General features: G+C 46.3%; 1 protein-coding gene across 3 annotated transcripts; it reads left to right on the top strand.

Moving 5' to 3' along the window:
* The first annotated feature begins 33,004 nt into the window (after positions 1-33,004).
* TSKU (tsukushi, small leucine rich proteoglycan) lies at positions 33,005-122,635 on the top strand. Of its 3 annotated transcripts, none has more exons than XM_040339996.1 (2): positions 33,005-33,044; positions 121,295-122,635. In XM_040339996.1, exon 2 carries the CDS (start codon positions 121,303-121,305, stop codon positions 122,353-122,355), a length of 1,053 nt encoding a protein of 350 aa, XP_040195930.1. In that variant the 5' UTR covers positions 33,005-33,044; positions 121,295-121,302; the 3' UTR covers positions 122,356-122,635. The 3 variants fall into 3 exon arrangements, with proteins under 3 accessions (XP_040195930.1, XP_040195931.1, XP_040195928.1); XM_040339997.1 differs by lacking the exon at positions 33,005-33,044 and adding an exon at positions 33,051-33,141; XM_040339994.1 differs by lacking the exon at positions 33,005-33,044 and adding an exon at positions 65,639-65,833.
* The last annotated feature ends 21,544 nt before the right edge of the window (positions 122,636-144,179 follow it).

Below are 144,179 nucleotides of genomic sequence, written 5' to 3'. Positions count from 1 at the left end.
ACAACATCTTGGCAACCGTACATGTGAATTAATCTTCAAAGGGCTGGAACATGCCTACAATTCTTCAGCCTAACTGACTGCAAGGACTGGCGCCTCTGCTGTTTGCAGATGTAGGGCCAGATTCAGATAGGTTAGCGGATCTTTAGATCCGCGTAACCTATCTGATTTACGATCCGCCGCCGCAAATTTTTGAGGCGAGTGCTTTATTCACAAAGCACTTACCTCAAAACTTGCGGCGCCGTATCGTAAATCCCCCGGCGGAATTCAAATTCCGCGGCTAGGGGGAGTGTACTATTCAAATCAGGCGCGTCCCCGCGCCAATCGAACAGCGCATGCGCCGTCCGGAAATTTTCCCAGCGTGCATTGCTCCAAATGACGTCGCAAGGACGTCATTGGTTTCGACATTTACGTAAATTACGTCCATCCGTATTCGCAAACGACTTACGCAAACGACGTAAAAAATTCAAATTCCGTCGCAGGAACGACGGCCATACTTAACACTGGCTGCGCCTCATAGACCCAGGGGTAACTATACGCCGAAAAAAGCCGAACGCAAACGACGTAAAAAAAAACCGTGTCTTTTACGCATATTCAACGCGTAAAAGACACGGAAGCGCCACCTAGCGGCCGGTCTGGAATTGCAGCCTAAGATCCGACGGTGTAAGTCACTTACACCTGTCGGATCTTAGGCATTTCTTAGGTAGATTCAGAAAGAGTTAGGCCAGCTTATCTACAGATAAGCCGACCTAACTCTGAATCTGCACCGACCTATGTTTAAGTGTATTCTCTAACAGAGATACACTTAAACATATCTAAGATACGACGGCTTGCGCCTATCTTAGATTGCAATGTTTCTGATGGCCGCTAGATGGCGCTTCCATTGCGGCCGGCGTAGATTATGTAAATGAGGGGATACGCCGATTCACGAACGTACGCCAGGCCGACGCAGTACTTTTACGCTGTTTATGTAAGAGATAGGCCGCGTAAAGTTAGTGCTAGGCTCTAGTGGAATAGTAATGTTAAGTATGGCCGCCGTTCCCGCCACGAAATTCGAAATTTTTACGTCATTTGCGTAATTCGTCCGCGAATATCGATTTACGCCGTTTACGTCCATGTCTAAATCAATAGGCCCGTACAGCGTACTTAGCCGCAATGCACACTGGGAAATGTAGTCGCCCGGCGCATGCACAGTGACAAAAAACATCAAAAACGTGAGGTCAAGCCTCATTACCATGAACCCCCCCCCCCCCAACCCATTTGAATTAGGCGCCCTTACGCCCGCTCATTTTAGGCTACGCCGCCGTAAATTAGCAGGTAAGTATATTGAGAATCATTACTAGCCTAGCTAATTTACGGCGGTGTAGCCTAAACAGGCTAAGCTACGCCGCCCTAACTTTATGCCATTGTACCTGAATCTACCTAATCTATGCGTAACTGATTCTATGAATCAGTCGCATAGATGCGACCGACGGAACTCAGAGATACGACGGCGTATCAGGAGATACACCGTCGTATCTCTTTGTGAATCTGGCCCACAGTGTGCTTCCATGTGACTTCACTGAAAACGTTCTCATTAATGCAACAAGTGATCGGATACTTTGCTTATACTTAGCAAAATAACAGGTTCCCTTTATACAGGGCCGTCTTTAATATGGTTTGGGCCCTGGGCAAACATTTTTTATGGGCCCCCCTCCAGCTTATTTTGGGCCTGGCTGGTTCACATGTATGTTTTGGCGGTCCTCATTTGTGCAGGTACAGCTGCCCATTGATTTGAATGGGCTGCCATGCCTTCGTTTCCTGCAGAAAAAAAGTGCATTCAGCATTTGAAAAATACAGTTGCCTTGAAATCCATTCTGCTTTTGCGCCATGCTACTTACCTGCAGTTCTTGCACACACAAACGCACTGTGTTTTTAAAAGCGTGACCTAAACGTCTAAAAATGCAGCAAGTTTGACAGTGCAGGAACTGCAGATAAGTCACAGCAGACAGCAGAATGGACAGACAGTGCTGTATTTCAGTGCTTGATGGGCATAGACGTGCCGTGTGCGCAACCTATTACATGAGGCATGCGCTTTTCTTTGCAGGAAACGCAGGCATGGCGGTCCATTCAAATGAATGGGCTGCTATGCCTGCGCAAATGTGGGCCGCCAAAACACATACATGTGAACCAGCCAGGCCCAAAATAAGCCCATCAAGCAGTTAAATACAGACAGTAATGCCATGTGCTCTGAGGCCTTACTCAGCCTGGACTGCAGGTCTGGTCTGTGATTTAAAGAGTTCCTCTATTTTACACATGGCATGGCATGGGGTCCCATGGTGCTAAAGCAGAATGGACAGAAGGTGCTGTGACCCCCATGCCATGCCATGTGTAAAATAGAGGAACTTTTTAAAACACTGACCAGACCTGCAGTGAATCATCAAATATTATAAAGACTTTGGGCACACTCTACAGAAAACTTCAATTTACAATATAGATTAGCAAACAGTGACATACCTTGAGGAGCAGGACATGAAGAAGTCAGCCTCGGGAAGAGCAAACTGGGGATGTTATAAAATCACATTCTAATTCACTTTTATATACAAGCAGCACCCAGTGGCAGGAAGGGAGAAGTGCACGTGTAAAGGGAAGCCAGGGGTGCTGTACATTTTAAAACACTGGGAAGGGAAGCAGTACTGTCACAGGCTGCGTGCCGCTGATGATTTTCAGCCTGATTTGTGGGCAGCACAGGGGCTTAACGGGCGACAGGGCCACCATCAGGAATTATGGGGCCACTTACACAGCTTCAGGCATGGGCCCCCTGGAGCAGAGAACCGGGATGGGGGGGTGCTGCCGTCTGAAATTGAGAAGCAGGGGGGGGCTGCCACGAATTTAGAAGCAGGGGGCCCTTTACAAAAAAAGAAAAAAGAAATAAACAAAAATATATATAAAAAAAGGGGTGTAGCCATCCTCTGGGCCCTTTAATAAAAAGAAAAAAAGAAATAAAAAATATATATAAACAATATATTTTAAAAAGGGGGTTGCAATCTGGGGCCATGGGGACCTCTGGGCCCTTTAATAATTTTTTTTTAATAAAAATAAATTACAAAAAAAAGGGGGTTGCCATCCGGGACCTCTGGGCCCTTTAATAAAAAATAAAAAATATATATATAAAAAAGAAACGTTTATAAAAAAATAAAAAAATAAAAAGGGGGGGTTGCCATCCAGGGCCCTGGGGACCTCTGGGCCCTTCAATAAAACAAAATATATAAACAAAAATAAAAAAATAAACATTTATAAAAAAAAATAAAGGGTGTTTGCCACATGGGGACCTCTGAGCCCTTTAATAAATAAAAAAATATATTAAATTTTTTTTTATTATTTAAAAATAAATAAAAAAAGGGGCGTTGCCATCTGGGCCCCTGGGGGCCCCTGGGGACCCCTAAAAAATTGTCCCTTTAATAAAAAAAAAAATATTAAAAAAATATATTTTTTTTTATTTAAAAATAAATAAAAAATTGGGGGGTTGCCATCTGGGGCCCTCCGGGCCCCTGGGGGCCTCCGGACCCCTAAAAAAAAAAAAAAAAGGGTTTAAAGGGGGTTGCTTTGGGCCCCCAAAAAAAAAAAAAAAAAAAAAGGGTTTAAAGGGGGTTGCTTTGGGCCCCCAACAGTGACAGGGCCCAGGGCACCTGCCCCATTTGCCCTGCGGTAAAGACGGCCCTGCCTTTATAGGATGAACTTGAACCACTAATGTTAGTCTTTCCTAACCTTTGTATCCCAGAGAAACTATGGAAATTATTTTCAGGTCTTAGAGAACATCAGCTAAAAACAATTCATTGGGGGTCAGTGAGAAAAATGCCCCTTACCTAGATGGCTACTGGCAAGAAAATTCCCTTTATAGTGGAGGTCAGAATGCCAACCTTACAGTATATCACAAAAGTAAGTACACCCCTCACATTTTTGTAAATATTTTATTCTATAATTTAATGTGACAACACTGAAGAAATGACACTTTGCTACAATATAAAGTAGTGAGTGTACAGCTTGTATAACAGTATAAATTTGCTGTCCTCTCAAAATAACTCAACACACAGCCAATAATGTCTAAACCGCTCGCCGCCGGGGGGGGGGGAGGCGGCAAACAAACCAACATACAACCCCTCCCCCCTCCATTCGGTCAACCACCCCCATTCGGTTTGTCAGTCAAACCCCCCGGTCTCTTAGTCCATCGTCAAACCCTGCACGTACTCCATCTAGATCGCGGGCCTGCGTCTTCTCCTCAGAGTCTCCTTCTTTGTGTCTCCTCCTCAGAGTCTCCTCTGCGTCTCCTCCTCAGAGTCTCCTCTGCGTCTCCTCCTCTGAGTCTCCTCTGCGTCTGCTCCTCAGAGTCTCCTCTGCGTCTCCTCCTCTGTGTCTCCTCCTCAGAGTCTCCTCTGCTTCTCCTCCTCTGCGTCTCCTCCACAGAGTCTCCTCTGTGTCTCCTGCTCAGAGTCTCCTTCTCTGCGTCTCCTCATCAGAGTCTCCTCTGCGTCTCCTCCTCAGAGTCTCCTCTGCATCTCCTCCTCAGAGTCTCCTCTGTGTCTGCTCCTCTGTGTCTCCTCCTCTACGTCTCCTCCTCTGTGTCTCCTCCTCTACGTCTCCTCCTCTGTGTCTCCTTTTCTGCATCTCCTCCTCTACGTCTCCTCTGTGTCTCCTCCTCTACGTCTCCTCTGCCTCTCCTCCTCAGAGTCTCCTCTGTGTCTGCTCCTCAGAGTTTCCTCTGCGTCTCCTCCTCTGTGTCTCCTCCTCAGAGTCTCCTCTGCTTCTCCTCCTCTGCGTCTCCTCCACAGAGTCTCCTGCTCAGAGTCTCCTTCTCTGCGTCTCCTCATCAGAGTCTCCTCTGCGTCTCCTCGTCAGAGTCTCCTCTGCGTCTCCTTCTCTGCGTCTCCTCCTCTGCTTCTCCTCCTCTGCGTCTCCTTCTCTGCATCTCCTCCTCTGTGTCTCCTTCTCTGCGTCTCCTCCTCAGAGTCTCCTCCTCTGTGTCTCCTCCTCTGTGTCTCCTCCTCAGAGTCTCCTCTGCTTCTCCTGCTCAGAGTCTCCTCTGCGTCTCCTCCTCAGAGTCTCCTTCTCTGCATCTCCTCCTCAGAGTCTCCTCTGCATCTTCTCCTCAGAATCTCCTCTGCGTTTCCTCCTCAGAGTCTCCTCTGCGTCTCCTGCTCAGAGTCTCCTTCTCTTTGTCTCCTTCTCAGAGTCTCCTCTGCGTCTCCTCCTTTGTGTCTCCTTCTCTGCGTCTCCTCCTCAGAGTCTCCTCTGCGTCTCCTCCATAGAGTCTCCTTTGCGTCTCCTCCTTAGAGTCTCCTCTGTGTCTCCTGCTCAGAGTCTCCTCTGCGTCTCCTCCTTTGTGTCTCCTTCTCTGCGTCTCCTCCTCAGAGTCTCCTCTGCGTCTCCTCCTTAGAGTCTACTTTGCGTCGCCTCCTTAGAGTCTCCTTTGCATCTCCTCCTTAGAGTCTCCTCCTTAGAGTCTCCTCTGTGTCTCCTGCTCAGAGTCTCCTCTGCGTCTCCTCCTTTGTGTCTCCTTCTCTGCGTCTCCTCCTCAGAGTCTCCTCTGCGTCTCCTCCTTAGAGTCTCCTTTGCGTTGCCTCCTTAGAGTCTCCTCTGCGTCTCCTCCTTAGAGTCTCCTCTGCGTCTCCTCCTTAGAGTCTCCTCTGCGTCTCCTCCTTAGAGTCTCCTTTGCGTCTCCTCCTCAGTGTCTCCTTCTCTATGTCTCCTCTTTAGAGTTCTCTGTGTCTCCTGCTCGGTTGTCTCCTCCTTTGCGGATTCTCCCTGCGTCTTCTCCTCAGCGGCCAATACGGTTGCTTCTCCTCTCGGCCAATTGGGTCTCAGGACTCGCTTCCTTAATGGCCAGGAGGAGAATCAGGAAGACAATAGCAAATATTAATTTTCTATTGTCACACAACTGGGTGGGCTCAGGGCGCAGTGCTCTGCACCCCAAGCCCAACTTTTTTTTAAATGCATGCATCCGGCACCCTGCATATAGATTAGGGGGCCGGGTGCATGGATTAGTGGGGCGGTGGCCCTGTGCCCCTAAGGGAGCGGCCGCCACTGTTTTTTATGATGTGGGTTTAGTGACATTTTAAGTTTTGAGGTTTGAGTTGGTTCTATTAAGAAGCGCAGAAATGTATTGAATGTATTATTTAATAAAATCATAACATTGTACCATCATTCCCTGAGTTTATAATCCTTCTTAAAAACATTGCTTAGGGTCCATTCATATTATCGTTTTGCAGTAATACGTGCAATTCTGCAACACCGGTAAATGCATCGGTGCGATGCAGTACCATTTATTTTGAATGGCACCCCTATGCGCCTTGTCAGCTAGATGCTAGAAATGGTGGGGTAGATTCAGAGAGCAATTGCGTCTGCGTAACCATAGTTACGCAGCGCAATTGCTTACTTGCCCCGGCGTATCGAATGCTCTTGATTCAGGAACCTCGATACGCCGACTGCAGCCTAAGAAATGACTGGCATAAGGCTCCTTATGCCGTCATATCTTAGGCTGCATTCTTACGCAGGCCGCTAGGTGGCGTTCCCGTTGTGGTCAGCGTATAGTATGCAAATTGCATACCAACGCCGATTCACAACCCTACGCGAGCCAATGGTACGTATACCCGTCGTTACCGCGTCGCGAATTTCAAATTTATCGTCGTTTGCGTAAGTGAATCGTGAATGGCGCTGGATGCCATTCACGTTCACTTTGAAGTAAATGACGTCCTTGCGACGTCATTTGCCGCAATGCACGTCGGGAAAGTTTCCCGATGGAGCATGCGCACTACGTTCGGCGCGGGAACGCGCCTAATTTAAATGATCCACGCCCCCTACGGGATCATTTAAATTACGCGCCCTTACGCCGGGCATTTTTGAGGAGCGCCCACGCAAATTACGTGGCTACTGCTTCATGAATGAAGCGTAGCGCAGATAATTTGCGGGGGCGCAGGGAAAAAACGGGACGCTGCGCCTCCGTAAGAAGTGCGCAGCGGTACCTGAATCTGCCCCGGTGTTTGTACCATTTTTGGTGTGTTCGAAGCTCATTTAGTTTGATTGCCGTAAACGCTGATGTGCGGTACAACACTTGTTAATGAACTGAGATGGTGAGAATGGGCCCTTACAATAAATTATTGTAAAACACAATCTGGGTCACATAATTAATGACCCCAGCATGGCCAGCCTTTTCATGGCCAAATGGGAGGAGGATGTCGTCTATCAGGAGTCCAGGCTTGAGCTGGTACTCTGGAAGAGATATATAGACGACATCCTCCTCCTATGGAATGGCAGCATTGATTCTTTGAATAATTTCATTAGTGGTTTAAACCATAATGATAGAGGAATTTCACTCACCCATGAAGTTAGTAGTGTAGAAATAAATTTTCTAGATCTCCGCATCAGGGTCATCGATGGCCAGGTTATGCCATTGGAGCTGCTCTGGTTAAAACTTTGCTGATATCTAAGTATATCTAAATCCGATTGGTCCGTGGAGAGAGGAACGGTGGAAGACCATTCTGGGAGAGGGATTATCCGGTGAATTGAGAGTTTCCATGATCCTTGTTTTGGAATCACCTATATGCAGGGCCGGTGCTACCACTAGGCAAACTAGGCAGCCGCCTAGGGCGCCCTGCTGCCTAGATCGAACGGCCACCGATGTTTCTACTCTCTTCTCTCTGCAGCAAGCAACTAGGTCTCAGCATCAGCCAATGCTCTATTCGCACATAGTGTCAAAGGCGCAATGGCGGCGGAGGACTGTGCCTGCGTCCCGAATCCCAAATAAAAGGAAACATTAATTGATGGGCACTGGTAGGCTGCATTGATGGGCACTGGTGGGCTGCATTAATGGGCACTGGTAGGCTGCATTTGATGGGCACTGGTGAGGCTGCATTTGATGGGCGCTGTTAGGCTGCATTGATGGGCATTGGTAGGCTGCATTGATGGGCGCTGGTGGGCTGCATTGATGGGCACTGGTAGGCTGCATTGATGGGTGCTGGTAGGCTGCACTTGATGGGCGCTGGTGAGGCTGCATTTGATGGGTGCTGGTGGGCTGCATTTGATGGGCAGTTCATTAAAAAGGTGCGGGTTTACATGGGCAGGGAAAAGGGGGTGGAGTGAAGGGGGCGTCCAAATTAGGTTTCGCCTAGGGTTTTAAAAATCCTTGCACCAGCCCTGATGTGACTGGCTCTGGCTATCTCCGATGCGGCTCCGGTGTGAATTTGCACAGGAGCCCTGTGCGTCTTTTGGTCCGGTACAGGTCCGAATTCAGCCCAAATGAACCGGTGAACCAGGACGCACAGGGCCCCTGCTGAGAGCCGCATCGGCAACCAGTCTGAACCCAGCCTAAAATATCCCTGCAGCTTTAGCCACATCACTTACCTGTAATAAATGATATCCTACAATGGCCCGGATTCAAAGAGATCTGCGCTCTATTTGTGGAGGCGCAGGGCAACGATTTTGCCCTGCGCCCCCGCAAATATTTTGTGCTGCCCTCGATTCACGGAGCAGTAGCTCCGTAAATTGCGAGGGCGCGCCGGCAAAATTGCCCGGCGTAAGCGCGCGCAACGTAAATGATCCCACCGGGGGCGGGAATCATTCAAATTAGGCGCGTTCCCGCGCCGATCGTAAAGCGCATGCGCCGTCGGGAAACTTTCCCGACGTGCATTGCGGCAAATGACGTTGCAAGGACGTCATTTGATTCAAAGTGAACGTGAATGGCGTCCAGCGCCATTCACGAAGCACTTACGTAAACGACGTAACATTTGAACGTTGCGACGCGGGAGCGGCGGTATACTTTAGCACAGGCTGCCCCTGCTATTAGAAAGGGCAGCCTTGCGCTAAAGTAGCTGTACGGAAACTCCGTACCTGGCTTGCGCGGGGCCCGCGCAAGATTGTGAATCAGTGGTAGTATGCAATTTGCATACTACACGCTGATACACAATAGGAGCGCCCCCCAGCGCCCCCCGCAAGAATGCAGCCTAAAATCTGCGAGGCATAAGAGCCTTATGCCGCGCAGATTTTAGGCTGCAGCCGGTGTAACGAGGGGCCAGATCCTCAAAAGAGATACTCCGACTTAACTGCTGTTCAGTCTGTGTCTAACTTTGGAAACGATCCTCAAAAGGCTTTTTCCAAAGTTAGACAGAAGATCCGGCATGTGTAATTGAATTACACTGCCGAATCTTAGGATGCAGTACCGCATCCGCCGCTGGGGGCATTTCGAGTCGAAATGCCGTTGCTAGTATGCAAATTAGCACTTAAGGCGATCCACAAAGCTTTCTAGCTTCATTTTTGCGCCGTAAGTGTTATTTTGCAAGTGTAAAATTAGGGCTGGTTCTACAAAGTGTAAACTAGTCACACCTTGTAAAAGCCCATTCCAGCGACGGCATTTGGTATGCTTTCCCGAGGGAGAACTCCACGGCAATTTGTAAAAACAAAACCGGCATGGGTTCCCCCCCAGGAGCATACCAGGCCCTTAGGTCTGGTATGGGTTGTAAGGAGACCCCCCCCACGCCGAAAAATCGACGTAGGGGGTCCCCCTACAATCCATACCAGACCCGTATCCAAAGCACGCTACCCGGCCGGCCAGGAAAGGAGTGGGGACGAGCGAGCGTCCCCCCCCTCCTGAGCCGTGCCAGGCCGCATGCCCTCAACATGGGGGGGTTGGGTGCTCTGGGGCAGGGGGGCGCACTGCGGGCCCCCCCACCCCAGAGCACCCTGTCCCCATGTTGATGAGGACAGGACCTCTTCCCGACAACCCTTGCCATTGGTTGTCGGGGTCTGCGGGCGGAGGCTTATCGGAATCTGGGAGTCCCCTTTAATAAGGGGGCCCCCAGATACCGGCCCCCCACCCTAAGTGAATGGATATGGGGTACATCGTACCCCTATCCATTCACCTGGAGGCAAAAAGTAAAAGTTAATAAACACACAACACAAGGCTTTTTAAAATATTTTATTTTTCTGCTCCGGAGGCCCCCCTGTCTTCGTTATTAGCTCAATTACCAGGGGGGGCTTCTTCTTCCGCTCTCCGGGGGTCTTCCACTCTCCGGGGGTCTTCCGCTCTCCGGGGGTCTTCTCCACTCTCCGGGGGGGGCTTCTCCGGACTCCGGGGGGCTTCTTCCATCTTCTCCCCTCTTCCGCTGTTGACTCGGCGAACCCCGGTTCTTCTGCAGCTCTCTGGTGCCTTCTTCTTCAGCGCTGGCTGCCTGCTATGTTTGTGTGTTAGCTCGATTTCAAACAGGCAGCCGGCGCGGTCTTCTGTGACGTCAGGGTCTTCTCTTCCTTTCTTCCGATGTTGCCTCGTCGCCTGTTGTCGCTGTAATGATGGAAGCGCGCCTTGCATCACATTTATATAGGCATCACCGTCCCATCATGCTCCGGCAGGTACCCACGTGGTGGGTGCCTACCCACGTGCACCCACCACGTGGGTACCTACCGGAGCATGATGGGACGGTGATGCCTATATAAATGTGATGCAAGGCGCGCTTCCATCATTACAGCGACAACAGGCGACGAGGCAACATCGGAAGAAAGGAAGAGAAGACCCTGACGCCACAGAAGACCGCGCCGGCTGCCTGTTTGAAATCGAGCTAACACACAAACATAGCAGGCAGCCAGCGCTGAAGAAGAAGGCACCGGAGAGCTGCAGAAGAACCGGGGTTCGCCGAGTCAACAGCGGAAGAGGGGAGAAGATGGAAGAAGCCCCCCGGAGTCCGGAGAAGCCCCCCCCGGAGAGCGGAAGAAGAAACCCCCCCCCGGAGAGCGGAGAAGACCCCCGGAGAGTGGAAGAAGACCCCCGGAGAGTGGAAGAAGAAGCCCCCCCTGGTAATTGAGCTAATAACGAAGACAGGGGGGGCATCCGGAGCAGAATAATAAAATATTTTAAAAAGCCTTGTGTTGTGTGTTTATTAACTTTTACTTTTTGCCTACAGGTGAATGGATAGGGGTACGATGTACCCCATATCCATTCACTTAGGGTGGGGGGCCGGTATCTGGGGGCCCCCTTATTAAAGGGGACTCCCAGATTCTGATAAGCCTCCCGCCCGCATACCCCGACAACCAACGGCCAGGGTTGTCGGGAAGAGGTCCTGTCCTCATCAACATGGGGACAGGGTGCTCTGGGGTGGGGGGGCCCGCAGTGCGCCCCCCTGCCCCAGAGCACCCAACCCCCCCATGTTGAGGGCACGCGGCCTGGCACGGCTCAGGAGGGGGGGGGGGGCGCTCGCTCGTCCCCACTCCCATTCCTGGCCGGCCGGGTAGCGTGCTTTGGATACGGGTCTGGTATGGATTGTAGGGGGACCCCCTACGTCAATTTTTCGGCGTGGGGGGGGTCTCCTTACAACCCATGCCAGACCTAAGGGCCTGGTATGCTCCTGGGGGGGGAACCCATGCCGGTTTTTTCTTTGAAAATTGGCATGGAGTTCTCCCTCAGGAATGCATGCCGCTGTCATTTTTTTTTTTCCCCGACGCAACTTTTTTAAGCCGTCGCGATCCTCAAAACTCGGCGTAACGTAACTTCGCGCATGCGCAGTACGGCCGGCGCGGGAGCGCGCCTCATTTAAATGGGACTCGCCCCATTTGAATAGGAACGCCTTGCGCCGGCGGAATTTTAGTTACACAGCCTGAAATTTCTAGATAAGTGCTTTGTGGATCAGGCACTTAGGTAGAAACTTTAAGGCAGTGTAACTTAAATTGGATTTTTTAAGTTACGTCAGGTTTTTGTGGATCTGGCCCGAGGTTCCTGAATCAGGAGCACTCGTTACACCGGAGCAAGTAAGCAATTGCGCCGTGTAACTCATGGTTACACGGGCGCAATTGCTTCTTGAATCTGGGCCATTGTGTATATTTCTGGATCCTGGAGAAATCTTCACTGCAAGGATGCCGGTTCTCTTCCTGTCTTCCTGATTGATTCACGTGCAGTGAATGTTTGGTGGGATTTGACATTCACTGCTTCATAGATAAACCCCATTATGGTTTAATGAAAAATGCATGTTTTCTATTGAAATGTTAGATCACAAACACAGCAAAGGCTGCTTTTTATCTACTTTCCCTGCAAGGTGAACAGATCTCAGTAGGACCCGCTGTGTCCACAGAACCGTGAGGAAGAGCAAATCAGGTTAAAACGCAGCATCAAAACTGCGATCAACATTGTACCAGTGAAAATAAATAGAAATGAGCTGACTTGCTTGTACTACAAACGCATGAAATGTGAGAAAATAAAGCCAAACTACACGGGTCCTAGGTGTCATTAATTATAAAAGATGAGGTGTAGCGCTAAAGTAATACAAAAAAGTTCAAATGGATAACTCCAGTGTAATGCAATTGAAGCATGGATCCAATCCAGATAGTCCAGGGAGAAGGAGATCAAGGGCTAGATTCACAGAGAGATACGACGGTGTATCTCCTGATACGCCGTTGTATCTCTGACTTTGGCCGGTCGTATCTATGCGCCTGATTCATAGAATCAGTTACGCATAGATATGCTTAAGATCCGACAGGTGTAACTGTGTTACACCGTCGGATCTTAACTGCATTTTAAAAATGGCCGCGAAGGGCGTTCTCGCTGATTAATATGTAAATCAGCGAGATACGCCAATTCACGAACGTACGCGGGCCCGACGCAGTTTGTTACAACGTTTACGTAGCGGTTTTCCCGGCGTATACTTACCTCTGCTTCTATGAGGCGCAGCCAATGTTAAGTATAGCCGTCGTTCCCGCGTCAAATTTTTTTTTTTTTTACGTCGTTTGCGTACGCCGATTCTCAAACCCGATCGTCGCAAGTTACGCTCACGCCGAAACCACTGACGTCCTAGCGACGTCAGTGGGAGCAATGCACGCCGGGAAATTTCTCTGACGGCGCATGCGCATTTAAATCGGCGCAGGGACGCGCCTGATTTAAATAGTACACTCCCCCTAGCCGCAGAATTTGAATTCCGCCGGGGGATTTACGATCCGCTGCCGCAAGTTTGGAGGTAAGTGGTTTAGTGAATTACCCACTTGCCTCTCAAACTTGCGGGAGCGGATCTTAAATCACATAGATCACGCGGATCTAAAGATCCGCTAATCTATGTGAATCTAGCCCCAAGTGTAGAGAAAATGAGAGAACCGTCACCAACACCCAAACACACTGGGGTAGATTCAGTAACATCTGCGCTTTTTTTACGTAGGCGCAGGGCACCGTTTTTGCCCTGCGCCCACGCAAATTTTCAGTAGCTCCGTAAATTGCGTGTGCGCTCCGGCAAAATGCCCGGCGTAAGCGCGCGCAATTTAAATGATCCCATAGGGGGCGTGTATCATTTAAATTAGGCGCGTTCCCGCGCCGAACGTAGTGCGCATGCTCCGTCGGGAAACATTTGCTTCAAAGTGAACGTGTATGGCGTCCAGCGCCATTCACGATTCACTTACGCAAACAACGTAATTTTTCAAAAACGCGACGCGGGAACGACGTGTATACGTAGCATTGGCTGCCCCTGCTATAGAAGGGGCAGCCTTACGCAAAAACCGGCGTACGCAAACGACGTAAACTGCGTACGCAGGGCTCGCGCAGGGTTGTGAATCGGTGTTAGTATGCAATTTGCATACTATACGCTGACCACAATGGGAACGCCCCCTAGCGGCCATCGTAAGAATGCAGCCTACGATACGACGGCATAAGAGCCTTATGCTAGTCATATCTTAGGCTGCAGTCGGCGTAACGAGGTTCCTAAATCAGGAGCATTCGAAACGCCGGCGCAAGTAAGCAATTGCGCTGCGTAACTATGGTTACGCAGACGCAATTGCTACCTGAATCTACCCCACTGACCCTTACTGTCAGTACATGGGCAATGCACATATAGGCAGGGCTGGTGCAAGGATTTTTGACACCCTAGGCGAAACCTAATTTTGACGCCCCCTTGACTTCACCCCCTTTTCCCTGCCCATGTAAACCGCACCTTTTTAATGAACTGCCCATCAAATGCAGCCCACCATCACCCATTAAATGCAGCCTCACCAGCGCCCATCAAGTGCAGCCCACCAGCACCCATCAATGCAGCCTACCAATGCCCATCAATGCAGCCTAACAGCGCCCATCAAATGCAGCCTCACCAGCGCCCATCCAGTGCAGCTTACCAGCACCCATCAATGCAGCCTACCAATGCCCATCAATGCAGCCTACCAATGCCCATCAATGCAGCCTACCAGCGCCCATCAATGCAGCCTACCAGCGCCCATCAATGCAGCCTCACCAGCGCCCATCAAATGCAGCCTCACCAGCGCCCATCAAATGCAGCCTACCAGTGCCCATTAATGCAGCCCACCAGTGCCCATCAATGCAGCCTACCAGTGCCCATCAATTAATGTTCCCTTTTATTTGGGATTCGGAACGCAGGCACAGTCCTCCGCCGCCATTGCGCCTTTGACACTATGTGCGAATAGAGCATTGGCTGATGCTGAGACTTAGTTGCTTGCTGCAGAGAGAAGAGAGTAGAAACATCAGTGGCCGTTTGATCTAGGCAGCAGGGCGCCCTAGGCGGCTGCCTAGTTTGCCTAGTGGTAGCACCGGCCCTGAGTCACATTCTCCTGTTATTGTAAATTGGGTGCAGGGATCCCTCATCCAATTCGCAATAGTGTTAACCCGGCCTTAAAGGTAAATTTCAGCTTTAATACATTGCAGGTTAAAGGGACACTAAAGGAATTTTTTTTTTTAGCTAAATAGCTTCCTTTACCTTGCTGCAGTCCTGGTTTCATGTCCTCATTGTTCGTTTTTGCTTTGATGTTGCTGTAAATCCTCTCTGTTTTGGACACTTCCTGGTTGCCTGTTTCCTGATAACCACAGTACTGGGAGATTTCTCACGGTGGTCACTAAATCAAGGAGGTGTGATTATTGTGTGTAAAACGAAACTGGATTGGTGCTGAGGAGTTTTAGACAAAGTATCACTGCTCTCTATTGGCTGACTGCCCTCTAGTGGCTCTCTGTACATCAGAGAACCAGCAAACAACAGCAAAAACGAAACTACACTGCAGGCACATTATATGATTGTTTTTTTATCAATTTTTAATCATTTTTAAAAGGAATCAGTTAACTATTATGTCTCTATGCCCTGTAAACAGTCATTTCAGCTAAAAAAAAAAATTCCTTTAGTGACCCTTTAAGGATTCCGCTTTGCTCAGCGGGGGATCGATCTGTTGATCCCAGCTGAGCAGGCGGACTACAGATCCTTCTTCGTACACTGTGCTGAGACTGATCTGTCAGAGTCATGCTCTCCTCAGAGGAGAGATCGGATGAAAACGAAAGCACCTGCCCACTTTCATCCGATCCACGAGACGGGTGGAAAATAGGGTCACCATCTGTCTGGATTTTACGGACAGGATCGGATCGAATAGCAGCGGGTGTCAGCAGACATGTCCCCGCTGACATCCGCCGCTCCATAGAGGTGAATGGATCGTCCGATCAGGTCCGCCTGAAAAACTGACAGGCGGACCTGGCACACGCAGGCACAGGCACACGCACACACACAGGCGCAGGCACACACAGGCACAGGAACATGCACACACAGGCACAGGCACACAGGCACACGCACACACACAGGCGCAGGCACACACAGGCACAGGCACACGCACACAGGCACACGCACACACACAGGCGCAGGCACACACAGGCACAGGAACATGCACACACAGGCACAGGCACGCGCACACACAGGCACACACACACACAGGCACAGGCACACACAGGCACACACAAAGGAACATGCACACACAGGCACACACACAGGCACACGCACACACAGGCACACGCACACACAGGCACACGCACACACAGGCACAGGCACACACAGGCACACACACACACACAGGCACACACAAAGGAACATGCACACACAGGCACACACACAGGCACACGCACACACAGGCACACGCACACACAGGCACAGGCACACGCACACACAGGCACACACACAGGCACAGGCACATACAGACACACACAGGCACACACACAGGCACACACACAGGCACAGGCACACACAGGCACACACACACACACAGGCACACACACACAGGAACATGCACACACAGGCACATGCACACACAGGCACAGGCACACACAGGCACACACACACAGGCACACACACACACACAGGCACATGCACACACACACACACACGGACACACACAGACACACAGGCACACACAGGCAGTGGCACATGCACACACACACACATGGACACACACAGGTACACACACAGGCACACACACATGCACACACACACACGGACACACACAGGTACACACACAGGCACACACAGGCACACACACAGGCACACGCACACACAGGCACAGGCACACACACACACAGGCACAGGCACATGCACACACACACGGACACACACAGGCACGCACACACACAGGCACAGGCACACACACACACACAGGCACACACACACAGGAACATGCACACACAGGCACACACACAGGCACACGCACACACAGGCACACGCACACAGGCACAGGCACACACACACAGGAACATGCACACACAGGCGCACACACACACACACACAGGCACAGGCACACACACACACACAGGCACACACACACAGGCACATGCACACACACACAGGCACAGGCACACACACACACACAGGCACACACACACAGGCACATGCACACACACACAGGCACACACACACAGGCACACACACAGGCACATGCACACACGGACACACACAGGCACACACAGGCGCACACACACACACAGGTACAGGCACACACACACACAGGCACACACACACAGGCGCACACACAGGCACACGCACACAGGCACAGGCGCACACACACACAGGAACATGCACACACAGGCGCACACACACACACGCACAGGCACACACACACAGGCACACACACACAGGCACATGCACACACACACACACAGGCACAGGCACACACACACAGGCACACACACACAGGCACACACACACAGGCACATGCACACACACACACACAGGCACAGGCACACACACACAGGCACACACACAGGCACATGCACACACGGACACACACAGGCGCACACACACACACAGGTACAGGCACACACACACACAGGCACACACACACAGGCACATGCACACACACACACACGGACACACACAGGCACAGGCACACACACACAGGCACACACACAGGCACATGCACACACACACACACACACGGACACACACAGGCACAGGCACACACACACAGCCACACACAGGCACATGCACACACACACGTACACACACATGCACACACACGGACACACACAGGTACACACACAGGCACACACACAGGCACACACACACACAGGCACACACAGTGCTCTCTCCAGACCTGGAAAAAAGATGTACATCCAACCCTTTTTTTAAAGGGAGCATTGTGAGGGAGCCAAATCCGCCGTTCGGGAGGCCGAAATATGCAGCCAGGGTTGCCATGCTTTAGTGATTTTTTTTGGACAGGCACGACCCATGTAAAAAAGTTTATATAAAGGCGATGTCTGATTGATCAGGTGGCAAACATACGGCAATGTGGGTGGAGATGAGGATCCTTCCAATGTAACAAAAGCTCTTTTTTTAGCATAGAAAAATATCAAACAGAACATAATACGATTACAGGTAAGAGGGACATAATTATGAAGTAAACGTAATTTGGTGCCTGAGGAGCAACTCAGATCACTTTTCCTGAACAGCTGATCGCCGGCGTTTAAAAAGAAAAATGACACCAAGCTTGTTTTTCTACTTTAAGTCCAGGAAAATTCAAAATGCCCTAAGGAACTTAAGTGTTTAACGTGAGTTATTCCCTTCCCCGAGTATGTAATGAAGAGGTGTCTCCACATTCTAAACCATCAGCTGTTTCAAACACACATTCTTGTCTCAAAATGTAAAGCCTAATCTACAGTGCCTTGAAAAAGTATTCATACCCCTTGAAATTTTCCACATTTTCTCATGTTACAACCAAAAACGTAAATTTATTTCATTAGGATTTTATGTGATAAACCAACATAACGTGCCACATAATTGTGAAGTGGAAGGAAAATGATAAATAGTTTTATTTATTTTTTTACAAATAAATATGTGAAAAGTGCGGTGTACATTTGTATTCAGCCCCCCGGAGTCAATAGTTTGTAGAATCTCCTTTAAAGGGGTTGTAAAGCTTAATTTTTATTTTATTTTTTAAATAACAAACATGTCATACTTACCTCCACTGTGCAGTTCATTTTGCACAGAGTGGCCCCGATCCACGTCTTCTGGGGTCCCTCGGCAGCCGTCTCGGCTCCTCCCCACAATAGCTAACCCCCTCTGGGGAAGCCTTGAAATGACGGCCCCCTCAGCCCCCCTGTTTTACTTACCTGAGCCCGTTCACCTGCTTGGCTCGTCCTCTTCTTCGCGGAGTCTCGGTGTTGATTGGATAGATTGATAGCAGCGCAGTGATTGACTTGCGCTGCTGTCAATCAAATGCAATGACGCGGCCACCGGGGGGCAGGACCAAACATACACTCTGTGGGGTAGATTCACGTAGAATGGTGTTTCTTTGCGCGGGTGTAACGTATCCTATTTACGTTACGCCTCCGCAACTTTTACAGGCAAGTGCCGTATTCTTAAAAGAAAGTTGCGGCGGCATGGTGTAAATAGGCCGGCGTAAGCCCGCCTAATTCAAATTGTGAAGAGGTGGGCGTGTGTTATGTAAATCAACCCTGACCCGACGTGATTGACGTCCGTGGAATTTCCCAGTGTGCATTGCTCCAAAGTACGCCGCAAGGACGTATTGGTTTCGACGTGAACGTAAATGATGTCCAGCCCCATTCACGGACGACTTACGCAAACAACGTAAATTTTTCAAATTTCGGCATGGGAACGATGGCCATACTTAACATTGGTACGCCGCATATACGCATCATATAGCAGGGGCAACTATACGCCGGGAAAAGCCTAACGTAAACGGCGTAACTGTACTGCGTAGGCCAGGCGTACGTTCGTGAATTTGCATATCCAGGGGCGGACTGACCATTCGGGTACTCAGGCACTGCCCGAGGGCCCCATGCCACTAGGGGGCCCCATCAGGGTTGCCAGGCTCAGTAAAACCAGGGACAGTATGTAAAAATCTGTGTTTTTTTTACATTTGTCCCTGATATGTCCGATACCGACATGCTTTTGATGTGAAAATCCTGAGATTTTAGCTGTCCCGCCTCTGCACTGCCTCCTGGTATGGTGGCCATCTGTAAGCCTGGGGGCCCCATAATCTTCTATTGCCCGGGGGCCCTATGAGTTGTCAGTCCGCCCCTGTGTGTATCTAGCTGATTTACATATTCTAGGCGTAAATCAGCGTACACGCCCCTAGCGGCCAGCGTAAATATGCAGTTAAGATCCGACGCGTAAGAGACTTACGCCGGTCGGATCTAATAGAAATCTATGCGTAACTGATTCTATGAATCAGGTGCATAGATATGACCGGCCGGACTCAGAGATACGATGGCGTATCTGGAGATACGCCGTCGTATCTCCTTTCTGAATCTGGCCCTGTGTCTATGGGCGCAGAGTCTATGAGACGGGAGCACGCCCATAAGGTAAGGTGCTTGCAGTCAAGCACACTTTGGCTGTCCCTTCTCTATACTGTGAGGTGCATAATGGCAAAGCCCAGTTGGCATAGGTATGCGCACTGGATGTGCCAGGTGTGCCCAGGCACACCCTAATCACTCTGTACAGCACAGATTTCTTCTACTGCCCTGGCTCCCATCAATCCCCCTGCAGCGCTGCCAGGTTCCCTCCTATCGGCTATTGATGCTGGGATTGTTTAGGAGTGGGGAAGGGGCCAGTAAATATGTAATTTACCGTCCCCTTCCCTTTCTGAATGAACATCGTGAGTGATCGGTAGTGTGTGTTTGGGCTTTGGGGTGCACACCCTAATGCAATAGGCTGCACACACCTATGCCAGTTGGGTTTCAAGGAATAAAAGTTTTTTTTCACAGATTCTGTACTGGCAAGTTGGGTAGCTAAATTGTTCCCAAAGATTCTTTACCCTTGGCCAAGAAAAGGGTTTCTTTAACAACTATCGCTGTTCAAAGACGCATTGGGCCAGATTCAGATACATTATCGTATCTATCGGCGGGCGTAGCGTATCTCAGATACACTACGCCGCCGTAACTTAGGGCGCAAGTTCCGTATTCAGAAAGAACTTGCGCCCTAAGTTACGGCGGCGTAGTGTAAATGTGTCGGCGTAAGCCCGCCTAATTCAAATTTGGCTGGTAGTGGGCGTGTTTTATGTTAAACTATCATGACCCCACGTAATTGATGCTGTTTTTGAACGGCGCATGGGCCGTCCGTGGACGTATCCCAGTGCGCATGCTCGAAATCACGTCGCAAATAGTCAATGCTTTCGACGTGAACGTAACTTACGCAAAGCCCTATTCGCGAACGTTTTACGCAAACGACGGAAAATTCGACGCTGTCCCGACGTCAATACTTAACATTGCGTACACCTCATATAGCAGGGGTAACTTTACTCCGGTCCGACGCCTTACGTAAACGACGCATATAGATAGGCCGGGTGCAACTACGTTCATGAATCGGCGTATCTACCTAATTTGCATATTCTACGCGTAAATCTACGGAAGCGCCACCTAGCGGCCAGCGTAAATATGCAACTAAGATACGACGGCGTAAGAGGCTTACGCCAGTCGGATCTTAGCAAAATTCCGGCGTATCTTGTTTTCTGAATACAGAAAAAAGATACGCCGGCGCATCCTAGAAGTTACGCTGCATATCAATAGATACGCCAGCGTAACTTCTTTCTGAATCTGGCCCATTGTTACTATCTTACTTTTTGAATACGTTTGTCCTTTAGATATCACTAGTTCTGTACTTCTGGCTTTAATAGCAGCTCTCAACATTTTTGTAGCAAAAGCTGATTTCTTATCTCCAAGAAACGAGTTTCCATAACCTTTCCATCTAAAGGTGAATGAATCTCTGCCTATATTAATTGGATGATAATGTTTCTGGACTTTGTATGAAACGCTCGCCTCTTCAAATCTGCTGGGAAACTTTTTCTTCTCTTTAAATAGATAACTGTATTATACCATTTTAAGTCCATTAATCCTAATTAAATTGAATTTAGTGTGTTCCTATAAATGAACACCAGATTTTTATGTCATTCTTTGGGTTTGAGGTTGTAGAAACCTTTCAAAAGTGACTTTTTAATGAATGCTTTGATCCTAAGAAACAAATCAATTAAAGAAAATGAATAAGATTATACATCTGACTGTTTTCATAGCTCATTGGTTATTCGCCTTATATGTTCAGTCACATTTCTTCTTGTAAAGGTGTCCATGTGACATGGAAGACATTTTTGGCTGGTAATTTCACACATGTGGTTGTCTACCGATGAGTATGGATGGGGAAAGCTGGACAAATCTACTTCAGCGATGATTTTGTAGAGCAAACTCCAAGAAGGGCTTAATCAGGCGAATAATTGTAAATTCGGATATTAATGAACTAGTAGAGAGGTCACCTGTAAAAATGGCAGATTACTTTTTTTGAGTTGTCAGGAACACTGATGCTGCTAAGATGTGCTATTCTTGGATGGGAGGGATGGCCTTTTTGACACAATTGTGTAATGATACCATGTATCTCGAGCACCAGGGTTGGGCTGAGGAGCCGTGAAGAGCACTAGCCTCCAATAGCTGGTTGGAAGACAGGCTATCAACATGGATGCCAGTTCCAGGGTTACCAAGTCCTTGCCAGGGCAACTGATGGTGTAGATGGCAACCCTAGAAGCAAATCATGTGATTACTTGTTGGGAGCAAGGGTGAGAACTAGGGTTGTCCCGATACCGATACTAGTATCGCTATGTATCGTGACCGATACCAAGCATTTGCCCGAGTACTTGTACTCGGGCAAATGCTCCGATGCTTCACCCGATACTTGGACAGTCAGGGTGATCAGTGCTGTGGGGGAGTTACAAGCACTGATCACCGCTGACTGTCCTCCACCAGCCCCCCGCCATGTCCCTCCATGCTGCCGTCTTTTTCCTTGCTGCTGCTGTGTCCTGCCGCCGTGTCCCCCCTCCTTGCTGCCGCCATGTCCTGCTGCCGTGTCCCCTCTCCTTGCTACCGCCGTGTCCCCCCTCCTTGCTGCCGCTGTGTCTTGTCACCGTGTCCCCCCTCGGTGCTGCTGCCGTGTCCTGCCGCCGTGTCCCCCTCCATGCTGCCGCCGTGTCCCCATCCATGCTGCCGCCGTGTCCCCCCTCCTTGCTGCCACCATGTCCTGCCGCCGTGTCCCCCCTCCTTGCTGCCGCCATGTCCTGCCGCCGTGTCCCCCCTCCTTGCTGCCGCCGTGTCCCCCCTAATTGCTGCTGCCGTGTCCCCCCTCCATACTGCCGACGTGTCCTGCCGCCGTGTCCCCCCTCCGTTCTCCTCCTCCACCCCCTCGATCAGTCTGGATGGAGAGCGGCGGTAGTAGCCGGTAAATCCGGCTCCTACCTTTTCCGAATGTACAGAGTCAGTGATGACTCTGTACATTCACATAACTGAAACATCGTAAACTGTGTTTACAATGTTTCAGTGTATGAATGAAAATAAGCCGCTGACTTCTCTCCATTCATTTTCAGTGCAGCTGAGGCTGCTGAGAAAGGGACTGGGGAATCAGTGTCCCTAGTCTCTTTCTCTGTCTCAGAGGGGAGATGTCAGAGGTCTGTTAAGACCCTTGATATCTCACCAAAGCCCCGCAATAGGGCTGATAAAAAATAAATAAAGGAATTGCAATAAATAATAAAAAAATGAATTGTAAATTTTTTTTAAAAAAAACACTGACACTGTCCATTCCTCCCCACCCCCTTAAAAAAAAAAAGAAAGCATTGTAAAAAAATAAAATTAAAAATTAAACAAATTGTAAAAAATAAATAAAAAGAATTGTACAAAAATAATAATAATAATGACACATATGCCACTGTCACATGACATTTAAAAAAAGTATCGGTAATCGGTATCGGCGTGTACTTGATAAAAAGTATCGGTACTTGTACTCGGTCCTAAAAAAGTGGTATCGGGACAACCCTAGTGAGAATAGTTCATGTGTGTAGCGCTACCCTCGCAGGAGCCAGTGATTATTTGGACATTGCACTTCCAGGCACACAGCATTTTCAGCATTATTCCTTTGGTTCAAGAACCAGTCTAGTGGAGTTTTTTTATTGGGAACAGGAACTTAGATAGGCATGAGGAGCATGGGATAGCCCAAAACTATAGAACTGTAGAACTTGAGGCTTCTGGCTGCTCTGTACAAAAATGCAGGCTGTATTGCACGACCCCAGGCTGCACTATATTCTCTTGGCTGACTTGTACATTTTTGTGGAAATTTCATGAAGATGTATTTAATATGTATTGTCATAGTGTCACCCATTGTTGGTTCTCCCGTAGCCCGCTCTAAAGAGCTGACTGGGCCGGACTGAGACTGGTTGAGATACACTTCCTGATTTGGAGAAGGGTGTTTGTGGAGTGGGGGTGTCGGCCGGCGAAAGGTCCCCTGTGTCATGCACAGATATTCGCCTGTGGGATGCGTCCACTCTGCAAGCGCATTGTCGGTTTACCGGATGTGCGCTCTTGTCATGATCAACACTGTTTTGTGATGTGAGCGTACACCTGCAGATAAGCTCCCCTCATCAGGAACTGTGTTCATTGGTTATTGTATTATTACTGTATCGTATTGCTATTGAATTATTACTGTATCGTTATTGTATCATGCTGTTGTTGTATTATGTTGTATTCATGTATTGTATGTATCCCTGTCGGAAGGGTTATCATATATTGTCCCATCCATATATGGGCATTTGCTGTGTGGAGCCCCCATGCTGTGTCCTGGCTTCCCATGGAGGAGATCACATGCTGTGACATCACTTCCTATGGTCACATGCTGTGATCTCCTCCAATCAGCTGTGGTCTGTGAAGGCTTTTGTTATAATAGAAGGACTCCGTGTGGGCGTCGGCAGGCAGTCTTGTGATGATGGCTGTGATGGCGAACTGAAAACAAGATGGTGGTGTTTTGTTATCGAATTAATGGCAGATCGGATGAATGGTGAGTGAACCTTTTAGCTTAAAGAGGGATTATTTCACTAAGATGAAGTGTGTGCTTACTAGCACAGGCAGAATGACGGTGTGCTCTGCATATAACCAATTCTGCTACATCAACATGTATCGTGCACAACTCCTGGCTGATAAACCACCCCACAGTCACTTCTCCTCTGTATTGCAGGATCAAGTACTCACTCAGTCCCCAGAATGGTTGGACTTCCTACACCAACACTTCTCTGGCTCTGCTCAGACCATAAACCAGGCTCTGTTTAGTAGGCCCTAGCTGGTACCTCAGTGTTTTTAAAAAGGCTCCTCAGACTTCATTTGTCCCCCTCTCTCTGCCCCAGGGGAAGAGCCCCCTGAACAGGGGTCTCCTCCAGAAGGCTGGACCCTGGAACTCTTCCATTTGCTGCCAGGCCTTTATTCTTATGTATGGACTATGGGTTCTCCATCCACCTTCTAGGCACACCTTCCCAGGGATTGGCCAGGGCTCCATAAATATTCAGATTGCCTCCCACTATACTTCCAGAAGTCTCTAGAAAACAGGGGAAAGTAGCAGAACAGCGGCCTGTGAAAAACTGACCAACCCTGAGTTATTAACCCCTGCTCCACTGTTTACAGAGGAGCTGACTAAATTTTCCTAGCACCCTACTCTGAATTAGGGGGATGTTACATGTGTGTTGTCAAGATCGCTGTTGGGAATAAGAAGAGCCAAACACCCAAGAACTGAGCAGGGACATAGTTAAAACGGGGGTTACTCACTAAAATTAAAGAGTGCAATATCTGGTGCAGCTGTACATAGAAACCAATCAGCTTCCAGGTTTTAGGCCGGGTTCACACTTGTACAACACGACAGTCTTACGACTGTGGATCCAACTTTGCCCTGCGACTTCATCTGTCCGACTTCAATGAACGAGGATCAGACTTTGATCCCGACAATGCAGGCACTTTGTGTCTGGTATGAATCTTTAGGGGGAACTCCATGCTTAAAAAAAACAAAAGAAACGGCATGGGTTCCCCCTCCAAAAGCATACAAGGTCTGGTATGGATTTTAAGGGGAACCCCCAACACTGAAAAAATGGCGTGGGGTCCCCCCAAAATCCCTACCAGACCCTTATCCAAGCATGCAGCCTGGCAGGTCATGAAAGGGGGGTGGGGACGAGGGAGTGCCCCCCACCTGAACCATACCAGGCCGCCTGCCCTTAACATAGGGGGCATGTGCTTTTGGGCAGGGGGGCCTTACACCCTCACCCCAAAGCACCTTGTCCCCATGTTGATGAGGACAAGGGCCTCTTCCTGACAACCCTGGCTGTTGGTTGTCGGGGTCTGCGGGTAGGGGGGCTTATAGGAATCTGGAAGCCCCCTTTAACAAGGGGGCTCCCAGATCTCAGCCCCCCACCCTATGTGAACGAATATCGAGTACATTGTACCCCTACTCATTCACCTAAAAAAAAAACAGGTTTTTAAAGTAATTTATTAAGGGAGCTCCGGAGTCTCTTCCGATTTCTTCTCCCCTCTCTGGCTCTTCTGCCTCCTCTGCTGATGTCTTCTGCCTCTGCTGATTCTTCTCCGCTGTCTTCTCCCAATGTTGACTCAACGCTCTCTCGCCCACTCTATTGCTGGGTGCGCGGTGTGCCACTACTTATATTGCCATGGAGCGGGGGTTCCTGCCATGGGCGTCTGCAGAACTTTTTCAGGGGGGGGGCATAATTTTAAGGTCACTCATGCTCCTCCCCTTTTCAATTATGTAATGAATGGGAGGGGCTTAGTCATTATCACATAAAGCGTAGGCATGCAATGGTTTGAGAAACCTGATGCAAAAGCTTCATAGAAGGATCAAGCTGTCATTGTCTGATTAAGTATTTCTAATTTGCACTGGAAAGATATACCGTATTTATTCGAGTATAACGCGCACACATGTATAACGCGCACCCCTAATTTTCGATTAAAAGTCGGTATAAAATCATTGTAATTGCCAAAAATCATTTATTGACAATGTATTGACCCCTGTATATCCAGCCATGTCCCCTGTATATACAGCCATGTCCCCTGTATATACAGCCATGTCCCCGTATGTCCAGCCATGTCCCCTGTATATCCAGCCATGTCCCCTGTATATACAGCCATGTCCCCTGTATAACCAGCCATGTCCCCGTATGTCCAGCCATGTCCCCTGTATATCCAGCCATGTCCCCTGTATGTCCAGCCATGTCCCCCGTATATACAGCCATGTCCCCTGTATGTCCAGCCATGTCCCCCGTATATACAGCCATGTCCCCTGTATGTCCAGCCATGTCCCCCGTATATACAGCCATGTCCCCTGTATATGCAGCCATGTCCCCCGTACCTACTGTTAATCACCGCAGCGCGGGAACATTACAGACAGCGTTCGTTTGAACAGCTGTTTTCCCTGCCACGCATAGACACTCCCCCTTGCTCGCGATTGGACAGATCCGTCCAAGGGGGAGTGTCTACGCGCGGCAGGGAAAACAGCTATTCAAACGAAAGCTGTCTGTAATGTTCCCCGCGCCGCGGTGATTAACGTTGTAGCGGCGTTGGTGGCTTCGGTGGCGGCGGCGGTAGCGGCAGCGGCGGCGGGTGGGGGGGGGCTAGGGATTCACCCACCCCAGTCCTCGTGTATAACGCGCACCCAAACTTTGATTTTTTTTTGGGGTATAAAATTTTGCGCGTTATACTCGAATAAATACGGTACCTATGTGTTATAAGAATTAATTCATCTTCACTTTGTATTGGAAGTTACTCAGGCATACCATGCCCATATAAATAGCCTAGAGCATGTAGATATTTGTATTAGGGCTGTGGAAATTAACTATTTATTCCTCGATTAATCGTCAATTTTTTTGATCGATCAAAATTCTTTTGATCGGTACTCACCTCTCCGCCGGTTTCCGGGTCTTCAGGGAGTTCTGTTGGCGATCCAGTGACGTCACGGACACCGGCGGGGCTTGCCGTGTCCATCTGAAGGGCTCCTTTGTTGTGCCTTCATATCTGCATGCCGGCAGGACCTTACTATCTGCCACACGCAAGGGCTGTTACACTTCCCTCTATCAACCTGGGATTCTACAGCCATCCACTGGGATTTGTTATAGTTCCCTTCACGAGACATCTACATGCCGACGGACTGATGTTAACCTCTCCTCATCTGGATTCAGCAGTGGTATCGTTGTACACATTTTTATACCAGTATCATACTTAGCTACATGTTTTTATGATGGCTTTTGCTACCGCTTGGTATTACTGGCACCATTTTTGCAATTTATGTAGCTACATCGATTTTATCTCCAGTGCAATATTTATTTTGTTACCTACTTGAAGACGATAAAAGTTTTAATGCTATTCCCATTGAGCGCTGCCTTTGTGTGTTTTTTGTATCCTGCTATCCATTTTTCCAGTGGTTGGTAGCTGCACTGGGAATCAGCCTGCAAGGAGATCAGATAAATGTAGTTGGATCTGTATGTGCGTTATAATTCATCGAAATTAGTAGATTAATCGATTTAAAAAAAATCGATTAATCGAACACGAAAATTTTAATCAGTAACAGCCCTACTTTTTATATAGCAATACAGTAGGTGTTTGTGATATTGTGCTTTTAGCACGACAGCGTCGCGCTGATACTCGGCGACAGGGTGCCGAGATCTCCCCGACACCTCGCACTCACTGGAATAGTGACAGCACATCCCAGCAAGCGCGTCATAGAAGCGACGGGAGATCCGACTTGGATTCCCGCCAATTCTACACGTGTGCGGCGTTTGTTATGAATCCTGAGGGGGAAGTCCCCGCCGGATTTTAAATAAAAATCCGGCATGGGTCCCCCCCTCAGGAGCATACCGGGCCCTTAGGTCTGTTATGGGTTGTAAGGAGAGCCCCCCTACGCCGGAAAAAACGGCGTAGGGGGTCCCCCTACAATCCATACCAGACCCGTATCCAAAGCACGCTACCCGGCCAGCCAGGAAGGGAGTGGGGACGAGCGAGCGCCCCCCCCCCCTCCTGAGCCGTACCAGGCTGCATGCCCTCAACATGGGGGGGGTGCTCTGGGGCAGGGGGGCGCACTGCGGCCCCCCCACCTCAGAGCACCCTGTCCCCATGTTGATGAGGACAGGGCCCCTTCCCGACAACCCTGGCCGTTGGTTGTCGGGGTATGCGGGCGGGAGGCTTATCGGAATCTGGGAGCCCCCTTTAATAAGGGGGCCCCCAGATACCGGCCCCCCACCCTAAGTGAATGAGTATGGGGTACATCTAACCCCTACCCATTCACCTGCAAGAAAAGTGGTAAAAACACAAATAAACCACACAGGGTATTAAAATATTTTATTTTTCTGCTCCGGAGGCCTCCCCTGTCTTCTTTATTAGCTCTTTTACCAGGGGAGGCTTCTTCTTTGACGTCTTCGGGTGGGTGGGGGCCGCCGTCTGGTTCTCTTCCACCGCCGGGGGGGGTCGCTTTTAAAAAAGCCCCCACCCCCCGGCGGGTTTCCTCCGGCGTCTTCGGCGGGGCTCTTCTTCTTCCGCTATCCCGACGGGTCTTCTCAACTCTCCGGGGTTCTCCTTCTGTCTTCGCTGCTCTCCGCTCTTGACTCGTCGCACCCCGGTTCTTCGTCTCGCTGTCCGGTGTCTTCTTCCGTGCTGTACGTCTTCTCCTTCCGTGCTGTGATGAGTTCTTCTTCCGTGCTGTGACGTCATGTTCTTCACTTCTCTCCTTCTCCCGATGTTGCCACGCCGGTCCTCCTCGCTGAAATGACGGATGCGCGCCTTGCATCGGACCTATATAGGCCTCACAGTCCCATCATGCTCTGTACCTACCCATGTGATACCTACCCACGTGGTAGGTATCACATGGGTAGGTACAGAGCATGATGGGACTGTGAGGCCTATATAGGTCCGATGCACCCGCGCACCCGTCATTGCAGAGAGGAGCCGGCGACGTGTCAACACCGGGAGAAGGAGAGAAGTGAAGAACATGACGTCACAGCGCGGAAGAAGAACTCATCACAGCACGGAAGGAGAAGACGTAAAGCACGGAAGAAGACACCGGACAGCGAGACGAAGAACCGGGGTGCGACGAGTCAAGAGCGGAGAGCGGCGAAGACAGAAGGAGACCCCCGGAGAGTTGAGAAGACCCGTCGGGATAGCGGAAGAAGAAGAGCCCCGCCGAAGACGCCGGAGGAAACCCGCCGGGGGGGTGGGGGCTTTTTTAAAAGCGACCCCCCCCGGCGGTGGAAGAGAACCAGACGGCGGCCCCCACCCACCCGAAGACGTCAAAGAAGAAGCCTCCCCTGGTAAAAGAGCTAATAAAGAAGACAGGGGAGGCCTCCGGAGCAGAAAAATAAAATATTTTAATACACTGTGTGGTTTATTTGTGTTTTTATCACTTTTCTTGCAGGTGAATGGGTAGGGGTACGATGTACCCCATACTCATTCACTTAGGGTGGGGGGCCGGTATCTGGGGGCCCCCTTATTAAAGGGGGCTCCCAGATTCCGATAAGCCTCCCGCCCGCATACCCCGACAACCAACGGCCAGGGTTGTCGGGAAGGGGCCCTGTCCTCATCAACATGGGGACAGGGTGCTCTGAGGTGGGGGGGCCGCAGTGCGCCCCCCTGCCCCAGAGCACCCAACCCCCCCATGTTGAGGGCATGCAGCCTGGTACGGCTCAGGAGGGGGGGGGGGCGCTCGCTCGTCCCCACTCCCTTCCTGGCTGGCCGGGTAGCGTGCTTTGGATACGGGTCTGGTATGGATTGTAGGGGGACCCCCTACGCCGTTTTTTCCGGCGTAGGGGGGCTCTCCTTACAACCCATAACAGACCTAAGGGCCCGGTATGCTCCTGAGGGGGGGACCCATGCCGGATTTTTATTTAAAATCCGGCGGGGACTTCCCCCTCAGGATTCATAACAAACGCCGCACACGTGTAGAATTGGCGGGAATCCAAGTCGGATCTCCCGTCGCTTCTATGACGGCTCTGTCTCCATCGCGGCAAGCCAGCTCGGCGCTGGCTCCCGCGATGGGGCTCGTAGGTGCTCAATCTCGCTGAGAAAGAGAGCGAGATTGACACAAAATCGGGTTCACCTACTGTACATGTTGTGGGTGGCCATATTTTGATCTTGATGAAAACACTTATACTGTATGAGCATTGGAGCCAGTGTACTGTAAAAAAAAAACATGGAGAATCAAGCTCATAACCTAGAAGCCTGGCTGGTGAGGGGTTAAGGGAATCCCTGTGTCCTGGAGCAAACAGTGGCTGACCTTATGCAAAGCTTAAAGCGGATGTGCCATGGGAACAAAATATTAAAAGCCAGCAGCTACAAATACTGCAGCTGCTGACTTTTAATATTAGGACACTTACCTGTCCTGGAGTCCAGCGCTGATCGCAGCAGAGCACGAGCGATCGCTCGTCTCTCTGCTGCTCCCCCCGCCATCCACGCTGAGGGAACCAGGAAGTGAAGCGCTGTGGCTTCACTGCCCGGTTCCCTACGGCGCATGCGCGAGTCGTGCTGCGCCCGCCGATTGGCTCCCGCTGTGTACTGGGAGCCGAGTGTTCCCAGCACACAACGGGCGACAGACGGGATGTGACGGAATGCCCGTCTTTTGCCCGTAGCGTGTGGCCGGAAGTGGGTGCAAATACCTGTCTTTAGACAGGTATCTGCACCCCCCTCCCCCCTGAAAGGTGTCAAATGTGACACCGGAGGGGGGGAGGGTTCCGATCAGCGGGACTCCACTTTAGGGTGGAGAACCGCTTTAAGTGAGCTGAGATAACAAAGGGATAGATAAGAGTAGCAGAGTTGGGAAATGCATACACAGTCACTCCATTTAGAATCTGTGTAAACACTAGATGTGCCTAAGATGTTTCCAGCTCACCAGACAGGTGTCCTGTCGGTATAGGTGTCCTGTCGATATGGGTCCCCCGTCGGATAATGCCCGGGCTGGGCTGCGCTTGCGCAAACGGAGCCGCCGAAAATCTCAGAGGGTGAACAGGTGTTTACCTGTACATGGCCCATGTGCAATGAACACGCCGCTCGCTCCCGATGCTCGGGGCGGGTTATTCATTGAATACAACAAGGGACGGAATACACATAGGCGTGCCCACAGGGTGTGCCAGGTGTGCCCAGGCACACCCAAATCATCCTGTGCAGCACAGATTCCCCCCACTGCCCTCCCATCCCACCACGTTTCCAATGTCCCTCCTCTCCTCTCCTGTCAGCTGTTGTTGTAGAGATGGTTTAGGATGAGTGGGGGAAGGAGTCGGTAAATATGTAATTTACCGGCCCCTTCCCTTTCTGAATGAACATTGTAAGTTATCGGTAATGTGTGTTTGAGCTTTGAGGTGTACACCCTAATGCAATAGGCTGTGCACACCTATGAGAATACAACAAGGGGCGGATTTTTTTCTCAAAGGGGCGGATCTATGGTTATACATTCAACACAACAAGGGGAAGAGGCCCTATGATGGGCAGTGCTTTTTGCAAGGGGGCAGATGTATTATTGAGCAGTGTTTTTTTGGGGGATGGTTTTCTCAATAAACTACACATCCGCCACTTGTTGTGTTCAAAGAATAACCCGCCCCGAGCATCGGGAGTGTGCTGCAGCGTATTGCGCAGGCGCCGTGTACAGCTGTTCATCCTCTGTAATTTTTAGCTGTTCTATTTGCGCAGGCGCTGCGCCTGCACAGTCGAGCCATAATGTGATGGGGGACCCATCTCATCAGAACACCGGCTCCTTGTTCTCCTTCTATTGCCGGTGCGCAGGCGCCAAATAGAGCCGAGCCGACCCGAGCTTCCTTCGGGAAGTCGTAACGCGCTGTGTGCGCCGTCGTTTAGCATGTCAATCAATTGGCATGACAATAGGAACGCCCACTCCCGCGGGATTCCCTACCCGGAAGCCACGGTGAATTCCCCGGCTAAACGCTATCTACGGCAAAGAAAAAAAAAAAGGTCAGTGTCATTTTATATGCAGGACTGGGCTGGATGTAGTGTTAGAAATTTTTATAGGGTGAATCTCCACTTTAAATCCCCCCACCTTTCACAAATGTTCGTTCCCCCCATTCCCCTCCCAACACAAACCCCCCTAAATCACCCCTCTTAGCACCCCCCCCCCCCCCCCAAATGTATCCTCCTAGAACTATACTTACCCCCTGCAGCCTCCCATATTCCCCCTTCCAACACAACCCCCCCCCCCACTTAACATGATACCACAGTGCCCAGGGCAGCAGCCCCCCTCTGCCCCCCCCCCCCCTTGTCTCTGCCCTGCGTACAAGTGTGCAGTGGCGAATGGTGGTATATTTATTTTTGGAAGGGGGGGTGGCAAACAATCCGGATGCATGGAAAAGGGGGGTGGCGCCCCGTATGAATAGGCCACCACTGTAAGTGTGAAAGAGCCCTAAAAGAATATAGTCCAATCAGAATGCATGCCCATACATTTGCACAGATCACCTAAACAGATAGATGGGGCAGCTGTAATTGTTCTGGAGCAAAAAATAAATAAAAAGACCTGGGGTGCAGGGGTGGACTGACAACTCATGGGGCTCCCGGGCAATAGGAAATTATGGGGCCCCCAGGCAATAGGAGATTATGGGGCCCCCGGCCAATAGGAGATTATGGGGCCCTCAGGCAATAGATTATGGGGCCACACAGTATACACACAGATACACAATATACACACACAGTATACACACACACACTGAAAATGTACTGGAGAGGCGGGGCAGCTATAATCTTGGGATAAAAAAAAAAAAAAAAAAGATTTTTACATACTGTCCCTGGTTTTACTGAGGCTGGCAACCCTGATGGGGCCCCCTAGTGGCATGGGGCCCTCAAACAGTGCCTGCATGCCCGAATGGTCAGTCCGCCCCTGCTGGGGTGCAGTGAGCAGGAAAAGGAATAAATACATTTGCATAAAAAGGAAGGCAGTGGGACCCAGAGAGAACAGAAGGAACATCATCATCAGCAACAGGTGGACACAGCAAGCAATGCACAGGTAGGTTCCTCCCACTTGACCATTAGAAGTTTGGTGATAGGGCTACAGATAAGCCCTAGGCTGGAACACACCATACCAGGGACGTCCCCAGGCCATGGTAAGTGGAGTTCCCCCAGGTTGTTAATATTGACCCCCCAAGGATTGACTATTCAAGGGGCAACAAAATAGATATTGGTCAAAAGAGGAGCAGTAAGGCTCCATGTACACTGGCGTAAAAAAAACCTTGCTTCTACAGGAGTTTTGTGTTCTGCCTGTAGAAACAACTCAACGTTCTCCTATGTGTCCATGCACATTTGGACGATTACAGGCATATTTTGAGCTCCATGTTTAACCACTTAAGCCCCGGACCTTTAGGCAGCTAAATGCCCAGGCCAGGTTTTGCGATTCGGCACTGCGTCGCTTTAACAGACAATTGCGCGGTCGTGCGACGTGGCTCCCAAACAAAATTGACGTCCTTTTTTCCCCACAAATAGAGCTTTCTTTTGGTGGTATTTGATCACCTTTGCGGTTTTTATTTTTTGCGCTATAAACAAAAATAGAGCGACAATTTTGAAAAAAATGCAATATTTTTTTACTTTTTGCTGTAATAAATATCCCCCAAAAACATATATAAAAAAAAAAAATTTCCTCAGTTTAGGCCGATACGTATTCTTCTACCTATTTTTGGTAAAAAAAATCGCAATAAGCGTTTATCGATTGGTTTGCGCTAAATTTATAGCGTTTACAAAATAGGGGATAGTTTTTTATTATTATTTTTTTTTTTTTTACTACTAATGGCGGCGATCAGCGATTTTTTTCGTGACTGCGACATTATGGTGGACACTTCGGACAATTTTGACACATTTTTGGGACCATTGTCATTTTCACAGCAAAAAATGCATTTAAATTGCATTGTTTATTGTGAAAATGACAGTTGCAGTTTGGGAGTTAACCACAGGGGGCGCTGTAGGAGTTAGTGTTCACCTAGTGTGTGTTTACAACTGTAGGGGGTGTGGCTGTAGGACTGACGTCATCGATCGAGTCTCCCTATAAAAGGGATCACTCGATCGATGCAGCCACCACAGTGAAGCACGGGGAAGCCGTGTTTACATACGGCTCTCCCCGTTCTTCAGCTCCGGGGAGCGATCGCGACGGAGCGGCAATAAACGAATAGCCGCGCCGTCGTCCCGGATCGCTCCCCGCGGGAATCCGACCACCGCATGTAGCGCGGGGGGAGATGGGTCCCGATCGGACCCCCCACCCGCTAGAAGGCAAGGACGTACCTGTACGCCCATTTGCCTGTACGTGCCATTCTGTGGACGTACATATACATGAGGCGGTCGGGAAGTGGTTAAAGGGGTTGTAAAGGTAAAAAAAATCCCAAAATAGCTTCCTTTACCTTAGTGCAGTCCTCCTTCACTTACCTCATCCTTCCATTTTGCTTTTAAATGTCCTTATTTCTTCTGAGAAATCCTCACTTCCTGTTCTTCTGTCTGTAACTCCACACCGTAATGCAAAGCTTTCTCCCTGGTGTGGAGAAAGCCGCTTGAGGGGGCGAGCAGGAGGGTCAGGACGCTCTCTACTTTGCAGATAGAGAAAGGAGCTGTGTGTTAGTGGGCATCCTGATGCTCCTGCTCACCCCCTCCCTCCTCAAGAAGCTTTCTCCACACCAGGGAGAACGCCTCGCATTACGGTGTGGAGTTACAGACAGAGGAACAGGAAGTGAGGATTTCTCAGAAGAAATAAGGACATTTAAAAGCAAAATGGAAGGATGAGGTAAGTGAAGGAGGACTGCACTAAGGTAAAGGAAGCTATTTAGGGATTTTTTTTTTACCTTTAGGCCCCTTTCACACTGGAGCGTTTTTCGAGCGTTATTTGAGCGAAGCCTCATCTGCAATCCCAATGTGCTGGTAAAGCACCGCTAAGACCCTAACATTTTAGGGTGTTTTTGCAGTGCCTCAATGTGAAAGGGTAAGGCGTTTTTTCAGCGCTTTCAATTCATTTCAATGGAGAGGGGCGGTTTTTTTTTTTTCAGCGCCCAAAAGCTGCTCCAAAGATGCTGCTTGCAGGACTTGGTGTGAAAGGGTCCATTGAGATGCATGGAGAGCGTTTTACTAGCGCTATTGAATGGCGGCTACAGTGCGGACCTGAAAATCCAAGTGGACGTCAATTGACGTCCGCCCCTTTGCTCGTTCCCCGTGCGCGCTCCCGAGCGCGCAGCGGAGAAACTCTGTGCTGGCCGTGTCCCTTGGACACAGCCAATCACAGATCGCCGTGAATGGCCAATCGGAGTGGCCGTCCGGTAGGCGATCTGTGCGGCCAATGAGAGATGATCTCATATGTAAACATATGAGATCATTTCTCATTGCCGGCTCACACAGAGACAGCGTCCTGTCAGGGAGAGAGGAGACCGATCTGTGTCTCTTGTACATAGGGACACAGATCGGTCACCTCCCCCAGTCACCCCCTTCCCCCACAGTTAGAACACTAAGCAGTATACACATTTAACCCTTTCCTCACCCCCTAGTGTTAACCCCTTCAATGCCAGTCACATTTATACAGTAATTAGTGCATATTTATAGCACTGATCGCATTATAAATGTGAATGGTGCCAAAAATGTGTCAAAAGTGTCCGATGTGTCCGCCATAATGTCGCCGTCCCAATAAAAATCGCAGATCGCCGCCATTACTAGTAAAAAAAAAAAAAATAATAAAAAATAATAATAATGTCCCTTATTTTGTAGGCGCTATATTTTTTTGCAAACCAGTCGCTTATTGCAATTTTTTTTATATTTTTTTTTATTTTTTATTTTATTTTATTATTTTTTTTACCAAAAATATGTAGAAGAATACGTATCGGCCTAGACTGAAAAAAATGTTTTAAAAAAAAAAAAAAAAAAATTGGGATATTTATTATAGAAACAAGTAAAAAATATTGTATTTTTTTTTTCAAAATTGTCGTTCATTTTTGTTTATAGCGCAACAAATAAAAACCGCAGAGGTGATCAAATACCACCAAAAGAAAGCTCTACTTGTGGGGGGAAAAAAGGACGTCAATTTTGTTTGGGGGCCACGTCGCACGACCGCGCAATTGTCAGTTAAAGCGACGCAGTGCCGGAAGCTGAAATTTCAGCTGGGCAGGAGGGGGGTATATGTGCCCAGTAAGCAAGTGGTTAAAGGCAGGAAAAAAAACCACTCTGGTTCACGTTTCTGATTGGAGCTCACTAGGAGAAAAAATGTGAAACTCTTCTAAACTCTGTATGCGCGTCTTTACTCCCAAGAGAACAGACGTTGTTGGTGTGTGTTTTATTTTTATTTATTTTTTAAGCCCAATGTGTATGGAGCCTAAATGTCTGGGGGTCAGTAGGTGGTCACTGAATGGAGGAAGCGCAATTAAATCTTGTGAGGTCTTTGTAAAGATGTCAGTCTCTAGTACCATCAATAGATTCCGTTTAAGACTTCATTCACACGGCCATAAAAAATACACCTATACAAGTGGGTGTTTTTTATTTATTACGCATCTGAATGCAGCTTCTTTGTTTTCAATGGAGCCGTTCACACGGGGTGTGTAAACATGAGTTGCTTTATGACCTGTAACACAGAATCCAAATAACGGAGCCTGAACTTCCACGTATGCACGCTTGGAGGCATGGAAATTAAAGGGGTTGTAAAAGTTTTTTTTACCTTAATGCATCCTATGCATTAAAGTGGGAGTTCACCCCAAAAAATTTTTTAACCTTAGATTCCTGCTCATTTTGTCTAGGGGAAGCAGGTAGTTTTTTTTAAAATCTAAGCTGTACTTACCGTTTTAGAGAGCGATCTTCTCCGCCGCTTCCGGGTATGGTCTTCGGGACTGGGCGTTCCTATTTGATTGACAGTCTTCCGACGGTCGCATACATCGCGTCACGAGTAGCCGAAAGAAGCCGAACGTCGGTGCGGCTCAATACGGCGCCTGCGCACCGACGTTCGGCTTCTTTCGGAAAATCGTGCCGCGATGTATGCGACCGTCGGAAGCATGTCAGAAGACTGTCAATCAAATAGGAACACCCAGACCCGAAGACCATACCCGGAAGCGGCGGAAAAGATCGCTCTCTAAAACGGTAAGTACAGCTTAGATTTAAAAAAAAAAAAACCACCCGATTCCCCTAGACAAAATAAGCATCAATCCTAAGGTTAAAAATTTACTTTTCGGGTGAACCTCAACTTTAAGGTAAAAAAACATCTGACAGCACCGCCCCAGCCCCCGTTTTACTTACCTCACCATTCGAAAGTCCCGGGCGCATAAAAAAATTATATAAAAAAAAAAACGTAAAATCGCAGTAAAAACGTGTGTTGAAAAACGCAGCAAGCGCTGCAAAAACGCTCAAAAGCAACATGCATAGGTGTGAATCGAGCCTAAGTCTAAACTAGTCTATAAAAGAAATGATCATAAAAACAAATTACCGTATTTATCGGGGTATTGCGCGCTCCGGCGTATAGCGCGCACCCCTAAAGTGGACCCGCATTCTTGTGGAAAAAAGATTTTTGTACTTACAGTTTTGGTGTCTTGCGTGGCGTCCATCGGTGGCCTCGTCGGGTCCGGCGTCCGTCTGCGGCTTCGGGTGTCCTCTTCGTCGGGTCCGGCGTCCTTCTGCGGCGTCCTCCCCGCTCGTTTCCCGCGCCGAGTTTGAATACTGCGCCAGCATATACCGAGCGCAGTACACTCGTGTGTAGTCGGGCAGGCTCGGCTACTCTCGCGCTCACGTCCTGTATGTCCAGGACGTGAGCACGAGAGGAGCCGAGCCTGCCCGACTATACACGAGTGTACTGCGCTCGGTATATGCCTGCGCAGTACACTCGTGTATAGTCGGGCAGGTTCAGCTCCTCTCGCGCTCACGTCCAGGACGTGAGCACGAGAGGAGCCGAGACTGCCCGACTATACACGAGTGTACTGCGCTCGGTATATGCCGGCGCAGTATTCAAACTCGGCGCGGGAAAGCGGATATCGGCGTATATCGTGCACCCATGATTTTGCCCTGATTTTCAGGACAAAAAACTGCGCGGTATACGCCGATAAATACGCTACTGTGTGTGCACATCTTTATGCATCTATATGTAAGTATTTTACTCCTCATTATGCAGGAACTTTTTCTCCTAGAAAACAAATGTGTAATTAACATCAGTAAAAAAAATTAGTCATGTAAATGAAGCCTTAAAGGCATGTTATTTCTTATGATATTGAAATGTTACCTATTTTTGATAGAGGTGACAACACCCACTCCAATCCAATCTTTTTATAGCATGATTTTTTTATTTTTTTCAATCATTTGTAGTTATACACATACAAGATATTACCAAAAGTATTGGGACACCTGCCTTTACGCTGGGTTCACATTAATGCGAATTGGATGTGGTTTTTTTAATGCATCCAATTCACATTACAGGAGAATGTGACCGGCTCTCAATGGGGCCAGTTCACGCAGCTCCGGGGCAGCTGTACTGGAAAAGGGTCCTGTGCGTCTTTTGGCTCAGTTTTAGGTCTGAATTTAGGCAAAATTTCTGACCGGATTCGCACGTGAAACGGAGAACGGGGACACACTGGGCCACAGCTAGTGTGAATCCACCATCACACACACACACACGCGCGCACGCACACTTTAATGGCATCCCAGTCTTATGCTGGCCATACACTATATGAAAAATCGGACGAAATTCGGTTGTTCAGACAGTTCGTTCTTTTTTTCGAACAGTTAATGGGCACAAAAGCGATAATCGTTGGGACGTTTTTGAGCCGAAAAAACGAAGGAGAAGTTTAGACATTTTCTGCCGAACGAACGATAAATCGGAAGGTTAATGTGTTTCCCGTCCGAACTTTCTGCACTATGTATATGTAAAAAAAACTAAACAATTTTTTTTTTATTTATGACCACTGAACGATTTATTGTATGATGGCAATATCGTTTGCGCTCACGGCCAAACGTTCGTTTTTCATAGAGCGTATGGCCAGCATTAGTCCGTAGGGTTCAGCATTGAGTTGGCTCATCCTTTGCAGCTATAACAGCTTCAACTCTTCTGGGAAGGCCGTCAACAAGGTTTAGGAGTGTGTCTATGGGACTGTTTGACCATTCTTCCAGAAGCACATTTGTGAGGTCAGGTAACGATGTTGGATGAGAAGGCCCATGTCTTTATGGATCTTGCTTTGTACACTGGCCCAAATCATTTGGTGGAGGGGGGATTATGGTTTGGGGTTGTTTTTCAGGGGTTGGACTTGGCCCTCTTAGAACTCTTAAGACGTCAGCATACCAAGACAATTTGGATAATTTCATGCTCCCAACTTTGTAGGAACAGTTTGGGGTGGAGGAATTTAACTGGCTTGCACAGAGTCCTGACCCCAACCTGATAGAACACCTTTGGGATGAATTGGAGCGGAGACTGCGAGACAGATCTTCTCTCCAACATCAATGCCTGACCTCATACATGTGCTTCTGGAAGAATGGTCAAACATTCCCATAGACAGACTCCTAAACCTTGTGGACAGCCTTCCCAGAAGAGTTGAAGCTGTTATGCCGCGTACACACGATCATTTTTCGGCATGTAGAAAAAACAAAGTTTTTCCAACTTCATCCTTAAAACTACGTTGCCTACACACCATCGTTTTTAAAAAAATGCTCTAGCAAAGCGCGGTGACGTACAACGCGTACGATGGCACTATAAAGGGGAAGTTCCATGCAGATGGCGCCACCCTTTGGACTGCATTAGCTGATTTTGTGTTAGTAAAAGACGATTCGCGCTTTTCTGTCTGTTACAGCGTGATGAATGTGCTTACTCCATTATGAACGATAGTTTTACCAGAACGAGCGCTCCCGGCTCATAACTTGCTTCTGAGCATGCGTGGGTTTTTAACGTCGTTTTGGCCCACACACGATCATTTTTTACAACCCGAAAAACGACATTAAAAAAACGTCGTAAAAAAATGCAGCATGTTAATTTTTTTTTTTTTTTTCGTTTTTCCGAACCAGAAAAATGATGTGAAGCCCACACACGAACATTTTAAATTACATTTTTAAAAAAACAACGTTTTTTTTCATGCTGAAAAATTATCATTTGTACGCGGCATTATATCTGCAAAGGGGTGGGCCAACTCAATATTGAACCCTACAGACTAAGACTGGGATGCCATTAAAGTTCATGTGTGTGTAAAGGCAGGTGTTATGTATATTTTAATTTTCCCTAGTCGTCTTCCAGGACAGCCCTTGAGAGATGGAGTCTCCTCCCATCGACCCAGGAAACACATTACCAGCAGTTCAAAAGGCAGTCCCTCTGATCCCTGGTCAGTCTTTGTGTTTCCTCCGTCGGAGGAACATGTTACCTTAAAGGAAACATATTGACTTCATCTTTCAGGGGCTCTCCTGCAGGGAAAAATGGGACGTACAGGGGACTGGGTCTTTTCTGTACGCCCCGTGAAGTCTCACCTCTTGGTGATGGGCACGGGTACCGTCCAGCCTATCGGAGCAGGCCCGTTCTCTCTCCTCTTCCCGGTGCCGATGCAGGCCGGTGGCAGAATGGCGCGGTTCCCCCCGAACGCCGGATTCAAAATTCGCGCCGTTCTGCGGGGCCGGAGACGCCGTGCGTCATTTCCGGCGGAATCGCGTCATCACTGAGCGCCGAGACCTTCCGTTTCCGGGTCTCCACGAGGTGCAGGGGGAGAAGAGGAAGCCCAGACTGGTCCTGCAATCCCAGCCTGCATCCAGCCATACCGGACGAGCGGCGGGATCGGAGGAGGGAACGACCATGGAGGCGCAGTCCCTGTTTACTCCGGAGGACGCAGGCACCAGCATTCCCCAGGTAGGCTGCCGGGCATGTCTTAAGGGGAATTGCTAGACCTATTGTGGTGGCTGGGTACTGCTCCATGGGGGGTCACATCCCAGGGGAAACTATGCTGGTGGTGGTAGTGTGGTGTCCCAGTACAGGTATTTGCTGTAGGCCTTGTCAGATTGAGGCCCTCGGCTTGTGGGGTCTCCCTGCAGGGACTCAGCTAATTATGATGTGATTTATACTGTTATGGTTGATAATACGTTTATTAGGTGTGTATAGCTTTAAGGGGTTTAGCCAGCCATCTCATGTTCAGTCAGAGTGTATTACCATCTCATGTTCATGTGTATTAGAGTCGGGAGGACTGAATGCTAGACAATACTTATTGTGTTGTGTTATACTACAGGTCAGTCTCTATGATCCACAGCTCTCAACCAATAGGCTTCAGTCTAAACAGGCCCTTATAAGGGATTGTACTTCCTGTTTAAGCCAGTCTAATGCTTCCCTCAGTTCCTGGCAGAGCAGAGCAACACACAGTCAGAGAAGCATTGCAGGCCTGAAGCCTCCAGGATAAAATACAGCAAAGAGTGGAGTATCCCTAAACATTACAGAGCCAGTACTTCAGCTCATTTATCGGATCAATCCGTTATTCTGGCGAAAAGCCTCAAGTCTACAGACACTCCAGTAAGTGTATCTATTTTCAGCCTAGTTAAGCATAGGCCCTGAATTACTATCCGGCTTTTGCAGCCGAGTATATACAGTATATGATCAACTAAGCTCAAGCATTATCAGCTGTGTGATCCAGAGACTGCCTGCAGAACATTTTGACACTCTGTTTAAAGCTGTGAAGATTTTGACACCTGCCTTCATGCCAGTAAAGCCTTTGTTGTTTTAACCCCCTGTTGTGGACTGTATTATTACCATCCTAACTAGCGGGTATACGGAGGCCCCCGGAGCTGTAGTTTCCCGGGGTATACCAAGACTACAGTGGCGTCACGTGACAGAGAGGGTTAATACCATCTGGCCCTCACTAAGGGTTAATACCACCTGACCCTGGGCTCCTAGCCCCAAGAACCAAGTAGCTAACCATCAAGCGCATGTGTGTGGCCGTGGGGCTCACCCTCCCCGGTCACCACATAGTTTTCTGGCGTCACGAACAGGATACGGGTGTACGCCTTAACCATTCAGCCACTAAAGCAAGTCCCCCCCCCCCCCCCCCCAGAATCTGAACTGTGTCATTGAAAGTAATTTACTCAGCGAGGCGCATATACAAGTGGTGGGGGAGGTGAAGGAAAGACTGTTAGCTGCCATTGTTAAGTGGAGAAAGTCTGTACCTGAAGGGGTTAAATTGTTTCCAGCATTTCCCGCGCGCGGGAGCGGTCGCAGCTCCGCCCAGTTAAGCCCCAGCGGTGACGCCTCTTCAGTGTGCAAGCCGGAACTAGAGAATCCACTCTGTGGAAACAATTGCTGACCGGACCAAAAAAAAAAAGAAGTTGCCGGGCGCCGCCATAGCAACGTGTCTGGCAATAAAAGACAGCGCACTCAAAGACATCGCACTCAACGACATCGCACTCAACGACATCGCACTCAACGACATCGCACTCAACGACATCGCACTCAAAGACAGCGCTCTCAAAGTTTCTTAAAGTGACAGCGTTCTCACAGTTTCTTAAAGTGACAGCGCACTCAAACAAGGCTACAACATGTCAGCCCCAAGATCACCAGATGCAGGTGATGTACCAGATCCTCTTGCGGCTCCTGCACAAGCTACCCCTCCGGGATCACCTCCAGTACGACGTCATGACAGTGGGGCCCCCCCCTTCTACCTGGGGAAGCCTGTGTTGCCTAACTACAGAGGGGATCCCTTTTCCCTCAAGGATTTCCAGGAGAGCTTCCAAAGCATTTTCTCTCTCTACTCTCTCCCCCCTAACCAACAGGTGCTGTTGCTCATGGGACAGTTGCAGGGACCTGCACGTGAGGAAGTCCGTACCTGGCCCACTTCTGAGAAGACTACAGTAGATCAGATCTTCGAGGGATTACATCAGGTATTTGAGTCCCACTCACCCTCAGAGGTCCGCCTCAGGCTGTACGAGAGGCGACAAAAGCCGGGGGAAACACTAAGGGCATATGCAGTAGCCTTGCAGAATGCCCTGGAGGCAGTCCAGAAACTGGACAATATCACCCCTGACCAGGGTAACAAACTATTGATGGATAGATTCATAGAAGGGGTCCAAAATAAATGGGACAAGGCGCAATTAAAGATGTTAGCTGTACAGAACCCCAATATGTATTTTTCTGCCTTTAAGCGCCTAGCCCTTCAAGTTATAGAGCAGGGGGCAAGCCCCGAGGAGCATCCTGACCCTAAAACGGAACCCATGGGTGCGGCGGCGTGCCCTGCACCACTGTTACCACCAGCCCCCGCACCCGTGGCTGTCCCCTTGGCCTCCACTACAATTACTGAGATTCAAGAGGTTAGACAAGATATTGCCCAGCTTACCCAAGTGGTAAAGGAGTTGGCTAATCACACCACTCGGGTACTTAGAGAGCCTCCAGAGACTAAGAGACCTACTCCTGCCCCTCCTCCCCGTTATAGCGGGCCTCGCTCGGGACCATCTAGTAGGCCTTACTGTGATTTCTGTGACAAACCCGGTCATTGGAAGATGCAATGCTGGGCTTTAAACGAGCGTCCCCTGAGGTCGAGGACCGGCCCTCAGGAAAACGAATCACAGGTCCAGCAGAAGAGCCAATATACTCAGGACAGTCCTTATACATTGCATCCTGCCCCTGCCCCTATGTAAATGTTACCATAGATGGTGTCCAACTGCAGGCCCTGATTGATACAGGCTCGCAGGTGTCTACCATCTCTAAGGGCCTATTCTATAGGTACTGGAATGTCGATTCATTGTGTGAACCAGATGATATGGATTTTAGTGTCCTGGCAGGGGACGGGAAACCAATTCCCAGACATGGGTACTGGGAGCCCACTATTCAGCTGAGAGGTCACACACTTAGAGGTCAAGGTATAATTGTCACTAATGTCACGGTACCAGGGGCCACAGAGTTTATATTGGGGATGAATATAATGAGACATTGCTTCAGTGATATTTTGGATGCCTTGCATGCCTCTCTCCCCCACATGTCTTCCTCAGGTCACCATCTCAAAATTCTAAAGGCAGAACAGAAGTTCGCGAACCGGAGAGGAGAAATCGGTAAAGTTCGGATCCAAGACATGAGGCCCGTGACCCTGCAGCCGAACACAGAGACAATTTTGTGGTGTCGGGCGCGCCCTGGTGTAAGGAATCAGGACTATCAGGCCTTACTGGAGCCCATACAATCTGAAGATTTTCCTTTGGTCCGAGCTGCAAGGAGCCTAGTGACGGTGGTGAATGGACGGGTCCCAGTCCGCCTAGTTAATTTGTCCGGCGTAGCCACCACCCTACCAAAGTACACTTCAGTGGCCCAACTTGTTTTCTTGGACTCCAGTGACATACTCTCTTCACGGAAGGCGGCCCAACAGCTGAGTGCCCAAACCGTGAAAATTCTCCAGAACCTTGGTGGCGCCAACTGCAAATAGGAGGATCTCTCACCCCACCAGAACAAGTCGAAGGGGTCATCGAGGTGGTGAAGGAGTGCCAAAGTGCCTTCAGCAAACACCCAACCGATTTTGGAAAAACCTCCATGATTAAGCATCGAATCCTGACCGGCGATAAACCCCCCTGTGATGCAATTGCCTATATGCTTCAGTCTAATGCTCTCCCTGCTAACTTAATGCTGTTGGTTACAGGTAACAGGTGTTTTATGTGTGATTCATCTCTCTCTGTAAGGACTGTTCATATGTTAAATAAGGCTAGCTTTTGAAAGGCCTTTAATTGTGTGATAACCCTGTCTACAACCTAGTGATTCTCAGAGGTGTTAATAGGTGTCAAACTGGAAGCAGACGAAACGTCTGCTTAGGAAACTCAAGTGTGTGAAGGTGGTTTGTTGTGTAAGGAATGTGCAGTGATTAGACATGATAATTGTCGGTCGGTGCCGACCTGTCTGGAATGTTTTAGTAATTAGCCTTACTGTGTGATTGGGTTGGGTGGAGATTTCATTGTTGCTTCAATGTCTTGGACTGTATAAAAAGCTGAGAAGAAAAACCATTAAAGTCTGTGTTGTTCAAGCAGTAAGCTGGTCTCATGTGTGGCTTTCTGGGCGATTCCAGGGATATCCCTCCTCGTGGAATATTGGGGTGATTTTCGTTATGGGAAGAAGGGAACGTTGATGGGGATATCATACCGATACCGTCACAATTGGTTGGTAGCAGTGGGATTTTTCCCTTCTATTCCCCTTCACACCCGGATTCCAAGCAGACACTGGAAGAACTACTGGAAGTTCGTGGAAGGATTGCTAGCAACAAAACCAAGCGGGTCATCATAGCAGAATCAATGGAGCTAGACCAGGAGGACGGGATTGCAGCAACGCCAGCAGTACAAGAGATGGAGACACCAGTGATTCAGGAGGAGGAATCGCCAGCCAACAAGCTAATGAGAGAGAAGCTAGCGTGGTTCGGCCCGAACCCAACGCCGGATGTGGTACTGAAAGTGATGGACATGTTAGTAAACGCAGAGCTACAGAAGGCTAAAGAAATAAGAGACGCGGAGCTACAGGAGGCTAAAGAAATAAGGGACGCAGAACTACAGAAGGATAAACAAATAAGAGACGCAGAGCTACAGAAGGATAAACAAATAAGAGACGCAGAACTACAGAAGGCTAAAGAAATAAGGGACGCAGAACTACAGTTAAAACTGGCAGCAGTCCAACAAGCAGCCGCACCTTCTACGAACAGTGAGTACAGCACAGCAGACGCAAGGAAGATTCCGTTTAGCGCTTTTAAAGCTTTTGATGAAAAGGACTGTGAGATTGATAACTTCCTGGCGGATTTTGAGCGACAATGTAACCTGCACCGAATAGCTAGAGGAGACTGGGTTGCAATATTGTCAGGCAAACTGTCAGGCAAAGCTTCTGATGCTTTCCGGACCGTGCCAGATCAGGATATCCATAGCTACGCCCGGGTTAAAGAAGTGCTCCTGGCTCGTTATGCAGTAACCCCAGAGTCCCACCGACAGAAGTTCAGGGACTCACGCAAAACCACGAAAGACTCTTATGCGGAATGGGCATGCCAATTGTCCCGGTCGGCCTCTAACTGGGCTAACAGCAGCCAGGCCACCACCGCAGAGGACATTTTGCAACTAATGCTCCTGGAGCAATTTTACAATCACATCCAGACGGACGTCAAGGATTGGGTGAGAGATCGCAGGCCCATGACTCTACCAGAGGCCGCGAAGTTGGCGGATGAATATGCAGATACTCGCAAGACGAACCAGGTCACACCACAGGAACAACCTCCACCACAACCAATGGCGCCCTCACACCCACCAGCCGCTAGATACCAACCGCCTAACAGACCGATGACATATAGCCCTCGCTACCCACGCCAGGAGGACAACGAACAACGCTGCTTCCGGTGCAAACAGTTGGGTCACTTCAAGCAGAATTGCCCCATGAATGACAACACCAGGTCAAATTGGTCTCAACCTGGGTACCGCCCACCAGCAGCAGCCCATTGTGTAGACTCGGCTTGGGATCCCCAGGAGCTGGGTCAGGAAGAACCATTGGGCACCCCTTACGAAGCCCTCATGGTACAATCTGTTATTACGGACAACAGGGAACACCATTGTCAGCTGGTCATGGGCGACAGCCATGAGCCGGAGGGGCCTTGGAGGGAGCTGGGCAGAAAGAGGCACCGCCAGCTACCCTCCAAGAAGAAGAGGTCCTGGAAGTCATATAACCAGCGGACCTGGGAGGAGAAGAAGCGACTGGAGGAGATGGAATCGCAGCGGGCGCCCCAGATGCGGGCCGAGATGTTCGCCAAGGGCCCACCGGTGGCCCCTTACACCACCACCCAGTTCCTGATGATGAAGGACCACGTTGAAAGCCTGCAGGACATGAGCAAGCAGGATCTGATCCGTGAGTACATAGAGCTGGAGGAGTGCATAAGCCGCATGGAGGAGGAGAACAACCACCTGAGGTCACAGCGGGCTGACCCCCCCAGGCTCCATGAACTGGAGATGGAGCTGGAAAAGCTCAAAGAGGAGAACTGGCGGCTGCGGAGGGAGCAGGGGGTGGCTGACCTTATGGGGCTCTGAGTCCCCTCTCTCCCCCCCCCCCCCGGACTCTGAGCACCAGTGCTACAGCACTTCAACAAATATAACTTTTTCTTTGTATGAATCTCCTGTGATTGTCACTTCAGAGCCATAACCTGCCCCTCCCATAGCGGGACACCTAGATGGCGGCGCACAAGACCCATTCGCCATCTTCACACTGACTTCTGGTGACTTTGCAGATCGCACAAAGACTTGGGGACTGACCGACGTGTGATCTGAAGACCCGGTGGCATACCTGAGTCTGAAGCAGTTGCCAAGGGAGGTCAGTCACGCCAAACGGAGTTAACCTCGGACTAAAAGCTCTGAACCCGTCAACCCTACTGGACCAGGGAAGGTCCAACCGGGTTTGCCGGAGCAGGGAGAAAAGGGGGGGCCATTGTGATGCAATTGCCTATATGCTTCAGTCTAATGCTCTCCCTGCTAACTTAATGCTGTTGGTTACAGGTAACAGGTGTTTTATGTGTGATTCATCTCTCTCTGTAAGGACTGTTCATATGTTAAATAAGGCTAGCTTTTGAAAGGCCTTTAATTGTGTGATAACCCTGTCTACAACCTAGTGATTCTCAGAGGTGTTAATAGGTGTCAAACTGGAAGCAGACGAAACGTCTGCTTAGGAAACTCAAGTGTGTGAAGGTGGTTTGTTGTGTAAGGAATGTGCAGTGATTAGACATGATAATTGTCGGTCGGTGCCGACCTGTCTGGAATGTTTTAGTAATTAGCCTTACTGTGTGATTGGGTTGGGTGGAGATTTCATTGTTGCTTCAATGTCTTGGACTGTATAAAAAGCTGAGAAGAAAAACCATTAAAGTCTGTGTTGTTCAAGCAGTAAGCTGGTCTCATGTGTGGCTTTCTGGGCGATTCCAGGGATATCCCTCCTCGTGGAATATTGGGGTGATTTTCGTTATGGGAAGAAGGGAACGTTGACGGGGATATCATACCGATACCGTCACACCCCCCATCAAGGAAAGGCATCGGCCTGTGGCACCAGGCATGTACCAAACCGTCAAGAAACTGTTAACCGACATGAAGGAGGCAGATGTAATACAAGAGAGCCAGAGTCCCTGGGCAGCACCCATGGTGTTAGTTAAGAAGAAGGATGGGACCATCCGTTTCTGTGTTGATTACAGGAAGTTGAACGACATCACCCATAAAGACGCATACCCTCTCCCCCGGATTGAGGAGTCACTCACCGCGTTGGGTTCTGCGGCCTACTTCTCTACATTGGATCTGACCAGCGGATACTGGCAGGTGCCCATGGCCGTCGAAGACAGGGAGAAAACAGCCTTTGTCACCCCCATGGGTCTTTTCGAATTTAAAAGTATGCCCTTTGGGCTGTGCAATGCCCCAGCTACCTTTCAACGGCTGATGGAGAGATGTCTGGGACACCTTAACTTCCAGAGTGTCCTACTCTACCTGGATGACGTGATTGTGTATTCCAAATCCTATCAGGAACATTTGACTCACCTGTCCGACGTCTTCCAAGTACTGATCCAGCATGGTCTGAAAGTCAAACCCTCCAAGTGCCACCTACTCAAGCCACAAGTACATTACCTGGGCCACGTCGTCAGTGCCGAAGGGGTCCAACCTGATCCAGCTAAAGTCGAAGTTGTCAAGAATTGGCCTATCCCACGCACCGTTAAGGATATTCGGAGCTTCTTAGGATTTTCAGGATATTACCGCCGCTTTATTCCTCATTTTGCACAAATTGCCGAGCCATTGACCTCTCTCCTGCGAGGCACGGCGAAGGGGAACTATAATGGCAAGCTGCCTGTGGAATGGGCCAAAGAGCAAGAGGTGGCCTTCCAGGCTCTAAAACATCTATTGACAGAGCCTCCCATCCTGGCCTATCCGGATTATACTCAGCCTTTCCGACTGTATACAGATGCCAGCTTTGAAGGACTCGGGGCAGTGTTGTCCCAGATGCAGGGAAAACAAGAGAGGGTGATAGCTTACGCCAGCCGGAATCTGCGAGGGGCTGAGAAGAATGATTCTAACTACAGTTCCTTCAAGTTAGAGCTCCTGGCCCTCGTGTGGGCAGTCACCGAAAAATTTAAGGACTATTTGTCAGCCACCTCATTCACGGTCTACACCGATAACAACCCCCTGGCTCACCTGAACACCGCTAAACTAGGTGCCCTTGAGCAAAGATGGGCCTCCAGACTGGCCAACTATGACTTCTCTATCAAGTACCGAAGTGGCAAGTCTAATATTAATGCGGATGTGCTATCACGCATGGCTCCTGGCGAAGATCCCCCAGTGGAGGACAAGTGGGAAGATGTGGAGATGCCTCCCTTCTATCAAAGATTTGTGAATCAGGATGTGGTCGTCACCCGCGAGGGGAATGAATCTGGGTCTAAAGCAATCCAGGAAGACCTGTATACCTGGAGGACCCTACAGGAAGAAAGTCAGACTATGGGAGATCTGCAGGAGTATTTATTGACCAGGAGGGTACCTCCCCCGGTTGCGACGGGGCCAGAACGACTACGAATTGAAGCGATTGTGGCGTCGGAGGAAAAGACTATTTGTGCACAAAGGAATGGTGTACAGGAACTTCTTGGACCCAGTGTCGGGTGAAAGGCTACACCAAATTCTGATCCCTCGGAGAGATGCCGCCATGGTATTGAATGCCTACCACGACCAGTCAGGACACTTTGGGGTCCATAAAACAGAAGCCACCATCCGACGCCGGTTCTACTGGATTGGAATGAGGAGCGACGTTGAAAAGTGGTGCAGTGAGTGTGCAGTCTGCAATATCACCAAGAATGGTCGCAAGAATGCGCGGGCACCTCTCCATTCCATTCAGAGCGAGAGGCCCAACCAATTGGTCGCCTTGGATCATGTCAAGCTGTCACCTACCCGGTCCGGGTATTCATATGCTCTCACCATGGTGGATCACTATTCCAAGTGGGTAGTGGTTGTGCCAGTCAAAGACTTAACAGCCAAAACAACAGCCCAGATGTTCTACACCCATTGGATACAGATACTTGGATGTCCTGAAACTGCCTTGTCCGACCGAGGTCCGGCCTTTGAGGCCCAACTGTTTCAAGAATTGTGCCAGTTCCATGCTTGTAAGAAACTCAGGACCACTGCCTATCATCCGCAAGGGAATGGACTCTGCGAGAGGATCAACCAGGTGTTTATCCACATGCTGAGAGCGGCTTCTGTATCCCGACCTGAAGAGTGGCCTCAACTAATGCCCGAATTGTTGGAAATCTACAACAATACCATCCACTGTTCCACTGGTTATACTCCATTTTACCTCATGATGGGCCGACACGGTCAACTGCCTAAAGACAGGGTCTTTGGACTTCAAGCACCTTTCAACCACTCCCCCCAAGCCTCTTCGGAGTGGGTCTCGGAACATCAGAAAAGGATTCAGGAAGCGAGAGAGATAGTCAACAAAAAGATGGGCGAGGCACACTATAGGCAGCAACAGGACTACAACCGCCATGCCTCTGCCCAGCCGTTGCAAGTTGGTGATAAAGTCTGGCTGAAGAAGCATCCTAGAACCCATAAGTTGGACTCCCTTTGGGAAACTGAACCATACACAGTGATTTCCATCCCTTACCCGGACTCTGATGTCTACTCAGTTCAAAAAGCCGGATATGAACCTCAAGTTGTCCACCGAAACCGGATCAAGCTGTGTCACAAAGGGAACCTGCCTGTGTTGGTGCCTCCTTCTGCACCACCAAGTCTTCCACCTCCAGTTCAGCCAGCACAAGTGCAGCCCACCAAGCCAGTTGAGCCTGAGAGGCCACTCCTGATGTTCGAAGATGATCCTCTCTTCCCTTCTGACCAAAACGTCTTCTTTGGTTATGTGCCAATCAGTTCCATTCCATCAACCTCAGTCTTGGCACCAGAAGCTCCAGAGTTTACTCCAGCCATCCGCTCACCTGCTGCAGTCCCATCAGAACCTTCTAATGTGGGAGAAAGCTCCATAAGTCAAGAGCCATCACTGGCCCCCATTGTCCAAGATGAAGGTGCAGCTGTCAGTCCAGAAGAAGCAAGTGTTCAAGGAGAAAACAGTGCTCCAGAAAACTCAGAAATGGTGTTGCGTAGATCCGCCAGACCTAATTTCGGATGTCCCCCAGCAAGATATAGGGATTAATCTATTAATTATACATACAATATATGTAGATAGACTACATACACCTCAGTTGGTATACATCTCAAGTATACATCATTTCTAACTAATATGTCACTAGTTACCTACTTACCTTATTTAGTGTATAGGAACATACCTGGACAGTAAGTCTCCTATCCCTCACTTAAGCACTACAAAAAGACAAGGGTATACTCTAAGAAATGTCTAATTGTGTACTTCAGGCATAGAATAAAAATGTCTAGCAAATATTAAAGTGTGTTCTGGGGAGAAGAGCTAATAGCCTAAGGGCCCCAGTAGCCAAGGCATTGGGTAGAAAGCCTCCGGCAGCCCAATCCAAAACCTGCTCAGTCTTAAAAGTGTAATCTAACAATAATATACTGTTCAAAACTGAGTGATAACGTTTAACAGATATGTATTCTGTCTGGGACCCAGATAACCACTTACCCTGCACAAAATAATGATCTCACTTTATCTAATAAGCCTGCAAGGGACATTTATGTGTATAATGCCTCAGGACTTATCATATGATCCTGTTCGTATATGTTTATTTTCCCCAAAGAACCTGGAACGGACATTGGTGTACAAATGCCTCAGGACTTCTAGTGGCCCCAAGGTCACCTCGTTTCCTCAATCCGTCAGTGCCTTAATCGTCGAGGACGACTTCTGTTTAGTGGTGGGGTTTGTGGTGTCCCAGTACAGGTATTTGCTGTAGGCCTTGTCAGATTGAGGCCCTCGGCTTGTGGGGTCTCCCTGCAGGGACTCAGCTAATTATGATGTGATTTATACTGTTATGGTTGATAATACGTTTATTAGGTGTGTATAGCTTTAAGGGGTTTAGCCAGCCATCTCATGTTCAGTCAGAGTGTATTACCATCTCATGTTCAAATGTATTAGAGTCAGGAGGACTGAATGCTAGACAATACTTATTGTGTTGTGTTATACTACAGGTCAGTCTCTATGATCCACAGCTCTCAACCAATAGGCTTCAGTCTAAACAGGCCCTTATAAGGGATTGTACTTCCTGTTTAAGCCAGTCTAATGCTTCCCTCAGTTCCTGGCAGAGCAGAGCAACACACAGTCAGAGAAGCATTGCAGGCCTGAAGCCTCCAGGATAAAATACAGCAAAGAGTGGAGTATCCCTAAACATTACAGAACCAGTACTTCAGCTCATTTATCGGATCAATCCGTTATTCCGGCGAAAAGCCTCAAGTCTACAGACACTCCAGTAAGTGTATCTATTTTTCAGCCTAGTTAAGCATAGGCCCTGAATTACTATCCGGCTTTTGCAGCCGAGTATATACAGTATATGATCAACTAAGCTCAAGCATTATCAGCTGTGTGATCCAGAGACTGCCTGCAGAACATTTTGACACTCTGTTTAAAGCTGTGAAGATTTTGACACCTGCCTTCATGCCAGTAAAGCCTTTGTTGTTTTAACCCCCTGTTGTGGACTGTATTATTACCATCCTAACTAGCGGGTATACGGAGGCCCCCGGAGCTGTAGTTTCCCGGGGTATACCAAGACTACAGTGGCGTCACGTGACAGAGAGGGTTAATACCATCTGGCCCTCACTAAGGGTTAATACCACCTGACCCTGGGCTCCTAGCCCCAAGAACCAAGTAGCTAACCATCAAGCGCATGTGTGTGGCCGTGGGGCTCACCCTCCCCGGTCACCACAGTAGCAGCACGGGTGTCTCCCTCAGTGAGGATAGATAGGGAGTCTGGCCGTAAAAAATGCCCAAATTGTGGTACTAAGTTATCATCTGGTTATGATAAAAATCTGTGTAAACAATGCATAGCAAAGTTGTTTAAATCTAAAGCGGACTCTCCTGTAGTCAGGTTTCTGGGGTCATTTAAAGAAGAAATGGCATCTACCTTTCAATCTCTTAGAGATTTAATTGCTAATGTTAGCACGGTTGCTGCCACCAGTAGCTCTAATACTGTTTCCCCTTCTCCAAGCCCCACTATGCCTAGCTCAGGGGAGCCCCGTAGGGAAAGGGAGCATAGCCCCGAGTTAGCTAGACCTGAAACCTCCGATGCAGATTCAGATCAGGAGGAAAGTCAGGTCGCAGCTAACAGAGTGTCAAAATACAAATTATCTGTCGAAGAGGTAGATGAATTGTTGGGTGCTATTTATGGTACATTAGATATTGAGGAAGAAGAATCTCAGTTGTCTAGACATGACGCCATGTATGCTGCCCTAGGGAGGAAAAAAGCCAGAGTATTCCCCATTCATGAGGTGCTATCTGAGCTGGTCCATAAAGAGTGGGCGGAGCCAGATAAAATTTTTTTTTTCCAAATTCCCTTAAAAGGAGGTTCCCATTTGACGAGAACCCAGAGGCAGTTTGGAACAAAGTTCCCAAGCTGGATGCCCCCCTATCCAAAGTATCAAAGCAGTCGGATCTGGCCTTCGAGGATATGGGGCATTTGAAGGACCCAATGGACAGGAAGACTGACGTTGTCCTAAAGAGGGCCTGGGATGCCTCTATGGCAGTTTTAAAACCTGCAATGGCTACTTCTTGTGTAGCAAAAAATTTGAAGTTCTGGCTAGCTCAGCTGGAAGAACATCTCAAGGCTGGTACCTCTAGGGAAGATCTTCTTAAGACCTTCCCTATGCTGTTTAAAGCAACTGGCTTTATCTCGGATGCAGCTACAGATGCAGTAAAGTTTTCAGCAAAAGCTGCAGCTCTCTGTGTCAGCAAGAAGATCCCTGTGGTTAAAAACCTGGGCTGGAGATACAGCATCCAAAACCAGGCTATGCAGTGTTCCATTCACTGGAGACCTTATTTTTGGTCCAGAATTGGATACAGCTTTAGAAAGGACTGCGGATAAGAAAAAGTCCTTTCCCCCTAAAAAGAAAAATTTCTTTCAGAAAAAGTTTTTTCGTTCCCCCAAGGAAGCTGGGAAAGATTTCAAACCCAAAAAACATTGGGCAGGCCAAAAAGGCAGGGGGAGAGGGAGCATTCTTTTTAATCACCCCGGTCCAGACCCCAAGCCACAGTGACATCAAAGTCCCGGTGGGGGGGAGACTAGGAAACTTTCTTCCCCAGTGGAAAAAAGTAACCTCAAACGAATTTGTCCTCAACATCATCAGGAGAGGTTATGCTCTGGAATTCCACAGCGAACCACCGTCCAAATTCATAGTGACAAAGTTACCCAGTCACTCAGAAAAGGCCAAGGCCTTACCTCTACTAATAGGGGACATGGTGGATCAAGAGGTATTGACACCGGTCCCTATTCACGAACAGGGGGAGGGTTTTTACTCTCATATCTTTGTAGTCAAAAAACCCTCAGGCAGGTTCAGACTAATCATGAACCTACGACCCCTAAACCTCTCCATCCGTTACAAGAAGTTTCGGATGGAGTCTATTTACTCGGTAAAAAATCTTCTGCAGAAAGAAGTTTTTATGGCAACCCTGGATTTAAGGGACGCCTACCTTCATATTCCAATAAAGAAGGAATGCCAAAAATTTCTTCGGATGGCGATTCAAATAGAATCAAGGACTTATAATTTTCAATGCAGAGCTCTGCCCTTCGGGCTGTCGTCCTCTCCAAGGATATTCTCAAAAGTCCTAGGAGAAGCACTAGTCCCTCTGAGACTTCAGTCAGTATCGATCATTCCATACCTGGACGACTTGCTCCTCACAGCCACCTCGGAGAGACAACTCTGTCAAGACATAGAGCTAACGCAGCAAAGCCTGAGAAATCTAGGTTGGATAATCAGTCTGGAGAAATCCAAAACGACTCCAACACAGGACATCTTGTACCTGGGTTACAGGATCCTGTCAGTAGAGCAAAAAATTGTCCTGCCAGAAGAAAAGATCTCCAAGATACATCATCGGATGACTTTTCTTCAAACAAATCACGATTGTACAGTGAGAGAGATCATGTCTGCATTGGGGCTTATGACATCAGCCATCCCAGCTGTGCAATGGGCAAGGTTCCACCAAAGAAACCTACAAAATTTTCTACTGGAACAGATAAAGACAAGGGATCTGGAGGACTTAGTAACAATCCCCAACAGGGTGAAACGTTCACTCTGGTGGTGGAAGGACAAAGAGAACCTGAACAAAGGGGTTCTCTGGGTCCCTCCTATCGGATACATTCTGACCACAGATGCAAGCAGCTGGGGGGCTCACCTCAATACCCTTTGGGTACAAGGAAAATGGACTCCAGAGGAAAGGAAGTCTTCCTCCAATTGGAAAGAGCTAGTGGCTATTCTGAAGGCTCTACTTGCCTTTCAGGACAAGTTACAGGGTCAACATCTCCAGGTCCGTTCGGACAATGTGACGGCAGTAGCCTATGTGAACAAGCAGGGTGGTACCAGAAGCCCTCGCTTGATGTCAGTTGCAAATCAAATGTTCATATGGGCAGAGACTCATCTAACATCCATCTCTGCAATTCATCTGAGAGGCGAACAGAACAATACTGCGGATTTTTTGAGCCGACATTTAGTGTCGAATCAAGAATGGTCGCTTCACAAAGAAGCTTTCAGGCTCATAACGAGTCAGTGGGGATACCCAGACATAGACCTGTTCGCAACCAAGGCGAATACCAAGGTTCAAAATTTTTGCTCTCTGCACCCAGGAGACCACCCTTGGCGAGTGGATGCACTACAAGTCCCGTGGACTTTCAATCTAGGTTATGCATTTCCACCATTGCATCTCATTCCAAAAGTATTGTCAAAATTTCTGGTAGAGGAAACATCTCTGATTTTGGTGGCTCCTTTCTGGCCGAAGAGGCCTTGGTTCACGACAATACAAAATTTAACAGACCAACCACCATTGAGACTCCCTTACAGGCAAGACCTTCTGTCACAAGGACCTCTCCTGCATCCTCAGATAGCCATGCTAAAACTATCAGCGTGGTTACTGAGGAAGAAATTCTGAGGCAAAAAGGCCTATCAGAGAAGGTGATCAAAACTCTGTTACAGAGTAGAAAACCAGTCACCAGGGCAATTTATGGAAAAACCTGGAAAAAATGTAATTCTTGGTTGTCAGAACATGGCGAATCTGAAAGGAATATCAAAAACATATTACAATTCTTACAGGATGGTGTAGACAAAGGGTTGTCCCTCAGCACTATTAAAGTGCAAATAGCAGCTTTAAGCGTTTTTCTTGAAAAACGACTACAAGAAGACCATCTTATCTCTAGGTTTTGCAAAGCAGTTGCCAGACAAAAACCAGCTAAAACAAAAACAACTCCAACATGGGACTTGGCAGTCGTTCTTAAAGCGGTGGTTCCCCCTAAAACAAATTTCTAACAATAGATTCGTAAGACCCGTTACACTGCGGGTAGGCTGGCTTTTTTTTTTTTTTTTTTTTTTTCGTACATACCGAGATCTCGCCTTCTCGTCCCTTGGCGGTGGGCGTTCCTAGTTGATTGACGTTCCTCGGACGGGCGCATACGTGACGTCACGACTTTCCGACAGAAGCCGAACGTCATTGCGCAGGCGCCGTATAGAGTCGGCTCTATACGGCGCATGCGCAGCGACGTTCGGCTTCTTTCGGAAAGTCGTGACGTCACGTATGCGCCCGTCCGAGGAACGTCAATCAACTAGGAACGCCCACTGACAAGGGACGAAACGCCGAGATCGAGGTATGTACTAAAAAAAAAAAAAAAAAAAAAAAGCCAGCCTACCCGCAGTGTAACGGGTCTTACGAATTTATTGTTAGAAATGTGTTTTAGGGGGAACCACCCCTTTAAAGCTTTTTTGGGTGCTCCATTTGAGCCCATCTCGGAGGCCTCCATTAGACTGCTCACCTTGAAAACTGTGCTCCTGGTAGCAATTACCACAGCACGCAGAGTGAGTGAAATTCAGGCACTTTCAGTCAGGGAGCCTTTCCTTCAAATCTTGGAAGATAGAATTGTTCTAAAAACAGACCCTGGGTTCCTGCCAAAAATGACTTCAAATTTTCACAGGTCCCAAGATATTATTTTACCTTCTTTTTACCAAAACGCTTCTAATAGCAGGGAGAGACGATTTCATCTCCTTGATGTAAGAAGATGCATTCTAGAATACTTAGAATCAACAAACCCCTTCAGGTTAACAGATTCTCCTTTTGTTCTTTTTTTGGGTAAGCATAAAGGTCAGAAAGCCTCAAAATCCACGATAGCTAGGTGGATTAGATTAGCTATTCTAGAGAGTTATAGAATAGTGGGATTAGATACTCCAGGGGGTATTAAAGCTCACTCCACGAGGGCACTTGCAACATCCTGGGCAGAGAAAGCTGGTGCCACTCCGGAGCAGATTTGTAAGGCGGCAACCTGGTCAAGTTTTTCCACCTTTACAAATCACTACAGACTGGATCTACTGTCCAGCCAGGATCAAGCCTTTGGGAGGAAAGTCCTCCAAGCTGTGGTCCCACCCTAGATCTGGTGAGTACTTGGGGATCCTCTCAAGGGCTGTCCTGGAAGACGACTAGGGAAAAATGGAGTTAGTACTCACCGGTAACTCCTTTTCCGGTAGTCTTCCAGGACAGCACAATCCCACCCTTTTATATCTATAGGTAATGCATTAAACGTATTAACCTGTTGTAGTTATATTTTGCAGTTCCATCCTTCGGTTCTTGGGGAAGACTGACCAGGGATCAGAGGGACCGCCTTTTGAACTGCTGGTAATGTGTTTCCTGGGTCGATGGGAGGAGACTCCATCTCTCAAGGGCTGTCCTGGAAGACTACCGGAAAAGGAGTTACCGGTGAGTACTAACTCCATTTTTTTTTTTTTTTTTTTTTTTTTTTTTTTTTTGTAATCTCTCGCTTATGATGAGAGATAATTGCATGGTCCCTTTCAAATCCTGTTTGGTTGTAGGTCTAACTGAAGACAAATTGATGTTCGGTTTTTCGGGGCCCGTAGATTTAATGGCATATTGAATGTAATATTTCTTTATTTAAATCCAGTCTGTTACATTACAGCACACAGAAAGAGAAATTGATCAACTCATTAGATACGTAATTTCCAAATATAATTACAATAGTAATTTGTATTGAAGAGCGAGAGGAAAATACTGATCACATCTAAAAATAATTTCTGCCACATTGAGCTATGACCAAAAACCTCCACACACATCGGAGCCGGTTTTGTTGGAATTCTGTATGCAATATATTAAATCCAAAGTTACTTTAAAAAACAGTGAGCTTTTGCAGTAAATATGTAGTTTAACCACTTAAGCCCCGGACCAATATGCTGCTAAATGCCCAAAGGCGTTTTTACAATTCGGCACTGCGTCGCTTTAACAGACAATTGCGCGCTCGTGCGACATGGCTCCCAAACAAAATTGGCGTCCTTTTTTCCCCACAAATGGAGCTTTCTTTTGGTGGTATTTGATCACCTCTGCGGTTTTTATTTTTTGCGCTATAAACAAAAATAGAGCGACAATTTTGAAAAAAAATGCTATATTTTTTACTTTTTGCTGTAATAAATATCACCCAAAAACATATATAAATTTTTTTTTCCTCAGTTTAGGCCGATATGTATTCTTCTACCTATTTTTGGTAAAAAACGCTTATTGCGATTTTTATCGATTGGTTTGCGCAAAATTTATAGCGTTTACAAAATAGGGGATAGTTTTATTGCATTTGTTTTATTAATTTTTTTTTTTTTTTTTTTTTACTACTAATGGCGGCGATCAGCGATTTTCTTTTTTTTTTTCGTGACTGCGACATTATGGTCGGACACTTCAGACATTTTTGACACATTTTTGGGACCATTGTCATTTTCGCGGATGTGTTCATTTCTCTTCAGTATTTGTCTTATTCAGCTCAATACACTTCCCCCCCCCCTCCCCCTCCCAGGTCTCCAAATTTGCAGCTAATCTGCAGCTAAAACACAATGGATCATCGGAACACTTCTCTTATCTCTCTGCAGAGATAAGAGAGCTGAAATTTGCACCGCACAAGTGTGATCCCGGCCTAAAGCTTAAATTGTGCCAAATTAAACTCCTGCCTTCCCTTCAGTCTTGCTCAGTTGTACCGGCTCCTCTCCTGTACTAAAATGGCTTACATTGTTTTCACCGCACACACTACGCTTTTTTTGCACACGCTCTAACGCACGCGACAATACCTCACATGTGGGGTTTGAACGGTGTTTACATATGTGGGCGGGACTTGCATGCGTGTTCGCTTCTGCACGTGAGATAACGGGGACAGGGGCGTTTTGAATTTTTTTTTTTTTTTTTTACTTCATTTTTTTTATTTTTACACTTCTTTTTTTTATTTTATTTTATTTATTTATTTTTTATCATTTTTATTCCTATTACTAGGAATGTAAACATCCCTTGTAATAGGAATCACTGTGACAGGTCCTCTTTATGGAGAGATGTGGGGTCAATAAGACCCCACATCTCTCCTCCAGGCTTACAAGCATGAGATCTGTGAAAAAAAAATCACGATCACATGCCGACAGCCGCGATTGCGGCTTTGTTTACTTCCGGGTACCGGGCGTGACGTCATAACATCGCTCCCGGACCTCCAACGGTCATAGAGATGACTGGTGACCATCTTTATTATTATTTCTTTTGGCCATTTTTCAGAGAATATGATTAACGCAACATTTCTTCCACTCATGGTTAGTGTTTGGCTGAAGCCATTTATTATCAATCAACTGTGTTTACTCTTTTTAAAATCGTAATAAAAACAAACTACCCAAATTACCCCGATCAAAAGTTTACATACCCCAGTTCTTAATACCGTGTATTGCCACCTTTAACATCAATGACAGCTTGAAGTGTTTTGTGGTATTTGTGGATGAGGCTCTTTATCTTCTCAGATGGTAAAGCTGCCCATTCCTCTTAAGAAAAATCCTCCAGTTCCTGTAAATTCTTGGGCTGTCTCGCATAAACGGCACGTTTGACTGAGATGGCCACTCCAGAACCTTCACTTTATTCTGCTGTAGCCAATGACAGGTGGACTTGGCCTTGTGTTTTGTATCATTGTCATGTTGGAATGTCCGAGTACTTCCTATGCGCAGCTTCCTGGATGATCAATACAAATGTTCCTCCAGTACTTTTTGATGACATACTGCATTCATCTTGCCAACAATTTTGACCAAATCTCCTGTGCATTTGTAGCTCACACATCCCCAAAACATCAGTGACCCACCTCCGTGTTTCACAGTAGGGATGGTGTACCTTCATCATAGGCCTTGTTGACTTCTCTCCAAATGTAGTGTTTATGGTTGTGGCCAAAAAGCTTAATTTTGGTCTCATCACTCCAAATCACTTTGTGGCAGAAGGTTTGAGGCTTGTCTCTGTGCTGTTTGGTGTATTGTAAGTGGGATACCTTGTGGCGTTTGCGTAGTAATGACTTTCTTCTGGTGACCATGCAGCCCTTCTTTCTTCAAGTGCCTCCTTATTGTGCATCTTGAAACAGCCACACCACATGTTTTCAGAGTCCTGTATCTCACCTGAAGTTATTTGTGGGTTTTTCTTTGCATCCTGAACAATTTTCCTGGCAGTTGTGGCTGAAATTTTAGTTGGTCTACCTGACCGTGGTTTGGTTTCAACAGAACCCCTCATTTTCCACTTCCTGATTAGAGTTTGAACACTGCTGATTGGCATTCTCAATGCCTTGGATATCTTTTTATATCCCTTTCCTGTTTTATACAGTTCAACTACCTTTTCCAGCAGATCCTTTGACAATTCTTTTGTTTTCCTATGACTCAGAATCCAGAAACATCAGTGCAGCACTGGATGAAAGATGCAAGGGTCTGTCAGGAGTCCAGAAACTCATTGACCGTTTATACACATACATACATACATACACACATACACACATACACACATACACACATACACACACACACACACACACACTTACAGATCACAGGTGAGGATGGTTACCTTCAATAGCCATTCAAACCCCTTTGTGTCAACTTGTGTGCATGTTATCAGGCCAAAATCACCAGGGTAAGTAAACTTTTGATCAGGGTCATTTGGGTAGTTTGTGTTGTCATTTTATGATTTAAAAAGTGTAAACACAGTTGATTGATAATAAATGGCTTCAGCCAAACTCTAACCATGAGTGAAAGAAGTTTTATGTTCTCTGGAAAAAAAACTGGTAAGAAGAGAACTGCTGTCTGTGTCTATGGATGCAGGACACGGGAGCGTGCCTGCACGGGTGCCCCGGAGGAGAGTGCTTCCCTGGCGGGTCACTCCATGTGGGGAGGAGCCAGGAGCGCTGCTGAGGGATCCCAAAAGAGGAGAATCGGCGCCACTCTGTGCAAAACCAACAGCACAGAGGAGTTTGATATTTTTAAGGGGGGGGGGGACCTTTTTAGTGTCCCTTTTTTAAGAGGTGGCTCTGATGTGATTTGGGGGGGGGGGGTGGGGTCTCTGATATGATGGGAGGGGGGGCTCTTAAGCGATGGGGAAACCTGTGATGGGGGGGTTCTGATGTGATGAGGGGAATCCGATGACATTGGAGGGGGGGGGGGTGTTCTTATGTGAAGTAATTTCTTGAAATGTGTGTCAGTTTTTTTATTATAGCGATTTTTTCGCCCTGAAAGGATGTGGCTCTCCTACTGATAAGTTTTAGACCCCCCCCCCCCCCAACAAATACCAAAACACAAACCTTAGAACACGGTAACCCTCACATGTCCATAATGTCACAATACAAGGTTATAATACAATGAAGAACACAATGTGGAATAATAGAGGGATAACACAATCAATCCAGAATACAAAGAAATAATATAACACAATAAGGGGGGGGGGGGGGTATTTACAAAAAGCAAATCCACTTTGCACTACAAGTGCACTTGAAATTGCGCTGAAAGTGCAGTTGCTGTAAATCTGAGGGGTAGATCTGAAATGAGAGGAGGCTCTGCTGATTTTATCATCCAATCATGTGCAAGCTAAAATGCTGTTTTTTAATTTTCCTTCCATGTCCCCCTCAGATTTACAGCGACTGCACTTCCAAGTCGGTGTGTCAGGTAGGTGAGTATATAGAGATGTTGTATATAGAGATATAATAGAATATACCATGTAGAATACAAATTAATAATATACAATGATCTAATACAAAGTAATAATATAATACACAATACAAAGTAATAATATAATATACAATACAAAGTAATAATATACAATACAAAGTAATGATATAATATACAATACAAAGTAATGATATAATATACAATACAAAGTAATAATATACAATACAAAGTAATAATATACAATACAAAGTAATGATATAATTTACAATACAAAGTAATGATATACAATACAAAGTAATGATATACAATACAAAGTAATAATATACAATACAAAGTAATAATATACAATACAAAGTAATGATATAATTTACAATACAAAGTAATGATATACAATACAAAGTAATAATATACAATACAAAGTAATGATATAATATACAATACAAAGTAATTAATATAACACAATGTAAAATATAATATACAATGTAGAATACAAAGTAATAATATAACACAATGTAGAATACAGTGTTGCCAACCTACCAGATTGAAATTTACTGGCACAACACTCGCAATTTACTGGCGCTGCCACGTTTTTACTGGCATTTCACAAAAGTTAGTAAATGAAATTTTTAGGTGTAAAATTCAGTATTTAACCTACAAACAAGTACGCTAGGCAAATAGCAATGTGATTTTAGGTAAAAAAAAACATATTTTTGTTATTTTCGACATAATAAGGGCAAATTTATTTAGTCACATCACCCCCTGTCTCCATCCCCCCTCTGCGGTGCCACAATCTCCCCCTGCCTCCAATCTCCCCTAGGCCCCCTCCAATCCACCCCCTGCCTCCATCCCCTTTTGCGGTGCCACCAACAACCCCTGTCTCCATCCCCCACCCTCTGCGGTGCTACCATCCCCCTCTTCGGTGCCTCCAATCTCCCCCTGCTTCCACCATCGCCCATACCTCCCGCGTAACCCCCCCCCCCCCCCCGCTCAACAACTCTGATCCGTGGACCCCCCCCCCCCCCGGGTCAACAACTTCGTTTGGGGGGTATGCTCATTTGTCCCTCATTCTGAAGTTGAAAAGTTGGGAGGTATGCATCGCCCTCTGCGGTGCCACCATCACCCCCTGCCTCCAATCACCATGCACAGTTCCAAGCCGAACCGATCTCTGCTATTTTTACTGGCACATTCCCGCAACCACGGACATTTACGAACAGGGGGAAAAAAAATGCCCGTTTTTACTAACTGTCCGTAAAAATACAGACGGTTGGCAACACTGGTATAATATACAATGTAGAATACAAAGTAATGATAATATAATACACGATGATATAATACAAAGTAATAATATAACACAATGTAGAATATAGGAATATAACACAATGATATAATACAGAGTAGTGATAATATAATACACAACAATATAATACAAAGTAATGATAATGTAATACACAATGATATACCGTATTTGTCGGGGTATAGCGCGCACCCCTAAAGTTGCTCCGAATTCCTGTGGAAAAAAGTTTTGGTGTCTTGCGCAGCGGCCTCGTCAGGTCCGTCTGCGGCTTCGGGTGTCCTCTTCGTCGGGTGCGGCGTCCTCCCCGCTCGTTTCCTGCGCCGAGTTTGAATACTGCGCTGACATATACAGAGCGCAGTACACTTGTGTATTGTCGGGCAGGCTCGGCTACTCTCGCGCTGACGTCCTGTACGTCCAGGACGTCGGCGCGAGAGGACCCGACACTGCCCGACAATACACGAGTGTACTGCGCTCGGTATATGTCGGCGCAGTATTCAAACTCGGCGCGGAAAAGCGGGTATCGGCGTATACCGCGCACCCATGATTTTGCCCTGATTTTCAGGGCAAACAAATGCGCGGTATACGCCGATAAATACGGTAATACAGAGTAATGATAATATAATACAAAGTAATGATAATGTAATACACAATGATATAATACAGAGTAGTAATAATAATATACACAACGATATAATACAAAGTAATAATATAACACAATGTAGAATATAGGAATATAACACAATGATATAATACAAAGTAATGATATAACACAATGTAGAATATAGGAATATAACACAATGATATAATACAAAGTAGTGATAATATAATACACGATGATATAATACAAAGTAATGATAATGTAATACACAATGATATAATACAAAGTAATGATAATGTAATACACAATGATATAATACAAAGTAATGATAATGTAATACACAATGATATAATACAGAGTAGTAATAATAATATACACAACAATATAATACAAAGTAATAATATAACACAATGTGGAATATAGGAATATAACACAATGAAATAATACAAAGTAATGATAATGTAATACACAATGATATAATACAGAGTAGTAATAATAATATACACAACAATATAATACAAAGTAATAATATTCCTATATTCTACATTGTGTTATATTATTACTTTGTATTATATTGTTGTGTATATTATTATTACTACTCTGTATTATATCATTGTGTATTACATTATCATTACTTTGTATTATTTCATTGTGTTATATTCCTATATTCCACATTGTGTTATATTATTACTTTGTATTATATCATTGTGTATTACATTATCATTACTTTGTATTATATCATTGTGTATTACATTATCATTACTTTGTATTATATCATTGTGTTTTATGTTATTATTACTTTGTATTATATCGTTGTGTTATATTCCTATATTCTACATTGTGTTATATCATTACTTTGTATTATATCATTGTGTTTATTCCTATATTCTACTTTGTGTTATATCATTACTTTGTATTATATCATCGTGTATTACATTATCATTACTTTGTATTATTTCATTGTGTTATATTCCTATATTCCACATTGTGTTATATTATTACTTTGTATTATATCATTGTGTTATATTCCTATATTCTACATTGTGTTATATAACACAATGATATAATACAAAGTAATAATATAACACAATGTGGAATATAGGAATATAACACAATGAAATAATACAAAGTAATGATAATGTAATACACGATGATATAATACACGATGATATAATACAAAGTAATGATATAACACAAAGTAGAATATAGGAATAAACACAATGATATAATACAAAGTAATGATATAACACAATGTAGAATATAGGAATATAACACAACGATATAATACAAAGTAATAATAACATAAAACACAATGATATAATACAAAGTAATAATAAAATGATACACGATGATATAATACAAAGTAATAATAATATAATACACGATGATATAATACAAAGTAATGATAATGTAATACACGATGATATAATACAAAGTATCTTTTAGTTGGGAACTTTCCCTTCTTCTCCGGTAACTTTTCTCCCCTTGGACTCTCTCGGTAACCCCTTCCCTCCCGGGGATCTCGCTCCTCCTATGGTCGGGCAGCGGAGGACGGGCAGTGGGCGGGCACGGTAAGGGTTAAGGAATGCGTTCTCGGCTCGCGATGGTCCGTCCAATAGGATGTCTCGGTTGCCTCCCATCCCACACACAGCCATTGGTCCCCCCCGTATGACGGCGCCTTAGCGGGCGGCCTCGCTCGGCTCTCTCCAGACGCTCCCCGGCTGCAGAGGATTGCGGAGCTCGGTGTGTGCGCGCGCGCTGTACAGGGGAATGCAGAGCTGAGCACAGCGCCCCCCATAGACGGGCGGAGGGGAGATGAATGAGGAGCGCACAGGATGAGAGAGCCCAGATAACGCTCCATCTCCGGGGATCCGACCTGCAGGTACGGGGGACGGGGGCTGGGCTGCTCTGGGGGGGGGGGGGCACTGTAACTTGTACGGGTACCGGCTCTGCTTGGTGAAACTTCTCCATGTGGGGCCCTTTAACACTTTACTGACCGGCATGATCCGTGCCTGGCCTCAGGGGGTCCATGGGAGGTCTCTGTGCCTGGCATGGGATGGGGGAAGGGCTTCCCTGCAACTTGGAGGGGGGAGAAGTCCTCATATATAACTTGGGATGAGGGTCTTCCTATATAACTTTGGGGTCTTCCCAATAACGCTGGGTGTGGGGTCTTCCCTAGATTTTGCAATCTGATCTTCCCTATAAGTTGGTGATGTGGGGGGTCTTCCCTAGAACTTGAGATTGTGGGGGTCTTCGTTATAAGTTGAGGGATGAGGAGAGGGGATCTTCCCTATAAGTTGGTGAGGAGGGTGGGGGGGTCTTCCCTATAAGTTGGTGATGAGGGGGGGGGGGTCTTCCCTATAAGTTGGTGATGAGGGGGGGGTCTTCCCTATAAGTTGGTGAGGAGGAGGGGGGTCTTCCCTATAAGTTGGTGAGGAGGAGGGGGGTCTTCCCTAGAAGTTGGTGAGGAGGAGGGGGGTCTTCCCTATAAGTTGGTGAGGAGGGGGGGGGGTCTTCCCTATAAGTTGGTGAGGAGGAGGGGGGATCTTCCCTATAAGTTGGTGAGGAGGAGGGGGGATCTTCCCTATAAGTTGGTGAGGAGGAGGGGGGATCTTCCCTATAAGTTGGTGAGGAGGAGGGGGGTCTTCCCTATAAGTTGGTGATGAGGGGGGGGGTCTTCCCTATAAGTTGGTGAGGAGGAGGGGGGTCTTCCCTATAAGTTGGTGAGGAGGAGGGGGGATCTTCCCTATAAGTTGGTGAGGAGGAGGGGGGATCTTCCCTATAAGTTGGTGAGGAGGAGGGGGGATCTTCCCTATAAGTTGGTGAGGAGGAGGGGGGTCTTCCCTATAAGTTGGTGATGAGGGGGGGGTCTTCCCTATAAGTTGGTGAGGAGGAGGGGGGTCTTCCCTATAAGTTGGTGAGGAGGGTATCTTCCCTATAAGTTGGTGATGTCGGGGGTCTTCCCTAGAACTTGAGATTGTGGGGGTCTTCGCTATAAGTTGGGGGGGGGGGTCTTCCCTATAAGTTGGTGATGAGGAGGGGATCTTCCCTATAAGTTGGTGACGAGGAGGGGGTCTTCCCTATAGGTTGGTGACGAGGAGGGGGTCTTCCCTATAGGTTGGTGACGAGGAGGGGGTCTTCCCTATAAGTTGGTGACGAGGACGGGGTCTTCCCTATAAGTTGGTGACGAGGGGGGGGATCTTCCCTATAAGTTGAGGGGTGAGGAGGAGGGGGTCTTCCCTATAAGTTGAGGGATGAGGAGATGGGGGTCTTCCCTAATAGGTTGGTAAGGAAGAGGGGGATCTTCCCTATAAGTTGGGGGGGGGGGGGGGAATCTTCTCTAAGTTGGTGAAGGGGATCTTTCCTATAAGTTGGTGATTTGGGGGGGGGGGGGTCTTCCCTATAAGTTGGTGATGAGGGGAGGAGGGGGATCTTCCCTATAAGTTGGTGATTGGGGGGGATCTTCCCTATAAGTTGGTGAGGAGGAGGAGGAGGGGGGTCTTCCCTATAAGTTGGTGATGTGGGGGGTCTTCCCTAGAACTTGAGATTGTGGGGGTCTTCCCTATAAGTTGGTGATGAGGAGGGGGGATCTTCCCTCTAAGTTGGGGGATCTTCCCTATAAGTTGGTGAGAAGGAGGGGGATCTTCCCTATAAGTTGGCGATGGGGCGGGGGGTCTTCCCTATAAGTTGGTGAGAAGGAGGGGGATCTTCCCTATAAGGGAGGGGGATCTTCCCTATAAGTTGATGAGGGGGGGGTGGGCATCTTCCCTATAAGTTGTGGGGGGGGGGGGGTCTTCCCTATAAGTTAGGGGATGAGGAGGGGGGGTCTTCCCTATAAGCTGGGGATTAGGGGGGGGTCTTGCCTATAAGTTGGTGAGGAGGATCTTCCCTAGAAGTTGGGGGATGAGGAGGGGATCTTCCCTAGAAGTTGGGGGGATGAGGAGGGGATCTTCCCTAGAAGTTGGGGGGATGAGGAGGGGATCTTCCCTAGAAGTTGGGGGGATGAGGAGGGGATCTTCCCTAGAAGTTGGGGGATGAGGAGGGGATCTTCCCTAGAAGTTGGGGGGATGAGGAGGGGATCTTCCCTAGAAGTTGGGGGGATGAGGAGGGGATCTTCCCTAGAAGTTGGGGGGATGAGGAGGGGATCTTCCCTAGAAGTTGGGGGATGAGGAGGAGGATCTTCCCTAGAAGTTGGGGGATGAGGAGGGGGATCTTCCCTAGAAGTTGGGGGATGAGGAGGGGGGTCTTGCCTGTAAGCTGGGGGGGGGGGGGGGTCTTGCCTGTAAGCTGGGGGGGTCTTGCCTATAAGTTTGTGATGAGAGGGGGGGGGTCTTCCCTATAAGTTGGTGATGAGGAAGGGGGTCTTCCCTGATAACATTCAATCGGGCGAGTATTCCCTATATACTTTTCTCTGTGACTTGTGTTTTTATTATTTGTTGTGGCCTTTCTGTCAATATTTATGATGTAAGCGCCTCTATTTATAAATCTGTGATCTGTAGAGAATGGTCGGTTTCAGGTTTAGAAGAGGAAGAAGTAAATCCTGATCAGTGTTGTACGCTGCAAGTCAAACTGTCCTAAAACGATCCGTATTTCTTCAAATGTTTAAAGCGATCGATCTGCCAGCAAATTTTATTATCTGCGTTGAACCAAAGAATCTTTTTGGAACGACTGTTTCCAAACTGCCACCCACACTAAAACGTGAGCGCTCAAAGACTGATTACCATCATGCTGGTTCACAGGACTTTCTACGCGCTAATTACTAAACTAGACGCGACATTAAAAAAAATCTTCTACAGGCACCTTTTTTTGTGGGGGGGGGGGGGGTTCATATAACCTAGAAACCAGCTACAGATTCCTACATCCGAAATCGCAAGACAAAGTAAGCAAAGTCACATCTGCTGAATCCCAGATTTCGCAAATTTATTCTTAAATTGGATGCAGACTCTGCCCGGGTGTTGTCGAAACGCATCAGTAGTCTGCTTCTTGCAGGAGATGCTCCATTTTCACAATAAACGTCTGCTATCTGGGATTCGGTGGTGCGGTTCTGCTTTCTTTCTCGAGATTTCATATGTGGGATGTATTTTTTTTTTCTTTTTAGGTAGCTGATGCATTTCGCTGCCTTTTTTTGTGTGTCTGGTTTAGAAGGTGGCAATGATCAAATAGACGGTACAGCAATTCTGTACAGGAGGAGAAAGTATTTAACTTGACGTTCTTCGCAGAGATGGTCTTTCAATATGATCTGTTTAACCGGATATTACATTTTGGCTTACAATTTGATTGCTTTGAATGGAAAAGGAGAACGATCGAATAGTTTCGGGCTCGATCGATTTGGCACCGTATGCCACAGGAAAAAAAAAAACGGTTGCAGGTTTTCCAAACCCACCACTGCCGGATATCAATAGTTTATTGTAAAAAATGGGCCATCTCCCACAAGAAGCTTACTCTGCACTGATGCGTTTCGCTCGCACTTTCGTTTTTTCGTCTGTTCGGTCTTGCACAAAGCATAGTAAACTATTTACTTTTAAAAGGGAAGAAAGCCTGATCATTCAGGATCTATTTGCACCAGAATTGGTTTACATAAAAAGCAGTTTTCTAAACCTGTCCGATCCCATCTTCTGTTTGATCCTGCAGAACATTGGGAATGATTCGGGATCAGGTTGATGTAACTGGATCGTTTTTAGCCCTCATTCACATTGAATGCGGCTCTGAAATCGCATGATTTCAAAATCTGCACGTCTGTGCAGCTTTGAAGACATCTGCGGCTTCATGTGCCGATGTCTAAGCAAGTCGCTCACGAAATAGCCAAAAGTAGTACAGGAACTACTTTTTCAAATCGATGCGGCACCGCCAAGCCGGCGTTGCACCGATTCGAACAGTGTCATTGCCGATAATGTCTATGCGGTTTTTTTTTTTTTTTTTTGTAAAGCCGCGTAAGTCGCTTCATTGTAGACAAGGGTTTAAAGACAGAAGTTTACAACGGCATCCAGACACTCTCCTCTTCAAATCGGGCTCTAAAGTAGTAGTCAATTGATAATTGCTGTTCTATTGGGCAAGAGTCGCAAAACGGTCGATTGGATTATTGCGACAATAGTGCGCGAATTATCAAATCGTATGATCGCTCCAAAGTGAAAGACAGACGTTTTTTCAAAGTTATTCGGACACTTTCATCTTCAAATCTGGCTCATTAAGTGGTAGTCAAAAGGCAGCTGACGATCGTTCTATTGGGGAGGGGTAGCGAAACGGTCGATCGGATTATTGCGATGATATTGGTGTGCATAGCAATTAAGCGTTGCAGAATTCTGTGGAACACTGCTATGTCATGATTTGGGGGATATTGCATTCTGTAAAAAAATAAATAAAATCCGATATGTTGGCAGATACTTGCTGAATGACATGAATTGGGGGGGGGGGGGTGTATATAAAATTTGATAAAGAGTGTGTGTGTGTATATATATGTATATATATGTGTGTGTGTGTGTGTGTATATGTGTATATATGTGTACATATGTGTATATGTGTATATATATATATATAAAATTTTTATATATATATATATATATATATATATATATATATATATATATATATATATATATATATATATATATAAAAATTTTATTTATCAGTGTTTATACTCTTCTAGTTGTTGCCAGTCGGTTCTTGAGTTCCAATACATAATATTATTATTATTATTATTATTATTATTATTATTATTATTATTTATTATTATGTATTGGAACTTAGAATTCAAGAACCAACTGGCAAGAACTAGAAGAAGAGTTTAAACACAGATAAAGTAAAAAAAAAAATATTTATTTTTCTCTTTGGCCGTGTTTTTATACTTTTATTGCCAGTTGGTTCTTTATACTCTTCTTCTAGTTGTTGCCAGTTGGTTCTTCTAGTTGTTGCCAGTTGGTTCCTCTAGTTGTTGCCAGTTGGTTCTTTATACTCTTCTAGTTGTTGCCAGTTGGTTCCTCTAGTTGTTGCCAGTTGGTTCTTTATACTCTTCTTCTAGTTGTTGCCAGTTGGTTCTAGTTGTTGCCAGTTGGTTCCTCTAGTTGTTGCCAGTTGGTTCTTTTATACTCTTCTTCTAGTTGCCAGTCGGTTCTTGAGTTCCAATACTTGCATAATAATAATAATAATAATAATAATAATAATAATATTATTGGAACTTGGAATTCAAGAACCAACTGGCAACAACAAGAAGAGTATAAACATGAATAAAGAAAAAAATAGAAGAATTTTATATATTGGGGGGGGGGGGGCGGCAATAATAAAATGTAGTACTGAAACTAACCTGAAGAGCTTACAATTAGTTGCACAATACATACAACAGTACTTAACACCTTCAAATAATCTTCACAGAACGAATATACTAGTGTAAGGCAAGTTTCCCCGCTGTTTACGAATATTGGTCAATTTGTTCGCTAGGTGATATTGAGACCCCGTTGGCCTCGACACCTCGTAATGCGTCAGCACTCCGCAAATCTGCCGGCTCATCCTCCCGTCTTCCGCACTGACTCTTGATTCTCGCAGACCTGAGCCTTCCCACCCTTAAATGGTAACCTTTTTAGAAAGTGATATCTTGTTCTGCGGTTCATTAAATCAGTGGTTCTCAACCTCGCACCTCCCCCGACAGGCCATGATTTGGAAATTTCTCTTAGATAAAATAGCTGTCCCAAATAGCAAGCCATTGACTCCAATTTAAAGCACCTGTGCAAGATAAAGGAAAACCTGCAAACATGGCCTGTTTGGGGCACCTGAGGACAGGGTTGAGAAGCACTACATTAAAAAGTCCTAAACTTTTAGGAGGTAATGCGGTTGGCCGCTGCTACTTTGTGAATGTGCTGCAGAGCACAAAGTTCCCATGAAGAGGTTAACGCACATCTGACTGTGAGTAAACTGAATTTGTCACTGGCTTGCGGTTAGTTTCTTTTCCCAGCTCCGTCTCCTGAGCCGAGGTTGAAATTGCCACGGCTGCAAGTAATTTGATCAGCAGCTGTAAGAGCCCGGCGGCCGCCGCCTCCTTCCCCCATGCCCAGGCACTGCCCTCCCTCCCCAGCTGGCTAACCATCCTGGACTGCTGGGTACCTGTCTAGCAGCTTAGAAAGTCTAAAGACTCTGCATTGTCCTGGGCTGGTGTTCGGTTGCATTGTCGTACTGGTTTCATGCACTGCCTACTTTTCTTCTGCAGTGCTGTAGAGAGAATGTTTAACCACAAGAGCCCCCTACCTTCGGAGCTCGCAATCTAATCTCCCTTCCGCAGTAATATACATAGCATGCCAATCTGGGCAGCAGCCAGCTTTCCACCAGTATGTTTTTTTAGAGTAAAAGCGAAATCGCTTAGTCCTGGGTGAGCATTGATTTCAGGACCTCGGCATGGCAAGAGAGTTAACTTCTAAGACACTGGTGTAGTGTTATATGGATAGTCCTGGCTTCTTCTACAGCACTATACAAACAAAAGGTATACCAGGAATATAAAACATCATTAAAGTCTGTTAGAGCAGTTTTTTATTTATTTTTTTTGATAGAAGGGTTAGTGCCGGTGACTTGTCGTTATGGTTCCCCTATCCAGATGGTTCCTGTAAGGACTGCGCGGGCGCAATCCTTGCCGACGGAAATCTCTGAACCTCGGCCGGCATCCAGGCTCATTCTGTAACCTCTCTGTGGATTGGAGGATGTTAAAAGAGCCAGGAGGCCGAGCGAGCGGAGCGAGGACGTGAGGCAGACTGGCCACTTTCCTCAAATTCCACGTCGCCCTGGATGCCGGGTCGAGGTTTCGGAGATTTCCGTCGGCAAGGATTGCGCCTGCGCAGTCCTTACAGGAACCATCTCGTTAGCCGGAACCATATTGGCAGATCACCATTCCACACAGGGGCAACCTGACTTACAGCGTGACTTTGCAAGGCGACTTCAGCACGACTTGGAGCAACTTACAACGCGACTTAAAGTTGCCTCCAGGACAGGCCACTTTGGCTGTGGCCAATCACAGAATAATCAGATCTGTGGGAGGGAGGGGGTTTGAGTAAACTATTTTATTTTCCTGTAAAATTGCTTCAGTTAAGACAGTGATCCGACTTCTGGGGCGACTTTCATTGAAATCAATGGGTACAAGTTGCCTAGAAGTTGCCTTGAAGTAGTACAAGAACCTTTTTTGAAGTCGGAGCGACTTCAGTAGTGTAAAAGACGGCTCTCATTCACTTCAATGGAATTTATCATGTCGCGCGACACAAGTGGGATCCCAAGTCGCGGTAGTGTGAACCGGCACTTAGGCCAGTCTTTTTCAACACAAAGTTTCCTGTGAAATTACCTTTTGGTCTCGGGAACCCCTGGTAAAAATTATATCTACAAGTCATGATATCTTTTATTGTGATGGTCAGTGAGAAGAATGCTCCTTACATTTGTTGTCATTGGGTAGAGTTACCCCCTTGCAGATAGCTAAAATAACCAATGGTCTCAGTGGGAACCTATCTGAGAGGCAGAAATCTTCTAGCAACCTCTGGAGGAACCCTAGTTGGGTTAGACGGTGGTGGTCACTGGTCAGACTGTTCTTGACATAGAGGGACTCAAGTGGGGCTCCTGACATTTTGTTTCAAGGGATGCACATGATATTCAGTGATTGTATTGCTACAGAAGTCAGATATTGCAGATGGTCAGATGCTATGGCGAGGCTACAGGAGACCGTTAAACTCTGGATGGGCTAAAGGGAGAGGGTCAAGAGACTCTGGTCGGGGCTACAGGAGAGGGTCAAGAGACTCTGGTCGGGGCTACAGGAGAGGGTCAAGAGACTCTGGATGGGGCTGCAGGAGAGGGTCAAGAGACTCTGGATGGGGCTGCAGGAGAGGGTCAAGAGACTCTGGATGGGGCTGCAGGAGAGGGTCAAGAGACTCTGGATGGGGCTGCAGGAGAGGGTCAAGAGACTCTGGATGGGGCTGCAGGAGAGGGTCAAGAGACTCTGGATGGGGCTGCAGGAGAGGGTCAAGAGACTCTGGATGGGGCTGCAGGAGAGGGTCAAGAGACTCTGGATGGGGCTGCAGGAGAGGGTCAAGAGATTCTGGATGGGGCTGCAGGAGAGGGTCAAGAGACTCTGGATGGGGCTGCAGGAGAGGGTCAAGAGACTCTGGATGGGGCTGCAGGAGAGGGTCAAGAGACTCTGGATGGGGCTGCAGGAGAGGGTCAAGAGACTCTGGATGGGGCTGCAGGAGAGGGTCAAGAGACTCTGGATGGGGCTGCAGGAGACGGAAATGCTTCCTTTTGCCTGTAGCAGAGTGATGGCACTATCTTTTTTTGAAAATTGGACTGTTGCTGTCTATTGTGACATCTCAGGAGTCGAGTCATGCAAACTTTTTTTAAAGTTTCTGATAAATATACTTAAAGGATACTGCCAGCCATAGGGATTTGGTGAGCACCGTCGTCGGCAGCTCACATTTAAAAATGGAAGAGACTGTGTCCATTGACCTGTAAAAGTAAAATGTTCACATCTAGTTGGATTCAGGGCTCCCCAAGTCACTTTTTGGGGGTGTTTTACAAAGTGGCTTTAATGAGATCTTTCCCCTTATGCTGCCTACACATATGTCTTCTGCTTTTTTTTTCCTCTTTGAAAACTTTTTTATTTTTATGGGTTTGCAAGCAGAAATCCATAGAAAGTCAAGCAGCAAGGCTCCCTTTGTGTGCCTGATTTATTGTGTTCAACGTGAGCCGCAGCTGTGACCTTGGAGCGTTTTTCCAGCGTCGCGATCTTCTCCTGAAATCCGCTTTCCAGCTGTTCTTGCAGAAGCCAACAAAAAAAAAAATGAATTCCATTTGATGTCACAGTGAGTGGTTTTAAACTCAGGGCTGTGCCTGTAAGACTTCCCAGGCAAGTTACATTTCTTAATTATTATATATATTTTTTTTCTATTGAACCACATTTTTCTTGAAGCTTTTTTTGGCCAGGGGTGGATGCAGAGCTTATCGGTGTTGAGTAGAGATAAGGGAACTGCCAACTGTTTGAGAATGCTGCAAATTGTTCTGCTGATTCTGAATTTAGGGGGGGGTGCAGAATGTATGTTTAAGCAGACGGGCATCCCCGACCCCCTAGTACTGGTTGATGCTATGGCTTCCTATTAGCTACCATGTGGGTGAGATTTCTTTTTTTTCTGACTACCTGTTGCTGACCCTGCTTGCCTACAGCTCTTTGCTGTCCTCTTAGCTTACCACCTGTCTCAACCTTTGCTTGGACACTGATTGCTCTCTTACCTTCCTTGACCACTTCTTTGGCATTACTTTCTTGCCTGCCTTGACTTCTTCCTGGATATTCTCATGCCTGCCATCTGCCCCCACCCCACCCTGTGATCATATTACCTCTGTTCACAACTACACAAGAGCTGGGGGTAGGAGAAACCGCAGCACACTGAACTTTCCGTTGCAAGGCTGTGGGGTGGGCAAGACAAGTCTGATCTTAGGAGAGCAGGCTGAGTTCTCCTGCTTAGTGTGGTCAGGTTTTTAAGGAAAGCAGAGGCCCCGGAGGTAACGCCTTGGATTTCAACCAAAGGAAGCAATAAAAAGAGGGTACTTTCTCATACAAGTATGTGGCACATCAGGAATATGAAGTGTTGGGTTAACAAACGCTTTAAGCTGGGTGGTGCCAAAAGACAACCTACAGCCTGAATTTTCAGCCAATTCAGCAGCAATTGGACAAAATTCAAGCCACGTATGACCAGCTTACAGTGATACTTCACCCTAAATGTGAAGTTCTGATTTTAAGCGCGCCCCCCCCCCCAACAATATTGGACTCCTATCTTATCTATTATATATATATATATATATATATATATATATATATATATATATATATATATATATATATATATATATATATATATATATATATATATATATATATATATAAATTTATTTTTTTACGGTGACCCTTGACACTCCAGATGTTTTGGAACTAAATTTCCCATGATGCTCATGCACTCTGCAGTGTAGTAGAGCATCATGGGAAATGTAGTCCCAAAATATCTGGGGTGGCGAGGTTCACTGTCCTAGGTAATTCCACCCAAATTTGTCACATAGCCTAATACTAGAGACCACAAAGTGACCAGGACTGGCCACAGAAACAAATACAGGTAGTTAAAGCTTGACATGAGGCTTTTCTGTTTGGGGTTAAAGTGTTTAATGCGATCTGTTTCTCTGGTCACCATGGTAGTTGGAACAGATTTTTGGGAAGTGTGGATGAGACGGAGGGAGTTTTTACTTTATTTCACAATGTTCCTGATATTTGGTTGATTCTCCCTTTACTCAGAAGTGCTGGTCATGTCGTACTTTCTGCCGTACTCGGAGGGTAAAAGCTTAGTGCCCACTCCACCCAAACTACTTTCAGTTCTGTTTATTTGAGTGAAGGCTATTAAATTGGGCTTTAAGGGCACACAGTACAATTTGTATTGAAACAACTAGAAAATGTATTGGTATGAAATATCATAAAATCAGTTAGACATAAAATCAAAATTAGAAATCACGTCAATAGCTGGTACTACAAGGGTTATAACAACAGTTATACAGTCTCAGTATGCACAAGCTTCATTTAGAAAGCAGAGTTAAAGATACGATCTTGAATTGTGTAACCCAGGTAGTAATCCGGAGCTTAATGAAGGGCTTGCTCTACATGTTACGCGCTTGAACTAGCGCTTCCTCGGGAGCATAGATATTTGCATTTATAGGCCGCGTTGGGGGTAAACAAACGACGGTCGTGTATTATCCCCACAGTGTCTGGGTATATAGACTAGTATAGATCCAGCCTATTGTAGGGGTAGTATCAAAAACACGGAATTATAAAAGTAATGGTGTTGAGGCAGTCAATTGCTGGTAGGCAATAGAAGTCAAATCTGGGGGTGTACATGTGCTGGGTAGAATGGGCTAGGCACAGATAGGTAAATCTACCAGGGCAGCCTGTAGATCCTCAAGTAATAAAGCAGAGGAAATTGTAAACAGGACTGGCAAAGCAAGGTCCTGAAGGCCCAAATAGCACAAGAGTCCGCACGTGTCCCCAATGGAAAAGGTTGACGCCAGTTCTGTTTAGTTGCTGACAAGATCGCTCCCGTGATGACGTCTGAAAGTGACTCTTGCTTTTCCTTATGCCATCTATTCTAACATTACCTGTGTAAAGAGATTTGATCTAAGCTCAGTATTACTATCTCTCTTTTGGGCTGAAATGGACCAAAAGAAGCACAGGGCCCCTGTGCAAATTCCATAGAGAGATAGCCACAACCTTCTGCTATGCGAATTGGATGTGGAGAAATGTGTATGTCTGAACCCAGCCTTATATCGGCAATTTACAGCTTTATCAGCTTTACCTTCAGAGTCCAGAGAGGTATGACCTTTTTCTTTTGGCTGTACTGTCAGGGATCACTAGAGAACTTATGTGGGAGAGGTAGCAAAAAAGTAATTAAGAGACCCCAGGTGCTGGTAGATGGGATAGCATAAAAATATCAACGATCACATTGAGCCCTGGTTCACACTGGGTACGATTTGGAACGATTTGAGATGCGATTTGACATGTCAAATCGCATCTCAAATCGGCGGCAATTGTCGGCAATGGCACTGTCCTAATCAGTGCGACGCCGCATCTGCGATTTCAAAAAGTAGTTCCTGTACTACTATTTGCGATTTCGGGCCGCGATTTACATTAAATTGCGGCCGAAATCGCGGCAAAATCGCAGCCGCGAAAACGCGGTAAAATCGCGCATTTTACCGCGATTTTGAATTCGCAGCAGTGTGAACCTAGGCTAAATCCATCACGGAGTGCACTGGTGCACAGTGGCGGCTGGTGCTCAAAATTTTTGGGGGGCGCAAACGAAAAAATAAAAATTGCAGCCTCACTGTGCCATGCCATCAAACGCAGCCACTGTACCCTTTAATTGATGCCACTGTGCTCATTGTCGCCGCTGTGTCCTGTAAAATCCCCCCCCCCCCCCCCAGCACTTTTGTGGGGGTCAGCCATCCTCCTTCCACGTCCCTCGATGATGCTTCAGCCAATCAGGTTACCGGTAACCAGAACCGGTGAACCTGATTGGCTGAGACGCCTGTCAGTCTTATCCAAGGAACGCCCCCCCCGTATGTCCCTTAGATAAGCATCCGGAAGGCTGAGGGCTGTACTCGGAAAGCCTATATGTAGCCTCCACTCCTCTACGGAGACTTTTCCACCAGATTTTGGTGTGTCTGTGGGAATTTGTGTCCATTCAGCTAGAAGAGCACTTGTGAGATCTGGCACTGACGTAGGGTTAGAAGACCTGACTTCTGGTCGGCATTCCAATTCATCCCAAAGGTCTTTAGTAGGGTTGAGGTTGCGAATCTGTGCAGGGCACTCAAGTTCCTCCGTGGCAAACTCTCCCAATCATGTCTTCATAGAGCTGGCGTTTTACACGGGGGACTGTAATGCTAAGACAGAAAATGGCCTCGTAAAGTAGAATTAATAGAGCCCATTTCTGCTAAAACCTTTGATAATTGGAAGGAAGTCCACATAAACGTGACCATATAGGTAGGTGTCTACAATATTTTACCTTTTTTGGCAGTGGTCCCCAACTTTTCTGACACCAGGGACCGGTTTGCGGAAGACAAATGGTCCACGGGGGTGGGGGTGTAATGATTTAAGTGCCACCTCAGATCATCAGGAGATATATATATATATCGCCCAGAGGCGATTCAGTTCGCATGCGTTGCGCTATACAAGTCATTCATTCATATATATATATATATATATATTTTTATTTATTTTATTTTATAATTGGGCATCTGATGCAAACGCATCAACCACGTTTGTTATGCTTGTGCGGCTGTCAAGATTTTAACTTATCGGGTTTGTGGTCACCCACTACCATTTTCTTAAGTGTTCTCAGGACAAGCCCGACCTGCACCCTGTTTTCTCAGGGCATTACAGGACAAACCTGGAGCGGTGCATTTATTCCTCATTGGATTCTCATAAGGAGCATGCAACCTAGAGCCATCATATGCAAAGTGTACAGTAGGGTTCGGGCTCATATGCGTTTCTAATTCTACCACTAAAATACACTAGGTGGACCATAGGCGGTATTGCAAGCGATGGGGAGCGGTTGTAAATACAGGTGAAGCTTTGCTCCCTGCTCACCTCTGGATGTGTGGCCCAGTTCCTAACGGGCGAGACACCAGTACAGTTCCAGGGATTGGGGAAACTCTGACTTATACTATATAAGAGACTAAACCGTTACCAACACATAACCGAGAATGGGAGGGAGGCCAGGAGTCTAAAGCCAGCTATAGATGGTTTGAATCTCGGCCGGTTCAGCAGGAACAGTCATGCTTCAAACCATGTATGGGCAGGTTGGATTTTAAATGCGACGGTTGCTATTTTAGCCACTAGCCAAAATCGCTGTGTTCTCCTGGCAGGGATCCCCCCCCCCCCCTCACTGGGAGAACACAATAGCTGTGTGGGATGAATCTGACTGTGTTGATGGGGGGGGGATTAAGCAATTTTCTTTCCTCCAACCCGTGGTTTCAGGACATGGTCTCTGTCTAAGGCTGGCCTAACTTCTTATGGTGCCTGCTGTGAGGATTACTTTGCCTATGCAGTATCCAATTGGTTTGTTTGGGGCCATTGATGATCTCTCTGAAAAGACAGATTTTAGGGCAGCCACAAGGTGGGCGGCCAAGCCTGCATATTTAAAGAGCGTGATCCCCCAACTCTTCTACACATTTAGTTTTTTTGTAAAAAAAAAAATAGGGCCACTTGGATATTTTTTTTTATATATTTAAAAAAATCTGTCTAACTCTTGCGTTTCTAGGTTTCTTGTACAAAGATTTGCAAAATATACCAGGTAAGGTTTTTAACCGCTTGGGATCCGCGCTATAGTCAAATGACGGCTACAGCGCGGATCCCAAAATCCAAGTGGACGTCAATTGACGTCCGCCCCTTTGCGCGTTCCCCGCGCGCGCTCCAGAGCGCGCAGCGGGGAAACTCTGTGTTGGCCGTGTCCCTTGGACACCGCCAATTACAGATCGCCACGAATGGCCAATCAGAGTGGCCGTTTGCGATGCGATCTGTGCGGCCAATGAGGGATGATCTCATATGTAAACATATGAGATCATCTCTCATTGCCGTTTTACACAGAGACAGCGTCCTGTCTCTGAAGAGGAGACCGATCTGTGTCTCTTGTACATAGGGACACAGATCGGTCACCCCCCCAGTCACCCCCCCCTCCACCTACAGTTAGAACACAATGCAGGGAATACATTTAACCCCTTCCTCACCCTCTGGTGTTAACCCCTTCCCTACCAGTCACATTTATACTGTAATTGGTGCATATTTATAGCACTGATCGCAGTATAAATGTGAATGGCGCCAAAAATGTGTCAAAAGTGTCCGATGTGTCCGCCATAACGTCGCAGTCCCAATAAAAATCGCAGATTGCCACCATTTCTAGTAAAAAAAAATAATAATAAAAAATAATAATTCTGTCCCCTATTTTGTAGGCGCTATAACTTTTTGCGCAAACTAGTCGCTTATTGCGATCTTTTTTTTAAATTTTTTTTTTTTTATTTATTTATTTTTTTTTAACCAAAAATATGTAGAAGAATACGTATCGGCCTAAACTGAGGAAAAAAAAGTTTTTTTTTTTTTTTTTTTAATTGGGATATTTTATTATAGCAACAAGTAAAAAATATTGTATTTTTTTTCAAAATTGACGCTTTTTTGTTTATAGCGCAAAAAATAAAAACCGCACAGGCGATCAAATGCAACCAAAAGAAAGCTCTATTTGTGGGGAAAAAGGGACGTCAATTTTGTTTGGGAGCCACGTCGCACGACCGCGCAATTGTCAGTTAAAGCGACGCAGTGCCGGAAGCTGAAATTTTACCTGGGGGGGGGTATATGTGCCCAGTAAGCAAGTGGTTAAAATAAAACTGATCAGTCGCATAAAAAAAAAAAAAAATAATAATAATAATCTAAGAACTCCCAGGTTGCAAGGCTTGGGTAATGTTTAGTGGATATGGCCATGTGATCTTGTTTATACTGTACAGGACGCGTTAAGCGATCGGTGTGACAGGCCCCTCCCTTATTAGCTTAGAGGAAATCTCATGACTATTTACTTAGAATCTGGCCAGATAAAGTGGAACAGTTGTGTATATTTTTCAGAAAGAAATGGGCAAGAAATGGGCACGTACTGAAATGTGTAAACTTCTCGCTCGCCGCCTTCCAATAAATGGTAATTACTTTGCCGTCTCTGACGGAAATACACTCTGCATCAAAACAAGCAGGCTGACAGTAAAAATTCAAACTCTTTATCTACGTACCTGATCTGCCGAGAAGTGATTGACTTCTTGGTAGTAACAATGACCATTGGGCAACCAGGAGTTTCAGAAGGAGGTTAACTGTGACCAATTGCTGTGGTGTGTGTTTTTTTTTTTTTTTTTTTTTCATCCCAATACAGTTAATTCTTCAGGATTTATATAGCGCCAATGGTTTGTGCGGCACTTGACAACAGGGCAAACGGCTCAATACAGGAGTAATCGGAGGGCCCTGCTTTTTTCTTGCTGAGCCAGATGTTCTATTTGATGGCATAGTCGACCTTTTAATGGGAAAAAATAAATAAATGCCTCAACAAATGGAACAATGATAAAGAAAAGCAAATTTTTATTATGTTTTTGCATTTAGGCCTGCAGAGCATTGTTTATCCCCAGCCCCAGGTCCATACTAGCTATCTATCAGGCCTGGACTGGCTATAGGGCATACCAGACATATGCCCAGTGGGCCGTGGCGGACCGCAGGTCACGTTTCTAATAGTGGGGGCCTGTATTGGAGAGGGGGGTCCTGTATTGTAGAGGGGTGTCTGTGTAGCATGCAGAGGGTCCAGAATTGTTAGGGGGGTGTCTGTGTAACAAACTGTGGGGGGCTGTGTAATGTAAAGGGGTGCAGGGTGTTGTGTAATGTAAAGGGGTCCAGAGGTACAAGGTGCTGGAACCCCACCATAAACCGCCGTCGCACCTGACCACCCCCCCCCCCCTGGCTGCTCGGTGTAAAATGCCCGGGCCTATTTTTTATTTTTGTCCCAGTCCGGGCCTGCTAGCTATAGACCTTCTGGGGCTGGAGGAAGTGCTGAATGACCTACAGTTCAATGTCCTGGCACTGCCAAATCTAGCGCCTAAGGTTGCACTCATCTCTCCTGCTCCTAGTACATGTCATAGATGGACGTACCACCTTCCTGCTCTGGGCATGCCCATTGTCGCCCACCTCGTACTCTGGCTGCCCACAGTTGGCATGGGCTGTGCATGCATAGGCTGGAGATGGGTGGATGTTTGGCCCAATTATAGTGTGTTTTTCGTGTTTGCCGTAGTCGGTTGGGATAAAGGGGGTAGAGAGTGGGAACGTTGGTAGTAAGCAATGGATGCTCAACCTTTGGCCCTCCAGCTGTTGCGGAGCTTCAAGTCCCATTGTGCTTCTGCACTTGGGAGTCATGCATGTGACTCTCGGCCTTTCAATGCCTCATGGGACTTGTAGTTGTGCAACGGCTGGAGGGCCACAGGTTGAGCACCCATGTGGTATGCAGTAGTTGGAGCCCGGAAGAAGGGAGGCGATGGTTTGCTAGTTGCCCAGAACTGATCTGGAGAATGCATGCAGTGGGGTTCCTGCTAAGCAGCCCCCTTCACATTTTGGGAAAGGGTGTTGCGCCTGGGGTGATTTTCCCTCCTGCCCCCTCCTTGCCACAGCCCTGCTTGTAGTATTCTTCTTTGTTATATCCTGGAAGTCATCTTTTCTTTATGCAGCAAGACATCTATGCACAGCAAGGTATGTCGGGTTCTTATTGAAGTGCATCAAAGAAGGTTGTGCGCATTTAGCGTTTGGCAGCATTAGTGGATTATCGCATCAGCCTGTGTCTGCACTTGTGCCTTCCAGGCGGTGTTTACATTTCAGCACTGAACGGCGGAGCTTCGCTGATATTGTTGTGACAGTGAGTGATCATGGGCAGAGTGATGGGTTACTGCAAGAAAAGCCGTCCATTTGTGTCCTGCTGTATAACCTCGTAGAGGTCGGAGGTTCATTGATTTCAGGCAGGGAATACACCAAGGTGACTTGTAGCCTCTGTGGGAGGTTCAGTAGGGGGATGCGTTTTTCACGCTGCCCTTAAAGCCAATCAAAGTCACATTTGCGACCTGGAAATGTTGTACTTCCAATATTCCTTCTCCTAGTCCTGCCTCCACTTTCCTGTTGCAGACACACTTTCAGTGGCAATGGTCCACAAGGACACAGAGGGGAGATCTCCCCAGCGGGGACAGCTGGAGCACCCTGATCGGGATTCTACAACTTGTACAAGTCGCCCAAAGTTAAACGTGTGTTGTTTTTTTTTTTTTTCTCTGTATATCTTTAAAACCCAGGTTCTCAACATACAGCCCACCAGTCCTCTACGTGACATACAGATAGCAGTTGGGTGCCGGGCATTGGAACGGCTAGCCACCAGTGCCGGGGGTGGCTGGCCGCCAGTGCCGGGTGGTGGCTGTTGGGTCGGCTGGCCGCCAGTGCCGGGTGGTGGCTGTTGGGTCGGCTGGCCGCCAGTGCCGGGTGGTGGCTGTTGGGTCGGCTGGCCGCCAGTGCCGGGTGGTGGCTGTTGGGTCGGCTGGCCGCCAGTGCCGGGTGGTGGCTGTTGGGTCGGCTGGCCGCCAGTGCCGGGTGGTGGCTGTTGGGTCGGCTGGCCGCCAGTGCCGGGTGGTGGCTGTTGGGTCGGCTGGCCACCAGTGCCGGGTGGTGGCTGTTGGGTCGGCTGGCCGCCAGTGCCGGGTGGTGGCTGTTGGGTCGGCTGGCCGCCAGTGCCGGGTGGTGGCTGTTGGGTCGGCTGGCCGCCAGTGCCGGCTGGTGGCTGTTGGGTCGGCTGGCCGCCAGTGCCGGCTGGTGGCTGTTGGGTCGGCTGGCCGCCAGTGCCGGCTGGTGGCTGTTGGGTCGGCTGGCCGCCAGTGCCGGCTGGTGGCTGTTGGGTCGGCTGGCCGCCATGCCCCGTGTTGGTGGCTGTTGGGTCGGCTGGCCGCCAGTGCCGGCTGGTGGCTGTTGGGTCGGCTGGCCGCCATGCCCCGTGTTGGTGGCTGTTGGGTCGGCTGGCCGCCAGTGCCGGGTGGTGGCTGTTGGGTCGGCTGGCCGCCAGTGCCGGGTGGTGGCTGTTGGGTCGCCTGGCCGCCAGTGCCGGGTGGTGGCTGTTGGGTCGGCTGGCCGCCAGTGCCGGGTGGTGGCTGTTGGGTCGGCTGGCCGCCAGTGCCGGGTGGTGGCTGTTGGGTCGGCTGGCCGCCAGTGCCGGGTGGTGGCTGTTGGGTCGGCTGGCCGCCAGTGCCAGGTGGTGGCTGTTGGGTCGCCTGGCCGCCAGTGCCGGAGGTTGGCTGATTTAATCCAACTTCTTCAGTCTGCAGTACAAAATGTTTCAAAAAGTGAAGCAGTGCCAACATTTTTGAGCATTGAGGTTTGAAATCGCACTGCTTTTGTGCGGCCTTCTGGGAGTGTTGAGGGGTTGCAATTTAGGCCCTGTAAACTTTCCAAGCTCTGCCATCACTGCCCTTTTTCAAGCAATGGACATCCCATTGAAGTATAAAACACTTGATGTAATATTAATCTTCATTCTAGAGATCTCCCTGCAGTAGTTCCCTTTTTTTTCTGCCACTAGATGTCCTCAGTCTGAAGGCAAGCATCAATCAACAAACTTCCTTTAATCCCTGGTCGTCCTATATCAGTGATGGTGAACCTTGGCACCCCAGATGTTTTGGAACTACGTTTCCCATGATGCTCAACTACACTGCAGAGTGCATAAGCAGCATGGGAAATGTAGTTCCAAAACATCTGGGGGGGCCAAGGATCGCTGTTCTAGACTGACCCTCCATCAGTCTGTGGCAGCATAGTGATCAGCTAGTGTGTTTGTCACTCTGATTTCTTCTTCTATCAGTATGCTCCTTGTACGGCTTCTTTCTCTCCTAGTCTGAGTTCTGCTGTACAAGGACAGCAAGAGGCTGATGCTGAGTCAGCTTATTTTTTTTTTATTTTTTTTTAATCAATTTAACAATGTATTAATGATTACAAAGTTGTAGTATTTTTTTGTCGGGTTCAGACACTGGTAGTGGGAAGGGGTACGGTACTCGGTTACATGCCGTACCTCCCGTCAATGGCCTCTGTTGAATGTGGCTGTACCCTGACAATGGTTGAGTGTCTCGCAGGCTCCAGTCTTGGCTGGCTCCATCCTCCGGCTAGGGGGGGACGGGGGGACGGGACGCGTGGGTCAGAATACTAAACATCTCCCGCTGTTTACTGGCCTATTCAGCCCTGCGCTCTTGTTTTATGGTGGCCAACAAGTTGTAAAACTGTTGCAATTGTTAAGTGGCCTGCAGGGGACATGTAAAATCCTGGCTCTTGATGTGGCGGAGATGTGTGTGCCTCTCCAATGCAACTTCCTTCCCAGTGACTTAATGAGCTGTGACCTCCATTTGCTTTACAATTCGGCAACAAAACCTGAAAGTGGGGGTCCGTCCTTCCTCTCCGCCTTCTGCGATGGTCCACTTATTATTCTCGTCGCCTTAAAGTGATAATAAAGCTTTGAATATAAAAAAAAAAAAAAATAACAAACATGTTATACTTGCCTTCACTGTGCAGTTCGTTTTGCACCGAGTGGCTCCGATCTTTGACTTCTGGGGGCTCTCTCGGCTCCTCCCCGCTTCTGATAACCACCTCTGGGAGGTGCTCTCCCAAGGGGTTACCTTGCGGGCGCGCTCTCCCAAGGAGTTACCTTGCGGGCGCGCTCTCCCAAGGAGTTACCTTGCGGGCGCGCTCTCCCAAGGAGTTACTTTGCGGGCGCGCTCTCCCAAGTCCTGTATTCGGTGTCCATAGCTGTTAACTACAGGACTTGGCCCCGCCCCCCGCGTCATTGGAGTTGATTGACAGCAGCGTGAGCCAATGGCTGCGCTGCTATCAATCTATTTGGGCCTTTTTGCTGCTTCCTTCCTCCCCCAGTTTGATCTCTGCTGTATAGGGACTGCAAAAGGCTGATACTAGGTCTTGTACTGAAACTTATTAACCACTTCCATACAGGGCCTTTTCACCCCCCTTCCTGCCCAGACCAATTTTAAGTTGTCAGCGCTGTTGCACTTTGAATAACAATTGCGCTGTCATGCAACACTGTACCCAAATGAATTCTTTGTTTTCCCCCCACAAATGGAGCTTTTGTTTGGTATTTGATCATCTCTGGTTTTAATTTTTTTGCGCTATAAACAAAAGAGCGACAATTTTGGAGAAAATAACTTTTTTTTTTTACTTTTTGATTTAATAAAGATCAATAAAAAAAAAAAAAAAAATTCTACATATTTTTGGTAAAAAAAAAAATCACAATAAGCGTTTATTCATTGGTTTTTTATCTATCTATCTGCGTATACCGTGCACTTTTTTGCCCTGAAAATCGTGGGTGCGCGGTATACGCCAATACCCGCTTTCCCGCGCCGAGTTTTGAATACTGCGCCGACATATACCGAGCGCAGTGCACTCGTGTATTGTCGGGCAGTCTCGGCTCCTTCCGCACTCACGTCCTGGACGTACAGGACGTCAGTGCGAGAGTAACCGAGCCTGCCCGACAATACACGAGTGTACTGCGCTTTGTATATGTCGGTGCGGGGAGGACGCCGCAGAAGGACGCCGGACCCGACTAAGAGGACACCCGAAGCCGCACCCGACGAGGCCGCCGATGGATGCCGCGCAAGACACCAAAACTGTAAGTACAAAAAACTTTTTTTCCACAGGAATTCGGGGCAACTTTAGGGGTGCGCGCTATACGCGGGAGCGCGCTATACCCCGATAAATACGGTATATATAATTTTTTTTTTTTACTAGTAATGGCGGCGATCTGCGATTTTTGTGACCGCGACATTGCGGTGGACATATCGGACACTTTTGGAACCGTACAGCGATTAGTGCTATAAAACTGCACTGATTACTGTGTAATAGTGACTGGCAGGGAAGGGGTTAACACTAGGGGGCACTGAAGGGGTTACTATGTTCCCTGGGAGTGATTCTTACTGTAGGGGGGAGGGGTCCTCTGTACTGGGAACACATATGGGTCTCCTCACCTCTGATAGGAGGTGGATCTGTGTGTTTACACGCACAGATCCACACTCCTGCCGTCAATCGTGGCCGTCGAGCACGTGCACCGAATCACGAGTGGTGCCGCGAGCGCGCCCTAGATGGCCGGGAAGAAAAGACGTCCATCCGCAGGGAGGGAGGGTTCCTGCCGGCGTCATAATATTATGGCCCAGTAAGCAAGGAGTTTAAAAAAAAAAAAAAAAAAAAAATTATAGATGGATTGTCTGTCCTGGAGTTCCGGTGATCTGCCGTGCTGGTTCCAAGTATCACGGAAGTTCCAGCGCATGCGCGAACTGATGCGCTGAGACGGTTCCAGCTATCGGGAAAGTTCCTTTAAGCACTGCGCAGGTGCAAACTTGCTGACGGAAATCCCCGAACGGCGGCCGGCATCCAGGGCGACGTGGACTTAGAGGAAAGTGGCCATTCGGCCTCACGCTCGCTCGGCCTCCTGGCTCTTTTTTTAACATCCTCCAATCCACGGGGATGTTAAAGAAAGAGCCTGGATGCCGGGCGAGGTTCGGGGATTTCTGTCGGGAAGTTTGCGCCTGCGCAGTCAGTGAAGGAACTTCCCCCATAGTGGAACATTCAGGACAAGTCACCGGTTCAAAGTACATATAAACTCTAACTGGATGACGTTATCTGTTTTAGCAAGAGTCATAAACGATTGTAATCGTGTTTTGTGTGTGTGTGTGTGTGTGTGTGTGTGTGTGTGTGTGTTTGTTTTTTTTTTTTTTTTTTCGTGTTTGTAAACCTCAGACATGAAATATGAACAAAGCGTATCCCTCTGTAGCAGGGGTCTCAAACTGGCGTCCCTCAAGCTGTTTGCGAAAAGGTCCCATCATGCCTCTGGGTGTCATGCTTGTGACTGTCAGGCCCCATACACACAATAGGATTTATCCGCGGATACGGTCCGCCGGACCGTATCCGCGGATAAATCCTCTGCGGATTTTAATTCGATGGAGTGTACACACCATCGGATTGAAATCCGCGCCGAATTCCCATCGCGGTAACGTGTCGCCGCGATTATGACGCGGCGACGTGCGCGACGCTGTCATATAAGGATATCCACGCATGCGTCGAATCATTACGACGCATGCGAGGGATGGGTTCGGATGGATCGATCCGGTGAGTCTGTACAGACCACCGGATCGATCCGCTGGAGCCGATTCCAGCAGATAGATTTGTAGACATGTCTACAAATTTTTATCTGCTGGAAATCGGAAATCTCCGCGGATAAATATCCGCTGGAACGTACACACCAGGGGATCTATCCGCTGAAACCGATCCGCTGAGATTTTTCAGCGGATGGATCCTCTCGTGTGTATGGGGCCTCAGCCTTGCAATGCCTCATGGGACTTGTAGTTTTGCAACAGCTGGAGGGCCGCCAGTTTGAGACCCCTGCTCTATAGTGTGTGTGTGCGCTTAAAATGCCACATCACTGCACTGCAGTCACATGCATTGTGTGGCAGCTCCATAGACTTTGCATGGGTTGTGTTGGACAGCTGTTTTGTGTGAGCAGCTGCATGCCTGTGGGCATTGGGACGGTCGTGGGAAGATAAAACTGTGCCTGGTTATGTCACCCCTCCCCCGGACACATTTGTGAGTGAATCCTTATGGGGTGACAACATAGCAGTGTTAATTTTGCCAGCAGATTTTAGTTTTAGTCTTTAGGACTAAAATGACATTTTAGTTTTAGTCCCATTTTAGTCTTCTGCATTTCTTTTAGTTTTATTCGTATTTAGTTGACTAAGTCTCCAGTGATTTTAGTCGACTAAAATGTCCTCCAGTACATTTTAATCGACTAAAACTAATTTTTGTCGTCTAAAATCTAACGGGTGTAATTAAAGTGGAATTCCACCCGCAATTTTTTATTTTTTTTTTAAGTCAGCAGCTACCTGTCCTACTCCTCCCCCCCCCCCCCCCCCCCCTCGATGCCGATCTCTCTATCGGTGCAGGTCCCGCGCCGCCATTCACACTAAGGGAAACAGGCAGTGAAGCCTTAAGGCTTCACTGCCCATTTCCTTCTGCGCATGCGCGAATCTCGCGCCGACTTGTGAATGGGCGGCTGCTTTCTGAGAACACACAGTTCACAGAAAGCGGCGCACCCCATTCACTAGGAGACGATGAAGAAGACGGACCGCGGCTACGGACGAGGCAGATTACGGACTTCCGCATAGCAACAGGTATTTCGGGTGAGTATAAATTTTTTTTTTTTTTCCCTGGGTGGAACTCCACTTTTAATTGTAATGCATTTGTTAAAGGGGTTGTAAAAGTAAATGTTTTTTCACCTTAATGCATCCTATGCATTAAGGTGAAAAAACATCCGACGGTACCAGCCCCCCCCCCCCGAACCCCCCGTTTTTAATTACCTGACCCCTCGAAAGTTCCGCGCGTGTCCACGTGATCCTCTTCGGTTCCCAGCCTGGCCGTTGATTGCCTAGGCTGGACGGATTGATGGCAGCGCAGCCATTGGCTGGCGCTGCTGTCAATCACAGCGGATGATGCGGCGCGCCGGAGGGCGGGGCCGAGTGATGCAGTCGGCGGCTATGCCAGCTGCTGTATCACGGGAGCGCGCTCGCAAAAGCTTTCCACCTTCATGCGGAGGAGGAGCCGAGACAGCTGCCGAGGGACCCCAGAAGACAGGGTTAGGGAACACTGTGCAAAACGAGCTGCACAGTGGAGGTAAGTATAACATGTTTGTTATTTAAAACAAAAAAAAGTTTGCCTTTAGTGTTTCTTTAACATGTCTCTACAATTTCCAAACTCCTTATATACTGCTGGAATGAAAAATCAAATGGGTTATTATTTATGGTATTGAGGTATGAACAATTTTGAAGTCCAATTTCAGTTTAGTTTTAGTCTTTTGACTAAAATGGCGTTTTTTTAGTTTTAGTCGTATTTTAGTCAACTAAAATGTTTTAGTTGACTAAATTAACACTGCAACATAGAAGAACATGGAGTACTTGAACCAGAACCTAAATGAAAGGATCACCAAATACATTCTTTTTATTTATTTTTCATGAAGGCTGCGGATTTAAAATCCAGATAAAATTTAGACTTTAAGGCAGGGCGCGACAAATCCTGGTCGCCATGGCGACTAGAAATAGGGTCCTGGCGACTTGGCTTGGAAGGGGGGGGCAAATTTTTTTACCACCAGATGTGTAAGCTGGCGCCATCTGGTGGTGGCCGTTGGTATTACAAGTTAAGCATTACAAGTTAAAACAGCAATTCTAATGTAATTTTTCACCATTTTCACTGCCATCTTCTTCCCTCTAATTAGAACCCCAAACATTATATATATTTTTTATCCTAACACCCTAGAGAATAAAATGGCGATCGTTGCAATACTTTCTGTCACGCCGTATTTGCGCAGCGGTCTTACAAGCGCACTTTTTTGGGAAAAAATTATACTTTTTTTAATAAAAAAAAAAGGCCAACAGTAAAGTTATCCCCTTTTTTTTTTTATATTATGAAAGATAATGTTACGCCGAGTAAATTGATACCCAACATGTCACGCTTCAAAATTACGTCCGCTCGTGGAATGGCGACAAACTTTTACCCTTTAAAATCTCCATAGGCGTTGTTTAAAAAAATCTACAGGTTGCACGTTTTGAGTTACAGAGGAGGACTAGGGCTAGAATTATTGCTCTCGCTCTACCAATCGCGGTGATACCTCACATGTGTGGTTTGAACACCGTTTACGTATGCGGTCGCTGCTCACGTATGTGTTCGCTTCTGCGCGCAAACTCGTCGGGACGGGGCGCGTTTTCTGACTCCTAACTTTTTTATCTGGCTCCTAGATTCCAAGCAAATTTGTCAAACCCTGCTTTAAGGGTTCTTCTTAGTTCACTTCTAAACAATGAATACAAATGGTCACAGTGGATGGATGTGATCTGGCCTCATGGAAAGGGATTTCTGCATTGTAGGAGAACGGGAAAGTGTGAACAGGTTCCAGATCCTCGCTGTCCTGCAGTGTCATGGGGGGGGGGGGGGGGGGAAGTGACCCTGCAGGGCGTAATTAGTATTCTGAGGCGGACACAGGAGCGCCTCTTCCAGCTCCCAATCTTGGTTGCACACAGGGGGGCTTTTGTCTTCTCCATCCAACACCACAATGTGACTCCTTCCACTTTTCACATGTTTGTGTAACTTTGTCCTTTGTTCCCAGACTGTAGAACAGGCGCGATTTGTTATGGACTGTGATCCTCCAGGGTGACTGCGAGATTTATGGGTGCTGGGTGAACTTTAGCCGGCGATACCGTGTTGTATTTAGTGTTTGTTTTTTATTTATATTATCCCTGAAACTTCCCCTGCTTGGCTCTACAGGGAATTTGGCATTAGTCTAAGAGCCGGTTCACACTGCGGCGGCACGACTTCGGGGGCGACTCTGCAAGGCGTCCTGAAGACAACTTCAGAGGCGATTAGCAAAATTACTTCTGTATAGGAGTGCAATGCAAGTCGCCCCCGAAGTCGTACAAGAACCTTTTTCTAAGTCGGAGCGACTAGCGTCGCTCCTATTAGAACGGTTTTATTGCATAGAATGGGACGCGACTTGTCAGGCGGCTCAGTCGCCCCAGTGTGAACCGGCTCTTAGGGTGTAAACAAACCATAATGCTAAAAAATAAATAAAAAAAACACGGAAAAAGCATTGAACGCTATTCAAAAACCCAGCTAGCAGCGTATTTTTAACACTGCTTTTTCCTGGCGGCAGCACTGGCGTCTTTTAACCGTTTCATGCCTTAGCCTATTTCTGACATTTGTCGCTTACAAGGTAAAATCAGTATTTTTTGCTAGAAAATTACTTGGAACCCCCAAACATTCTATATACAGGAGGGCTCGACAAAATCCGGGCGCCCAATTGCACCTGGAAGCTTAGGCCTTCAGAAGGCTGCAAAGCCGCGGCCTCAATTACCGGCCGGCGCGCGTCGGCCGGTAATTGAGGCCGCAGCTTCCTGCAGGCCCAAGCTTACTTCTGTGAAGGCCGCAAAGCCCCAAAAAAAGTGCGCTTGCAAGACCGCTGCGCAAATACGGTGTGACAAAGTATTGCAACGACCGCCATTTTATTTCTGTTAGAATAAAAAATATATACAATGCTAATTAGAGGGACAGGGATGGCAGTGAAAACAGTGAAAAACACATTAGAACTGCTGATTTGCTACTTGTAATGCCAACGGAAGGAAGCTTAGGCCTGCAGAAGGCCGCAAAGCCGCGACCTCAATTACCGGCCAGCGCGTGCTTCCTTCCGTTGGCATTACAAGTAGCAAATCAGCAGTTCTAATGTGTTTTTCACTGTTTTCACTGCCATCTCCGTCCCTCTAATTAGCATTGTATATATTTTTTATTCTAACAGAAATAAAATGGCGGTCGTTGCAATACTTTGTCACACCGTATTTGCGCAGCGGTCTTGCAAGCGCACTTTTTTTGGGGCGAATTGGAGCAGACACTGCGAGCCAGGCTTTCTCGTCCAACATCAGTGCCTGACCTCACAAATGCCCTTTCCAGAAGAATGGGTCAAACATGCCCATAGACACACTCATAAACCTTGTGGACAGCCTTCCAGAGTTGAAGCTGTTAGTCTGTAGGGTTCAATATTGAGGTAGCCCATCCTCCGCTATAAGATTGGGATGCCATTAAAGGCAGGCGTCCCAATACTTTTGACAATGGTGTACACACACTTTATATTACACGTACACCGTATGTATTTTTTTTTTTTCTTGCCTATTTATTGCTTACCTTTTTTCATACATAATGTAGAAGGCACACACTACTATAAGTGGCTCTTAATCCATCAGAGTAGCAATAGAAAAATAATTAGTTATATTTTTCATTTGATAGCAGCTGTCTCATTTAGCTGCCATGTGATGTTGACACCTGTTCCCCCAAGGACCAGTCTGTACAGCGTCTTGTTTGACTGCTGCCCCCCAAATGAACCTTCAGCGTGTGTATAAATTTGGTCACCTCGGGGTGTACAGCTGTGCTCCCATTTTTTTGCTAGGGGGGAATGAAGGATACAAAAAAATATTTTTATACGGTTTTTCTTTACACCTAGTGGGTGGAGCTGCTTTTTTAACATGTTGGGTCCTTTGAAAGACAATGTAACCTCAATCAGCAAGATCTAGTAAATACCGTATTTATCCGGGTATTGCGCGCTCCGGCGTATAGCGCGCACCCCTAAAGTGAACCCGCATTCCTGTGGAAAAAAGATTTTTGTGCTTACAGTTTTGGTGTCTTGCGCGGCGGCCTCGTCGGGTCCGGCGTCCGTCTGCGCCTTCGGGTGTCCTCTTCGTCGGGTGCGGCGTCCTCCCCGCTCGTTTCCCGCTTTCCCGCGCCGAGTTTGAATACTGCGCCGGCATATACTGAGTGCAGTACACTCGTGTATAGTCGGGCAGGCTCGGCTACTCTCGCGCTCACGTCCAGGACGTGAGCGCGAGAGGAGCCGAGCCTGCCCGACTATACACGAATGTACTGCACTCAGTATATGTCGGCGCGGGTATCGGCGTATATCGCGCACCCATGATTTTGCCCTGATTTTCAGGGGAAAAAAGTGCGCGGTATACGCCGATAAATACGGTACACATATCTAGGCTATAAAATGGCAACTAAGGGAAGGCGTCGGCAAACTTTAGGCTTGTGACAAACAATGGCATCAGTTTGGGACACTTCTGAGCACATTGAGAATTCATTTTGGGTTGACTTTCATGGGCCCCTTTTTTGGCTTGACTTTCATTGGGCCCCTTTTTTGGCTTGACTTTCATTGGGCCCCTTTTTTGGCTTGACTTTCATTGGGCCCCTTTTTTGGCTTGACTTTCATTGGGCCCCTTTTTTGGCTTGACTTTCATTGGGCCCCTTTTTTGGCTTGACTTTCATTGGGCCCCTTTTTTGGCTTGACTTTCATTGGGCCCTTTTTATTCCCTAGGGTCTCTGTATGTATGTATGTATGTATGTATGTATGTATGTGTGTTTCCAAGTCATTTTCTGGCAAAAAATATTGATTTTTAACTTGTCTTAAAGTGTCAGAAAAAGATTTAGCGTCGGTTCACACGGGGGCAAACACGACTTCCAGCACGACTTTGCGAGGTGACTTACAACGCGACTTCAAGTTGCCTCCAGCAAATAATTTGCCATGCTGGTATTGGGGGGGGAACATGCAAATTCAGTGCAATAGTGAACCCCCCCCCAAAATGAATGTCCACTTTGTAAATATACAATAAAGCGTCGGTCCCAAGCCAATAATATAACACCACTGTTTTGTTTTATAAAAAATGTCTTATTGAGATAAATCCTGTGATTACTGCCCGAACTGTCACCGCTATAGGGCATGGACTCTTGACCAGAGAGAGCAAACCCTATTGGAGGGTCATGTCGACCTGTAAGCTATATCCTGTCGGGAGGTACGTGATGGCTCTTCCCAGCATGTTTCGTCATAACTGACGTCATCGGGATCACGTTTTTATGTGGGCATTTCATTCCCATTCTAATTTCATGGTGGAGTCTCGTAAAATGTGGTTGCCATGCATATGTAGCACACATCTGGGAAATTTTGGAGGCATCACAGGAGTCCAGTCAAGCAACATGGGTCACAGTACCTCGTGACAGGATATTGCTTACAGGCTGACTTGTTTCTGTAGTAGGGTCCGCTCGCTCTGATAACCGTCCATTACCTATAGTGGTGACAGTTCATGCAGTGATCATGGGATTCATCTCAATAAGATATTTTTTATAACACAGTTGTGTTGTATTATCATTAAAGGCCAAGGAAAATGCCAAGCTCTACTTACCGGTCAGGCCCTGATGTTGGACGAGAAGACATGGCTCGCAGTTTTCGCTCTAATTCATCCCAAAGGTGTTCTATGAGGTTGAGGTCAGGACTCGGGCCAGTCAAGTTCTTCCATCCCAAACTTGCTCATCCACACTATATTGCCAAAATTATTGGGCCACCCCTCCAAATCATTTGGTGGAGGGGGGATTATGGTGTAGGGTTGGTTCCAGTGAAGGGAACTCTTAAGATGTCGGCATACCAAGACATTTTGGACAATTTCATGCTCCCAACTTTGTGGTAACCCCTCGAAAGTCCAGCACTTTCACAGTGCTGGACTGTGTATGTGCGTATGTGTTCGCTTCTGCGCGCAAGCTCGTCGGGACGGGGCACGTTTTCTGGCTCCTAACTTTTTTAGCTGGCTCCTAGATTCCAAGCAATTTTGTCAAACCCTGATATAAACCCTGTAATGTAATAACATACAAAGTACAATATGGGCCTCAATGGAACACCATTTTGTGTGTGTGTGTTTTTTTTTTTTTTTTGTTTTGTTTTTTACCTAGATTATAGGCTTGTTTTTCCTGTAAGTCTTGATAGAAAAGGTTACACTAATAACACTTGCTAATTAAACAAATTCACTAATTGTCCAGACTTCCCCCAGTTAATCTGACCCCCCAGGAATTTTCGACACGTGAAGGCGGCTGTTTCAGAGGCTTAATGGGGTTCCTGCGGAGACACAGGTGCAGAGACCGGATGCGCCGATGGTGCTCTCATTGTCTGAGCTGTTCCTGTAAATAAAATTGGTAACGAAGCGTCAATAAGCCGGGGAAATGACCAAGTCACACGTACACACGTGTTCCCTCTGCGCTGGAGTGCAGCTGTTCCCCCTCCCAGAAACGCGATCTTTCCTCTCCAAAACGAGCCCATTAGCCATCCAGCAGCAAACCTTCCAGCCTGGATACAAACGGATGATCTAACTGGAGAGCGTATGCTGGGACGCTGCTGGCTGTGTTCTAATTAGCTGCACATGTTCTCCCAGAGGCCATTGCTGCTGGGGCACACCGCTGTTTCTCTAAAAAGATGGAAAGTTACTTTATCGTTTTTAAAGCCACACCGCCATCCAAAGAGGTTCTTGCAATTCTCACCGCAAATTTCTGAATTCATTTAAGGGCTGGTTCACGCGGCGCGACGACACACGGCGCCGATCAAAGGCGGCGTTATAATGCATTGCAGTACTTGTGTTTTTGTTTGTTTTTTTGGCAGTGCATTGCGACATATAATGTGCTGCGATTAAATTGATGCCTGCATCGTTTTATCAAAACGCACACCAACGTAACTCATTGATGCCAGGGCCGTCTTTAAAGTGCATGTAAACCAGGGGTTGACAAATTTGCTTGGAATCTAGGAGCCAGCTAAAAAAGTTAGGAGCCAGAAAACGCGCCCCGTCCCGTCGAGCTTGCGCGCAGAAGCGAACACATACGTGAGCAGCGCCCGCATATGTAAACGGTGTTCAAACCACACATGTGAGGTATCGCCGCGATTGGTAGAGTGAGAGCAATAATTCTAGCTCCTCTGTAACTCAAAACATGCAACCTGTAGATTTTTTTGAAACGTCGCCTATGAAGATTTTAAAGGGTAAAAGTTTGTCGGCATTCCACGAGCGGACGCAATTTTGAAGCGTGACATGTTGGGTATGAATTTACTTGGCGTAACATTATCTTTCATAATATTAAAAAAAAATGGGGATAACTTTACTGTTTTATTTTTTTTATTAAAAAAAGTGTAATTTTTTTTCTCAAAGTGCGCTTGTAAGACCGCTGCGCAAATACAGTGTGACAGAAAGTATTGCAATGATCGCTATTTTATTCTCTAGGGTGCTAGGATAAAAAATATATATAATGTTCGGGGGTTCTAATTGGAGGGAAGAAGATGGCAGTGAAAATAGTGAAAAATTACATTAGAATTGCCGTTTAACTTGTAATACCAACGACCACCACCAGATGGCGCCAGCTCACATCTGGTGGTAAGAACTTGTAATACCAACGGCTCACCACCAGATGGCGCAAGCTCCAAGCCAAGTCGCCAGGACACTATTTCTAGTCGCAATGGCGACCTGATTTGTCGAGCCCTGATGTAAACCCTTTGTGTGGACTTCTACCTAGAATAAGGCTTGCCCATAGGTAGTGGAAATATCTCCCAAACATGCGCCGTTTAGGAGATATTTCACTTGCAGTCCGCTAAAAATGCTAACGACACATGCGCGGGGAACAAAGAGAACTAAGTGCCTTTTCTTCCCTAGCCTGTGCCGTTAATGGCGGCTCCCATGCGCATTGCACGGGAGTGACATCACACGCTTTGGCGAATCACAGAGCCAGAGTCCGCGGCCCGGAAGGAAGAACCAACACGGGGGGGGGGGGCGTCCTGAGCAATAGGGGGAACCTGCACTGCACCGAGTGATAAGGGTGTGCCCAGCGCATGTCTATGATCTGGCCTTTGGGGCACTATTCCCCTCCGCTGACTCTATTGATGGGGCACTATTCCTCTCCGCTGACTCTATTGATGGGGCACTATTCCTCCCCGCTGACTCTATTGATAGGGGCACTATTCCTCCCTGCTGACTCTATTGATGGGGCACTATACCTCCCCGCTGACTATTGATGGGGCACTATTCCTCCCCGCTGACTCTATTGATGGGGCACTATTCCTCCCCGCTGACTCTATTGATGGGGCACTATTCCCCTCCGCTGACTCTATTGATGGGGCACTATTCCTCCCCGCTGACTCTATTGATGGGGCACTATTCCTCCCCGCTGACTCTATTGATGGGGCACTATTCCTCCCCACTGACTCTATTGATGGGGCACTATTCCTCCCCGCTGACTCTATTGATGGGGCACTATTCCCCTCCGCTGACTCTATTGATGGAGCACTATTCCTCCCCGCTGACTCTATTGATGGGGCACTATTCCCCTCCGCTGACTCTATTGATGGGGCACTATTCCCCTCCGCTGACTCTATTGATGGGGCACTATTCCCCTCCGCTGACTCTATTGATGGAGCACTATTCCTCCCACTGACTCCATTGATTCCATAAATGTACCTTGTGACCCAAGACTGGTCTTTTTTTTTTTTTTTTTTTTTTTTTTTTAATCCCTGGTCTAGTGTGACCTCTTGACTGTGTTTTTTTTTTTTTTTTTTCTCCCTACATGGAATTCCAGAGTTTATTTTCCTACTGTCCAGGCTTTGTATGACAACGCCATTGGGTGATAAATTCCTTTTCCTTCATCTGGCACAATTTGAGCACCGGGGTAGGAGACATGAAATGGAATTTATTGATCCCACAGGCTGCCATTTTATCAAATTTCTTCCTGTGTGACAGGTCACTTTTTTTTTTTTTTAAGGTGGACAAATTGGGGACAGTAAGTGAGTATCTGTATCTATAAAAAGGAAGAAATTGCGCCAACCAATAATAAATTAATATAAACAGTGAAGTCCTTTGTGTCTTCTACAAGTGAGACACAGAAAAAATGTGCACCATAAAAGTGCATAAATCGTGAACAAATAATGAACAAGTTATTTTAGAAAATTCAATAACAAAGTCCATAAACTGGAATTCCGACCCAGACAGCACCCAGTGTGGAGATGATTGACAGTTGTGACCCGCCACCATATGGACTGAGGCTTACCACAGGGTAATTTGATAACAGCGTTATTCAAATTATTGCAGGATACTTCCAGAACACCGGATTATGGCCAGACATACACCAGGTCACGATCCCTTTAAGAAATCCACGATGGGGTGCAGCAGCATGTAATAGCGAATAGCGTCCTCATAGCATGTCACAGCCCAGTCAGTGTCAACATAAAAGGAAGGAGACCGCACATAGGGTAGTATGCACTAACAGGTTTTAATTAAAAAAGATTTAAAACTACTTACAGACGAATGTAAATAGAGAGCGAATAAACGTTTGCCGGCCGGCATCTAACAGGAGCCCTTCCTGTACGCGGTGACGTCACTGCACTCCGTCCCAGACGCGTTTCGTCACAATATGACGTTCTCAATGGGAATGGGCTCTGCAGTGAACCACCGCTTAATATACCCAGGCCTCGCTTTGACTGCCAGGAACCGGAAATAGCCAAATCGCCATTTTGAAAATGGGAAAACTGGATATTTTACTGTGTGCGGGACCTTAAGTGCCCTTACTAGATAAAAATTATGAATATAAATAAATATGAATATTTATGTGTGTAAATAAGGCTAAAGACAGGGAGCTATCCCTTTAATACAAAAGAAGACAGTATTAAAAAAATATAAAAATTGGTGTTTTGTGCATATAAGTGAATATAATACAAAACGTGCATAAATTAAAAAATCCATCCTGAATAAATAGTCGGTCCCTCTCGTGGCCAGAACTGGAATTGCCAACCTATAGATACTTATGTCAGAGTGAGCAATACCTCACACATATATAGATCAGGATACTACAAACAAAAATAGTGATATTCTAAAGAAAAATTAAACGTAAATAGGCAACCCCAAAAGGGATTAAAAATTATATGAATAAATTAATATTCATATGAAAAGTGTATATTCAAACCTTTGGATCATGATTAAACCAACCCCCATATCCAAATTGGCATAATATTAATAGTGTAAATATAAGTAAATATAAATAGTGAACCAATAATTGGTGTAATAATGAAAAATATAAAATATAGAAAATATATAAAAAGTAAAGAATAAAAATTATGAAATATTGGTTTGAATATACACTTTTCATATGAATATTAATTTATTCATATAATTTTTAATCCCTTTTGGGGTTGCCTATTTACGTTTAATTTTTCTTTAGAATATCACTATTTTTGTTTGTAGTATCCTGATCTATATATGTGTGAGGTATTGCTCACTCTGACATAAGTATCTATAGGTTGGCAATTCCAGTTCTGGCCACGAGAGGGACCGACTGTATTTATTCAGGATGGATTTTTTAATTTATGCACGTTTTGTATTATATTCACTTATATGCACAAAACACCAATTTTTATATTTTTTTAATACTGTCTCCTTTTGTATTAAAGGGATAGCTCCCTGTCTTTAGCCTTATTTACACACATAAATATTCATATTTATTTATATTCATAATTTTTATCTAGTAAGGGCACTTAAGGTCCCGCACACAGTAAAATATCCAGTTTTCCCATTTTCAAAATGGCGATTTGGCTATTTCCGGTTCCTGGCAGTCAAAGCGAGGCCTGGGTATATTAAGCGGTGGTTCACTGCAGAGCCCATTCCCATTGAGAACGTCATATTGTGACGAAACGCGTCTGGGACGGAGTGCAGTGACGTCACCGCGTACAGGAAGGGCTCCTGTTAGATGCCGGCCGGCAAACGTTTATTCGCTCTCTATTTACATTCGTCTGTAAGTAGTTTTAAATCTTTTTTAATTAAAACCTGTTAGTGCATACTACCCTATGTGCGGTCTCCTTCCTTTTATGTTGACACTGACTGGGCTGTGACATGCTATGAGGACGCTATTCGCTATTACATGCTGCTGCACCCCATCGTGGATTTCTTAAAGGGATCGTGACCTGGTGTATGTCTGGCCATAATCCGGTGTTCTGGAAGTATCCTGCAATAATTTGAATAACGCTGTTATCAAATTACCCTGTGGTAAGCCTCAGTCCATATGGTGGCGGGTCACAACTGTCAATCATCTCCACACTGGGTGCTGTCTGGGTCGGAATTCCAGTTTATGGACTTTGTTATTGAATTTTCTAAAATAACTTGTTCATTATTTGTTCACGATTTATGCACTTTTATGGTGCACATTTTTTCTGTGTCTCACTTGTAGAAGACACAAAGGACTTCACTGTTTATATTAATTTATTATTGGTTGGCGCAATTTCTTCCTTTTTATATCTGTTTTGTGTTAGTTCACGCTATTGCAGCCTTCCCATTTATTCACTTAATTTACATTTGATTAGCGCAATTTTCTCTTTTCTCGAGTATCTGTATCTAACCCTTCTTTTTATTTTATTTTTTTTATTTTTTATAAACCATTAATGTGCTTAATAATAAATGTAACCTCATGGAATTCAATCCCTATGAATGACAGTATGGTAACTACCATTAATTTATATATATATATATATATATATAAAATGAGTAGAATCGCACCACCCTCCTCTGCTAGCAGGTATGGATTTTTTATTCGACGGAAACCTCAAAAGTAGTGCTGGGCCAATCCTTTTCTCTCACTTAACCACTTCAGCCCCGGACCATATTGCTGGTCAAAGACCAGGCCACTTTTTGCGATTCGGCACTGCGTCGCTTTAACTGACAATTGCGCGGTCATGCGACGTGGCTCCCAAACAAAATCGGCATGTGTTTTTTTGTTTTTTTTTTTTTTTCCCACAAATAGAGCTTTCTTTTGGTGGTATTTGATCACCTCTGTTTTTTAGTTTTTGCGCTATAAACAAAAATAGAGCGACAATTTTTTTTTTTTTTTTTTGCTGTAATAAATATCCCCAAAAAATATATGAACAATTTTTTTCCTCAGTTTAGGCCGATACGTATTCTTCTACATATTTTTCGTAATAAAAAAATCGCAATAAGTGTTTGGTTTGCGTAAAAGTTATAGCGTTTACAAAATAGGGGATGGTTTTATGGCTTTTTTTTTTTTTTTTTTTTACTAGTAATGGTGGCGATTATGGCGGACACTTTGGTCACTTTTGACACATTTTTGGGACCATTGGCATTTTTATAGCGATCAGTGCTATAAAAATGCATTGATTACTATAAAAATGCCACTGGCAGGGAAGGGGTTAATCCTGTTCCCTGGGTGTGTTCTTACTGAAGGGGGGGGTGGACTGACTTGGGGAAATGACTGATCGCTGGTCATACATTGTATAAACCGACAATCGGGCATTTCTCCCCCTGACAGGACCGGGAGTTGTGTGTTTACACACACAGCTCCCGGTTCTCGCTCTGTAACGAGCGATCGCGGGTGCCCAGCGGTGACCGGTCAGGGGCGAGCAGGGGGGAGTGCACCCCTATTGGCTGCTCGGCAGGAATGACCTATATATATATACGTGATCTCGCCCAGCAGAGCCGACCTGCCGCCGTAAAACTGCGGCGGCTGGTCGGCAAGTGGTTAAAGAGGAACTGCAGTCTGCTCACGTTACTTGTAATAAAAACATCTTTGCCATTCTGAAGCTTCCCTCCAACCACTTTGCATATTTTATATATACTGTAAATTCTGTACTTGCCAAATATGCTGCAGAAATCTCCCTCCGCTGAGTCTGGCTGCATCCATTTTAGTTGTGGGCAGCTGAAGCTGCTGCCTGTTCACTTCCTGGATTTACACAGACACATAGAGGCACACCTCCAGCTCTGCACTTGAACAAAGTCAAGTTAGAAGCTAACTGGCTACAATGCAGAGCTGGCCCAGATTTTGCACCCCAGTTTTAGAAAATTAACCCCATCGTTTCATTCATTGCTTTTGGTGCTGGCGTCAAACCCAACCACTATATGGAAACTCGCGACCCTGATCTGGGGTGGTGGCGGCATCCAGGGCCCACCCACAGCATTCAGAAGAGGACCTGCTGTGCCTCCCGACCTCTATCCAGAGCTGTTCTGCCTCCTGCCCTGTGCCATGCCGCCACTGTAATGAAGATTGTAATACAGTATATGGGGACTGAGGATTCCGATATGAAAGGGGGCTCTGATTTCATGGGGGCTTCTGATGTGCTGGGGGGGCTTCTGATGTGAAGTTAGTAATTGGAGCGTGTTTATTCATACAATTCTAAAACTTTTTTTTTTTTTGCCCGTAAGCATTTGTAAAATATACGATGTGGTCCTTGTACTGGAAAATTTGGAGACCCCTGTATTAATGTATGGCCAGCTTAAAGCGGAAGTAAACCCATCGACTTAACAGTTTCAAAAAGCAGTTAATTTCCGGCATGCCGGGATTGCTAACTGTCCCATTGGTTGTGCTCTCAACCAAACGGTCAAACCATCCAATGGCTGGTGTCATAACTGATCACATGTGCAACACCATGGCAGTTGAAGATTAAACAGAGGCCAAGATGGCAGCTTCCTTGGCTGAAAATGATAGGTGGGTTTACTTCCACTTTAAGGTTTCTTTTGGCTGATGCCCTTTTATTTTTTGTCGCTCATCATTTTTTTTAAATGAAGGTCATCTCAGAGGATTGAAGTGTGTTCCGGCACTTTTTACTTCTGATTGCGCTTTCGCTGGGGAAGGAGACTCCATGTCTGTCACCGCGGGAGTTTAAATGCTGGTCTTTATCTGTGGTGGTGTATCGGCTCTATTAGATTTATAGCCTTGTTCTCATGTGGATTGCTGCTCCTTCAGTATGCCTGTGGATTTATCTGCAATTTTCAATGGATTTATGGTGAGCGTTTATCGCCGCCCTCCTCCTATGAATTGACATTTCATTTCATTATCGAGTCGCACATACTGATTTTAAGCAGCATGCAGCAGCAGTCGGGCATGGTGTCCTGTGATTCCTCTACCTGCGGGGCTCGTGGCAGTTGGAGTTCATCCTTCCATTGATATGGGTATACTAACTGTAGAATCCTCATTCAAAGCTGACATTAAATTATATGAGAATTTGGTAACTAGTGCGAGTAAAATCTTATGGGATATTGTAAGCCTCATTGGTATTGATGGGGGAGGAATCATGCTCCCTCATTGGTATTAAAGCGGAACACCTTTCAGGGGGAGCGGATACCTGTTACCAATTCCGGGAGTCTGGGCCACAGCCCATGATGTCACCGCTCAGCTCCCTCCTCCTCCTCCCTGTGCTGCCGGGCCAGTAGGAGAGGGGAGCAGAGCCTCGTGCAAGCACAGTAGGGTTCCCGGCGTGAATCTCCCATGGGATTAATGGGAGGAATCGTGCCCCCCTCATTGGGATTAATGGGAGGAATCGTGCCCCCCTCATTGGGATTAATGGGAGAAATCGTGCCCCCCCTCAATGGGATTAATGGGAGAAATCGTGCCCCCCTCATTGGGATTAATGGGGTGGGGGGGGTCGTACTCCCTCATTGGGATTAATGGAGTGGGGGGGGTCGTGCTCCCTTATGGGATTAATGGGAGGAATTGTACCCCCCTCATTGGGATTAATCGTGTTCCCTCATTGTTATTAATGGGGGGGGGTCGTGCTCCCTCCATTGGGATTAATGGGAGGAATCGTGCCCTATCTTGAATGTCAGTGGACGGCGTGGTCCATCATCATTGGTGTCAATGGGAGGAATAATGCCTCATATCGGTGTGAAGAATAGTCCCCAAAGGGTTGGATAAAGGCTAGCAAAGGGCTGCAGTTTGGAGACCACTGTTCTAGAGCAGGGGTCTCCAAACTTTTCAATCAAAGGGCCACTTTATTGTCTTTCAGACTTTAGGAGGGCCGGATTGTGGCCAGCAGGGGCAGAAAATGTCACGGGCCCAAAATCAGTGAGAATAAATATGGCCTCAGGGTTGGTGGTCAATAGGAGGAGTATTCCCCCTATTAGTAGGAGGAATAGTATTCCATCATTGGTATCCGTGGAAGATATAGTGCCCCATTGTTAGTGTTAATGGGAGGAATAGAACCTCAGATCATGGGAAGGAATTGTGCCCCAAGGGCCACATAAAGGCTAGAAAAGGGCCACATCTGACCTTCGGGCCGCAGTTTGGAGACCCCTGTTCTAGAGGATCAATTGCCTCCAGAGCGTTTTTAATTCTCAGATTTGTCAAAAAGGGAAAATCGGGTTCAATTTCAAGTATCAAAAAATGAGTAAAACCGAGACAAACTCCATTGCTCAGAGGAAACGTCAGCGGAGGGCAGGAAGAAAACATTGCAGATGACAAATGTTGTTCTCAATGGGAAATGACTTCCAAGAAATGATACATAATGTGATCAGTCCAGAAGATGTGCCTTTAACTAATAAAGCAGATTTCTCTTCTTTTTCTCGGGGTCTCTCTTTTTCCCCAGCTTATCACTTTGATGTATCTAATACTATGTGATGTGAATAGGTTTGAGCATAACTTGCAGAAGTATTTTTGTCGGGTTGATGAAATGAGCAGTGCCGGTGATCTCTTCAGCTATAAAGAGAATCTGGTCTCGGTCTTTACCCACTCCTAAATTTTGAAGTAACGTCTTCTGTTTTTATGCCTGGGACATTAATCTGACCTCAAGATTGGACTGAATGGGGTTTGTCTTGTAAAATTATCCTGTAAAGGCAATGGCTACTTCTTCTTTTTTTTTTTTTTTATATTTTCCGGGATGCTGTTAGAGTAAGAACTTTTGAAATTCAAGGATAGAAACATTGCAGTTAATTTACTAAGACTGCAGAGTACAAAATCTAGCGCAGCCTAGCATGGTAGCCAATCGGCTTCCTACTTCAGTTTGTTCGGTTGAGCTTTGACAAAAATAAACCTGGAAGCTGATTGGTTTCCATGCAGAGCTGTGCTGATTTTGGACTCTCCAGTGTTTAGTAAATCAACCCCATAGTGACTTCTCAAATTGAAACTGGAATAGTCTGGGCTAATGAAATGGACTTTTGACGGTACAAGTAAATATTGTAGAAAATCTATAAATATATTTATTCATAAAAAAAGGTTCTACGAAGAAAAAATGATATACAGAACTTCGTGAACAAGACAGTACAGTATCAGCATATTATCACAGTACACAATTTGGAAAAGTTACATAAAAGTTTAAACTCATGCATATATGCTGATAAAAACAAGACCAAACAGCACCAGAAGGTATACAAAAACTTTTAGATCCTTAGGACTGGATTGGATATGCGGAGTGATGGATGTTGCTTTTACTCAACATGTTTCGCATTTAAAACGCTTCATCAGGAGCATAACGATCTGATAGTAAACATACATGACATGAACAAAAAACATCAAGAGATGTCAATTAAACCGTTTAAACATAACAAATGCATAAAAAAAGAGAGAAATGTGTGAAATAAAATAACTGTCAAATTGTTATTAATGGCGCATAGCAGACCAATATCCCGCCTCCCAGAAGAAGACAAAGACCACCCAGGATAAAGACTTCTCAAATTAACCGCTTTCCGCCTGTGCTATAGCCGAAAGAGGGCCACAGCGCTGGCTTACTTTGCGTAGACATGGCACATTGATGTCCTCCCGTGATCACACTGCCCGTGCGCCCAGGTGGTACGCTCTGTGTGTGCCGAGTTCTGCAGACTCTGCTAATCGGATCGAGGTAAATGGCCAATCACACCGAGCGGGCATTTACCACGTGATCAGCTGGGTCCAATGATGGCTTATCACGGATGTACACCCAAGTCGGTTATCGGCTTTTCTTTCCTCACGCTGACAGAAAAAGAGAGCCAATAACCGGCTTGTGTTACAGGGGCATCAACACTCTTAAATCGGGGGTTCACCCTAAAAAAAATTTTTTTCTAACATGCCATCTAGCATACTAGCGCGAGCTACAGTATGCCTTTATTTTTTTTTTTTTTACGCCGTACTCACTGTTTAATCCCGTAGTTAAGTTTCAGTCTAGTAGGCGTTCCTATGCAGAGGGGAACATGATTGACGGCCGGCTATGGCGCGTCACGCTTCACGGAAATAGCCGAAATAGGACTTGGCTCTTCACGGCGCCTGCGCAGTCAGCTCCTAGTCTGTGCGCAGGCGCCGTGAAGAGCCGAGTCCTACTCGGGAAGCGTGAAGCTCCATAGCTGGCCGTCAATCATTGTCCCTCTGCATAGGAACGCCCATTCCCCGCGGGGAGTCTGAAATTTAACTCCGGGATTAAACAGTGAGTACCGCGCAAAAAAATAAAATAAAGGCATACTGTAGCTCACGCTACTATGCTGGAAAACATGGTAGAAACTTGCATTTTAGGGTGAACCACCGCTTTAATCAGTGTCTTATTATCAGTGCAGTCCCACCAGTGCACATCTGTGAAGCAGAAAAATTACCTGTTTGCAAAACTTTTAAACAAACCTATGAAATCCTTTTTTTTTTTTTTTTTATTTTTTTTTTTTTCAGTCTTTTTTTTTTTTTTGTTTTTTTTTTTTTTTTTTTGGCGGGGTTTTAGCAAAAAAATAATAAACCAGTGGTAATTAAATACCACTGAAGAAAAAAATGGAAAAAGTGTGACCGCGCTGAAAATTGGCCTGGGCAGGAAAGGGGGTAGAAGTGGGCAAGTGGTTAAACACCTTGCCTTACAGAGTTAAAAAACAAAAAAAAAAGTAGTTATCCGTAATGCACATAAAGGCGTTCTGTGGTTCTTGACTCACAAGACTGTAAGTCAATTGGACGGCTCAGATGTTTCTTCGTATCTGGTTTGGGAAAGTGACTCTTTTGGATTATGTGGATCAATGTATTTCCCAAACGTGTCAGATTACCTATGAACGTTAAGAAATGATGAATTCAAAACTTAGATATTTTTTTTTTTTTTTTTTTTTTTAAGTAGTTCTCCAACCATTTTGTATGTGCATCCAAACCAGCCCCAGTGAGGGTTTGTTCACAGCAAAATGCCTGACAATGTATTAACAATTGTTTCCGCAGATTGGGTTTTTGATACCCTGATGGACAGAGTTGCAATGAGATTTTATTTTTTGTTTTTATTGTTTTGTTAAGTATTCTTTTCCACCTACACTATGTTTGGAGTGCCGTGTGATTCATCTCGGTTTCCACTGGGATATGATCCAGTTTTCTGCATTGTTTGTTATTTTGCCAACCCGCTACAATCTGTACTCTCAAAACCTTTCATAGGAAAGGAAAAATTTGCATGTATTATTCCTCTGCTCCTCATTAGTTGTTACTGTAAAGTTCACGTGAAAGGGAATATTGACTTGTCTTTTATATTTTATGCGCTCCCTGATCCATCTTAGCGTAAAAATATTCATACGCTATTAGAGAGAGAGAGAGAGAGATTAAAAAAAAAAGCAGGAAGTGGAACTTCCGCTTTAAGCACTCTTTGACCCCTTACATGCCACATTTGGGGGACTTCCTGTCCCACTTCCTCCTTCCGCCCAGGGACCGCCTCTGTGATGTCTCTTCTCGTCTTAGGCAGCCCCTCCCTTTAGGCGATCTCCAGGTCCACGTGACAGGTCCCAGGAGATCGCATGTCCATTCTCGGCTCGGGGTCACTTTTCATTACCATTAGCGGTAACCCTGAGCCACACTCAGGACTGCATCTCAGTATCCTGGTGTAGTGTACTTGACTCCAGGATCCTGCGATGTCCCCCCCCCCCCCCCGCTGTGTCCACGGGCTGTGTACCCCGCCTGATGTCCTGTGTCGCAACGCATAGGGGTGGAGCCTGGCAGAAAATTCATAGCACATACAGTACACTATAATCTTACAGATTACTGTATACAATCTTTTCACCTCCCTAGTGCTTTGTCCAGTGCCGTGTGTGTGTGTGTATGTATGTATGTATGTATGTATGTATGTATATATAATTAAAATAAATAAATTTCTGCCTGGAAACTTGAGATTGTCCATGGTAACAAAAGTGTCCCTTTTACGTCATAAGTGGTTTGAGACCAGCTAGAAAACAGCGATGGTAAATTGAACCACGTGCAGAATTGAGCGATGATGAATCGTGGGGAAATACATTTTTCTTATTTTATTTTTTTTGTAGTTATTATTTTTTAGTGTGTCACATTTTATCATAGCTGGGATGTCTACTAGACTCTTGTTTGGACAGATTTAAGTGAGTTATTAAGATTTACAGGCTTAAAATATAAAACACCAAATTTCTATGCAAAACAATGTACTGCTTTGAGACGCAAAAATCTGACCTAATCGTACCGCCTGGGAGGTGAAGTCATTCCTGAATCCTGCATTTACTAAGCAAACATCTCTTAAGAGATTATTGGCTACAAGCAAACCGAGTACTAACCCATCACTAATGGCATGAGCTGTCGTCGCCTATTGTTTACTTTAGGGTTTGCCCGCCTGGTGCCATCCGGAGCTGACCTTTTTTTAAAGTGTCTCCACTTCCTCCTAGTTGAGATTTAAATTGACCCCATCCCTTGGTGAAGAGATGTGTACTGGGAGATCATGCTGTAAACTTTGTTAGGCTTGTGCACTTTTGTTTATCCCACAATTCGGCTTTATAGTTTTAGTGAATTTTATATAAATGCCCCTCGCCATATAAAAGTATGTGATAAAAGACCTTGGGTCAGAGCTTACCCTCCTTCCCAGGTGCCTGGTCTGCTGTGTGTTGCACTTTTTGGCCGGTCCATTGCTGGACTTTAATTGCCTGTTGATCTCTCGTTCTACTACACTGGTAGCTCACAATTTTATGAAGCGGTAGGCCAGTGTTTCTCAACTCCAGTCCTCAAGGTGCCCCAACAGGTCATGTTTTCAGGCTTTTCATTATTTTGCATGGGTGATTTGATCAGTTTCACTGCCTCAGTATTTACCACAGCCGTTTTCATCTGAAGAAAATACTGACCTGTTGGGGCGCCTTGAGGACTGGAGTTGAGAAACGCTGCGGTAGGCACTTGCACAGTACTACACAACGCACCAACTAGGGCGTTTTTTTTTTTTTTTTTTTTTCATTCAGAGGTTACTGGGAATTTCTTAAATAGTGGTGTCCAGTGCCAAAGCCATTTTGTAGCGTAAGGGGCATGGGACCACTGGAACTTTCCTGGTTTCTTGGGTGAATAAACCCCTGGCACCATTGATCATACTGGCAGTGTGTAGGGGGAATGTTGTTCCCACTGGCCACTAAATGATAAGGGAACTACAGTGACCGCCGATTTAATGCTATTACTTTTTGTACCACCGCCCCCTCCCTTTAGAGCAGAGGTCTCCAATCTGAGGCCCGAGGGCCAGATGTGGCCCTTTGCTAGCCTTTATCCGGCCCTTGGGGCACAATTCCTCCCACTGACATGAGGCACTAATCCTCCCATTGACACCAACAATGGGGCATTATATTATCCACTGATGCCAATGATCGGATACTACTCCTACTTATAGGGGGAATACTCCTCCTTCTATTGACCACCAACCCTGAGGCCATATATGTTTTCACTGATGCCGGGCCTGTGACTTTTTCTTCCCTTGCTGGCCCCAATCTGGCCCTCCTAAAGTCTGAAGGGCACTAAAGTGGCCCTTTGTTTGTAAAGTTTGGAGACCCCTGCTTTAGAGCATCGGATGTTTTTTCACCTTAATGCATAGGATGCATTAAGGTGAAAAAAACAGGAAGCTTTACAACCCCTTTAAGATCAGCCAATTTTGGTGTGCTGCCCATTTTTGCTAGTTTGGAATTTATACAATGGCTTCCATTGCATGAAAGCAGCCTTGTAGTAAAAACTTAACAATGGAGTTCTTGCTGCCCCTTAATATATATTTGCTGTGCCAAGGACAATGTTTTCAGTAGAGGGGAAGTGAGGGGTAATCGGAGATGAAGGAAGAGATGAAAGCAAATTAGGGTTTTGGCCTCCCCACACTAGCCTATAAAACAACAAAAACACCTTTTTGTATTGCTGTGTAGGTCCCTGTTGAGAGATTTTCTCTTACTCCCTGTCTGGTAAAACTGTTGTCACCAGGGCAGTAAGGCCGGAGAGTTACACCAGTGTTTGAAGCAAGCCTTCCATTACACAGGAAGCACCCTGAGGGCCAGGTGTAGCCAAACTTTGACCCCCCAGCAGTTGTAAAAACAAAAATCCTATGAGGCATTGCAAGACCCTGAGACCCATAAGCATGACTCGGAGGTAGTGGAATGATGGGACTTGTAATACTGCAACAGCTGCAGGGTTGAAGTTTGCCTACCCCTTGCTCAAAGCTAAAAGGAGTGCACGGAAGTCATTGTATATTTAGACTGAGAGTATGAGACTTCATAAGATGCTGCCATCCCAACTTTGGAAACCAAGCTTAAAGCGGAGGTTCACCCTAAAAATATTTTTTTTTTCTACTATGTCATCCAGCATACTAGTGCGAGCTACAGTATGCCTTTGTTTAATTTTTTTGCGCTGTACTGTAGTTTAATCGCGTAGTTAAGTTTCAGACTCCCCGCGAGGAGTAGGCGTTCCTAGGCAGAGGGGAACATGATTGACGGCTGGCTATGGCGCATCACGCTTCCCGAAAATAGCCGAAATAGGACTTGGCTCTTCACGGCGCCTGCGCAGTCAGCTCCTAGTCTGTGCGCAGGCGCCGTGAAGAGCCGAGTCCTACTTTGGCTATTTTCGGGAAGCGTGACGCGCCATAGCCGGCCGTCAATCATGTTCCTCTCTGCATAGGAACGCCCATTCCCCGCGGGGAGTCTGAAACTTAACTACGATTAAACTGAGTGTACGGCGCAAAATTAAATAAATAAAGGCATACTGTAGCTCACGCTAGTATGCTGGATTTAATGGTAGAAACTTGTTTTTAAGGGTGAACCACCGCTTTAAAGCAGAGGTTCACCCTAAAACATGTATATACCCTTCCATCCAGCATACTGCCGACATGTACAGTATGCTGTTTTTTTTTTTTTCGCTGTACATACCCTTGTATAGCTATTTTTCCCCCCCGGCTTCTGGTTAGTGCCTCCCGTGGGAGTGGGCGTTCCTATTCAGAGAGTAAGTGATTGACGTGATGACAAAAGCTTTCCCACGGCGCATAATGCGCGTCATCCGTTTCCGGAAGAAGCCGAACTGCGAGTCGGCTCTATACGGCGCTTGCGCACCGACGTTCGGCTTCTTTCGGAAACTGGTGATGTGCATTATGCGCCGGGGGGAAGCTTTTGTCATCACGTCAATCACTTAGTCTCTGAATAGCAACGCCCACTCCCGCGGAAGCCACTACCCGGAAGCCGGGGGGGAAATGGCTATACAACGGTATGTACAGCGGAAAAAAAACAGCATACTGTACATGTCGGCAGTATGCTGGATGGAATGGTATATACATGTTTTTTAGGGTGAACCTCCGCTTTAATGTTCTCCAAGTTCAGGCCAGTAATGAAGCCATTGGAAGGTCTGGTACAGTGAAAGCCAGAAACCCATCAACATTCTGCAGAGCTCCCTTTTGGCATGAATGTGTACGAAGGTTCATTCGCTTTCAGTACAATCCCCTTTTCTTCCACAAGTTCCAGGTGCTGCTGTAACCTCTGATTGTCCCATCTGATCCTGGCCAGTGTTGTGCATTCTTGGAATAGTTCTCACTGGGAAAGCCTCTGCTGTTAGAAGATCTTCTGACGTGGTTAAATTTAGGCCTTGTGGAATCCTGCCTGGGCTGGTCTATGACATCAATTAACACCTCGAGAATCTCATGCCGTCTGTCGATGAAAGGAAATGTACATCTGTTCTGTGAGTCTAGAATTCAGAACAGGTTTCCCCAGTGGGAATGAATGAATGTATATAGAATATTCCACCTCCATGCAGAACAGGCCCTGTCGTTTTATATCGTGTTTGTGGACTTGACCCCATCAGATGGCATAACTGTAGAAAATTGTCTGGCCTTCAGGATTATTGCAAAGCTTAACAAGTGCTTTGTATTTAGAACTCTCGTATGTGGTGTTTATGGTGGGATTAGAAATCCATTCACACATTTGCTTCAATTTACAAAGCCAACGCTCAGGATAAAGATCCTTTTCAAAAAAGCAATGGAGATAAGATGGTGTCACAAATATGAAAATTGGTTACTTGGAAGACCTTTAGCCTTTGGGAGTTAAGCCTATTGGCTTACGTTTTGCTTTCTTAACCACTTAAGGACCGGACCAATATGCTGCTAAATGACCCAAGGGGTTTTTACAATTCGGCACTGCGTCGCTTTAACAGACAATTGCGCGGTCGTGCGACATGGCTCCCAAACAAAATTGGCGTCTTTTTTTCCCCACAAATAGAGCTTTCTTTTGGTGGTATTTGATCACCTCTGCGGTTTTTATTTTTTGCGCTATAAACAAAAATAGAGCGACAATTTTGAAAAAAAATGCAATATTTTTTACTTTTTGCTATAAATATCCCCCAAAAATATATAAAAAATATTTAAAAATTTCCTCAGTTTAGGCCGATACGTATTCCTCTACCTATTTTTGGTAAAAAAAATCGCAATAAGCGTTTATCGATTGGTTTGCGCAAAATTTATAGCGTTTTTATAAAATAGGGGATAGTGTTTTTTTTTTGTTTTTTTTTTGTTTTTTTACTACTTATGGCGGCGATCAGCTTTTTTTTTTTTTTTTTTTTTTTTTTGTGGCTGCGACATTATGGCGGACACTTCGGACAATTTTGACACATTTTTGGGACCATTGTCATTTTCACAGCAAAAAATGCATTTAAATTGCATTGTTTATTGTGAAAATTACAGTTTCGCCGTTTGGGAGTTAACCACAGGGGGCGCTGTAGGAGTTGGGGTTCACCTAGTGTGTTTACACAACTGTAGGGGGGTGTGGCTGTAGGTCTGACGTCATCGATCAAGTCTCCCTATAAAAGGGATCACACGATCGATGCAGCCGCCACAGTGAAGCACGGGGAAGCCGTGTTTACATACGGCTCTCCCCGTTCTTCAGCTCCGGGGAGCGATCGCGAGGGGGCGGCTAGAAATGAATAGCCGCGCCCTCGTCCCGGATCGCTCCCCGTGGGTATCCGACCACCGCATGTAGCGGGGGGGCGGGGGGTCCCGATCGGACCCACGTCTAGGCAGGGACGTACAGGTACGCCAATGTGCCTGTACGTGCCATTCTGCCGACGTATATCTACATGCAGCGGTCCGGAAGTGGTTAAAGTGAAATTGGACCACCTAAAAAAAAATTGAAAAAATGGGCCCCATGAGCTTTTAACCATAATGTGCTAGTATGCACTGTATATTGACACGCTTGCATTGCAGTGCTTCCATTTTCTGGTCTTCCTTCTGGGTTCGGACTCAGCTTTTTGATTGGCCAGAACTGTGCATGCTGGCCAGACAGGCAGTGAGACGGGTTTGATGAAAGAAACCAGTATGTCGTCCATCATAAAAATCTTACCGGTCAGCAATTTATTTTCCAATTTGATTACATTTTTTTTTTTTTTATACATTTTAAAAATCATTTTGAAGGGAAAAACGTTTTCTCACCAATTTGCCCTAATAATGCACAGGCAACGTTTAGATGGTCTCTGAACGTTTCACATCATTCGACTCTGCACCGTTTTCAGTCAGACCGGCTTGGAAGACTTGCAGTGGAATAAAAGGATAAACGCATGTCCATGGTCTCTGAACATAACTTTTTCAGGGATTTCTCTTCACTTTCTGGACTGGAAGCACAAGAAGTGAAGGAAAATCCCACATTACAGTTGCATCCATAAAGGGTGTCCCCACTGGAAAAAATATTCCTTTTTACTCTTGCTTTCATTACAAATGTCCCAGACACACATGGGGGTAAGGCCTATGGCACACACAAACTGGCCATACACTAGTATAACTTTGTTCAAATTATTATTATTATTTTTTTTTTGTAAAATCTTTATTTGTGGACGGCATGGTAATACATTACAACTTATGTTGTCAAAAGCATCATACATCAAACAATAAGCCATCCATTTTTGTTATTTCTTTTCAACATCAAATTATTTTTTTAACAACTTTTTGTTACATTTTTTGATTTTTTAACGGGGTCAGATTGACGTTGGTTTTCAACTGCAAGAACAAGCACATTTTGAAGGCTAGAACATGGCAACATCCAGTATCGGTGTCTACGCAAGGGAGGGCTTTACGGGTAAACCACATGACTAAAATGCACTATGTTACAAAAAGTATTGCCTTTACACGCGCATGAAATTTAATGGCATCCCAGTCTTCGTCTGTAGGGTTCAATATTGCGTAGGCCCACCCTTTGCAGCTACAACTCTTCTGGGAAGGCCATCCACAAGGTTTAGGAGTGTGTCTAAGGGGAATGTTTGACCATTCTTGCAGAAGCACATTTGTGAGGTTAGCTGCTGATGTTGGACAAAAATGGCTGGCTCGCAGTCTCTGCTCTAAGTCATCCCAAAGGTGTTCTGTCAGGTTGAGGTCGGGATTCTGTGTAGGCTAGTCAAATTCCTCCACCCCAAGCTTGCTCATTCATGCCTTTTTTATGGACCTTGCTTTGTGCACTGGTGTGCAGTTATATTGGAACCGGAAGGGGCCGTTCCCAAACTGTTCCCACAAAGTTGGGAGTATGCACAAGATGTCTTGGTATGCTGACCTCTTAAGCTTGCCCTTAACTGGAACTAAGGGACCAAGCCCAACCCCTTAACGACCCCACACTATAATTCCCCCCCTTCACCAAATTATTTGGACCAGTGCACAAAGCAAGGTCCATGAAGACATGGATGAGTGCGTTTTGAGGTAGAGAAACTGGCTTGCACAAGGTCCTGACTTCAACCCAATAGAACACCTTTGGGATGAATTGGAGCAGAGACTGTGAGCCAGACCTTCTCTTCCAATATCGGTGCCTGACCTCACAAATGCGCTTCTGGAAGAATGGTCAAACATTCCCATAGATTCGCTCCTAAACCTTGTGGACAGCCTTTCCAGTTGAAGCTGTTAAAGCCCCAAGGGTGGACCAACTCGGTATTGAACTCTACGGCGTAAGACTGGGGTTCCATTAAAGTTCATGTGCATGTAAAGGCAGGCATCCCAATACTTTTGGTAATCTATATGGGCTTTTAACATACACCAATCAGTTGTTGAAAGGAATGCTCTGGCAAGAGTCTCTTCAAATATACCCTCTGAGCCAATCGATGACATAACCCTTGGATTGTTCATATATATCCGTTGAGCTGTATTAATCTGCAAAGATCTACACCGGCTCGGCACAAGGGGACTTTCCCTTGGGGCTAGTGTACATACAGTTTTTGCTTCTTTTCACCTGCATTTGTGAAATAGTTTAAGGATATTTGGATTTTGGAGCATATACCGCATGTGAATTTCGATCCTAAGGAGAATATCCCTCAACCCCCCCCAAGTATGGTTAATGGTTTGACTGCTGGGAGTTTTGAGTGTTCCACTTTTTTTTATTATTATTATTATTATTATTATTATTATTATTATTATTATTATTATTATTATTATTTTTTTTTTTTTTTTACGTTTGCCACGGACACTGACAGTTTTCGCTGTATACCAATGAAAAACGCCACTTCTAGATGTGTGTGTGTGGCCTTTGGCTGGTTGGTAGAACGCTGTTTGACAGACGTAATTGCCTATTCTACAGCCTCTCCCTCTTCCTGTGTCTAGTTTTGGCTGGCCTGTTGTAGTCTGACAAGTGCGTACGTCACTTTTTCCTGAAAAAACATGACTTTGTGTAGAATTTGGAAGAGACAAGTTTTTCCAGTATGCCAAGTAGCTGCTGGTTCTTGCGGCAATTAAAACAGGCTTAAAACAATTGCATAAAATTTTTTGGCATGTCGCCTTTCCCCAAAATATGAACATATGCAGGTAAAGCTCGGAAGCATTGCTAGCATAGCTCCAAAGTGGCTTTAAAGCAACTTGCGTGCAAGACTTTTCCCTCGAAGAATGCAGAATCTGACCTGCCTGACTATTCCAGCGTTTAAAGGGCACCTGTTTTGATTAACCTAGAGCTTTTTCCATCTGAAATGCTGGTTGCCTTGCGAATGCAATAGATCCCTTGTGCCCAATCTGCAACCCAAGGGTCCTTTTTGATTTTTCTTATGCAGACAGTGGACTCCAGCAGTGAGTGTGAGCGTTGCTTTGTAAAGGGACTGCAATGTCTGCTCTCTAATAGTCTCTTTAACATGTTCCAAGACTCAGTCTTTGTCCTGCAGAAGCGTGTTCCCAATCTCCAGCCACCCCTGTAGCATATCTACAGTCTCCGTCCATCCTCTGTGTAGTATTTCCATAGACTGTCTTCTGTAGCATTGCATAAACCATACATTATTTGTGGCCCTTTAAAGATGTCAGGGGCCAAAGTTAAGGACCCTATACCTTAAAAGTAGGCAACCACTGCAGTATATTTGGTACTTTCTGAGTCACCGACTCGGAATATGTATTACTGGTTAGGAACTCTTGACTTCACTTTGACTTGACCCATGCTTGTTCAGTCGGTGATACAAAAAAATATTCAAGCCTGGCACACAGGTTTTACATCCAGAATGTATAAAACGAGATGCAACCAACATATGTCATTGCATTTCAGCCAATCGGGGTCTAAATTATGACTAATTGGCTGGAATGAGTTTGAAATTTGTTGGCTGTATCCAATTGTTTTATAAAATAAAGTCTATATTCTTATTGAATTCTACTGAGGTGCCAACTTTCGTTGTGGATCTAGTACCAATGAGGCTTCATAAATCTGTCGGAGCACCTGTACCCTTGTTTGCTAGGCACACAGATTTCTCTTTAACCCCCCTTGGCCTAAAGCTGACCATACAGTATATGTTACGGTACTATGTTGATTTCATAATCTCGATTTAGTTCTACCAGCAGCTATCTGAATTTTAGATGTGTTCTTGCTTGGCTTAATTATGCCAAAATCGCACCATTTTGAAAAACTGCATTGGAGCCTTTAGGGAAGTCTAAATCAAGGTGATTTTGGGTGTCTTCTAGGGGTGCAATGGGCAGCAGAGTGGCTTAGTGGTTAGTTCCTATGTCTTGCAGCATTGGGATTCTCATCTAAAGTCCAGCTAGGACACTGTCCATGGAGCTTGCATATTCTCACTGTGCTTGCCTGAGTTTCCTCTTAGGACATTTTTTTTCCCCAACACTCAGACATGTGGGAAGGTCAATTGGCTCTTTCCTTATGTCCCTAATGTGTGTTTGCAAGATAGGAACCCTAAGCCAGCCATGAGTGCGTCAGAATTCAGCCAGTTCAGCAGGGACCAGACAAATTTCGATACACGAATGGGCACCCTGGTACACAAGTTCATCTACCCGTCGATTTCTGTTCCACCGCCCTGTTGGAAATTTTCCGCTCGACCAGCGCTGCAGGCTGCTATCGCCTGCAATACTGGTCATTGTATTCTGAAATCTCACCTCCAGTAGAATACAATGGCTCAGCCGCGAGGATTCCCCCATCAACACTAAATGTGTGAATGGGGGGAATCGAGGTGTGTGTGTGTGTGTGTGTGTGTGTGTGTGTGTGTGTGTGTGTGTGTTTTCTTCAGTCTGCTGGTTGAACAAAAAAAACTGATTTAATCTATGAGCTGCATAAGGCAGGCCATAGATTATGCAATTTTCTTACCAGAAATTGTGGGTTGCTGGAAAGAAAAATGCTGGATTTCCCCCATCAACACAGTGTTGATTGGGGAATTTCCTCTCGTGGAAGTTCCGGCAGGGAGGTGTGGGTAGCCGTCCCTGCTGGGAGGATCTCGGGATGGCGACTTCATTTCTGGGTATAGCAGGTAGTGATATTTTTACAATCTCTATAGGCATTACATGTTTTAGTAGGTTCCCCCTAACCCCCTTTTTGGCAATTTTTGTTTTTTACCCAAAACATTTGCGTTTGTGCACATAGGTGCTTTTTGGCATAAATTGCAGGCATATTTCCGCAACTCTAAAACTTCAGCTGCCCATGGCATTGAGTAGCTGTATTTGGGTATATGCCGGTACTTGCCTAAACCCACACATACATATGGGCATACAACTCTGCATCCATTCATTACTATGGGCGGCTATACTTGGTATGATTGTGAACAAGCTCTCTGAACCTATAAAAACCTTTTGTGGGTCCTGAAGAAGTGGTGTATCTGCGAAACGCGTAGACCCCCTTTGTGATGCCTGTCTTTATGGTTTTAAACTATTTAATAGAATTGTTTTGTTTGTTTTTTTATTAACTTAATGTTCTGTTGAATCCTACATAAGTGACATTTGTGGTATAGTTAAGGTCCCAAAGCCTCCTTACCTTCCCTTTTACCATAATTGGCAGCTGTTCTCCCTGGATGGATAGATATGGCAGCAATTTACATTTTATTCCAAAAAGTGTCCATGTGCATAAGCTCAAAAGTCTGGTTTTATTAAAAATATATTTCTTCTTGGATGTATAACCCCCCCTCCCAAAAAAAAAGTTGTTTGCTGGGAGGTGCGCCCGTTCCTCCTTGTTTTGCCAGTTCCATAGTGATTTAACAGTCTCTGTGCAGTTAATAGGTGCCATCTCTGTGTGGCAGTGCCGTGATTGCTTAGTATTTATACTCGCCCGCTCTGACTGTGCCTCTAAGAGGCAAGTAATGGGAGTACCTGCTGTTACTGTGATAATAAAACGTTGCCTGGTTGTAGGACGATGTTCTCGGAGTGCGATTACCCAGGATTCTCAGCTAACCGGCTGCACAAAATTCTACCCATTATAGCCAAAGCGTGGCTTTATCTGAGCGCAGCATGCTGTGTCCATGCCGTAATTGCGGCTGGTAACTATAAAGAAAATTACGGACAGTCAGTAAAACACGCAGGCTAATTTAAAGTGGGCTGCGAGAGTAAGAAATGGCTTTAAAAAGTAATGATTCTTTTCCCTGCGTTACGGTTCGGGGCAATCGGTGTTCTTATCACATGTTAATCTAGAAGTAGAATGTACATTCTATTCGATCCCTCATCAAACACTTGATGGTTCTTTTTTTTTTTTAAAGTGTATTTTGTGCGTGTACTCGAGAGAGGAGCCGGACTGCAGGAGTTGGGAGTAGGCAGGCCTCCCCCAGAGGCAATCTGCCACCTTTCTCCATGCCCCGGGTAGCAATGGCGGGTGTGTGAGGGGGTCCCCCCACACAGCCCGCCCTACCTGCTCCGCTTTGAAGCCCAACGGGGCAGAGGGACTCCCTATAAGGGAGTGAGAGGATCTAGCCCGCTCAACCAGCCCCGTTAGTCCTTCGCCTCTCTTTTTTTTTTTTTTTTTTAGAGACCGCGTGGTCAAAGTGCGTGCATGTTAACCTAATTTCGAGTGCGTGTAAGTGTGGTGGTTTTTGTGGGAGGGGGGTGGGCGTACTAAGCGCAGGCTTACCTCGCATAGCACGGGAGCCGGGCTGAGACCACCAAACTCAATTCACATGTAGCCGAGACCGGGATCCGAACCCCTAGCTGCAGAGGTGAATGGCTTGTCGCGATTGGCGCAGTGCCAATCGCGTTGAGCCACCGCAGCTCCCTTTTGATGGTTCTTTTTAAGGTTTTCATAGATGCTGGAGAAATAAGCTGGCCGTACACTATATGCAAAATTCGATCAATAGGTGGTCTTGTTGCCATCCTCCCACCCAATATCCTTTTGAGTATAAAATGGTCAGCCAAACAGCAGTTGCATCGAATCAAATGCACCTGCTTTTTGGGTATTTTGATTGGTCCATCTGTACTGGTATAGCATGGATGGACAAATCTATGTGTATGGAACATGAGCTCTAACCAAGTGGTCACACCTCAATTACAAATGCAAACGTCTCAATCTTTACCACTTGACCTGCGGAAGATTTACCACCTTCATAACCAGCCAATGTGTTTTTTTTTTTTGTTTTTTTGTTTTTATTCAAGTGTGAATCCTCAGTACAAATTACACTGGCATGATCAATGGAGTGCTTGTAGACTAAAAGTGGGCGAATGAGACAGAGGAAAATCAGCAGCAATGAGATGCAACAAAAAGCGGGGAAAGCCAGTATTTCTGGTCTGTTAAACTATTGCACTTTAATAAGTGCAGCAAAATACTTGTTGGTCTTTCCAAAAATCTCATTGTTTGATGGCTTCCAGTGCTGCATTCTTATCTTGTTCTGAGTACAGTGGAACCTTGGATTACGAGCATTCCCTATAGAAGTCAATGGAAACGAAAATAATTTGTTCCGCATTGACTTCAATGGCATGCAATACCACATGTGGCCAGAGGTGGGGGGCACCGGAGTGCTTTGGAAAGGCCCAAGGACAGCACGGCTGACCTCCAGAAAGGCTCAAACACCCGGGAACTGAGTATTTCCAAACGGCTCCACTCAAATCTGCTCTGGCGCCCCCACACCTCAGGCCAAATGCGGTACTTCAGGCCCCATTCGCTTGCATTCTGCTTGTTTTGCGAGACAACACTCGCAAACCGAGTCATAATTTTTTTTTTTTAAAAAGGTGATCGTCTTTAAAAATGCTTGTTAACCGCGATACTCGTAAATTGAGGTTCCACTGTACTCCGTGTGTTTAAAAATAATGTTTCTGCAGTCCTTGAGTGTTGTCACCCTAAAACAACCTTTCTCAACCTTTTCAACACAGGAACCCTTGAAATAATTTTCCGGTCTCTGGAAATCCATAATATTACTGGTGCATTGTGATGGTCAGTGGGTAGTATTTTCGCACTTTTGGTCATTTGGGAAGAATTGCCTCTCAGATAGGGAACCCCTAGCAACCTCTGGAGGAACCCTGGTTGAGAAATCTTGTCTTAAAAGCAAACCAATCTAAGGATTGGATTGATGATCTGCAGTATGTTCAATATTGGTTTTGGGATTTAGATACACTGTAACCAAGCAGCATCTATGGTTAAATTATACAAAGTGTTGCTTTGATTTTGACTGAGCAAATAGTTGTAGGTAAACAATATTTTGAATACATTTTCTGTAAATTAACAGATTTTCCTCTTTCCTTAGGTTTAACCATGGAGACGTGTCTTTGGTTCAGTGTCCTTCTCACCAGCGTGGTTGCTGCCAACAAGTTTTGTTTCCCTGGCTGTTCTTGCGAAGTTGAAACCTTTGGCTTATTCGACAGTTTCAGTCTGACCAAAGTGGACTGTAGTGGAGTGGGTAACCACATTGTTCCGGTCTCCATTCCTTTGGATACGTCTTACCTGGATCTTTCCAACAACAAGCTACAAAAGGTTAATGAATCGGTTTTGTCTGGTCCAGGTTACACAACGCTGATCAACCTTGACCTAAGTTACAACCAACTGGTGACAATTTCATCTACCACTTTCTCTAAATTGAGATACTTGGAGTCTTTAGACTTGAGCCACAACCATCTGGAAGAACTTCCTGATCAAAGCTTCTTCTATTCCCCCATTGTGGAGCTTGATTTGAGTTTTAACAGGTTACAGGGAATACAAATTGGGGCCTTCACCTCGAAAAGTAATGGCAAAGCAATCCATATCAACCTTGCCAACAATCTGATCAGCTCTATCTCAAGAAGACCCGATGACCCTGTTCCAAACATCCAGAGTTTGAACTTGTCTGGGAATCAGCTGCGTTCTGTTCATGGTCTTCAGGGAATTCCTCTGCAATACCTTAACTTGGATAGAAATCCCATTTCTAATATCGAGGATCATAATTTTTTGGGGCTTAAAGGATTAACCTACCTGTCTCTCAGTAAAATGGAGAATTTAAGGGAGATCGCCCCACATAGCTTTAAAGATCTACCAGCTCTCCAAATCCTTGACTTTTCCAACAATCCAAACTTGAGGTCTCTCAGCAAAGATGTGTTCTTCGGGCTGAAGTCCTTGCAAGAGTTGAACTTGTTAAATTCTGGTGTGGCGTCCTTGCCTAAAGACACCCTCCAGCATTTGCCATCAATGAAAAGCATTACCTGGGGAAAGAACATTCATTGTGTTAAGACTATGAAGGAAAGCCAGTTCCATCTTCAGAATGGGGTGGTTCGAAGAGAAGTCTTGGTCTGCCGTGATGATCGAGGTGCTGTATCAGCACAAGATGTCTTATAAATGTGTTTTTTTTTTTTATTCTCATGTAAAGGCTCCTCCTTTTGGGAGCTCATGTGCCTTTTTTGAAGAAAAGATTGTCAATAATTTATTTATAATTTTTTATGAGCTATTTTACTTAAAACAGCTGCATTGAATGTTACCAATTTTATAAAGACTTAAATAATTCATAGCAATCCACTTTCGGACCAATATGCGTTTTATGATCAACGTGCGAAGACACTATTTTCATCTGTTTATTTTTTTATGTGCTAAGCTCAAATAAAGGAATTTTAAAGGTAAAGCGAATAAGAGTAGTTTCATTGTTGCATAATATCCATGTGACCTACAACAATCCCAAGTGAAGCGTTTATTTGGAATGGTGTGGAAAGGCGAACATTTGCTTGCGTGTAATGTGAGAGCTCTACTCGCCTTAAAGCGGGGGTTCACCCAAAACATTTTTTTTTTTTAATTACATCTAGCATATCCCGCATATGAAGGACAATACATTTCGGCAGGTTTTTTTTTTTTTTTTGGTACATACCTTTTATATCCTGATGTTGTCCAGGGCTTCCGGGTTCCGATGACTGCTTGACTGGGCGTTCCTATCCTTCTGTTCGATGATTGACGGCTTGTGAAACAGGTGACCTGTCTCACAACGCGCGTCACCAGACGTCGGGAAAGAGCCGAGCTGCGAGTCGGCACTATACGGCGCCTGCGCAGTCAGCTCTACATGGCGGGCGCAGGCGCCGTATAGTGCCGACTCTTAGCTCGGGTATTTCCGGAAATCTGGTGACGCGCGTTGTGCGACAGGTCACCTGTTTCACAAGCCGTCAATCATTGAATGGAAGGATAGGAACGCCCAGTCCCACAGTCATCGGAACCCTGAGGCTGGGATAGGAACGCCCAGTCCCGGAGTCGTGAGAACGCGGAAGCCCTGGACAAAATCCGGATATAAAGGTAAGTACAGAGCAAAAAAAAAAAAAAAACTGCCGAAATGAAATGTACTTACTATTGTACTTTTTAATGTAAAAATTTGTTTTTAGGGTGAACCTCCACTTTAAAAGAGAAAGAGAGAGACTCTAATTACTGTTTCTCCCCAAAAATAAGACCTAGCGTTATTTTCCAGGAGAGCTGCAATATAAGCCCTACCCCGAAAATAAGCCCTAGTTTAAAATGCTTGTAAAAATACTATACTTCACTCTAATTCAGTAGTATATAATGTACAATGTGTGTGTGTGTTCCTGTAATATAATTGAAGGGAAGAGAGCTCCGGCAGGTCACAGAAGCACAGAGCGGCACTATAATGAAGGCATTTGGTACAATTTTATATTACAGAAACGTACACGTTGTACATTTACTACTGTAATAGAGTGGATTATAGGATTTTGCAAGCATTTTTAACTCGGTTCACCCTGGGGTTTCCTGTCGGGCAGCGAGAGAGGGGGGAGAGAAGACGGCACATTACATGGTAAGAACTACCCCAAAAATAAGCCCTACTGTGTCTTTTGTTGCCAAAAATAATATAATACCCGGGCTTATTTTCAGGGAAACACTGAACTCCAGGCAAATCGCTAAATGCGCAAATGAAATATAGAAACTGTATGTGGGAATAATAATGGTGTTTAGGCAATACAGAGCTGGATTCACTTTTATGTCCTGGTTTCTGCCTAAAGTTCAGTTTTAGGGCTTATTTACACCAGGTGCGTTGGAAATGTGCTCGGCAGCCTTGTTGAGCGAAGTCCGGTTGCAAGGACAAGGTCAGAGCCGTGTGTCTTATTAGATCTGTTCACTCTATCACGCTTCATTTGTGTGTGCTAAAAAAAAAAGTAAGGCGTGCAGTAAAGTTTTGTAGCCAAGCACGGTGCGATGCAATCCACCACATTGCACCGTGGTGCAGCTGATAGAACTAAATTATATATTACATTGTGAAATTGTATTCAAGCTTTAGGGTCCTTTCACACGTGCGGACCGTTTTTTAGATCAGTTTTTTTATCATCAGTTGTCCGTTTTTTCATCCCTTTTTTTTAATTTTTTTTAGAACTTTATTTTTATTAGATATTTTGATGAAAAACGAATGTTGGCGGATCAGATGTTAAACGGATCGTCCGCTAACATCCGTTTTTCGTCCGCTCCGTTTTTTTGACGGAAGAAAAATAGGTTTTCTTCCGTTCAAAAAAACGGAGCTTAACGGAGACGGATGTTAACGGATGCTCATCCGCTAACGTACGCTATCCCATTGGAAAGCATTGCAGTGCATAAACGGACGTATGAAAAAACGGACGAACGGTCCGCACGTGTGAAAGGACCCTTAAAAATAAATAGAATTGCCATGCGATGCACTCTTTATAGCGCATTTGGCACTGCAGAGGTCTCGCCACACACCAGTGGCTGTGTTCTACACTCTACACCAGGGGTCCTCAAACTTTTTAAACAGGGGGCCAGTTCACGGTCCCTAAAACTGTTGGGGGGCCGGACTATAGTTTAAAAAAAATATGAACCTATGCACACATCTTATTTGAAGTACAAAAAAAACAGGAAAAAACAATACAATATTTAAAATAAAGAACAATTTTAATCAACATAAACGTATTAGTATTTTACAGACTCCCTTCATTACGGAACCCCAGCCCCTGCATCACCGATTCCTCTCCATTACAGATCACCCCCATCAAAAATTCCCCCGTATTAGGTCCCCCCAACACAAACTTCTCTCCATTACAAAGCCCCCAATAACAGACCCCCCATCACACAGACCCCCAACACAAAGGGAGGGGAGAGGATAGGACAGAGTGGGAGCAGCCAGGTGGAGGGGAGGAAGGGGTGGGAGCAGCCAGATGAAGGGGAGGACAGGTTGGATGCAGCCAGTTGGAGGGGAGGACAGGGTGGATGCAGCCAGGTGGAGGGGAGGACAGGGTGGCTGCAGCCAAGTGGAGGGGAGGACAGGGTGGCTGCAGCCAGGTGGAGGGGAGGACAGGGTGGCTGCAGCCAGGTGGAGGGGAGGACAGGGTGGCTGCAGCCAGGTGGAGGGGAGGACAGGGTGGATGCAGCCAGGTGGAGGGGAGGACAGGGTGGATGCAGCCAGGTGGAGGGGAGGACAGGGTGGATGCAGCCAGGTGGAGGGGAGGACAGGGTGGATGCAGCCAGGTGGAGGGGAGGACAGGGTGGCTGCAGCCAGGTGGAGGGGAGGACAGGGTGGCTGCAGCCAGGTGGAGGGGAGGACAGGGTGGCTGCAGCCAAGTGGAGGGGAGGACAGGGTGGCTGCAGCCAGGTGGAGGGGAGGACAGGGTGGCTGCAGCCAGGTGGAGGGGAGGACAGGGTGGCTGCAGCCAGGTGGAGGGGAGGACAGGGTGGATGCAGCCAGGTGGAGGGGAGGACAGGGTGGCTGCAACCAGGTGGAGGGGAGGACAGGGTGGATGCAGCCAGGTGGAGGGGAGGACAGGGTGGATGCAGCCAGGTGGAGGGGAGGACAGGGTGGATGCAGCCAGGTGGAGGGGAGGACAGGGTGGATGCAGCCAGGTGGAGGGGAGGACAGGGTGGCTGCAGCCAGGTGGAGGGGAGGACAGGGTGGCTGCAGCCAAGTGGAGGGGAGGACAGGGTGGATGCAGCCAGGTGGAGGGGAGGACAGGGTGGATGCAGCCAGGTGGAGGGGAGGACAGGGTGGCTGCAGCCAGGTGGAGGGGAGGACAGGGTGGCTGCAGCCAGGTGGAGGGGAGGACAGGGTGGCTGCAGCCAGGTGGAGGGGAGGACAGGGTGGCTGCAGCCAGGTGGAGGGGAGGACAGGGTGGATGCAGCCAGGTGGAGGGGAGGACAGGGTGGGAGCAGCCAGGTGGAGGGGAGGACAGGGTGGCTGCAGCCAGGTGGAGGGGAGGACAGGGTGGATGCAGCCAGGTGGAGGGGAGGACAGGGTGGATGCAGCCAGGTGGAGGGTAGAACAGGGTTGGAGCAGCCAGGTGGAGGGTAGAACAGGGTTGGAGCAGCCAGGTGGAGGGTAGAACAGAGTTGGAGCAGCCAGGTGGAGGGTAGAACAGAGTTGGAGCAGCCAGGTGGAGTGGAGGACAGGGTGGATGCAGTCAGGTGAAGGGTAGAACAGGGTTGGAGCAGCCAGGTGGAGGGTAGAACAGAGTTGGAGCAGCCAGGTGGAGTGGAGGACAGGGTGGATGCAGTCAGGTGAAGGGTAGAACAGGGTTGGAGCAGCCAGGTGGAGGGTAGAACAGAGTTGGAGCAGCCAGGTGGAGTGGAGGACAGGGTGGATGCAGTCAGGTGAAGGGTAGAACAGGGTTGGAGCAGCCAGGTGGAGTGGAGGACAGGGTGGATGCAGCCAGGTGGAAGGTAGAACAGAGTTGGAGCAGCCAGGTAGATGGGAGGTAAGTTCTTACCTTGGAGGGTAATAAAAGAATCACTGGCTCCCTCAATGCCTCATGGCATTCCTTCTCCTCTCTTCCTATTCCCCCTTCCGCTCGGCATGTTGGGGGCTGAACTCCTCTCAGGGAATCATCATGGGGCCTGCTGGTATCCAGGACTACAATTCCCATAATGCTCTAGTTTCCCAGCTATTGGCTCTGAATGTAGCCAATAGGAGCAGGCATTGTCAGGTGAATTCTCTGCTCAAAGAGAGGGAGGGGTGGAATTCCCCCGCTGCTGCGGCTCTGCCTGTGTCTCTCCTCAGAGCCTGTCAGTTTCATCGCCACTGCCCTGTCACTAGTTTCAGTCCACGGGCCGGGTAAATCACACTGGCGGGCCGGATACGGCCCGCGGGCCGTAGTTTGAGGACCCCTGCTCTACACTTCTGTGCTTGCACAGCAGCTGCTGTAAATGGGCTCTAAAAATGTAGCTGAACCTCCAGATACTCTAAATCAGTAGGTCTCAACCTCCAGGCCATGGCATCCCTTCTCCTGGGCCTCTGGCCAGCTACAGATCCCTTAACCACCCATTGTGCCCCCAAGTCCCCTGAGAGCTCTCAGCCTCCACAGTGCCACCCAGCCTTCAACAGTGTCTCACTCTGCCCCCCAGCTTCTTCCTGAAACCTTGTCCCCTACAGGACCAACAAGTCTACTGCTACAAATCCCTTAACCACCCATTGTGCCCCCAAGTCCAAAGAGAGCCCTCAGCCTCCACAGTGCCTCCCAGCCTGCTACAGTGTCTCACTATGCCCCCCCAGCATCTTCCAGAAATCTTTCCCCCCTACAGGACCAACAAGTCTACTGCAGAAATCTAACTTCCTCCAGAGCCTTAATCCACCCCCCCCCCCCCCCCTACAGAGCCTCAAGCTTTCAACAGTGTCTCACAATGCTGTCCAGCTTCACCCAGAAATGTTGTCCTCTACAGGATCACCAGGTTTACTGCAGAATCTTCTAACCCCCTCCACTACCTTCATCCTCCCCACAGTGCCCCCCAGCTTCCTCCTGAAACATCTACCCCCTACAGGACCACCAAGTCTACTGCAGAATCTTCTAACACCCCAGATCCTTCATCCTTCCCACAGTGCCCCCCAGCTTCCTCCAGAAACCATGTCGCCTACACGACCACAAAGTCTGCTACAGAATCTTCTAACCCCCTCTAGAACCTTCATCCTCCCCATAGTGCCCCCCCTCTTGCTTCCTCCATAAACCTCTTCCCCCTACAGGACCACCAAGTCGCTAGCAGAATCTTCTAACCACCTCCAAAACCTTCATCCTCCTTACAGAGCACCATGCCTTCAACAGTGTCTTACTATGCCCCCCATCTATAGTGCCTTCCACAGTGCCCCCCCCCCCCCCCCAGGAGCACAAAGTCTGCTGCAGAAAGGGCTAAATTGATGGCATATTCCCTCCAGCCAGGAAATTAGGTGAGCTCTATCTGACTTGCTGCAACTTCCAATGCACACTGTTAGTTCACAGTGTGCAGTGAAATCGGAGTAAGCCATTTCAGTACAGCATAGGAGCCGGTACAACTGTGCAAGACGAAGAGAGGCTGGAGTTCAGCTTTAATGTCAGTTGGAGATGGGGGCAGTACCATAAAGGGGGTGTGCCCTGAGCGGGAGGGTTATGCACAGACTCGGCATCACTCCCACGTGTTTCATTGAAACTCCTATAACCCGAATTATTATTGCCTGTAAATGGAAATTGTCCAACATATTTGTTTAAACCCATTGTCCCTTTCCTGGAAGCGCAGTATAAGTCCATTTGATTGTATATTTATGAAAAAAAAGTCCCAAAATTATTTTTATTGACCAGGGTGTATAAAAAAAAAAATCCCCAAATTATATTACAAGAAAGAAGTCCTATACTATGCCTTTAAAAAAAAAAACATTGTTCCTTCTTTCATACACTTTACGGGAAATTACAAAAAAGGGTATGTCAGGGTATAAAAAAAAAAAAAAAAACACACGCACAGGGCCAGATTCTCGTAGATCGGCGTATCTTTGTTCCGGGGTAGCGTATCCTATTTACGTTACGCCTCCGCAACATGGACGGGCAAGTGCAGTATTCTCAAAGCACTTGCTCTGTAAGTTGCGGCGGCGTAAGCCCGCCTAATTCAAATGTGGAACAGGGGGGCGTGTTTTATGTAAATAACTTGTGACCCGACGTTTTTCACGAACGGCGCATGCGCCGTCCGTGGACATATCCCAGTGTGCATTGCTCCAAAGTACGCCACAAGGACGTATTGGTTTCGACGTGAACGTAAATGACGTCCGGCCCCATTCACGGACGACTTACACAAATGACGTAAAATTTTCGAAATACACCGCGGGAACGACGTCCATACTTAACATTGGCACGCCGCATGTACGCCTCATATAGCAGGGGTAACTTTACGCCGGGAAAAGCCTAATGTAAACGGCGTATCTGTACTGCGTCGGCGGGGCGTATGTTCGTGAATTCGCGTATCTAGCTTATTTACATATTTCTAGGCGTAAATCAGCGTACACGCCCCTAGCGGCCAGCGTAAATATGCAGTTAAGATCTTACGCCGGTTGGATCTAATAGAAATATATGCGTAACTGATTCTTAGAATCAGGCGCATAGATACGACGGCTCAGACTCAGAGATACGACGGCGTATCTGGAGATACGCCGTCGTATCTCCTTTGAGAATCTGGGCCTTAGTGTACATCTCTGAAATAGAGGACCTTTTATCTTTTTGAAAACACTGCATGTACAGACAAATGCATGTTGATCTGCCATAAATCCGGTGAGCTGACAACACTGCCTCTGCTGCACTGAAATCCCCAACAGTGTTGTCAGTTCTGTGCTGGACTACAGAACGCCTCTCCCTTATGTTGGAGTTAAGCCAGAGTGGGGATGGTGCTATGTAGTTTAGCTAGAGAGAATTTGGCAGGGCAGACACCACTGCTCATTAGTTATCTCAGATGGTATGTTAGGAGCTCCCTGGATTTCTGGCAGAATCACCAGGTGTTTGTCAAGACACAAAACGGGGACAATGTGCTTGCAGTTATATACTGCAAAAGCTACACTCACCGGACGCTTTATTAGGTACGCCTGTTCAATTGCTAATTGGCCAATCACATGGCAGCAACTCAATGCATCTAGACGTGGTGAAGACAACTTGCTGAAGTTCAAACTGAGCATCAGAATGGGGAAGAAAAGGGATTTAAGTGACTTTGAACGTGGCATTGTTGTTGCTGCCAGACAAGCTGGTCTGGGGATTTTAAAAACTGATGATCTGCTGGGATTTTCACACACAGCCATCTCCTCGGGATTACAGAGAATGGTCAGAAAAAAAGAAAATATCCAGTGAGCGGCAGTTGTGGATGAAAATGCCTTGTTGAGGTCAGAGGAGAATGGGCAGACTGGTTTGAGATGATAGAAAGGCATCAGTAACTCAAATAACCACTCGTTACATCCGAGGTATGCAAAATTACATCTCTGAATGCACAACACTTTCGAGCAGATGGGATACAGCAGCAGAAGACTGTACCGGGTGCCACTCCTGTCCGGTAAAAACAGGAAACTGAGGCTACAATTTGCACAGGATCACCGAAATTGGACAATAGAAGATTGCCTGGTCTGATGAGTCTGCGGCATTCAGATAGTAGGGTCAGAATTTGGTGTAAACGTGAAAGTATGGATCCATCCTACTGGTGCCCAACATTTTTTTTTGGGGGGGGGGGCGCAAAAAAAATCAATTGCAGCATTGGTTCAAATCCCAATCATGGCACGACCTGCATTGAGTTTGCATGTTCTCCCTGTGCCTGTGTTGGTTTCCTCCGGGTGCTCCGGTTTTCTTCCACACTCCAAAGACATGTTGGGAGGGTAATTGGCCCCTGTCTAAATTGGCCCTAGTATAGTATGTATGAATGTGAGTTAGGGACCTTAGATTGTTGTAAGCTCTTTGACGGCAGGGACTGATGTGAATGTACAAGATATATATATATATATATATATAAAAATATACATACATACATACAGAGCACTGTGTAAATTGCTGGTGCTATATAAATACCTGTAATAAATGAGTATTATTATTTTGTCCAGCTATACACTGTAAAGAGCAAGGTCTGTGGCTGACATCGCCACCTGCTGGCCTGGAATAAAAAAAAATTCAGATGAATTGAAAAGGATCATTTTCAAAATCACGTGCAAGGATTCGCCATTCTGATGTTGGGATATAAATGACCAACTATATTCTGTAATGAATTTAGGAGAACTCATGACACTAAAGAATTTTAACGCCCAAAAAATTAAGGGTGTACGTTCGCATCTCTGTTTGAGAATACACTTAAACATAGGTCGGCGCAGATTCTGAGTTAGGTCGGTGTATCTACTGATACGCCGACCTAACTCTACCTGAATCTAGCTATTAGTGTGCATGAGGCATTATACTATCATGATCATCGGCTCCACTGGCAAAAGGGGCTCCCCTGCGATCCAGCGGTGGACTGTTCCTGGCGCCATCACATCCAGTGAAGTGCTATAGGGCCTACTTAATTTAACCACTTAAGCCCCGGACCATTATGCAGGTTAAGGACCTTGCCCCTTTTTGCGATTCGGCACTGCGTCACTTTAACTGACAATTGCGCGGTCGTGCGACGTGGCTCCCAAACAAAATTGGCGTAAATTTTTTCCCACAAATAGAGCTTTCTTTTGGTGGTATTTGATCACCTCTGCGGTTTTTAGTTTTTGCGCTATAAACAAAAATAGAGCGACAATTTTGAAAAAAAATTATATTTTTTCATTTTTGCTATAATAAATATCCCCCAAAAATATATAAAAAAACAATTTCTTTCCTCAGTTTAGGCCGATACGTATTCTTCTACCTATTTTTCGTAAAAAAAAAATCGCAATAAGCGTTTATTGATTGGTTTGCGCAAAAGTTATAGCGTTTACAAAATAGGGGGTATTTTTATGGCATTTTTATTAATATATTTTTTTTACTAGTAATGGCGGTGATCAGCGTTTTTTTTCGGTACTGCGACATTATGGCGGACACTTCGGACACATTTTTGGGACCATTGGCATTTTTATAGCGATCAGTGCTATAAAAATGCATTGGATTACTATAAAAATGCCACTGGCAGTGAAGGGGTTAACACTAGGGGGCGGGGAAGGGGTTAAGTATGTTCCCTGGGTGTGTTCTAACTGTAGGGGGGGGTGGCCTCACTAGGGGAAATGACTGATCGTCTGTTCATACATTGTATGAACAGAAGTTCAGCATTTCTCTCCCTTGACAGGGAGCTTTTGGTGGTATTTGATCACCTTCGCGATTTTTATTTTTTGCGCTATAAACAAAAACAGAGCGACAATTTTGAAAAAAATTCAATATTTTTTACTTTTTGCTATAATAAATATCCCCCAAAAATATATAAAAAAATATGTTTTCCTCAGTTTAGGCCCATACGTATTCTACCTATTTTTGGTAAAAAAAAAACGCAATAAGCGTTTATCGATTGGTTTGCGCAAAATTTATAACGTTTACAAAATAGGGGGTAGTTTTATGGCATTTTTATTGATATTTTTTTTTACTAGTAATGGCGGCGATCAGTGATTTTTTTCGGTACTGCGACGTTATGGCGGACACTTCGGACAATTTTGACACATTTTTGGGACCATTGGCATTTTTATAGCGATCAGTGCTATAAAAATGCATTGATTACTATAAAAATGCCACTGGCAGTGAAGGGGTTAACACTAGGGGGGCAAGGAAGGGGTTAATCATGTTCCCTGGGTGTGTTCTAACTGAAGGGGGGGGTGGGACTGACATGGGGAAATGACAAATCGCTGTTCATACATTGTATGAACAGACGATAGAGACGATAGGTCATTTCCCCCCTGACAGGACATTTCTCGACAGGACACCGCATAGAGGGTGGGTCTAAGGAAGGTCGTATAGTCTGCAAAAAAATCACTATTTTTGTAAAACTGAAGTGTTCAACAGGGGGCATCTCTAAATTGGTAGTAGAATGAGAGAATGGCCTATACGATATATATATATATATATATATAGACCTTTATCAATCCACCATTCAAAAGCTTTGATGTTCTGACCTGGAGGGAATTTAGGATTATGGAATAGATGATCCAAGGGGGCAAAATCAAAAACTAGCTTCATCCTGCCATTTAAACTAAAATGATTCACACACCTGTGAAAATAAAGGGTCAGTGATGTTAATGTTGAAAGCCAATGACTTAGTCTCATTAAAGCGGAGTTCCGGCCACAATTTCACTTTTTAAATATAAATACCCCTGTAATACACAAGCTTAATGTATTCTAGTAAAGTTAGTCTGTAAACTAAGGTCCGTTTTGTTAGGTTGTTACAGCATTTAGACACTTTATAAAATAGAAATTGACTGGGGCCATCTTAAGTGTGGGCATCATGAAGCCAGACTGTATGACTTCCTGGATTTCAGCCTTGCAGATCTAGCACATGCTCAGTGCTGCACAAGCAGTGTAATAGGTTTCAGCACCTGTACTGTCCAAGTCACATGATTCTTCGAGACTGGGGAGTGCACAGACTCCTGGAAAGTTACACCCACTACATTCCCAGGAGTCTGTGCGGTGTAGGTTAGGAAGCTTAAGCACCTAGGTGCAGGAAGTGGGAAGATTAACTATTCTGCCTAGCAACAACACTTTAAAAAAAAAAAAAATGTTCTTAAAGGACTAATGACATTTTTTTAAAACTACTGATGTAATGTTATATTTCTGGGTGGAACTCCACTTTAACTCTGAGTCCCGAGATACCACCAAAGTCCCGTAGTGTCTGTAGTCCGTTAGAAAGGGAAGTAAGAGGGGAAGTAATGAAGAGGAGGACATCATCCACAAATAATGCGCATTTGTGTTCTCGCAATCCAAAACGTGACTCCCTTAATATCCAGATTCGCATTAATGGCTATCGCCATTGTTTCAATCTCAAAGGCGAAGATTAACCGGTTAACGACCGGCTCATGACTATATACGTCGACAGAATGGCACTGCTGGGCAAAGTGACGTATATTTACTACACTGTGAATTTCCTGCCGTGCCCGCCTTCCGCAAACTCCGTGACCATGCCCGCAGGACTCGATTTTTTCCAGTGTCCTACAATTGGGTAACAGAGCTGCAGAACAGGGAGAGGCAAGTGTAAACAAACCTCTCCCCGTTCTACTTAGTGACACTGACACTGATCTATGCTCCCTCTCATCGGGTGCACTGATCAGTGAAGTGTCACTCGTAGCCACGCCCCCTGACAGTTAGAATCACTCCCTAGGACACACTTAAAGGGGTTGTAAAGGTTTGTTTTTTATTTTCTAAATAGGTTCCTTTATTGGTTCACTTACCTTTTCCTTCGATTTCCCTTCTAAATGTTTTTTTCTTTGTTTTCTTTGTCTGAATTTCTCACTTCCTGTTTCTCCTCAGTAAGGTGTTCAGTAAGCTGTTCTAAATGACTTTCCACTGCTCAGATGATGGGGGCGAGCTTACTGAGGAGAAACAGGAAGTGAGAAATTCAAACAAAGAAAAAAAAATTTAGAAGGGAAAATCGAAGGAAAAGGTAAGTGAACCAACAATGCACTAGCTTAAAGGAACCTATTTAGAAAATAAAAGAAACCTTTACAACCCCTTTAACCCCTTCCTAGCCCCCTAGTGGTTAACCTCTTCCCTGCCAGTCACATTTATACAGTTATCAGTGCATTTTTATAGCACCGATCGCTGTATAAATGTGAATGGTCGCAAAATAGCATCAAAAGTGTCCGACATGTCCGCCATAATGTCGCAGTCACGATAGAAATCTCTGATCGCCGCCATTACTAGTAAAAAAAATATATATTAATAAAAATGCAATAAAACTATCCCGTATTTTGTAGACGCTATAACTTTTGCACAAACCAATGAATAAACGCTTATTGCGATTTTTTTCCTAAAAATATGTAGAAGAATACGTATCGGCCTAAACCTAGGAAAAAATTTGTTTTTTATATATATTTTTTGAGGATATTTACTATAGCAAAAAGTAAAAAATATTGAATTTTTTTTTAAATTGTTGCTGTATTTTTGTTTATAGCGCAAAAAATAAAAACCTCAGAGGTGATCAAATACCACCAAAAGAAAGCTCTATTTGTAGGCAAAAAAGAGCGTAAATTTTGTTTGGGAGCCACGTCCCACGACGCAGTGCTGAATCGCAAAATGTGGCCCGGTCATTTGGCAGCCAAATGGTCCGGGGCTTAAGTGGTTAAAAGGGATAAGGGGTATCCTTTGGCGACTGCCCCATGTTATGTCTATGATATTGGAGTCATAGCCCATATTTCCTTCAGTTTTAAACATTTTTGGTCAAAGATTTTTGTGAAATTACGCTTTTTTTTACCCCCGTTTTATTTATTTTTTTGGTCAACCGCAATTTTTGAAAAGAGAATTTTGTAGCTGGGAAACATTACTTTTTAGATACAATGAAAGACGTTTTTGAAAGATGCGGCAGGTTCTCGTTATTCCAAAATGCTTTTTATAGAAGCGTTGTCATTTACACTCCACCTGATTATCACAAATGATGATCGGATCCTTCCCTCTTTGAGAGGAAAAAAGAGTTTATGAGCATTTTGCCATCATGTTTGACAGCCTATTCATCTCCATGTTGAATGGAGCCGTCATTCCTATACAGCACACTTTATCAATAGACACCGCTATATTCACATGTCTTCCTGCTGATGGGCTGCCATTGTTGGACTTAAGTGTGATGGGTCTGCCGTAGGATCAAAAATATTCCTATTAGCTGTACTTTCCTGTACACCAAAACTTTACCGATCTTTTAGTTCCATAACTTTAAAATCTTCAAAGGGGGGAAAAAAATAAGTTTTATTCTTGTGCATCCTCTTCTGGAGGCAAGTTTGGCCCCAAGTCATTATGTTTGAGAACCACTTCTGCATTCATCCAAGCAGTGGCGGCTGGTGCTCCAATTTTTTGCAGCCTCACTGTGTCCATCAAACGTAGCCACTGTACTCAAACGCAGCCACTGTGCCCATCAATTGTCGCCACTGTGCCATCAAACGCAGCCACTGTGCCCATCAATTGTCGCCACTGTGCCATCAAACGCAGCCACTGTGCCCATCAATTGTCGCCACTGTGCTCATCAATTGTCGCCACTGTGCCATCAAACGCAGCCACTGTGCCCATCAATTGTCGCCACTGTGCCATCAAACGCAGCCACTGTGCCCATCAATTGTTGCCACTGTGCCCATCAATTGTCGCCACTGTGCCCATCAATAGTGTTGCTCACGAATATTCGCATTTCGAATATTCGTTACGAATATGGCATATTCGAATATTCGCGAATAACTCGAATTTCGCGGCCAAAATTCGCTTTTCCGAATATTCGTATTTTTTCAAATTTATTTTTAAAACAGATCACATCCTATCGACGTCTAAAAGCATTGCTGGTATGATTAGAGACCCTGGGCCGAGTAGCTAAGCTGAGGCGATCCTTTTATGTTACCGAATATTCGCAATCGCGAATATTCGATTTCCGAATATTCGCAAATACTTTCTCCGCCCTTCTTTTGCATCAGAGCCAATCAGAGTTCTCCTACCACAGTTGTCAAAATCTCGCAATCAATTTCGCATTCGCATTAGCGAAATTTCGATAAAATATCACCAATATTCGATTTCCGAATATTCGCGAATACTTTCTCCGCCCTTCTTTTGCATCAGAGCCAATCAGAGTTGTCAAAATCTCGCAATCAATTTCGCATTAGCGAAATTTCGATAAAATATCACCAATATTCGATTTCCGAATATTCGCGAATACTTTCTCCGCCCTTCTTTTGCATCAGAGCCAATCAGAGTTCTCCTACCACAGTTGTCAAAATTTCGCAATCAATTTCGCATTCGCATTAGCGAAATTTCGCAATTTTTTTTTTTATAAAATATCACGAATATTCGATTTTAGCGAATATTTCACGAATATTCGTCTATATATTCGTGATATATCGCAAAATCGAATATGGCGTATTCCGCTCAACACTACCCATCAATTAGGGGTGCAACGGATCAAAAAACTCACGGTTCGGATCATTCCTCGGATCAGGAGTCACTGATCGGATCATTTTCCGGATCAGCAAAAAAAAAAAATTCTCCCCCACTGTAATATCCACATCTTTCCCCCACTGTAATATCCACATTCCCCCCCCCCCACTATAATATCCACATCTCCCCCCCCACTGTAATATCCACATCTTTCCCCACTGTAATATCCACATCTCCACCACTGTAATATCCACATCTCCCCCCCACTGTAATATCCACATTCCCCCCCCACTATAATATCCACATCTCCCCCCCACTGTAATATCCACATCTCCCCCACTGCAGTGGCGTCACTAGGGTTGGTGTCACCCGGTGCAGAAAAAATGGTGTCACCCCACCAACTATAGTCCCCCCTCAGTAAAGAACCCCCTTGGTGCAGACACCAGCATCGGTGCAGACACCCCCTTCTCAGTGCAGACACCCCCCCCCCCCTCAGTACAGACACCACACCCCAGGTAGTACGGACAGACCCCCCCCAGGTAGTACGGACAGACCCCCCCCCCCCCCAGGTAGTACAGACAGACCCCCCCCAGGTAGTACAGACAGACCACCCCCAGGTAGTACAGACAGACCACCCCCAGGTAGTACAGACAGACCCCCCCCAGGTAGTACAGACAGACCACCCCCAGGTAGTACAGACAGACCCCCCCCAGGTAGTACAGACAGACCACCCCCAGGTAGTACAGACAGACCACCCCCAGGTAGTACAGACAGACCACCCCCAGGTAGTACAGACAGACCACCCCCAGGTAGTACAGACAGACCACCCCCAGGTAGTACAGACAGACCACCCCCAGGTAGTACAGACAGACCCCCCCAGGTAAGACACCCCCCAGGTAGTACAGACAGACACCCCCAGTAGTATGACTCCCAGCGGTGTGTCCCACGGGTGCGGGCTCCTCCTCCTCTGTGGGTGTAAACAGAGAGGAGGGCCGCCGCCGTGTGTACCAAGATGGCCGCGGCTACGGAGCTAGGCCGAAGCTGCGGCCTTTCCTAATGTTATGGCCGCGGCTCTGGAGCTAGGCCGAAGCCGCGGCCTTTCCTAATGTTATGGCCGCGGCTCCGGAGCTAAGCCGAAGCCGTGTCCATAACATTAGGAAAGCCCGCAGCTTCGGCCTAGCTCCGGAGCCGCGGCAATCCGCGGATCACAGTGTATGCCGATCCGAAGGGGGTGACCCTTTCAAGTCACGGATTAACTGTGATCCGTTGCACCACTACCATCAATTGTCGCCACTGTGCCATCAAATGCAGCCACTGTGCCCATCAATTGTCGCCACTGTGCCATCAATTGTTGCCACCGTGCCATGCCATCAATTGTCGCCACTGTGCCGTGCCATCAATTGACGCCACTGTGCCATCAATTGTTGCCACTGTGCCATCAAATATCAAAAATATGTAGAAGAATACATATCGGCCAAAACTGAGGAAAGAAAAAAAATGTAGGATATTTATTATAGCAAAAAGCAAAAGATATTGGGGCAGATCCTCAACGAAATTACGCCGGCGTATCCGTTGATACGCTGCGTAATTTCACATTTTGCGCATCGTATCTTTGCTTTGGTATCCACCAAACAAGATACGACGGCATCTGTGTTAGATCCGACAGGCGTACGCCGTCGGATCTAAGATGCAATTTTCCGGCGGCCGCTGGGTGGCGTTCACGTCGTAATCTGCGTCGAGTATGCAAATTAGCTATTTCCGACGATCCACGAAGGTACGAGCGGCCATCGCATTCTTTTACGTCGTTTCCGTTCGGCTTTTTCCGGCGTATAGTTAAAGCTGCTATCTGGTGGCGTACTCAATGTTAAGTATGGCCGTCGTTCCCGCGTCTAATTTTAAAAAATTTACGTAGTTTGCGTAAGTCGTCCGTGAATGGGGCTGGACGCCATTTACGTTCACGTCAAAACCAATGACGTCCTTGCGACGTCATTTAGCGCAATGCACGTCGGGAAATTTTAGGGACGGCGCATGCGCAGTTCATTCGGCGCGGGGACGCGCTTCATTTAAATGAAACACGCCCTCTACCCGCCGCATTTGAATTCCGCGCCCTTACGCCACGAGAGATGCACTACGCCGCCGTAACTTACGGCGCAAATTCGTTGGGGATTTAACACAAAGCCAAGTAAGTTACGGCGGCGTAGCGTATCTTAGATACGCTGCGCCGGTGCAGATCTTTGTGGATCTGCCCCATTGTGTTTTTTTTTTTTTATTGTCGCTGTTCTTTTGTTTATAGCACAAAAAAAACCTGCAGAGGTGATCAAATACCACCAAAAGAAAGCTCTATCTGTTGGAAAAAAGAACGCAAACGTTGTTTGGGTACAGCGCCGTACGACATTACCGTACCAGTTAATGCGACACAGTGCCAATTTGTAAAAAGTGCTTTGGTCAGGAAGGGCGGGTAAAATCTTCCGGGGCTGAAGCGGTTAACTTAGAAAAATATTTCTGCTATTTGGACCACTTTTATTCGCCTGGTTATAATAAAGGTGGTTTGTTTTAATTGCACTCATTTTTTATAAATTAAAGAACACACATGGGCAGTATTGCTTCTCCACAATCTTTTTTTTGATGAAACGGTGAAATCTTTGTATATAAGGCCCGCTATAGAAGCAGAGGTCAGGGCACGCTATACAAAACCCCTTTCCAGAAACCGGCTAAATTGTTTTTCTTTCCCCTTCATACTCAGCAGCTTTGAACGCACAATGGCAGCAATAACAAGCGGTAAAACAGCCGAGCTGACGGCGGGATTTTCAGCTGAAATAAAGGAAGATGGATACAGTGACACCCCCCCCCCCCCCCCCCCCCCATCATCGGAATAACTGGAACCGAAGGCAGAACACAGAATTCAGTAATGTGCGAGGAATAATGTCCCCCCTGCTGGACTTTGTAAGGACGTTACAATGGGGAACTCAGTGACGGTAACATCTACAAAGGACCTCGGAGTGCGGAAATGGATCCGGCAATTTGCTAAAAGGGGCAGATTATTACCTATAATACACTAAGGTCCTGTCCGTCTAATGGGGGATAACAAAGAGATGGCGATGGCGGATGATACCCGCATAGACACAGGCTGACCAGATTTCCTGATTTATTACAGACTTTGGGCCAGATCCACGAAGCAGTTACGCTGGCGTATCTATTGATACGCCGCGTAACTTCTAGGTTGCTCCGGCGTATCTTTGTTTTGTATCCACAAAACAAGATACGCCTGAAGCTGGGCTATATCCGACTGGCGTACATCTTAGTACGCCGTAGGATCTAAGGTGCATATTTACGCTGGCCGCTAGATTTCCGCGTCAAGTATGCAAATTAGCTAGATACGCCAATCCACAAACGTACGTCCGGCCGGCGCATTTTTTTACGTCGTTTCCGTAAGACTTTTTCCGGTGTAAAGTTACCCCTGCTATATGAGGCGTAGCCAATGTTAAGTATGGATGTCGGGCCAGCGTCGAATTACGTGGATCTGGCCCTTTGAAGCTGAAACAGGATAGCAACCTACATATAGGGCCAGATCCACGTACCTTGGCGCATCTATACGTCCGGCGCAGCATATCTCAGATACACTACGCCGCCGTAACTTACAGCGTATTTTCCGTATCCTCAAAGAATTTGCGCCGTAAGTTACGGCGGCGTAGTGTAACTGTGTCGGCGTAAGGGCGCACAATTCAAATGGATGAATATGGGGGCGTGTTTTATGGTAATTCCTATTGACCCCACGTAATTGACATTTTTTTTGAACGGCGCATGCGCCGTCCGTGGGGGTATCCCAGTGCGCATGCTCGAAATTAACCCGCAACAAGCCAATGCTTTCGACGTGAACGTCATTCTACGCAAAGCCCTATTCGCAAATGTTTTACGCAAACGACGGAAAATTCGACGCTGGCCCGACGTCCATACTCAACATTGGCTACGCCTCATATAGCAGGGGTAAATTTACGCCGGAAAAAGCCTTACGGAAACGACGTAAAAAAATGCGCCGACCGGACGTACGTTTGTGGATTGGCGTATCTAGCTAATTTGCATACTCAACGTGGAAATCAACGGAAGCGCCACCTAGCGGCCAACGTAAATATGCACCTTAGATCCGACGGCGTACTAAGATGTACGCCAGTCGGATCTAGCCCAGCTTTAGGCGTATCTTGTTTTGTGGATACAAAACAAAGATACGCCGGAGCAACCTTGAAGTTATGCGGCGTATCAATAGATACGCCAGCGTAACTGCTTCGTGGATCTGGCCCATAATGTATGTCAGGGGCCATTCACACTTGTACGTTGTACGTTGTGTCAACAAGTGATAAAATGCATGCATTACATTACCTTAACCACTTCAATACCAGGCATTTTCACCCCCTTCCTGCCCAGGCCGATTTTCAGATCTGTCATGGTTTGAATGACAATTGCACGTGCGACGTGGCTCCCAAACAAAATTGACGTCCTTTTCCCCACAAATAGAGCTTTCTTTTAGTGGTATTTGATCACCTCTGCGGCTTTAATTTTTTGCGCTATAAACAAAAAAAGACTGACAATTTTGAAAAAAAACACAATATTTTTTTACTTTTTGCTATAATAAATATCCCAATTTTTATTTATTTTTGAAATATTGTTTTTCTCAGTTTAGGCCGATACATATTTTTGGTAAAAAAATAAATAAATCGCAATAGGTGTATAGTGATTGGTTTGCGCAAAAGTTATAGCATCTACAAAATAGGGGATAGATTTATGACTTTTTTTTTTACTAGTAATGGCGGTTATCAACGATTTTTGTCAGGACTACAATATTGCGACGGACAGATCGGACACTTTAGACACTATTTTGGGACCATTCAAATTTATACAGCGTACAGTGCTATCAATATGCACTGGTTACTGTATAAATGTGACTGGCAGGGAAGGAGTTAACACTAGAGGGCGATCAAGGGGGTAAATGTGTTCCCTGGGAGTGATTCTTACTGTAGGGGAGGGGGACTGACTGGGGGAGGTGACCGATCGGTGTCCCTATGTACAAGGGACACACCGTCGGTCTCCTCTCCCTGACAGGACGTGGATCTCTGTGTTTACACACACACAGAGATCCACGTCCCTGGCTCTGTAAATGCCGATCGTGGGTACCTGGCGGACATCGCGGCCACCAGGCACGCGCATCGTCAACCAGATTTCCCTGATGATTTTTCCTGATTCCCTGATGGCACAGATTAGTAAACAGGAGGACGTCCAGGGACGTCCTCCTGGTAATTGACGTGTTTTGGCTCAAACAGCCATCAACATGCCCCTGTTGATGGCTGTTTGAGTCGAAACGCGTCGGGTTTGCATTATAGCACCCCATACTGCTTGTATTCATGTGATCACTTTTTATCTTCAAATATTTTGTCATTTTTTATGACCTTTTAAATAAAACCTGTCATGGTTTGTTTTTGACCTGCACCATTGGAGCACTCTCTCTTTTTTCGTTTCTGAGTCTGCTGGAACTATTTGTTCCCTCTGTTCCTGCATCTGAAGGCCCATTTGTTTGCTTCCTGTCGTTCTTGCTGTTCCTGGTTTCATTCCATCTGAAGGATCGAGAAACGCACCAACATCCGGGGAGTCCTTGTTGCAGCGACCTAGGTCCCAAGAGGCCACTAAGCGTTTTAGACTCACTGCTGTAAAGCAGCTGGAGTCCACTACACATGATAAGAGTTCCCTACCTTTATGTTTGATGCCTTTATGATCCCTGCAGACAACTAGTTATTCATCAGTCCATGCCAGCGATTGGAGAGTCACATATTTGTTTGTTTATGGACTATTTTCACATCAGTGTTTTATTCTTCCAGTATCACACTATTTGTGATATGTGGTCTTCACACATGGACTTCATTATTTAGTCATCATTATTTGCTATTTATGTTATATATCGGATGTTATTACTGATATTGTATTTTGATACACTTATAGCGCCACACTTATTATTTATATTTTTCTAGTGCTAGAATTATTGCTCTCGCTCTGATGATCGCGGCGATACCGCACAAGTGTGATTTTAACACCGTTTAGATATGCGGGCGCCACTAACGTGTGGGTTTTCTTTGCTGCGCGAGGTATACACCTCCTCTTTTTACTGTATATAAGACTTGTATTCCTTTCAATAAAATCTCATTCCTGTTTGACCCTCGACACAGAGCCTCGTCTAGTACTTGGGGGGGGAGAATTATTCGTATGGGTTTCTTGTTCGGCTGGTTGGAGTGTTGTAATTGATGATGGATCTATAATGTCACTTTTAAAAAAAAAATGATCACTTTTATTGCTGTCACAAGGAATGCAAACATCCCTTGTGACAGTAATAGGTGGTGACAGGTACTCTTTATGGAGAAATACTCCTGTGACCAGAAACCTAATTAACATGAGCTCATTAACTAATCCCTTTAAGCAGCCTGGTCATTGTTATGATAAATCAGGATTTCACTACAGGTCAGACTTGTCACCGAGCTTCACACAGAAGATGATACATTATCATACATATCAACACAGAACTCCTTAATACAATTTCAGGGTTAAAGCGGGGTTCCGGTCATAATTTTTTTTTTTTTTTTTGGCCAGTTAAATTGAATTACATTAAACATGACATCATGCACACTGGACGTTAAAATAACGTTATAAAAATGCCAGTAGCTTTGCAGTGAGTTTTTCAACTTTTTTTCAGCTTTTTTTCAACGTTTTTTCAATAGATTTGAATAGAGGTAAGGTTTATTTGGGACCCCAGAGACCCCAAAAGACCGGGGAAAGTGGGCAAGGGCTAATGGACTATGTCGGTACTTAGATAAGTCAGTTATCAAAGGAGTATAGTAAAGGTAAAAAAGTTCAATTTATTAAAACATAAACATAACATAAGCAACTTGAGGAATACACAGTATTTTAAAATTACAACAATGGTAGTGTAAAACAATTGATTATACGTTTTATAGATCTATACGACCCCCTCCGCCTCACGCTGCCCGCAAACTAGGGCCCATATACCATCTCCATTAGGTGTTGGCTGGTCGTATAATCAATTGTTTTACACTACCATTGTTGTAATTTTAAAATACTGTGTATTCCTCAAGTTGCTTATGTTATGTTTATGTTTTAATAAATTGAACTTTTTTACCTTTACTATACTCCTTTGATAACTGACTTATCTAAGTACCGACATAGTCCATTAGCCCTTGCCCACTTTCCCCGGTCTTTTTGGGTCTCTGGGGTCCCAAATAAACCTTACCTCTATTCAAATTATGCTAGGATGATGGTACTTTTATGTTATGTTTTTCTTTTCTACTGAGAGGTCTCCTTATAAATCATCGTTTTTTCAATGGAGTTTTTTAGCGTTTATTATCGTTTTTTAGCGTTTTTCCG

The sequence above is a fragment of the Rana temporaria genome, chromosome 2, assembly GCF_905171775.1.
Source record: "Rana temporaria chromosome 2, aRanTem1.1, whole genome shotgun sequence".
NCBI lineage: Eukaryota > Metazoa > Chordata > Amphibia > Anura > Ranidae > Rana > Rana temporaria.
Note: the sequence above shows the minus strand (reverse complement) of the source record. Positions and strands in the feature narration are given on the sequence as shown.

What these genes read in the sequence shown, in the direction of transcription:
- TSKU (XM_040339996.1), top strand. Translation starts at nt 121,303, where the DNA reads ATGGAGACGTGTCTTTGGTTCAGTGTCCTTCTCACCAGCGTGGTTGCT.